The sequence below is a fragment of the Salarias fasciatus genome, chromosome 5 (assembly GCF_902148845.1).
Source record: "Salarias fasciatus chromosome 5, fSalaFa1.1, whole genome shotgun sequence".
NCBI lineage: Eukaryota > Metazoa > Chordata > Actinopteri > Blenniiformes > Blenniidae > Salarias > Salarias fasciatus.
Genome location: NC_043749.1, coordinates 11778173 through 11879875, shown reverse-complemented (window position 1 = coordinate 11879875; position 101703 = coordinate 11778173). Strand labels below are relative to the sequence as shown.

General features: G+C 42.8%; 8 protein-coding genes across 10 annotated transcripts; 6 read left to right on the top strand and 2 right to left on the bottom strand.

Moving 5' to 3' along the window:
- The first annotated feature begins 2113 nt into the window (after window positions 1-2113).
- LOC115388838 (insulin-like growth factor-binding protein 5) lies at window positions 2114-3771 on the top strand. The gene is made up of 4 exons (XM_030092127.1): window positions 2114-2472; window positions 2782-2810; window positions 2892-3011; window positions 3103-3771. Exons 1-4 carry the CDS (start codon window positions 2142-2144, stop codon window positions 3205-3207), a joined length of 585 nt encoding a protein of 194 aa, XP_029947987.1. The 5' UTR covers window positions 2114-2141; the 3' UTR covers window positions 3208-3771.
- Window positions 3772-6685: 2914 nt separating this feature from the next.
- LOC115389197 (phosphatidylinositol 5-phosphate 4-kinase type-2 gamma-like) lies at window positions 6686-15119 on the top strand. The gene is made up of 10 exons (XM_030092661.1): window positions 6686-6870; window positions 6953-7050; window positions 7825-7921; window positions 8447-8593; window positions 9880-10026; window positions 10406-10444; window positions 11971-12084; window positions 12171-12435; window positions 12593-12696; window positions 14095-15119. Exons 1-10 carry the CDS (start codon window positions 6736-6738, stop codon window positions 14173-14175), a joined length of 1227 nt encoding a protein of 408 aa, XP_029948521.1. The 5' UTR covers window positions 6686-6735; the 3' UTR covers window positions 14176-15119.
- A 3073-nt stretch (window positions 15120-18192) lies between these two features.
- LOC115388399 (arf-GAP with GTPase, ANK repeat and PH domain-containing protein 1-like) lies at window positions 18193-33942 on the bottom strand. The gene is made up of 21 exons (XM_030091524.1): window positions 33788-33942; window positions 31994-33208; window positions 26805-26863; window positions 26123-26210; window positions 25912-25997; window positions 25695-25836; window positions 25472-25606; window positions 25086-25207; window positions 24773-24931; window positions 24192-24275; window positions 23836-23940; window positions 23613-23760; window positions 22428-22556; window positions 22198-22335; window positions 21908-21967; window positions 21589-21740; window positions 21104-21194; window positions 19586-19808; window positions 19193-19496; window positions 18475-18770; window positions 18193-18423 (listed from the first exon to the last, which is right to left on the bottom strand). The coding sequence occupies exons 2-20, from the start codon at window positions 33132-33134 to the stop codon at window positions 18489-18491; spliced, it is 3648 nt and encodes a 1215-aa protein (XP_029947384.1). The 5' UTR covers window positions 33135-33208; window positions 33788-33942; the 3' UTR covers window positions 18193-18423; window positions 18475-18488.
- Window positions 33943-36226: 2284 nt separating this feature from the next.
- cdk4 (cyclin dependent kinase 4) lies at window positions 36227-49114 on the bottom strand. The gene is made up of 8 exons (XM_030091525.1): window positions 48889-49114; window positions 43296-43530; window positions 43068-43203; window positions 42719-42886; window positions 41102-41211; window positions 39134-39184; window positions 38920-39055; window positions 36227-37086 (listed from the first exon to the last, which is right to left on the bottom strand). Exons 2-8 carry the CDS (start codon window positions 43517-43519, stop codon window positions 36985-36987), a joined length of 927 nt encoding a protein of 308 aa, XP_029947385.1. The 5' UTR covers window positions 43520-43530; window positions 48889-49114; the 3' UTR covers window positions 36227-36984.
- A 4831-nt stretch (window positions 49115-53945) lies between these two features.
- LOC115389085 (E3 ubiquitin-protein ligase MARCH9-like) lies at window positions 53946-61575 on the top strand. 2 transcript variants are annotated; one of them, XM_030092476.1, is made up of 5 exons: window positions 53946-54060; window positions 54789-55086; window positions 57833-57988; window positions 58963-59155; window positions 60619-61575. In XM_030092476.1, the coding sequence occupies exons 1-5, from the start codon at window positions 53990-53992 to the stop codon at window positions 60936-60938; spliced, it is 1038 nt and encodes a 345-aa protein (XP_029948336.1). In that variant the 5' UTR covers window positions 53946-53989; the 3' UTR covers window positions 60939-61575. The 2 variants fall into 2 exon arrangements, with proteins under 2 accessions (XP_029948336.1, XP_029948337.1); XM_030092477.1 differs by lacking the exon at window positions 53946-54060 and having other exon boundaries at window positions 54303-55080.
- Window positions 61576-66928: 5353 nt separating this feature from the next.
- On the top strand, window positions 66929-74983 carry mettl1 (methyltransferase 1, tRNA methylguanosine). The gene is made up of 6 exons (XM_030092812.1): window positions 66929-67140; window positions 67681-67808; window positions 67922-68106; window positions 71898-72011; window positions 73387-73488; window positions 74319-74983. Exons 1-6 carry the CDS (start codon window positions 67037-67039, stop codon window positions 74433-74435), a joined length of 750 nt encoding a protein of 249 aa, XP_029948672.1. The 5' UTR covers window positions 66929-67036; the 3' UTR covers window positions 74436-74983.
- Window positions 74984-85169: 10186 nt separating this feature from the next.
- Window positions 85170-89871, top strand: cyp27b1 (cytochrome P450, family 27, subfamily B, polypeptide 1). The gene is made up of 9 exons (XM_030092637.1): window positions 85170-85379; window positions 85987-86177; window positions 86546-86736; window positions 87423-87623; window positions 88294-88457; window positions 88550-88716; window positions 88807-88888; window positions 88967-89164; window positions 89694-89871. Exons 1-9 carry the CDS (start codon window positions 85170-85172, stop codon window positions 89805-89807), a joined length of 1518 nt encoding a protein of 505 aa, XP_029948497.1. The 3' UTR covers window positions 89808-89871.
- A 3263-nt stretch (window positions 89872-93134) lies between these two features.
- Window positions 93135-98182, top strand: mcrs1 (microspherule protein 1). Of its 2 annotated transcripts, none has more exons than XM_030092638.1 (14): window positions 93135-93297; window positions 93873-94027; window positions 94204-94342; window positions 94430-94594; window positions 94673-94782; window positions 94877-94985; window positions 95208-95346; window positions 95704-95779; window positions 95877-95905; window positions 96608-96700; window positions 96812-96894; window positions 97025-97112; window positions 97567-97694; window positions 97810-98182. In XM_030092638.1, the coding sequence occupies exons 2-14, from the start codon at window positions 93873-93875 to the stop codon at window positions 97894-97896; spliced, it is 1401 nt and encodes a 466-aa protein (XP_029948498.1). In that variant the 5' UTR covers window positions 93135-93297; the 3' UTR covers window positions 97897-98182. The 2 variants fall into 2 exon arrangements, with proteins under 2 accessions (XP_029948498.1, XP_029948499.1); XM_030092639.1 differs by having other exon boundaries at window positions 93135-93304.
- Window positions 98183-101703: the final 3521 nt, after the last annotated feature.

Genomic DNA, 101703 nt, shown 5'->3' with positions numbered 1-101703 from the left:
GGACTTGGGTTTTAGATTTAGTTTTAGACCAGAGGCAGAGATTGTGTGGGGTATACATGTTTTTACAATTCCTGAGTGGGATTCCTTGTGGATTGGTGATAGATTGATGCGTTTGTCTCTATGTTGGAGAAAAGCCTGAGCTTTATTTAGCCTGTCAATTAATCTCAGCTGGGATAGGACAAAGCCCCCACAAACATCCATCCATCCATGCATCCACCCATCTTTTGTACTGCTTTATCCAACTGGTCTCGGGGTGCTGGAGCTGATCCCAGCTCACAATGGGCAAAGGCAGGACACACCCAGTCCATCACGGGGCAACCATTGAGACAGTCGCACAGTCATATTACCGCATGCTGACAGCTTAGAGCCACCATTTAGCCTTAGATACATGTGTTTGGACTGTGGGAGGAAACCAAGTGCCCAAGAAAATTCATGTACAGGGAGAACATGCAAACTCCAAATTAAACGGCAACTCGGCCCAACCTTGAATCAAGTATGCAACCTTCTCGCTACCCACTCTGCAGCCTCTTTAAAACAGAAATAGTAAATGTGTGGTGGTGATGAACAAAACAACATGGGAAGATTTTATTGTAGTCACAAATTACAACTTCTTTGTCAGAATTATGCCAAAATTAAAGTCCAATTAAGTTGTGTAATTGTAAAACAAATTTGACAAAAACATTTTGATAGTTTGTGATATGAAAGGCTCCTTGTTAAAGTTTAGCCCCTCTAGGTCTGGTGAGTAAGTTAAAGTTTCATTGCCATTATCTAGTATTTGATACTCTTTATAATCATGCATTAAGTTTAATGATCACTCAAAGTTTTGTGATACTGTCTTCCAGTTCAATGTGTTTGTGACTCACACAATGTGGAATCTACTGGGTGGGACTTTTTGCTCGTGGCTATTGATGTCTTAGTCATCTAGCCTTGAGTGGCACTCCTTCAGTCTTTCAGTGTCAACCATTTCCTTTAAGACTTCAGCCCTACAGTTATAACAACCCTGTAAACACACACTAGGAACACAGTGTTTGTTTTGTGGTTGCTGCACAAAGAAAAGACCAAAACAAGGATGAAAAATGATAGTTTAATTTCATTTGCATACCGCGAGTCTTTATTGGAACTCGCTGTACAGTGGATCCCGACCTTTCATCCCTGGAGACCCTCAGTTTATCCCCGAGAATGGCTGCGGACCCCCTCCCAACACCCACTCCCACACACACACACACACACACACACACACACACACACACACAAAGCCTGTGTGTGTGGGAGTGTGCTACTGCAACAGTAACCACATATTTACTCTGTTATAAATGTCTTACATTTATACCTGGTATACTTTTATTCAGTGACTTTTATTTAACATATTTATACAACAGCCATAATTTAAGTGGCTCCAAGTTGTTACAGAAACATGATGTAATTGGAAAAAGTAAGCTAAATGATGTAAAACTACCATTCACATTCGAATGTTTGCATTTCAGTATTTTGACAGGAGACTTTATTTTTCCATTTCAATTTGCACTATTTCCTCAATCTGCTTACTCAGCATTGTTTCACTGTCAGCTGATAGTGACGGATGACGGGCATGTTTTCACATTAAAATGCAGACAGATGGCCAATTGTTAAAACGATAATCAGCAGTAACTTCAAGAAAAGAGCATTGTTATTTATTTGTTTAGAATTTTGTTCACCCTTATTAAGAGACAAATAAACAATCCTTCAAGAGGGGAAAAGGCAGAGCAGTGGAGGAGCAAACACTGCTGGCGCTTGTGAGTTATCAGTGAAGAAAACATGAACGTCCTCCGTGATGACAGACAACAAATGGCATGAGCATGCGTGAGTGTTTTTATGTGTCAGAGACAAGTCAAACGGGGTGTGCTCAGCTGTGTGGAAATAAGAGGGAAAGCTAACATTCTCCATCACGTGCCCTCTAATACCTTTCCACACTGGTTCAGGCTCTTTAAAAGCTGCTCCCTGTGGTGTCTGTCAGCTTCATTATCACTTTGTATTGGCTGAGAGAAGGCAGTCTAAGGGAGCACAGTTTAATCATACTCAAAACTGTGAGCAGAGTTAGACTAGGAAGTCTTTATTACAATTATTAAGATTGTATTTGAAGACTGGACCGGACCCTGAGATTAATGGACAACTTTTCCACTAAGATGCTTCTGTGCTTGAACATCCTGGTGCTGCTCCTCCTGCAGACGACTCTTTCAAGCCCAGTGACCACGCCACCGAGGGGATGTCCCACCTGCAGAGGAAACCAGTCACAGAGCGCCCCGCCAGCAGACCAGAACACCACCACGCTGGCTCTGGGAGAGGCGTGTGGAGTCTACACTCTGAGCTGTGCCAACGGTCTGCGCTGCGCTCCCCCCGAGGAGGAGCAGAAGCCCCTCCGCGCCCTGCTCGAAGGCAGGGGAGTCTGCAGAAATGCCAGCAGCACCACCACAACCACACAAGTCTACACTGTAGGTAAGGCTCGCACAACTGCTCGTGTCGAAAACACGTAAGACTAAATGAAGAGGCGTCTCTACAGTACAGTGGATTTTCGACCTTGAAAATAAAAAAAAATGCTATTGAAGTATTCTTATTAGGCAAGAAAAAATAAAAAAACTGATCAGAGAAAGGTCTAAAAGAGCTCATTGTGTTGAAATAAATTATGCTGCTGCTTCATAAAGAGGGATAAAAAAGGAAAGTAAAGGGTGTAAAAGTTTTTTAGTTAAGGATCTGACATGTTTTTAAATGATCCATGCCGATTGTTTTTATCTTATTTGCTCCTAGACACCCGTCCAACTGATGACCCAAACGAGGTAAAAGTCCACTTCAGTCAAGGATTCATGGTTGTCAGGAAGTCAGGTTTGAGCTAAATTAAACGTCGTCTCTTCTTATAGGCGCCATGTCGTAAACTGCTGAGAGCACTGATCACAGGTCTGGATGCCCACGTGTTCGAGTCCCATCCCGAAATCTACATGCCCAACTGTGACAAGCGTGGCTTCTTCAGAAAGAAGCAGGTGAGTTTATAATGGCTTTAGTGAAACTCGTTCATGAGTGGATAGTTTTAAAAAGACAGGATGTAGCTACAACTCCACTTGTCTTTTCCAGTGTTTGTCATCCCGAGGCATGAAGCGAGGGAAGTGTTGGTGCGTGGATGAGAACGGCATGCTGGTCCCTTTAAAAGCCAAACAGAAGGCCAGTCGGGGTTGTTGAGAAGCTGGAAAAAGAACGAAGCTCTTCTACCGACATGACTTTAAGATGAAGGAACATCAAACCACAGACTAAAGGAAATGAACAAAGCGTCTCATATGTCAGCTTCCATCAGCCGCAAGCTGATCTTCTCTGATGAAAAGTGGCTTACCAATCAGGCGAAACTATCTTTCTGAAATGGAATGAACATGTGAAAACTCATTTTTCACTAAAATGTATTCAGAATGACACCAACTGGACTTTGTTAGATAATATAACTCTTTTTTTTTAACTGCTCAGTTTGCATTGAAAACATTCACATTGTACATGAATTTCTATTGCTCTGAATCGAACTGCAGGTAGACAGGGTCCTCCTTTAGTTTTTGCTTGTTCAAGTGTTTATTTTTATATTTTAATATTTTAATGTATTTATATATTTCATATGTGCCTTAATCTAAGAAAGCATTTTGACTATTTGGATATTTTAATATCATCCTGTAATCCTATTTATGGTACTTAGGTCTTTTTTAAGATATATTCAGACCTATTTCACCGTCATACTTTAAAACACTGGGGTCACTATTATTTTTCATGGCTTAAATTGATGAACAGAGTCACCAGATGGTATTGAACCGCTGTTTTTTGTGAATAAAATGTGCTGGAACAATAAAAATAAATTAAAATAATGGATGAAAAGAAAAAGAGTCTTTTTTTTTTTCTGAGAACTAAAGGGAAATGGAAAATGTATCTATGGGTGGAAAACAAGACAAAAGCTTTGCCTCCAAGTTTTTCCTGCTATTGTGACTCCATTGAAGTTTTCTGGCGCCCCCCAGGGGACACCTACCCCACACTGAGAGATGACCTTCTTTTATTTATTTATTTATTTATTTCATTTACACGCACGCGCGCGCGCACACACACACACACACACACACACACACACACACACACACACACACACACACACCTTTTTGTATTTTTATATACTTGAACAATTAATTTGAATTCCAACAAGCAGTAAATAGTACTCAATGTATGAGCATTTTTATTTTTGTGTACTATATAACAATACTACTACTACTACTACTACTACTACTACTACTAATAATAATAATAATAATAATAATAATAATAATAATAATAATAATAATGATAATAAATACATTTTTTAGTAAAGCATGCTGTGGGACTACTATATTTTGGTGATTTATATTTTTCTTGATGTATACATTTTTGTTATTTAAAAAAATGAAATAAAATCATCTTCATATATTATCACATACAAAACACTTTTTGAAATTAAAATTGAAATCGTGGACATATAATTTGATTTGCTGTTTATGGAGTTAAATCCTGATCCTGGAATCTGCAGACAAGTGAGAATGAGACTCATATAAACTCATCTTTTCAAGCAGCTTGGAACTGGAACAGTTAATTTTGGGGTATCCCATTTCCTAGCTCTCAGTAGTCCTATGACTGTAAGAAATAAACATCATGGCTTTCACGCTGCTTTATTGCTGCTGTCAAAGTTGAGAAAAGAAACAAAACAGCTAGTCATCACTCACATCAACAAAGGATGCAAGTGTAATAATTCATTTAATATTTGTGGGCATTTATTGTACAACTGTGAGTTTTTTCTGCTACTGACTTCTACTACTACTTATCTCAATTATTTTATCTGGTGATGAGCATCTTCGTTGTAACAAACTGCAACCAAGTGTGCCCATAGGGTTCATTTATCAAATTTGTTTCCTCTTTAATGTAGTTTGGATCATCAGTTATGTTGCGCTGATGTCTGGTTGGTGCACAGCATATTTGATAACTGTTAGAAATCACATTATGGCAAGAACCAGTCAGCTCAGTATAGAGAGGTGACAGTCCATCATTATTTTAAGACCTGAGGGTCAGCCAGTCAGGAATATTGCAAAAATTATGAACGTGTCCCAAGCGAAGCTGGAAAAACCATCAGATGCTACGACAAAGCAGGTTTTACACGAGGAACGCACCGGGAAAACCAACATTCACCTCTGCGGTGGAGGATAAGCTCATATGAGTCACCAGACACAGAAATCGCAGGTTAATAGCACCTCAGGTTGGAGTCAGATAAATGCCACACAGAGCTCTCGCAGCAACACATCTGTACATCAACTGTTCAGAGGAGACCTCAGGGCCCTAAAAAAGGCCTTTATGGTTAAACAGCTGCTGGGAAACCACTTCTAATGAAAAGCAACAAGCAGAAGAGTTCTGTTTGGGCCAAGAAACAGGAGGAAGGTGACCAGATGGTTTCAATATGCACAGTTCACTGTGAAGCGTGATGGTGACGGGGGCTTTCCTTGTTGGGGATTTATTTAAAACTGAAGTCCCTCTGAACCACACGGCTAGTACAGCATCCTGTGTCAACATGCCATCCCATCCGGTTTGCTTTTACCTGGAGCATCATTGATTTTTCAACAGGACCAGAGCTGGCTGGGCCATTAGGCAATATAGGCAAATGCTAAAGGTTCTGTGGCCTCCAGGGGGCGCCAATGATTTTCATTGTTGTAATGATAATTTCATACTGTTATTTATTCACATATCTGAACAATTTTATTTTTGCAGTATTATTGTGTGTCAGATTTATTTTTGTGTGTGTATTTATTTGTAATTTCGTAAGCATAAAAGCATAGAAACTGGGTGGCATGTATTAAAGACCATGGTAAAAAATACTGTTCAATTTCTTATGTAAGAGTATGTAAATATATGTAAAGGGTCAAAGGTCACCGAGAAGGGCCTGCTCCAAACGAGGCGATGACCCGAAACACCCCTCCATGCTGTTTCAAGGCCCATCTGACCATGGAGGAGAGTAACGGAGGGCTGCACCAGATGACCTGAATGGAACCTAAGGTTTGGGATGAGATGGATGCAGAGGGACCAACAAGTGTTCAGCATCTCTGGGAACTCCTTCAAGACTGTTAGAAAACAGTTTCAGGTGGCGATACCTCATGAAATCCCAAGAGTGTAAACAAAGCTGTAAACAAAGAAAAGGGTGGTTAGTTTGAACAATCTAAACTAGCAAAGTTTTTTTTGTGTAGTAATAATTATGTGGTATCATGTTGGTCATAGTTTTGACGTCTTCAGTGAAAACCTACAATGCAAACAGTCATGAAAACGAAGAATATGGTTGAGAAGGTGTGTCCAGACTTTTGACTGGTGTGTGTAACTCTGCAGTCACACTGAGAATTTGGAAAAAAAAAAAAAAAAAGAAAAAAAAAAGACATTATGGCAAAGTTCCCCCAGCTCCACATAATTCAGAATATCCTGGCCATTGTTTAATCATACTGTGATCCTGATTGATGCCGGAGTGCCCTGGGGCTCTGCACCTGTCTGACTCATTGTTTGAAGCGATGGAGAGTGTGTGCGGATCAGGAGGTGTTGATCCGCAGCTCCCAGCCTGCCGCTGCCGCTGCCGCTGCGCACACAGCTCACTTTACATACCGGGACGCCGCAGACACCGGCAGCAGCCTGCTGCTGCTCACACACCGAGCTCTCACACAGAACACCTGGAAAAGCGCCATGTCTTCCCCCAGCGCCACCTCCTCCAGCCTGGCGCCCACGAGGAAAACCAAGAAGAAGCACTTCGTGCAGCAGAAGGTGAAGGAAGCCAGCGACCCCGTGATGAGCGTGCTGATGTGGGGAGTCAGCCACTCGGTAGATACCACGCCGTCTGATGTGTGTTTACATTACCTGCCTGCGCACGTTCGTCAAGTATTGATCCTCTGATCACGCGCAGATTAACGATCTGAGCCAGGTGCCTGTACCTGTCATGCTGCTCCCGGACGACTTCAGAGCCAGCAGCAAGATCAAAGTCAACAATCACCTCTTCAACAAGTACAGTACTGAGCTGCTCTGCTCTGTGCATCCTTGCTGCCGCCTCAGAATGCCATCAGAATGTTCTGCTGCTGCTGTCATGATTTGTTTGTAGGCTTTTCTTATCACAAATAGCAGGCCTCTTTAGTGAACAACGGTGCTTTGCACCTCATTGTAAACATTCAGCCCCTTCACTGCTGCAGCATCACTGTTAACAATGCAACATTGTGCATGGTGCTCCAAACTGAAGGTAGAAATTCAACAACTTTCAATGTGATTTGAAGCAAACAAATGAGCCTGGACTAAAATGAAGTTGCTATAAAAGCTGCCAAATTTATTTTACGAACGTCTTGAGATCATCAGAAATGAATACTATTCTGAATTATGTTATAAAAATATTATTTCTAAAAGCTGTTTTTTGTGAAATGTCTTACTCGAGGTTCATTTTCTATAAGCATCGAGTCTCCAAACTGAGTGGCTTTCAATAATCCTTTAATCCATTCAGGAATCCAGGTCCACTGAAGTCCCATAAACAGAGGTCAGAAGAACAATAACATAGATTTTCTCAAGTTCAAATGCAGTCGCCTTGCTGAGGGTTGACTCAAAGAATGTATAATAAGTTGTGTTGTTTGTGATTTGCTGTGAAAAGTGTGAACCGACAGGGTGGTGAAAAGTCATGTTTGAAATGTTTGGTATGAAACGTTTGGCTCGATGCTTCGAAGAAGAAGAATGTTCCTCCACAATGAATCGGTGCTTTGTTATTGTTCTGTTTATTAAATCTTCTTTGGCCCGCAGAGAAAACCTTCCTGGACAGTTCAAATTTAAAGAGTACTGCCCACAGGTGTTCAGAAACCTGCGAGAGCGCTTCGGCATCGAAGACCAGGACTTCCAGGTATGACGAGGTTACGCAGAGGCTGATCACACAGAGTTCACCCGTCTCCTTTTCATACCTGCTGCTTTCCACATTTGCATTTTTCTTTGTGTCACATTTGCATGTGCAAATTGGTGCATGGCCACCACCCTGTATGTTCAGTACACATTTACTTCGCTCGTAAAGAGACCTCTTGTCTGACTCCTTTTGAATGAGCTAATTCCACTTACGAATACTGAAGGAAGAACAATATATATCTCTTCAGCGATGCTGAAACAGAGATGGGTGCTTCTGGTATTTTTAGAGCTTCTCAAATGTGTCAGACTTCTAAAATCAATATCAATGAAGGGTTAAAGCAGAATTTGTGCTCAAACAAAGTGTGCAATAATGATGCATTTGTTCCTGTGAGTCTAAATTCAACGTATGCTTCCCAGTCTTCCTTGACACCGGTATTTTTACATGATACATCTGGGCGAGCGTTCCAGTGAGAGCGTTTGATGGTGAGTCACTGCCTGATGTCACATGACGCTGTGCTTGCCGGTCCAGGTTTCTCTGGCCCGCAGCTCCCCGTTCAGAGACGAGGACGGGGTCTGTGGCGGGCTGCTCACCTCATATGACCACACTCTGGTCGTAAAAGAAATTTCCAGCGAGGAGGTGGAAGAAATGCATAATATCCTCTCCGAGTATCACCAGGTATGGCCAAACCTCTCACGGTTTATAAAACCACCAAACAGTTCATATTTACTGAAGTTAAAGTAATTCTTTTTTTTTTTCTAAGTCTAATCAAGGATTCCTTTACTTGTGGCCTTCCACTCTGTCTCTCTCTCTCTTTCTCTATTGTCGCCTGTATACTGGTAGAAAAAATGTGGCCTTTTTTCCATGATAACCCTGGTTGCCATGGCAAAGGTTTTACAACATCAAAGCTGAGGGATGAGTGTTAGAATTTCAAACAGGGAGTTTTTCCTCCAGAAGTAATGGTACATGAACAGGGCTCCAGCTTTTACATTTAAATAAGACTTTAGAAAAAGAACCCGTTTCCCAATAAAGAACATATTATTTTGGCCTGTTTTTAAGGTAACACACAGATCTGCAAGAGAATTTGTAAACAAGTTAAATTTAAATCAGCTCAATAGGAAATACTGACTGCTTTGACATTTTTAACAAAATGAAAACATCACATTAATATTATTGTCATTTTTACTATCTGAAAAAAGGGACTTTTCCCAGCAGGCATCTTAACTAATATTCTTGAAAAAGTAAAGATGACCTTAAACAGGTTCTGTTGCATTAAGGTGTGATAGTTTGAGGCTGTGAGCAGGTTCCCAACAGTGAAATGGCATTTAACTGTAATTAATTGCATTAACCTGTACATTCAGACAAGTTCTGTGACACGGCACAGAAAGGAATATGATTATAATCATGATGAGAGGAGTATCATGCACAAAAGGGGTGCTTCAGTTGAAGGGGCTTTCACATGTTTCTCATGGTTTTTGTCTAATCCTTCATTGAATGGCGCATCCCTTCACATTGATGAAAATTGCTGACAAAATGGCCTGAAAGCAGATGATCATATGTTTAGAATATTTTAAAGGAGTTTCACTGAAAAACACATTTTGTTTGTATCCATCACAGCATTTTTTTCTTGCATTGCTAACGTGTCGCATGTCCACTCAGTCTTGTTCTCCTCCTCGGTGCTTTTACGCCAATGCTTTACCAGCACCTGTGACTCAGTAGATGCACAAAACATTCAGACTGAGAGGAGTGTGTATCAGGTGACTCTCAAGGCTGAATGCATTCTGTCTCTTTAGACTGACTAATAAAAACATCAATCTATCAATTGTTTTATAAGTCATCCATCCTGTGATTGATATTCAGCGATGATCATGTGCCAGAGGAGGATCTCTTTGTATTTTGGCTCAACCCCATGTCTGACATTTCCGTTCGGTCCCTGATGAGTTATCCCTCATTCCCTCCTCCAGCATGTTGTCACCTGCCACGGCAGCACGCTGCTCCCTCAGTTTCTGGCCATGTACAGAGTCACAGTGGACGGTGAGGAGACGTACCTGCTGGTGATGAGGAACATGTGCAGCCACAGACTGCAGGTACATCAAAAGTACGACCTCAAGGTAAATCCTCCGCCAGTTATCTGAACATGAATTGTGAGTTTGATCAGCACGGCACAACGTTTGATGGTAATATTCATCTCAGTTGATTTGGTGGATGTTACCTCCTCCTCACAGTAAGAGTAGTGAGCTGTCCAAAGCTGTATTGACTTTGATTCCATATTTCTTGATTTTACGAAAATCGCAGTAGACTTATGTGTAGTTTGAAGCATATCGGTGGTCTTTGATCAAACTGAGAAATGTCTTCTCTCTCACTAAGCCTTCTTATTGCCATTCATATCAACCCAGAACCACTGCAGAACGTTGTACTCGTACATTATGCATGACTTCACTAACTGTTAACCATTTTTTTAGACAGTAACATGTTTGAAACTTTCCTCAGGGCTCCCTGGTGTCTCGTGAGGCAAGTTTTAAAGAGAAGGTGAGAACACATGAAAGTAAAAAGTTGTATGACATGGATACTGTTACACACCATGCACTGCATAGCTTTTTGATTTATTAGTGCTAAATTATCCTGTTATGTTATGAATAGAAGTGTTATGTTGTCCGTCTCCCTGTGATGGATTGGTGACCTTTCCAAGGCGTACTCGACCTTTGCCCATGGTGCAGGGATCGCCTCCGGTACCCGGGATGGATGGATGAAAACAGTCAAGGATAGCTCAGAATCATTCAAGCAAATGCTGTGTATGAAACTAGGGAGAGAATATTATGCAGCTGTATGAAGGCTTGTTTTCAATATCTTTTTAAACTAATTTCATTTGACATTTACATAAAAGAAGTAAAAGTGTTCCTTTAACTTTGTTAATAATAAACAAATGAGTCATATAGGACATTAAAATGTTGACTGTGAAAAGGTCTGCTGAGCTTGAGTGACATAAAAATACAATAACGTAAGAAAAATCTAGATGAAAATGGTTTCCCATTTCTCACATCTTGTCCATTCAACCATGATGCATTCATTCATTCTGAGAATGAGTAAGAGGTAATTCCTGCCGCTGTTTTAATGTGTTTATGCTTTTTGTGGGCTGTTAGTTTTTTTTTTTTTTTTTTTCTATTACCAACAGCAGCAGGTCAGCATTCGGCTCCGGGCGCCGCTTTGTCGCACTGTGTGCATCACAACAGCTGTTCTACATGCTCTTCTTTCACCTGTTTAAGTTAAGTAATAGAAAAGCCAGTATGAGCACAAAGTAAACAGACCCGAGCAGGAACGGCTCGTCTCTCGCCTCTTCCAGGCAGACTTGGATCAAGGAACTGCACCGCAAGTGTGAATACTGCCTAAGTCCATAATATGTTGTTTTTATTAAACAACTGCAACCTAATAAGCTGGAAGCGGCTGCACCCGTGCTGCCACGGTGTGTGTGTGTGTGTGTGTGTGTGTGTGTGTGTGTGTGTGTGTGTGTGTGTGTGTGTGTGTGTGTGTGAGGATGTGGGCGTACTTAGTATTCAAGCTGTTCTTCTCAGGTTGACAGGCTACGTCTCTGACTGCAAACCAAGAAATGCACTTTTAGAAAAGTGTGACTGAGGGCAGAGTGTGAAATTGTTTTTACAGTCATTAACTGTTATTGTTTGTGCTTTATGACAAATGTGATCTGAAGATTAGATTGTCATCAATGTATTCAGAGAAGAAATATCACTTAGCAACAGAGTGTTGAAGTCGTATCAGAAGCCCCCCTTTCGGCCTCGGGCGACTCTGACCTAGATAAAAAAAGACTAAAAAATATCCGGGTGAATGGGCTGAGCTTGATTAACGGCAGAAGTGTGGAAACCTTTTGATATTTCTCTCTCTACTGATTCGGAAAACAAAATTTTCTGGATTATTATTTGAGTTTTATGTTTCTGAAAATAGGAGGGCTAATCATGTTTTAATGAGAAAAATGCAAATGAACGTTGTAATATATGACTTTTCTGCTGTGTGTCACTGAGCGAGTCTTCAATCTGCATCTCCAGGTCAAAGAAGTGCCCACTTTTAAGGATGTGGACTTCAGAAATAACATGCAGAAGGTGTATGTGGGCGATGAGGAGAAGGGAAAGATCATGGACAAGCTCAACAGAGACATAGAGGTAAAAAAAAAAGAAAAAAGAAAAAGTGTTCCCTCTTGAAGATTGAGTTTCTATTTGACTGAGAGTATGAGGTGTGTGTTTAACAGTTTCTAGTGCGCATGAGGCTCATGGACTACAGCCTCCTGCTGGGTATCCACGATGTCGACAGAGCTGAAAGGGAGGAAGAAGAAGAGGAGGAGGAGGTAATGGATTCGTCCTACGAGGAGGAAGCAGAGGGTGAAAATGGCCTCCCTCCTCCTCCGGGCTCCACCTCCCCTCAAGGAATCGCGGGCTACATGAACTCCTTCAAGCCCATGGGTCCCGGCGAGTTCGATCCCTACGTGGACGTGTACGCCGTTCAGAGCGCCGTGGGTGAGTCCTGACTGCTGGGACGTCTGCTGCTTTTAAACAGAAGCTCTGCCGCTGTCGAACGACTGAACCTCGCCACACGCCACGCTGCGGCAGTCAAAGTCATACGTGCAGATCAATACCGCTACATATTAACCTTATAAATCACTTCCCTGTGCAGGTGCGCCCCAGAGAGAGGTGTATTTTATGGGTCTGATTGATGTGCTGACGCAGTACGATACCAAGAAGAAAGCTGCCCACGCTGCCAAGGCTGTCAAACACGGGGTGAGAGGTCAAGGTTCTTTAATGCCATCAGTTAACATCTGCTCTCTCTGCACCCCGAACCCCGCTGAAACAGGGTCTCCCTGATCCTGGTGCTGTAGGAGCCCTGCCCTGGTTCAGGGAAACGACGTCTGTATTAAGCAAACTCCAAATTCTTTCTATAGTTTTAAAGTAAAAAATAAAGTACCTGTTCATCTTGAATATGTTCACATTCAATTGAGTTTTTGGAAAATCCTTTATATACATAATATATTCTATTTATATATATTATGTATATAGAGCACTTGAAATGTCTTATGAAGACAAAGTGAGGCATGAAATTTTATCCGTGATACTGAGACAGTTTATATGTATTCCATCCATCCATCTATCATCCTGCTTTATTGAAGTCAAGGTGAAGACAGTAGAGCTGATTCAGGCGTAATGGCAGTTAAAGTCAGACAGTCGAGGAAGAGCCACTTCTGGAGTGAAGAGGAGACACATTTCTTGTTAAATGAAGTCAAAGCCCTCAACACAGATAAGACTGACTGTAGGCATTCCCATTTTCAGAGAGACAAGAGCAAATGTTTTGAAAGTATGAGGTTATTTTCTGAATGTTGTGTCATCATTATGAATTAAATCCAATAATTCACTGAAAGATGTGAACCAGGGTTTGTGAAATGCATGTAAACACATTATTTTTTTTTTTTAAAAATCATCTGATTGCTTCCAGTGCACAGATTTATGTCAGCAGGCTCAATGTTTCTCCTCAAATTAATGTGGGCAAAAGCTTTTCGCTTCTCAGAGCACAATTTGTGCAGCCTTCAGCACACTATTTTTCACAGACTCACCCCCACGGTATGGCTTCCAGTATCACACTACTTAACAAGTAAAGGGTCGCTGGCTCCTGCTGCTGCATGTCTGATCTCTCCTCAGTTTTGGGTTCCAGCGTTACTACATGAACCCCGCTCCACTGAAACGGTGCTTCCCAAAGGACTGATTAGGATCAGCAGCTACTTCCATTGAAAACTTTCAGCTCCTTGTAACTTTTACACTGTGCAAGGTGATTCTGTGGGCGTGCAGTCTGATCTGTTCTGCACGCTGCTTGTTTGATGCTTTTGTTTTTTTTGATGTTTGCACTGAAAACATTCTGATTTAAATAAACGGGTTATCATTACCGAGCTTTGCAGAAACCTGGTAACGGCCTATTCATCTAGCCAGGAAGGAGTAAAAAGAAACCTTTCATCATCTATTCTTTTATTTTGTTGTTGTTACATGTGCCTTTATTCGGTCGTGATATGGAGAATGTGAGAAATGGACTGATTCTTCTGCAGTATAAAGCCAAACTACTTTCCTGCTATGTCTCCTCTCATTTGATTTTCTTTTTCTAATCAACTGCTTTTTTTTTTTTCTGTCGTGCAGGCAGGTGCAGAAATCTCGACGGTTCACCCGGAGCAGTACGCCAAACGTTTCAAGGAGTTCATCGCCAACATGTTTGCCTAATTCAAGAACCTTTTAATACATGAATATTTCAGCTGTGCAATGCCTACGCGGTGCCAAGTCAACATCATTTTAATGATGGGTTTATATCCAAGGCAGTGGGTTTTCCTGGCAGCTCGCGGCCGATGAGTTCTGTTTTCCTTTAAATCTCTGGCAACACTTCACAGACAGCTGAGCGTCCCTGAAGCAAGTAGAGTCATGCAACTGAACCACTCCGCCGTTCAGATATTTATCATGGTGACCAGAGGTGAATGGAGATGTTTTTTTTTTCATCACGTTCATCCGTTACGCTTCCAGCTTTCTGTCTGAGAGAATCAACCGTGTCCCCACAAGATTTTGAAGCACGATTCAGGTATTGATTTGTGTCTCCCTTATTTTGATTTCTCCGTCAATGATCATGCTGTGGTGATGAAAATCATTTGGGATGATGCCTCATGTTTTACACGCCGCAGAGATGAATTTATATTTAAAAGTTCATGTTATTCGTGTTATTGAAGAAAAAAGATTAATTTTAGGAGCAGCAGTGACGTTTCAAAATCTAGCATAAAAAGATGAAATGAAGCAGTTAAAAACAAATCTTGCAAACGAGCAAATTGTTATTCTTTTTTTAAATTGCAATTTTAAGACAATTGAGTTGATTTTGTATTTCAATAAAGAAATTATGCTTTTACACTTTGACTCTCAATCAGATTATTTTGGCAGTAATTTCTATGAATTATCACGTGTTGTATCATCTTCAAGGTGGACTTACATGTAGAGTCAGTACATCTGTTATTTCACTTGATGTCTGGAACGCTCATGTTAGAGTTTCCGCCTAATTACCTGTCAGACCACATGAGACGGCATTAAAAAAAGGTACTCTAAGTAATCCATGTTTTTGGACTGTGGGACACCTGAAGGAAATGATCACCTGCACAAGGAGAACATCCCATAACCACTATACTAACCATGGGGCACCAAAATGTACATGTTTCTTTAAATACATAAAAATAAAAAAATACCCTTGTCGTCCTCATTTGGTCTTCTCCCCTGTCCCAGTCCAACTGGCACACATTCCTGAAGCTCCTTTGAAATCTGTCCTGAGGATTTCATTTTGGACTAAAAGATGAGTGGACAAACGGAGCCAGACGAGAGGAAAGAAGATGAGAAATTCAGAGAAGAAGTCAGCGTGTAAACAAACGTATGTGGACCACTTAAATCAAGTCAGTAGAGTTCACTGCTGCTATTGTGCTGTGTTGTTGTTATTTTTTGTAATTTTACTGCCAAAAAAATGTCCTCTGCTAATAACTGTACATTAATTTGCTGTGTTTTCTCTCTGTGTGGGCAAAAGAATGGGAGCGAGACGTTTGCAAAGTCTGGTGCCTGGCTGCTGTGTTTGCCGTAGTAATCCTGCTTTTTAGAGCTGAATTCTGGCTGTGAGGTTTTCACAGTTGTGTGAACATAAACATGTAAATCTGTCCATATTAAAGAGGCTCCACAAAGCTCTCTCTCCTGCTATGAGCGATCTCAAAGATAGATAGATTGGTTTTGCACAGGATGCTGCTGTATCTTGTTTTTTTAACCTTGTGCGACTCAAATTGTTGCAGAGGAACAAACTCACGGCGAATGCAGTGATTCAGCGGCTCTCCATTGTCCCCCAGTTTCTAAAAAGAGCCATTCATTACTGACCTTGGAGCTGATGAAGTTTTCTCCCTCCTATAAAAATAAGTGTTTTCATTTTGGATTCTTGATCTTGATCCACCAAGTAACCTCGAATACACTCTGACACATGCTGGCCAGCTTGAGCTGTATTGTGCTTTTGGGTCATAGAGGTGACGCCAGTCACTGTTGGTGCTCAGTGTGGTTCTAGAGCACAGATATCTACACATTTTAAGTCTTATTATTGCACATCGGGCTACATTTGTCACTGCGTCTTTCTCCGAGGAAAAATAGGATTCAGTCTCCTGTGAATCTAAAAAATCGAACCCACCTCAGAGACTGTGATAAGGCTTATAAATGAGCGGCCTTGACCTACTTCTTTGTAGGTCAAAGCCAGAAGGGCCTCTAACGGGGAACGGCATGACATCCGTGAGCTCTCACGTTCTCGTTGAGTGTTTATAACGCTGGCCGCTGGAGCGCTTCTACCTGCGATTCAACCTGCCAGGTGTAAATTCTACAGTTTATTAAAATGTCAAAATAAGTGAATAGATAAAAACAAATCTGAACAGACACAACCGTAAACCAAACACCACACAGCTCGGGCAGTCGCCTCCGTGTATTGATCATGAATGCTCCGTGTATCGTTGCATGAGTAAAAAAAACATACAAATGGCGAGAGATGCTTACACCACGTACATGTACACTCAGCCGAGTCTCCAGATCAACACAAAATACACACAGTACTGCAGGAGGACTGTTTCCTTAAAGTATCTTTTAAAAAATATTCATTTGGGGAACATTCCTCTGTTTATTTTCAACCCCTCATAAATATCATTTAAGCATTCAAAGGCCTGTACTTTTCTTTTTTTTTTTTTTTTTTAATAGATGAACCTGTGTTGAGTTATTACCACTATTGTCGCCCTCTTTTCCTATTAGTCACAATGAGAATAATATTAGTTGATTAAAAAATAAAACACCGTGACAAACCACCGAAACTCTACCGTCTGTAAAACATGTTAGTATTTGTAGTAATGAATTCATCGCTTCTCGTCTACATTCAGTCCAAATCAAGGCGCTCCACTTGTTCAGGTACGTATCAAGTATTACACCGGCCTCGATGAAGGGTTACTGCTGAAGTAATGCACACACCCTGTACAGTAGTTATGCCAGACGCACGGATACAAACGGAACATGAAACCTCAGTAAATCAGGCTGTTATCAAAGGGGAGCCGAGCCGAGCCGCCGCAGAGTGAGTAACCCTTTGAGTTTTATACACAGACCCAACTGTACAAATCATACAATAACAATCTGGAAAATGAAGCACTTTTAGATTTTTAGATTTATACTTTTTTTTTTTTAAATCAACGAATCTCTGTACAGTAATTTTTGATTATCTTTATAACAATCCCTTTTTCCTGCCATCCTAGAGTTTGTTTTTGTTCTTTTTCTTTCTTTTTTTTTTTTTAAATACACAACATAATTTATGCACTAGCTGTGTCGAACATACTAAAACAGACATTCACTGTCAAACTTAATAACCCTTTGTCGTCTGTGGAGTCGGGAAATCAGGACGCGCCTCCTTCAGAGTACTGTAAACTTATTGCAGCTCTCCGTCAATGTGCAGGCATGTTGTTTGAGGCCACGGACAACTTCCTGTGATCATCTGAGAGGAGAATAATCTGGAATACTGACTGCATTATCACACTGTGTTAGAGTAATACCATCAGAAGCAGTGGGGGGGGGGGGGGGGGGAGCGGGGGCCGGCTGTCAAACCTTTCAGACTTTTTCTTGAACATCAGGGATCATTGTCTTCATTCTTTTTTTGTATGTTTGTAAGACAGATTTATCTATATTCTAATATAATGTTAAATAATGTCATGATCATTTAGTGAGTCAATATTTGACTCCCCTGTAATTCTTAAGGAATCATTTATCTTTACTTTCTTTCTGGTTCAGTGTTAACTTTACATCGATTTTTCCATTCCAGGATAAAAAGGCTACAGCAGATCCGAGCCTACACTGAGAAAAACGCAGGCTGGTTCATTTAGAGGCAGAAATTCAGCTAATACTCTTTTTTTTTTTTTTTTTTTAGACTATGTAAGAAATCTGGAGGAACCAAACAATTTCTAGGATGGAGATAGCAAAGTGTGTGTGTGTCACCTGTAGACTAGACTGGTCACTATGGCAACAGGAGAGCTGGATGTTGTTACAGAACTGTTGCTCACTTCAGGTTACAACGCGCCCAACAGGAAATGATATCCGATTCTTTAAAGATGCTCCATCTAGTAACGAAATATTACAACTGTAACATCTCCCCCCTCCCCGGGACAAACCGCCCCGCCCCCCCGAAACACTTCATTACATTCTTATTTAATCTCAGTGCAGAGGCATTCGGCTGTCACGTGTCTCATCGTTCACCATCGCGTGAAAAGCGCAGACAGAAAATCTTCTCTTCATGTTTTGGTTGAATCACTTTCAGTATTTTTTTTTTTTTGACAAACTCACACACCCGCCTTCAAAAGCCAATATGGCTCTATGAGTCTGACGCTACGTTTTCTCTATCCAGGGCAGTATGAGGGTAAAGCCACAAGCTCACACACACTCACACACACACACACACACACACACACACACACACACACACACACTCGAGCTCACAGTACTACACCATGTTTCATTTAAGACACAGCCCTCCTGGAGGTGCTGTAAGTCAAGCTGGTGCCGCCGCTCTTGTGCGTGATCTTGAGCGTGGTGGCGACAGTCAGACTGGGCGCCATGGCGGCGGGGAAAGCGGACGTCGTGGCCGCCGCGAAGCCGACCGTGGTGGCGACGGGCGGGGGCAGTTCGTTGGGGCAGCCGTGCTGAAGCAGGATGTCGACGCACTCCTGGCTGCCGGCGGCGTGAGCCAGAGCCAGCGCCGTCTGGCCGTGAGCGTCTCGGTACCGAACGTCACAGCCGTACTGCGGACAGAGATGAGAGCGTGTGATTACTGCATACAGAAGTTAGGTTTTAAAGCAATTTCTCTTTTGTACTTCATCATTCAGCTGAAGGAAAAAAAAATGAGTAGGTCCATCAATTCTTTAAAAAAAAGGTTTTAAAGCTCTCCTTAAAATGATCTCATCAAGGTTCGTCCTTCGCAAAGACAGAACACCTTCGGACGACGTCTGCTGACTCGGCTGTTTGCACAACTTCTGTTCTCTGGGCGATTAATTACTCAGAGGTCACCGCCGTGCCGCGTGAGCGCGACTCTCCGTGACCCCGCTGAAGATTACGACAGGTTGAGTCACTTCACGCCTTGTCGATTCTCCGCCTTGACGGCAGAAACAATTCAGTGCTGTTTTTCTGGTGAAAAGGATCGGAACGCACGTGAGGAGCGGCTCACCCAGACGAGCAGCTGCGTCATCACCACGTCGGCCTGCTGGCAGGCGGCGTGCAGGGCGGAGGCGGGCAGCCGCAGCGCCAGCAGCGACCTGGAGGAGAGCGCCAGGCTGAGGGGGGCGTTGATGTCCTCCTTGGTGCAGTGGGCCAGAAGGAGCAGCAGCTTGGGGAGGTTGTGCTCCATCACCGCCAGCAGGAGGCGGCCGGACAGAGTGAGGTCCGGACCCTCGCTCGGGGTGGGAGGAGGCAGCGGCGCCACGAACAGCTTCAGCTCGTACTTGGCCCGTATCCACGACTCCCGCTCCTCCCTGGACGAGCGGCAGAAGCAGGGAGGGTGAGTCGTGAAGACGGTCGCTCTTCACTCAGACACATGAGGAATACTCTCAGGAGTCTTTACCGTGAGGCGTCCGGCGCTGGTTTGCGGTGGCCCATGGTGCGCGCCTCCCAGATACTGTTCACCATGTGGTTTCCGATGGCGCTGAGGACCAGGGTGAGCTCCCGGGGCAGGTCGTCCAGGGCCAGGGAGCGCACCCTCGACAGGTGGGTCCCCAGGTTCCTGTGGATGCCCGAACACTCGATACAGATGAGCGCCCCCAGGTTCAGACTGGCCCAGGTCGGATCTGCAATAAGGATTTCAACCATTTCAGACGGTCACGTGCACGTTTCTGAAAGTGAGATCCACTTTGGACGAGTTCTGAAGCATGTGCTCGGCTGTCCAATCAGCGGCCGGCGTACAAAGTAATATTAGACCCTGGAAGCCAGATCCTTCGCTGTGTGCCAAGGTTTAAACCGTACTCAACATAATAATTTCTCTTTGGTGGGTAAATGTCCAAAAAAACAAAGATTTATTAGTATGCGTTACGTGGAAACACTCAGACAAGTGAAGATATTCGCAAGGCCTTCATAATTGGCTCATTTACCTTGTAATTTCCTTTATAACAATAAAGCAGCTGCTTTGGGGCTTTTTTTGTGTGGGATTCATAATCACAAACAAGGTCCAAGAACTGCATTAAAACTAAAATCCAGTATAGAATTTAAATAATGACTCAGGCCAGGATGTGAAAGAGCTTTGGATTATGTTTTTACTTTAATGATGAGAAGACTGCAAAAGTAGCATCAAGTCATCTGAAATATCAATAATGAAATCATTAAACAGGCAGAAAAACAAAGTGTATGATAACGTTCTCCTCTTTTTTTCAGTTGTCTTTGCACCATTTGTATAAATAACGATTTGACGCTGTCCGGACGGGTTAAGACTCAAAAAGCTTATTTCAGACGAGTGGCACACTCACTCTGTTCGGAGAGTTTTCCCTTGTGCGCGAATTTCAAATTATTCACCTTCAAAATGAGAAATTTGCATTCAAACAATAATATTTATTCTGTTTCCTGAATTAACATCAAGCAATTCATGCCTAAATCTGCACCATAAACTCTGGCCGATCCTGTTCGGAGTGACCTTGTATTTGCTCCACGTAACAATAGATTTTACTTCTTTTGTGAATTTTCTCTTCATAAAGTTTTTGCTTTATATAATCTCTTTTTTATGTCTTTTTTAATCGCCTTGGTTCAATGCATTCCCTTTATTTCCTTGCGAAGCACTGTGAATTGCCTTGCCTTGAATAAACCTGCCTTGCCTGATAAAGCTGCAGGAACTTTGGGTGTTTCAGTAACTGGACCTGGGGTCAACATGTAGTTTTAGGGTTACATTTCGCTTCAGAAAAGTCCTCAGTCATGTGATTCTCTTTTTAAAATGTTGCTGAAGCTCCTCCATCTTCACAATCCGGTCGTCCTCTTAAGCCTCAGCCACACAGCACGGAGACGACTTATTATGAAACCAGTGAAATAATTTGAAAATAGGACGGAAAAATTCATCCAGCACGAGGATCTATTGGATCAACCGCAGGGCTTTACTCACTCGGCGCGTCGCAGTCGACACAGAAGTTGTTGCCCTTTGCGTTCCGGATGGCCTGCAGAGCGACTGCCTCGCTCTGGCTGTTCTTGCGCGTCTGTGAGAAACAGGGTAAATTGTCACAATAAATTAGACACCGGCGAACTCGCTCCCCATGACAAGAGCTCTGTTTTCACTGCCTTTATTACTGATGCGATCAGAGCGGGTCCCAGATCTCAGCGTGGAAAAGCAGCTGTGGATGTGAACAATCATTAAAGCGGCTTCACGGGAGGCTTCACACACATCAAAAAGGTGAGGATAAAAATATGTGCTTGTTTTGTTTCACTCATTGTTTGTCAGAGCGAAAATAGAGCCTGTTTTTGCTTTCAGGGAAAGTGCAGACATGCTTATGTTGCTCCACTCGCCGGTGACTGTACGTGAAATTGCGCTTTGTGAAAAAAGGAGCGCTCGGTGTGCGGAGGATGACTCAGAAAGCTTCTGTTGTCTCTTGCCTTGTTTTTGCTGCTCTCGCACAGCTGCAGGCTGGCCAGGATCTGGCTCTCGATGGCCTGGACCCAGGAGTCCCTCTCCTCCACGCTCTGGGCTTCAAAGTGCCACGTCTGGCCGGTGCTCGACACGATCAGGAAGTCAAAGTTATCCTCGTCTGATGCAGGGAGACACGAGCAGAGATGTGAAACGGGCCGTTTTGAACCGGTCGGATTTTCAACCCGCTGGTCAAGTGGAAAGCTTTGAGAGGTAGATTGTCCTTTCTTTTTTTATTTTTTGAACTAGGGGTTAGGGTTAGGTATGGATTGAAAAAAGCAGCATTACCTGTCTTGCTTACGTTTCTTAAGCTACCAAAGCTCTTTAGTTTCCACATTTTGCGCTTGGCTGCAGGAAGAAACCCCAGAGGCGGGACAAAGACAGAAGAGAATGAAGATCATAAATACTGCATTAGAAGCTTTAAAAACTCTTCAACTGAAAGCTCAGATTATTTTTTTCAGACAAGCAATATGATGTTAAAAAGAGTTTAACAATAATTGTATTTATCATTACGGGAATGCTGAACAAAGATTATAAAAGCATCTTATAGTTAGTTTGGATTTTTTTTTTTAATTCACCGTCTGCTTGGCCAATGGCAGCGTCTCCTTTCTGGTTCATGCTCTTCTTCCTGCGATGTTTCTTCCGATCAGTCACTGGGGAGGAAGAGCCGACGTCTTTCGTGGAGGAGGAGCTCGACACTCCTTCGACTGCAGAGTCTAGAAACAGAGGCCGGGAAAGCACATCTTCACTAACTCACAAGTTTCTTTGTTTTAGCTGAATACAAGAAAAGAATCCCTCCTGTACTCACCCACACTCTGAGCGTGATTAGGGAGAGCTGACGGACGCCCCTGCGGCCCCCTGCCGCCCCTCAGGAACAGCGCGCCGCCCAGTCCCTCCATCTCCTCCACCTGCAGGAGGCCGCTCGCACCCATAGGAGCTACAGAGACGAACCACCAATATCTGAGCATCAGTTTGCATGATCAACAATAAATAAATAAAGGCATTTAAAAGTGCCACATGTAAAATTAATCGTTTCAAAATGATCTGCACCCTCGCTTGTTAAATGTACAGCAACATTAAAAATTGTGTTTTGCACATTTCAGCTGCAGCATTATACCACTTCCAAAGCAGGAAGGCTTTAAAGAAGAACTGAAAATGATAACCACATAATCAATCTCATTGGCGCCGTTTGTGAAAAACAAGGACACTGTAAAAAAAAAAAAAAAAAAAAGTTTAAAAACCAAAAGTGAATCAAAAATGTTCCGATTTTTAAGTTTTGGTTCACTGAATATCCATGAGTCCCTAAGCAGGAGCTAAGACTCCGAAATGAAATGTAATTGCACATAATCTGAATTTTAATTGAGTGGGATAGAGTGGACTTCGATGATTTTAAGATCATTTCCATCCATCAAAACATGTCTGGAGGGACATTTATGAAATTTTGAACAGCTATTTGAGCATAAATGGAAATGGAAATTTATTTCACACTGTCTTTTAATGCTTAAAAAAAAAACCTGCAGAGGTTTTCTATTACACTGCTATAAGTTTTCTCACACAGACTTGACCTCCACCTTCAAAATCGTCTTTAAATCCAACAGGGGGTAAACAAACTTTAGAAATGATTGTTTTTTTACGTTTAAAAAAACAGCCTGCAGGTTTTTTCACTTCACCTGATTCAAAGCTACATCAGAATTTCATATATAAGAACAACAGTCGACATTTCAAATCAGGATTTTCCTACCAGATGACAGAGCGGCCACCAACTGTTACCGCTGAGCAAAAAAAAAAAAACCTCGGCAGCTGAAGCGATGACAGCCTCTTCACAGGTACATGTCTGTACGTTGACATTTCTATGTAAGAAGCTTTTTAAACTAAAAGATAAAAAACGATGCTCTTATTTTTTTCTTCTTCTTTTTTTTTTTTTTCTTTTTTGCCTGTTTCAAGTTTACAAATGCAGAAAACTTTTTTTTTTTTTTTTTTTTTTGTCCTTCACCCTCGGATCCTGGCGCGTCTTTGGCCCGCCCGTTGAGCCCCGCTGGAGGTCCGCAGGCGGGTACGGCACGAGGCGGCCGCTTCCCCGGCACCTTCACCGTCACTCGCAGCAGGTCCATCTCCTTCCCCGGCGCGTTCAGCATGTAGTCCTGCAGAGAGAGACATCAGCCCGTGCCGCCAGCGGCGTTCCTGAGCGGGCGTGAACGCTTCGCGCGCTGACTCACGTTGACGCTGGAGTGGTAGGACAGTATGCCGTCGTTGGACAGGGTGACATACTTCTTCTTCCACTCTTTGTTGAGCGAGTTGCCGCTGCGCTTCAGCAAGATGCCCTGGTGGAGGTGACAAAACCCGAGAGTGAGAATTTACTGCCGGTGTCTGGTGTGTGCTCGCTTTCACACGTTTTCGGCAGCGTAATGACTCCTGGCTGCCAAAAAGACGCCCACCGCCGATTCATCGGGCCGATATGGGAGATAACGTCTCTTCATCGGTCCTCGAGAGAAAGCCGGCGACGAATCGTCTGTCGATGGTTCGCCAAATACATCCTGTCACGTCTGTGCATCGGGTAAAATCTCGTCCCTACCTGTTTAATGGGGATGGAGCGTCCGCTGCCCAAATCACCCTTGTAGTCTGCACTCCTTCGGTTTGAGTCGCTGCCTCTCCGGCCCTGAGGGGAAGAGGAGAGAGTGATGACTGCACCGGGGCAAGAAACGCATATATTCAGAAAAGGAGGCTCCACATCACTGTCTTGTGGCAAAATTCTACTTATAAGTCAGAGTGTAAGTCTGATTTTGTTTTGTTTTTTAGCAACAGCTTGACTGTTTCTGTTAACCCAGACAGATTCTGACAACAGACAAAGCAGACGGATATTCTGCAAAGTAAAAACCTGCTTAATGAACAACAACTACGCTCTATATTCTGAATCAAATGTGACCAATGGAAAATATACTTCAATCTAGAAAAATTTGAAACAACATTTTTCAAAGTTACACAATGACTATTGAGGACTGGAGTTTGGCGTCTTTCATTGTCTCTGTCAAGGTTCTCACAATCTCTAATTAACATCTGACCTTAAAAATTGTGGGGTTTCTGTTAAAAAAGAGAAGAACAGTATGAAAACAAATGGTGTGAAGGCACACTTAGACCTTGCAGTGTCGCAATTACCGCAAATCTCGATGTGCGTCGCCGGACACTGCGGACCGACCCGGGTGTGCCACTGTCCTGCTTCTCCCCTCTCGCCGTCCTGCCGATCTCTTTATGACTGATGACGGGAGTGGAGGGAAGTGATGAGGAGTAATCGCTGCTCTGACCCCCGTTACTCGCCTGATGAGAGAAAAGAGCCGCGGCGGCGGAGAGGAGAGGAGAGGAGGGATGAAACGAGGAGGAGGATCAGATCAGCCGGGGTGACGCAATGCACATGCGCTGCCTTTAGAAACAGACAGAGAGCTGATCAGGAACAAGACTGTGGGAGCTTCACCTGTCCTGGAAAGATGCCGGACACCGGCGTGGAGCCGCCGGAGTGGCTCGGGGAGTTGGGGAGGGATTTACAGGTGGCCAAAAGAGCAGCTTGTTTCTTGGCTGCCATGATCTTCTGAGCAGCTGCGGGATAAAGCACAAAGATTAGACATTAATGAGAGATGGAAGTGATGAAAACTTCACCAAAAAAATGCAATTGCACAACAAAAAAGCTCTTTGTGTTTCATTGTGTTGGATGGATTTTGTGTAACAGGCTTTCAGATAAACTCAAAGAAAGTTCAAATGTAAAAATCTGTCAAAAGCATTAGGTTTCCTTTTCAGACATTTGTGTTTTATCACTTTAAATAATTCACCCGTCATGTACTGCAGCTGTGAAAGCTCGCTCACCGTCAGTGAAGACCCTGTTGACATTGAGGCCGTACGTTGCGCAGGTCTCATAGTAAGTGCAGCGCCGCACGTCCGAGCAGAGCTGTCTGGCCCGGGCGTCGTCTATTACTCTGGGGTTGGTGCTGCTGATCTTATCTGAGGAAACACAAACAGCACAAGTGCAGGAGGAGCTTCGCTCAGCAAACATGGAATCGGAAACGCGCACCGAGCGTCAGACTCTCACCCTGAGTGCCGACCACGACGAAGGGGATCTCGGTGATGGGCCGGTGGATGGCGAGCTGGTGGTAGATTTTGTAAACCTCTTGGAAGCTGGACTCATTCTCCAGGCTGAAGACCAGAATGACGGCGTCCACCCAGGCCGCAAACTGAGGAGGAGGGAGGAGAGCGGCCGTCGGGACGCTGCTGGAGAACCGGCTGAACGTCCGCGAGACAAAACCCACCTGAGCTCCGGGGAGTTCGGTTTCCTCTCTGATCAGCAGCAGGTGGCTCTGCCCGTCAACCAGGACCTCCTTGATGTACTGCCGTCCTGGAGGAGACGGACGACATTATTATTAGTGGAAAAAAAAAAAATCCTCAATCGTCTGAATTAAGACTGCCGGATAATAATTCACGTCCGTGCAAGTGTAGAAGAGGAGGAGGAGATAAACTGACCCTCTGCGTTCTCCAGTGGCAGGTAACTCCCCGTCAGGTGTCTGTGAACCAGAGCGGACTTTCCACTGCACAGACCTCCCAGAACGCCCTGAATCACAGAAACAGACACGAGGAGACACTCGTTTAGTCACAAAGTCTGCTCTCGGGTTGCCATGGCGATAAAGCGGCGTCCTCCACTCTGAAAGAGACGGGATTCGATGAGTCATGTCTCCCCACGTTTGACATTTGAGCGCATTGTTTCTTACTCAGCGGCAGATTTACTACGATTTGCTTGCTGGAAGTCACGAAACATTTTTTGAGACAATAACACGGAGACATGTTGAAACTTGAAGAAATGCTGGGGGACGTCTGAGAATATCTCAGCACATTTTCTCTGTGTCAGCTCCAGTAGCTACATTCCCCACACCTCTGCGTGGTTCAGAACAAACAGCTTCCTCAAGTCATGAAATGATCTGCTAAAGATGAAATATTCACATGTATTCATTGTTTTTTAAAAGTATTATAACAAATACAAGAGAGGCCACTGTCCTTGTCTTTCTGTTTTGTTTTAATGTTCTTTGGTGAATTATCTGCAGAATTTAAAGAGATCTTGGTTTTGTAAGGTTGCTACCTCGGCCGGGCCTCACTTGTAAAAGCAATTTGTAATCTCGGTGGGATTTCCTGATAAAATAAAGGTGCTCACCAGGTGAAGCTCCTGGACCGGCTGGCTCATGGTCCACTCCTGACTGCTGGTGCACGCAGCTGAAGGGGAAAACACAGGAAAGGAAACTGTTTCTTGACGGAAAGTAAAAACAGAGGAGGCACAGATACGCAATCAGTTGATGTGACAGTGGCAAATGTTTAATGAGAGCCTTTGGATGAGGCCGTTAACAATATTCCCACTGTCGCACCACTTGGACTCTGGGCTCAGGTCTCTGTGCCGCAATGTCTCTACAAAACGGTGCGATCTCCACTAAATACTATTAACCTAGCTGCTACTTTGCTTGAAAAATTAAGCTAATGTCTTTTTTTTTGTTGTAGTTTTTAAACTTGGCAAGTCATCCTGAGAGCTGGATTGGACCTTCTGGCACTGCTGCCGATCGTTTGACAGGCCTATGAAGAGAGCGATGGAGGAAACGCTCTTTAAGGATGAGATCTGGAAAGCTTCCCCATTTCCCCTTTTAGTATTCCAACACATCGCTGATCTGACAGTTTAACAATTTAAAAAAAAAAATGTCTGTCATGTTAAAATTGAGAAACAAAGATGTCTTCCCTCTAGTGAAAAACAAAACATAAACCTTTATTAAGATGACTCAGCTTGTTACAGGAAGCTTTAAGCTGCGAGCGCAGACCCAAATCTCAGAGAGCAGGAGACGTCTAACAAAGAGCTAACTTCTCCTGCAATGTTGGCCAAACTTAAAAGAAAAAACTCGGTCTCAAATGTCTAAAAGAAGTATCGCCGACCGCCATCCGAGTTTGGCTCGACTGCCTGTGGACTCAGCACAGCGAGAAGCGTCTGACCGTCCGAGCCCAGAGATTCAGGGACGCCGCAGCCCCCCCCCCCCGGGCGCCACCACCACAAAAATTCAATCAGGCGTACAAATGTTCGAGCCTACACGAGTTAGAGAGCGTGTTAGATATATTTAGTTTACCCTAACATTGTCAAGCCCATCACTTCCTTTTTCGCCGCTCATTGTGGTTTTCCTGTGAAAATCCATCTTAACAACGCTTTTATTCAGCCTTGAAGACTGGAAGCAAAAAAAGGAAGGGGGGAAAAAGAAAAAAGATGGATTCATCCAGCTGTGGTGAGATAATTCATTTCCCTGTTCCCTGTGCAAGCTTCCCTCATTTCATGAATTTTATAGGAGTTGGTGTCAACTGGAACAAGACAGACTGAGCCACCGGGCGCTCGCAGCATCATGGAGATGAAACCTGCTTCAAGTGACTCCTGAAAGACGACGATTTGCATCAGAGCGGCAAGCAACCTAAAATAAAAAAAAAAAAAATAGCTTTTCATAACCAGCAAAGGAGCCTTGGATCATACCTGTACAGAAGCCAGCTTTTCTTTTTTCTGGATTATTTTTGTGGGATTACATGTCATTGTTTGAAGCGGCGCCAGAGCACCAGTGTGTGTCATCAGACTTTATAGCTTCTGGAATAATCCTCTAAACGGGGAAAACTGCACGAGGGACCAGCCGAGTTACGGCACTGGTAATTGTTCTTGTGAAAAAAGAAAAAAAAAAAAAACTTAAATCTTCAAGGCTGCAAACTGAAACCCAACGCAGTGATGAAGATGAGATGTGAATTATCCACAGAGAGGTTTGGATCACTAATGTGAAACATTATTTGTATCAGATAGAGAAGAAATGGCTCTTTGAGAAATGATAGGCATTAATTGAAGTGACTCATCTTGTTAGAGAACAGCTTTTTTTCCCCTTTGTGAAGTCAAGGCAGATGTCAGCCTCGCAGATCCTTGCATACTAATTCTTCTGTCACTTCTTTATGGCCTTTAAATTACAGCCAAGCTTTACTGTAGCTAAGTGCCTATTAGCTAACAGCTCTCTACAGAAAAATGCTTTAATTTAAACAAATGAAAACAAAGGAGCTCCTGGCAAAAATTTGATTTTTTCCCAAATCTTCCTTTTCATTTAATTACAATTTATGTAATTGTATGTTAAAACAAAAAAAAATGCTGCATTTCTGTTGACGTTCTGACTTTGCAGAGCCCGGATGGAGAAAAATGTCATGATGTATAGTGCCAGGATGATGAATGGCAGTGTGACGATGGGAGAATATTTTAACTTCGTTGGGTAACCATGATCATCATGTCTGTTTCAGTTCCCAGTGCAGAGAGTGTCTACCACACCGGGCTTGATGCTAATGAACTTAAATAAGATTTTGCAGAGAGGATAAATCACTTTAACAGAGCCACAGACAGCAAGGTCGGTTAGATTCTTAGCATGGGAGTTACAGTACCACGAGAACTGTTAAACTGCATTATTAATATTATTCTCATTATTATTACTCCGACTGCTCTGCAGCTCATGCTCTAATTCAACTGAGGTGTTTTTTTTTTCCCCAAACTTGACAAAAAAATATAAATCGCATGTCTTTGGCTCTAAACTCAGCCGTAATGATTCTTTTTCTGAGAGTAAAATATGACAAAATTCCCTGGTTTCATCTTTATTAAGGGCCAGGACAGTGAGACGAGGGGAATGAGACATATTTTCACCACTGTTGCAAAAATAAGGTTAAACATTTTAAATGAAAAAGAGAGCATCTCTTTTAAGGAATGATTCCCAGCATTCGATAATCTGCGATCCTCAAAAAATAACGTACGCCTTTGGTGCGTGTCTCTCTCCATTAATATGCATGGGAGTGGGTTACACGGTGCGAGTGTGTACAGATGTACATGGACGTAGAGACCGTATCACCAGAGAGACAGTGACACAGATACTGTTGCCGCTCGCACACACACACACCCTCACACACACACACACACAGAGGCAGAAGCTGTCAGGTCATGCTGCGCTGGGCGGAGCCGGAGCGGTGTCGACCTGGATCTCCGGGGACGCGGATTCTAACTTTAAACCCCCTCAACTCTCCCTCAGACCCATCTTTGGGCATTCCCCACGCCCACACGCTCCCCTCCATCAAGAGCGTCACACCGCAGACCAAATAGCATCTCTCACGGCTTGCTGTTGCCATGGCAACTCCATTTTCCAGAAGCCTCCAGCCCGGGTCTCTATACAATAAATGGTCTCTCATGGATACAGCGACGTGTGAGCGAGGCGGCGACACACGGCGTCCACCTGTGCAAACACGACACCCAAATAACGCCGCCGCCTGTTTGTGGCGTTATGTCGCTTGCTTACCAATATTTTCTGCCACAAAATTTGATCGTTAACGCTTCTCCGTCATCGGAACGCCGGCACTATGAGCTGTAATTGCAGGCTGCGTTGAATATGCTGCTCACAAACACTTACACACAATATAACACTGAGAAATGAATAGGCTCCATTCGAAGGCTGATTAACTCTATGCACAGAGCAGGAAGTAGCAGGTTCCCGCTCCCTTCACTCCGCCGATGAACACAGCCCTGTGTATCCCCAACCTTAATTATTCATGTCCCACTTACTCCTGACAAATTATTCAGAGCTCACTCCGATCCTACACTGTGTGTCAAAGATGATTTTCTTTAGAATATAATGACGATTAAAATTTGACAAAGTTGTGCCGCCTCCTTTATTTCAAAGAGAAGGAGCCTGAATTAGTCATGAAGTGGCTTTTTTGACGAGACCCGACTCATTTTATGTTTGTTGTAGTGCGACAGTTTGGGGAATTCCTCCAAACAGGGATCCAAATCATGGAGCGCGGCGGAGAAAGAAGAGAGAGATGAGAGATCACCGCCTTTTCACACACAGCAGCATCCCCGTCGGACTCTGCAGTCAAGCTTTAGCATGGCCTCATGATGAAGAACAATTTGTTCTAGATTTGAAAACATTGTCCTCAATGAAAATACCGTGAAATATCTGCTCATAACTGAGCTCTCGTGCCGGTAAGTTTGCTATATTTTTAATCCACTGCAACAACTTATTAATTTAACAGGGCTGGATGGAGGAAATCTCTTCTCTATCTGGTTTTAAATGGCCCAGAAAAATCTGGATGTACAAACTCTATCTCTGGTTACATGAAAGACATCAGTTTCTTGTTCATTAACATTTCAAAATAAACCAAAAAAACAACTGATATGCCTGAAACAGTGATTGTTTGGTATTTGTAGTTAAAAAAAATGCCTTCAGGTAGTGACTGATCATCTGAATTGTTCATAGTTTGTCCACAAATAACAGGGTTTTTTTTTTTTTTTCTGCTATTTGTCATCTCTTTTTCGCTAATAGTTGACTGAGTTGTGCAATAAACGCTGGATATTTTATCATAAACATGTAGCTTAACCTGAAAGACTGAATCAAACCTATGCTAATCAGGCATGTCTTGCTTTGTTTTGCCTTTCTGCAGCTCTTGATGGAAGAACATCAGAGAAATTTCTCTCTGCTCTAATCCGCCTTACCCTTCCAAGAAGCAGCATTTCATCACATCTGATTGTTATTGCACCCTCAGAATACATTGGGGGTTTTTTTGTTTTGTTTTGTTTTTGCTGCTATTATTAAGCCTTCACAACTGTTGCTTCAGATACACTGAGAACCTGAGAGAATAATATAAAAGTAGTACTTCTTCACCCTATCTCTCAAAGAAAAAAACTCTCTGGTGATTTTCCACCTTCGACTCCTTAGGTTATTAATTTATGCCACATACGAGAACATGCTGTTTCTTTCTTACCACGTCCTGCTTAAAATTTGCATTTTTTTTTTTTCATCAAACCACACAGAAGAACAACTACTTTCAAACTACAACCAATGCAACAAAACCCATTTTGCTTTGAGAGAGAAATACATTTTCGTCTTCTCATTAAGTGAATATCTTAACTGTGTGTAGTTTATGGAAATGACCCAAAATGAATTAAATGTTATAGTAAATTAATACATTATCAGCACGTTAGACTGGAAATAAGTGGGAGTTGATTATTTTCTGTTTTAGGTCCACACAACTCCAGAAAGGGCAATGTAAATGCCTGGGAATAAATACCCGATCCTCTTTAATCACATTTGACAAAATGATCTTCTTAAACGCTTAATTTAATAACCCGAGGGAGCACTGACTGGTGAAGCATAGCAACAGATACGCCAATAAATTCTGCCACTTTTGTAATGGAAAGCAGTTTTCCATCAGATACAGTTAGTCTGGCGTATTTTGCGACGTGTGTGCAGCTCGCTGCGACTTCAGACCCTCATTGTGTTGTCTCTGCAGAAGAAGAGAACAAATGTGTGAGTTTACCTTCCTCCTCACTGGAGCCCCGCTCCATAGCCGGGTAGAGGTGGGGCGGCGTGCTGACGCTGGGGGGCACAGGTGTACTTTTGGTAAAAATTCCACTGATGAACTTGAGCATCTTGCGGTCCCTGGGAGGAGCTCGCTGCATGGTCCCTCCCGGACCCTCCTTCCCCTTCTTCAGGTCCTCGGAGAGGCAGTGCAGGTCGCTGTTGTCCAGGGTGCGACTCGTGCCTTTCCTCTGAGGCCTGGACGCGTCGGCGACGGGAGGGGCGGGTAAGGAAACGGAGACGGCCTTAAACCTCTCGCCCTGAGGGCTCTCCCGGTTCATGATGCCCGAAAACCCTCCGCTCATGGGAGGCCCGGGCCGGATCAGCGTGCCCCGGCCGTCGCTGTCGGCCCAGGACGCTCTGTAAGGCCCCAGAGTTGTAGCTGCCATCAGCGGGGACTGGTCCCCGATGCGGTTGTCCCTTCGGTCCAGAGTCTTGGCGGAGTGGTACAGGCTGGCGCTGGCCTCCCGGAGCTCCCTCCAGCACGCGGCGTTGGCTCCCGTGTGGGACCGCATCAGGACCTCGGGCCGCTGGCTCATCTGCGGTGGGACGGAGAACGGGAGGCTGCACCGCGAGCGACTGTTCAAATCGGCCCCATTTTCGCCCTTCAGGAAGAGCACCGGCGGCTCGCGGTAGAGCTCCGTCTTTGGCCGCGAGGCCTCCGAGCGAGGGCCCTCTCGGCGCACAGTCCCCTCGGAGGTCGGCCCTCCGTACACTTTGACCATTTGCCTAATCGGCGCCTGCACAAAAGAAGCATCTTTGCTTTTTCCACCCGGTAGAGCGTCTTTTTGGAAGGCCTCCCTCCTCTCAGGCTTCCCTCTGCTTTCACCGGGGCTGCCATACTTGGTCTGCACCTGTTCCACTTCCTCCTCCGCTTGCGGGCTCTCCTTCCCCACCACCTCCACACACACAGGTCCTTCCTCCTTTTCGGGGGTGACGCGAAGCTCCTCCTTCTCCTCCTGCTTCTCGGGGCACCCTTCCCCCTCTGGAAGAGCCTCCGTCTGGTTCTCGGCTACATCGGCTGGCACGGCCTCAACCTTCACCAGAGTGAGGGAAATGAGGTAGGTGGTGCGTTTCTGCGGGTTGGCCGCGGTGCTCATTGGGACGGCGGACCTCAGCGCAGCGGCTCCTGATCTCTGACCTCAGCAGACCTGCACACCTCAGTCATGGCAAACTAGAACAAGGGAGAAGGATAAAATAACAAAAAAATAACAGATGAGGTTCAAATCAAACACAGACGCTGGATTAGCACCTCGCCTGGCTGCTACCAGGCTTGACAGGAAGCCCGGCTGCCCTCTGAAGCCATGGTGTGGATTTAATATTTCCAAAATGTATTCACTGATCTGACCCAGTGGTGAAACAAGTCTAGACTGTTTTTCTAATGCCTCCATTAATCCTCTCCTATGTCCACTGCTACTACTGCTCTTCACCACTTATTCATTCATAATCCTTCCCTCTCTGTGCTTCACTTTTCTTCCGAAACTCATCGATTCTGTACGAATCTGACAGGTAGACTCACACACACACACACACACACACACACACACACACACACACACACTAATATGAGAGGACATTTACATCCAGAGTAGATGTCTCAGCCTGAGATTTCAGTCGAGAATTATGCAACAGTCAATACATTCACTTGATCCATTTCTTGACTCGGACTAGAATTAATCCCGGCTGGATGAAGCCACCTTACTACAGAATGAGCCGTGGCTTTTTTTTTTCTTTTTTTTTCTCAAACCCATACCTTCATCTTCTTCCCAAAAAACATCCATTCAGGGCTTCGAGTGCGTTTGATTTGATTTATCCTGCCGTCAGATCGCCGTTCATATCAAACGGAACATCAAACAAGGCTGACAAAAAAGGGCTCCAGCTGATGAGTCCGAGAGAGAAAAAAAACAGGTGAAAGAAACCAGCGTGGAAAAAAAAAAAAAAAAAAACCCATCAAAATCCAAATCACTTGTCACGAAGCGTCTAGCAGCTGGAGCCTCCGTTCGACAATGTCATGCATAAAATTATGTATGCACGGTGCGAGGGTCACTGGGAGATGCTGAAGAACATCTGTTGTTATGTCTGAAGAAAAATGCCAGAAAACAGGTGAAGTAGCCACGTTCACGCAGCCCGAGCGTCGCTTTCCTGCGCCTGCATCCCTCCTCCGGAGAGCGGCTCCTCTCGGTCACTGCATCCTCTCCTCCGAGTGCCTCATCCAATTAGCAAGTCAATAAAATGTGTCTGTGAGGCAGAGGAAGCCCACCAGCTCTCCACGGCCCCTCCTCCTTTTTTCTTTTCTTTTTTTTTTTTTTTTTTTTTTTTCCTACCCCCCTCCTCCTCTTCTCTCAGCCTCAGAAGCCTTGCAGCTCCCCGCTAGCCCGCCGTCGGCCTGCCGCACAGCCAGCCCCGCGCTGGACGCAGCTCCTGGAACGGGCGGCTCTCCGCGAGGCGCCGCCGGTCCTCGCGCACGTTCGTCAGATCCTTATGTGTCGACACAACAAAAGAGGAGGAGGCGAGAAGAGCAGGAGGAGGAGGAGAGAGAGAGAGAGAGAGAGAGAGAAAAAACAAACCCCGAGCTCTGCTCCTGCCAGTGCATCTGCTCCGACTCCAGCTCCTCAGCATCCCCCCTTCCAGCGAGGAGCTGAGGATGCACGGGATGGATCAGTCTGGATGATTGATAAAGGGAATGCAACGGAGAAACGACAGGCAGATGTTAAAACGGAGGAAAATCTCAAGGCTTTGTGGAGGGAGGCTCAACAATCACTGAGTCATTGTGGGGGAAAAAAGAGAGAGAAAGCTGCAGATGTTTCCCAGTTTGATTAATAAATGCTTTACAACTGAGGAATAATGCAAAGGAAGAAAAAAATAGCGCATTGGATTTAAATATTGCGGAAAAAAATAGATACTCCTTCAGTTTTTAAACAGAAGTCACTGGTTTTCCTTCTTTCCTCATCATCATCCTGTCAGCATTTACAGAATGATTCAGAGGTTGAGTTAATCAGCTATTTTACAGCTCATACAGTTTCTTGACTCCTAATGGACCAATCGAAAACAAAAATTCACACCAAACTAAAAAAAAACACATCTGTCTAAATATCATGAGAGCACATTAAAATGCACAAAAAAATCCAGCAATACTTCAAATATACAGATTATAGTGCGGCAGTGTGAAGCCGCTGTATGTTTACAGTGCTTTTTGCATTGATTCGTAGCTTTTTGTTTGCTTTGAGCGTGACAGGAAATGATCAATTAGTCTGATGTGTGTACACAATAAATGAAGTAGCTGGTGAGTTACTTCTAGCAAACAGATTAAAAAGCAGGAGGACTCAATTAGGCTGGAAATGTGCAAAAAGAAAATCTTGTGACAACCATCTCTCCAGTTGTGTTTACTGACACACGCCCAGCGAGTGTTCAGACTTTGATATGAGATTCTTATAAAGTCACAACAGTCCAGTTTGTTCATTCAGCACTGAAACAACGCAAAGAAATTATGAAACTATCTAAAGGGAACTATGGATGTTCATTCATCATAGGAAGTGTGTGTTATTGGATTCAGATCATCTTCATACTATGAAAAAAATAATGTTACAGCTCTGGTTCTGTGTTTTGTTCGCCTTGTTTTTGTTTTGTTTTTGTTTTGTTTCATCCCCTCATGGTTAATTCTGTTTCAGATCTTCCATTACGGTTCTGGTTTTAACGATCTGAGTTCTTGTTTCACGTCAGGTTTGGTTTGTGTGGACGGGTGCCGTGCTGCTCCACTCCCGGCATGTTTATACGTACCGTCCTCATTCTGGTCAGCCGCCGGTCTGTCTCTCATATCTGAGTGTGCATTCGAGCCTTTAGGAGCCCAGCGGTGCCATTTGAGCCCTCCTGACCTTCACCTGCCCTTGTACTGTTTTTTGCTGCTTCGTGGACGGACTAAACCTCCTGAACCTCGTCTGTTCGGTCCTCTGAGCCCCGATTAAGTGCAGGTACTAATATGTGTGGTAGATTTGTGTATTTAATAGCTGAAAGATAATTTGGTTTGGGGTAAAAAAAAAAAAAGACATAAAAAGGATAATTCAGGGGGAAATTATGTGAGGTGGAACAGATTTTCAGAGAGAAGTAGAATGTGAACACCAGTTCAATTGAGTGATAACTGTGTGGTTAAAAAAAAAAAGAAAGAAAAAGCCTGAAACAAACTTCTTTTTCTCACTAAATATATTTCAGTTTTGTATGTGACAAAACATCTCAGCACATTTCACTTTTCATGAACCATTCACATCTGATTCATTCATTTTTCCAGGGCGATACACAAATTAAGTCCTGAAAGAGATTGAAATTGTTTCATCGACTTGCTTGCTGCAGTAATTGTTGATTTCATGTCATTTTAACATTAAACTACTCACACTCTCACAGTCCTATGACAATCCAGACAAAATACAATCAATTTTGATGTACACAAAGGTCAATATCAGCACCTCTCTGATGTGTGTTTCTCTTGTGCGTTTCTCTTTTATTAATCCAGCCTCGTCTTCTTTTCTTCCACGCTTTAAATACATTTCCGTTGTACAATGTCACACAGGGATGCAGGTTTACGGCGTCATTGTTCTTTTTGTTTGTATATTGATACACACAGCATGAGCAACATTTTCAACAGACATTTCTGTAACATCGGCCCATACCGAAGACACCGACACGGAAATCAAACACGTAAAAACACGGGTGCTGTCCCACAAGACGTGACATGTTAACATCCTCAGCTGTGACATTTTACATAGAAAAGCGTGCCAGTGATCCTCAACATCACTCCTCTCTCTCTCTTCAGCATTGACAGGTGACAGGTAAACAAAATAGAAATCCAAAGACGAAATCGAACACGTGGGAAGGCGATGCAGCGACTCCTACACACACACATACACGCACGCACACACACGCGCCGTTACCTCGTGCCGCGTGTGTCACCGCGTGACCTCAGCTTTTCGTTTCAATCAGCGTCTCCTCGTCGTGGAAATACAGGTGTTCAAGTGCATTCAGGGCGGATATTCGTTTCAGGGGGTCAAAGGTCAGCATTTTCTGCGGAGAAAAACAATAATGCGACATGAGAGCGAGTCGCTGTTGTGAGAAACACGTTGATGGATTAGTAACGGCACGAAGCAGCGGCGGCAAAACCGTTCCAATAAACCACCAATGTGCAGCGGAAAGCTCTGAAAGAATCCAAGGTCAAGGTTATTTATGACTGGAATGAATCGCCGGTACATATATACAGGAGGAAACTGTTTTATTTACAGTGCAGCATCTTTTGTATTGCTGTCTGGAGGACAGGAAAAAAAAAACCTCTTTAAGTAAACAGGAGTTTAGCTAAAAGGCAACGGTTGCAGATGGCGCTTCAGCTGACGAGAGAGAGACGGCAGCTTTTATGTGCTAATGAGTAAATTATTTATATGTTTTTAGCGAGAATGAGCATGAGTTTGGGTCACATAGTACGATACTACGCATATAGCTGTTTATTTTATGTATATTCTGTATTTTTATCGTTGATCTGTATGATATTTTGCACTTTGCATTTGTATAGTGTTTATAATTTTGATCTCTTCCCCACCAGGCACTGGCCTTTTAGTTCTGGCAGGGGGGACAGCCGATGCAAACTAGCCTTTTGGCTAACTTGGGTGCATTTACATTTATTTTTTATATATAAAGTTTATTAATGCGCAGTGTCCCTCCTAAACAAATAAAGGAAATGAAATGAATGAATGAAGCTCTGGAAATGCTTCAATATATGATCAAAGTAATGAACAGCTCGCTCACTAAAAAGCTAATATTTAAGTATCAGCAGTTATTATGGTTTTGTGGAAAGTAGCAACATTACTGTACTTCTAAATGGAGTCATTTCATTTTGACTTTAATAAGGGGATTGATCAAAATTTCTTTCTCAATAACAATTCGATGCTTGAATTACTTACAAATTGTGATCCATCTGCATCTGTATCACAATTGCAACATTTCCAGGATGCACTGTGAATATCAGCTCAATTCAATAAATAAAAGCTAAGCAGATCCTTAACCTGGCTATTTGTGTTGAGTCGTGGTTTGGATGCATACAAAAATTACATTTTATAATTAATTAAACAACAAATATTTGCTTATTTTTTGTTGTCACTGAAGGCTAAATCAGCAGTAGGATGTCTCCGTTTATTTCATCATAAAACCTGCAAAAAGCTCGTCTAACAAAATCCTGATTGCCTTATTATATTGTATGTACCAAAAATAAATCTTTCTGATTCTGAAAAATAGCTTAAAAAAAGAAAAAGGAGTTTTCGGGGGGGGGGGATTTGTGCCAAACGGTGGTCTGGTCCAGTTTCCAAGCAACCACCACGTCCACGAGGGAGATGTCAAGTCATGTCAAAATATCCAAATTTAAGAAAAATAAATAAACTACTACAACCCATTACCTTCGTTTGATGAACGACATTGTCGTCTCAATAGGGGTTTTTTGCACCTTTATTTTCAACATTACATGGAAAGTCTGATTTTAAAGTTCTCTCTATTTGTAAAGGAGCAGTTCATCACAAACTCGGGGTTTAAGTGGTATTTTCTGTTTTACCAACTCTTTCTACTGAGGAAGACTTTTTTTCAAATGTGAAATATGTCTCATGTTTAATTTGTGTTAATAAAGTTCTAAATGAAGATCAATCTCCTCTTCTGAATTCAGATAAGCAACGTCACCCTCAATGATTCTCCAGCTCTGCCGCTGCAGGCAAAAACCTGTGTTACGAGCAAATTAAATTCTTTCTTCCGAGATTGCTTATTAGTTAATGCCCCGATTTTCGCTCTGCACGCAGCTGAGACATGAATCAAAAAGCAGGCGGGGACGGACAGCCACTTCAATTATTAATACAGGAGACGTACCAGCAATAGTTGGGCCCCCTGCTCATTTATCTCAGGAACAAAGTCCGTGATTGGGCGAGCCATGAGAGGGGGGAAGTTTTTTCTGGATAGTGTAACATCAGTGGGCCACTCCTCTTCAGGCGGCAGCCCGACAACTCTGAAAGACACCACACGTTCAGAGACGCAGAAACATTAAAGGCCAAAAACGAGAAGGGCAGGGTGAGCTTCTACTCACTCAAAGATTTTCCCGAGCTGGTCCATTTCCGATTCTCCACAGAACAGAGGTCTGAAAAACAAAAGTTTAAATGTTTGGTTGGTGGGATGAAACGGCAGGATACAGAAAACCACACATTCATGCATGGAGAACATGAAAACTGCACACAGAAAAGCTCCCATGGATGCCTGGGATAATCTCACAGTGAGGCCAGACTGTGAATCACAGGAAGCCTGATCAATATGAGCACTGATATTCATGAAATATGAGTTTCATACTTGTTAACTAACAAAATATTCTTCCAGGATCAGGTATTTTCTATTTTACTTGGATTACATTTCTGAGACTGTAAAGTTTTGTATTTATAACCAAAACATAGTTTTATCAGACTTTTTTTTAATGTATATTTAATACTTGAAAATAATAAATCATATTTTGACACCATTAGCTAATAATCTAAGTAATTTCTTCATGCAGTGTATCGTATTTACCAGCAGATGGAGCTCTTTTGTGCATCACTGAGATGAAGAGCACAGCATCTGATCTGCACTGGAGCAAGCTGCCAGCAATCCTTAAACCCCGGCCCAGCCACTTTCTATTATCAGAACTCCAAACATTCATCAGCTGCTGCTGAGCGTGTATCAGTGTTGTTTCCAGCCACGGTCTGCAGGAGCCTCTAGTTCTAGACACTGGTTTCCTGCGACTCTACCAGGAGCAAAATGGCCCAATAATCGATGATTGGGACAAGATAACGCCGATGACCTGCTGATCCGTTCAGTGCTCTGAACCGGTGCTTGTTCTGTTGACTTCGACTCCGAGAAGGGAAAGTGTCCGAGATAAAATCAGGACGCCGCTCAGCAGCGAGCGAACCTGTTACAGTCGATAAGGCACAAGTCTAAAAATGGAGCCGTCCTCTCCGAGCCAAGATGAGTAACCGATGACGAGCGGAGTCAGATTGTGACTACAGAAGCAACACAAAGACGATTTCACAGCAACGCTGAACAAACATCTCCTCCATATTCACGAGGAGGAGGAAAACTTGAAATGACTGAGAGTCGCACTGACGGAACAGTTCACATGGACGACCAGCAATCCTTCACTTCTACCGAAGCACCATGGCGTCCATCTGGACCAGTCTATAATAATCCCACCGCATCCTCAAGGACACCTCATGTTAGAACTGGCAAAAAACTTTCAAAGATCATCAAAACAAAAAAACAAACAGACTGCATTTACCCCAGAGACGTGGCCTTCATTACCCCACTCACCCCACAGCAGACAATATATGCACCGTCGCTGCAACTTTTATGCAAATGCATTTATCCTGTTTCTATTTCATTTTTTCAGACAGCTCCCTCATGCATTATGGATTTCTGATTTTAAAATGCACCCATACTTCCCAGATAGACCTGAAAGCTGTACTTGACGCCTGCTCTTTCTATCTTTTTCTGACGACGTCTTAAATAAAAAGTAAATAAATCACATCTGGGTTTTGTTTCCCTGAAAAATCTTCAGTTCTGTTAGATTACTTTTAATGACAGTGTCTGAGCAGCTCAGATCTGCAGACTCAGACGAGGCTGAAACACTAAAAAAAAAAAAAAATCCCTTAAACTTTAAGCACAAGATGCAACAAGTCTTTGCGAACATTCATCATTCTGCCCTCTCAGCAAAGAGCTTCAGTTATCTAAAGCCAACGGCAAACATGAGCGCAGACACGAGTCTCTGATCGGCGCCTCGTATGTCCCTCCTGCCCTCCGTCTGATTTATGTGCAGTAATGGGATGTTGTGCTTTCAGGAGTGGAAAAAAAATCCAAGCAGAGGCTTCCTTCAGAAGAAAGTATTAGAAAAAAAACGAACAAGTGATTTACTATTATTTTCTATGACAAGTATTTGTGAATCCAGCACTTCAGTTTCCAATTATAAAAAAAATATATATATATATTCTGGTTTTCGTGGAGTTTGCCTCCACTGTTCCATCTCCCCACTCACTTGCGTCTGAACATCTCGGCGAAGATGCAGCCGGTGCTCCAGATGTCCACCGGAGTGGCGTAGCTGGACTGCAGCAGGACTTCAGGAGGTCGATACCACAGCGTCACCACCTGCGAAGCATTCACCCAGAAATGAGGAATAAGTTTAAAAAAGAAAAAAACAAATAAATGAACACAGCTTTATTGCATATTAGAGCTAAACCAGTGGTGATGTTTTGCCGTTGCTGGTGTTGTTACTACTATCTGTTACTGGAGGAAACGGGTGTGTCGGGCCTGGTTTCCTCTCCGCCTCTGCGATCAACCACATGCTGATCATCAATATTGATCTCATCGCCACAGGCTGCGGCGTTTAACCGTAACCCTCAACCTCGAACTCCGCTTCACAGCTGCTCACCTTTGATAAGTCTTTTTCCTCTAATAAGCCGACTGCCCTTGTCCCGAGGTCTGCATTTAGGATCCCCGTCCTTCTGAGGTATTCGCAGTTACTGGAGAGCGAAACGTGAGTCGAGCGGCGCTTTGTGCTCAGTGTGGAGTAACAGCACTAATGGGACTGAAGAAACACTTCAGAGCCGCTAAATAGGAAGACTTTCACACTGTGACGGTAAACAGTCTGAAGGTAATGTTAAATGCCGCCTCGCGGAGCTGCTACTACAGCTCAAGTCTCTGAAACCGGCGACACCGTTCCCACAATGACAGATCGAGTGGAATTTATGTGCGAGCGATGCAGGCTGCAGATACAAAGTGTCTCCGTGCTCAAGTTTAATTGTTTCTCTCAATTGCTGAGACTGAATCTTGTTTTTTTTTTTTTTCCTTTTGCCGTGGCTGTTTGTTATTTAAATGCAACCTTAATCACGCTCCAGCGTTAACAGCTGACGTCTCTAAAGAGACCTGCTGGCACAGATCAAGACATTTTGTCATTCACAGCATGCTGTGTTTACAGATTATTGCTGCTTGCTGTATTATTTACGTCAGCATGTGTGCATTAATATTTTTGAAGTTGTGGTGCAATCGGAGCCGGCAAAGGTGTGATGAAATGTGAAAGGGAAAAAGATGATTCTGACAAAAAGAGCATTTTAATGGTGACCGATGTGGAGACGTGGAAAAAAACCAAGAATTGTCGTATCTAAAGCAAATCCTGAAACACAGCCCTCTATGAGATGTAACTTGCATGTTCACTCGGATTGCAAACTCTCCCAACTTTCTTCCAGACCAGGAAAACACAAGCGTGAACGCAGCACAGAAAAATGAACAAGGCGGTGTTACGGCAGGATAAGTCACTAATATAATCATACGTCCTTGGTTTTGAAATGAAAAACATAATCTGTCATGTTGTTTGTCTCCTTGTGCCGCTTTCTAATAATAGATCTAACCAAACACCTGTTCATATGAATTGTTTGAAGACAGTGGGGGAGCGGGGACGGCTGCGTCACGGACATTCAAGTCCCACCCTGCTTTTACCGCATGCCTGCAGCACGACTCTTTGTTTCAGTGAATACCGTTTCTAATTATTATGAACCTATTGATCTATTGTATATTACTAATCCATTCAAAAGACTTCAATGTTGAATTGAAATGAAAGAATTTAGCTGAAATGAAATGTTTTTCTGGCGGCTCTTACCACAGGAGTGAGCGCCATGTGGCAGCTGTAGATCCTGGCCAGGCCGAAGTCGGCCAGTTTGACCTGGCCCTGACTGGTTACCAGGATGTTCTCCGGTTTCAGGTCTCTGTGCATCACACGGTTAGAGTGAAGAAACGCAAGGCCACACAGTAGCTGCTTCATTAAATCCTGCAAACAAAACAAAACGAAACAAAACAAAACATTGGCTTATTCAACAGAAATACTTCCATAAGCCCTTCAGCGGCACTGAGGAGGCCGAGGAATAACTGAAGGACAAATCACTCCATCCTCTGTGTGTCTGGCAGTCAAACTGTTCCCCTCAGCAGTCATCCCTCCACTCCGCCGTCACCTTGATGCGGCCGGGAGATAACCCGGGAGCCGGAGCTCTCTCCAGGTACGTCTTCAGGTCTTGGTCCACGTGCTCGAACACCAGCGTGACTTTGGTCTCCTGGTCGGACCTCTGCGTGGCGCAGACGTCCATGAGCCTGATGTGAAGCAGAAGAGCGGGGCTCCAGTGAGAGGCAGCAGCTCTGTGATGGGGGGGTTGGAGGCGGGCGGAGGCGGGGGGGGGGCTCACCTCACCACGTTGGGGTGGTCGAACTGCTCCAGCCGCCTCAGCAGAGCCACCTCCCTCACCGTGGAGCTGGGCAGGCCGTTCTGGTCCGTCTGGACGCGGACGCTCTTCAGGGCCACGAACTGCCCGCTCTCCGTGTCCCGGGCTTTATAGACGGTCCCGTAAGCGCCTCCGCCGATCTCGGCCACCGGCTCGTACTGGACACGGGTGCCGTGGGCCATCGCCATGATGAGACAGACTGACGGGCGAAGACGGCACGAGTTAGAACAACAATCGCAGATGTGATGGCAGCCATGAGTTCACACAGCTCATGCAGTCTTTGAGAGACGTACATTGAACGTTTTCATACTGCAGAAAGAAAGAAAATTACCACATTCCGTAAATTAGATGGATAAGCTTATCAAAGCTGATCCACGATTTTGATTTACAATTAATTTTTAATCAGAACTAAAACTCTCTCAATCTCACACACTTAGAAAGTTTCTTCCAAAGAACTTCCAACAGCAGCAGCTCCTATAAACTTGCAGAGGGTGTGAAAAACAAGAGCACGTGTCAATATTTATTGTCAATGTATTTGCTGGCCTGGACTTTTGGGCCAAGTCAATAACTCCTGAAAATAAAACACAAATCTAAGTGTTGAACAAACTCAATTGGCCAGTCTGTGGTTCAGGGGAAAGGTTTACATGATATCAATATCTGCTGCATCTTAAATACTGAAAATGTTTCACTATTAGCCTTCTGGTCGTGCTGGAAACACAAGAAATCCACAAAGTCTGTGAGACTCCAACCAAAATATCTTGAAAAAAAATTCAGGGCATTTCTTTTAACAGATCCTGCAGCCTCGTGGCTTTTAATGAGGGGAAACACTGGCATTGTTAAAAACTATAACAGAGGCGGTTAGGAAGCGTTGAATAAAAGCCAACCGGCATAGTGTTGAACTCTTAATGAACTCTGGACGGGCTACAAACTCCTCTCACATTCTGGCTGTGAGGAGCTGCTGGTTGCCCAACATTAAAGTCAGAAATGTCCTCGGGCTCATAACTCTCCGCTCAGCCAATCCAACGCCATTTCTCTGCGAACTGACCACATCCCAAACCAACAACTCCTTTGCCTCAATATCCATTTCTGAATATATTTTCAGCCCCACTGCCAGCAGCTTGTCTCAGAAGGAACTTTGAAATGTCAGAGAAGACGTTCTCATATCAGGACTCCGCGAGCTCTCGAAATGAAAGTCTGTGTTGCTTCTTCAGTGTGGCAAATTCTTTGGCGTCTCATTTCACCAGCAGTCCCAACCATCACAGCCTTTTTCTTCGAGGCGCACTGCCTCACCAAATCTTTCAAAATCAAATTATTCGAAGTCAATTCCAGCGACTGTCATAACTGCACAGGTGACCTGTCCTGAACGCACCCTGCTTTCAGTCCAGAGGCAGATGGAATGGCTCCAGATTACTGTGACCTTTAAAGTGGGTGTATCAGATGGGCAAATTAGCCGCCAGCAATCTGAAACAGTATATAACATTGGGAAAACAAATAAATTAAAAAGAGATAAAGCACTGAAAACTTCCAAATCAAATAAAGTACGTCTGAGTTTGATATATTTAAAAAACAATTTGTTGTTTAAACTGTGCATCATTGATATAATTGGTGAACAAGCTACTTTGTGCTGTCCTCTGGTGAGAGTCTCTACTTTGGGTCCAAAGTGCCAGAATAAGTGACATATTCTGTGTTGAATCCAAACAGGAATTACTCAGCATTCTCGTGCCTGAGTAGCTGAATGAGTACAGCGAACGACACGGAATGGCAACATCCGGCCGGAGACCTGCGCTGCACGCCCCCATCCTCGTCGTCTCACCCTGTTTCCTGTCCGTCTCCTCACCTTCACCAGGACTTCTGGTCATAACTCTAAAGCAGGGGAAGCACCCTGAACGGCTTTTTGTCCCGTTGCTCCCAGTTTAACTCGACTCCTTCCATCCCCTGCCAGGAAGCAGGCCCGAAACCCAGCAGAGCGATCATCATTCTGCTCTTTCCTTCCCTTTGTTCAAGTCTCAGCCTTTAATCTGTCAAAACCAGTTTGGTACATTTCTTCGGCTCGTCCCGTCCTCTCTAACCTACTTCTCTCCCATCGCTGAACCGTCCACCTCCCTGCATGGCCTGTTCACACATTTTCACCATCGAACCTTCTCTGGCTGTCCAAAATCCCTGAGAACCTCCGCTCCTCCGTTTTATCTCATTTCACAACACCGCCGATCTTGTCTGAATCAGAACTGATACGTCGCTGCGTTTCCCAGCCTCATTTCACAATCACCCTCAGCTTGGGACAGTTCTCATAAAACAAGCCCTCGTAATGTTTCACCTTCAGTTACACTTCATTTAAAGTGTCTCTGGATCAAGTCTTCAGCAGAAGACGTTACGTCCATTCTCTCTTTATAATGACATTTTTCACAGCCCGAAGGCGAAACTTCTAACTGTTGGGAAGATTTAAAGCCTTTTAGGTCATTTTCAGACTCTTATTTGATTAAAAAAAGGGTGATTTTTAGTAATATGCTCCACTTCATATTGTGGTCAATAATTAGAATGAACTAAAACCCACAAGGTCAAGGCTGACTTGAAGCACTGGAATAGATTTCAAAGACAATACAGTTCAGATGACTTAAAGACTTGGAGGGCACGAAGGCTCAGATACTGAAAAAAGAACCATCACTTCAGCCCTCGCTGCGTCCGACTCCAGGCATGAACCATGAGCACAGCCGAGGCCGATAAAGAGGCGAGTGAGCAGCAGGAGCGCGGCAACAAAAGGAGCAGAAACACAATCTGCTGAAATCCAAACACTTCAGCGAGGAATCCATCCTCTCCTATATCGTGCTGCGATCTTCATTTCCCAGGTCGGACGCTCTGCCATCTATTGCTCCGAGCCACACGTCGAATGTTTGGATGAAAGAAACCCAGCGTACCAGTTGTATTTTTTGCAATATGAGCCTGCAAAAAAAAAAACACAACAACAACAGATAAAAGCACAATGCCTGTACTGTTGTAGCTGCGTTATCAAGATTTAGATGGTCTGGTGACAAACGCCTCAAATCTCACCAGAGCTGGGAACTGCCGCTCCACACAGGAGAGGGCTTTTTTTTGTGATATTTCATACAAATTTCACTTTCACTGAATAATTTTCGTGACTGACTGAAGAATCAGAAAGCTGCTGAACATTCAGATTACAGAGGGTAGATCTCTGAAGGCAAAGTCAGCGTTATTACGATGAAAATCAAACCTGCTTTCAGTGAAACCTTTGCAGGACGAGGTGGAATTAAAAAGTGAAATATTATGGAAGGGAACCGCAGTCACAAGACACAACACAGGAGGAAATATTGCATAATATGTCAAATTTTACGACGGAAAAATGATAGCGTGATAAAGTTTAACGGTAAAATGTGGCAATTTAATACCACATGTAATATTTTAGCGGAGTTTCTCAATACAACTTGAAACTTTCCACATGACGGTGTTAGAAATATTTCAATCATAAACTACACAACAGGAGGTCATTGTACAATAGCCGATTGGTAACATAACCTATATCATAAAACATATGAGAGCAATGATCTCGTCTATTGCATTAAAGTAATGGTGAAACCAAAAACACAACATTTCAAGACTTCAAGCCAAAATTTGTTGAAGACAAAGACTTGAAGGACTAGCAATACCAAACCACAATTACTGAAGTGGGTAATATGAATTAGTTAATGACAGGAAGAGATGTGTCAACAGCAACAACCACATTTCTTCCTCTTACGCAAACAAAGTTGAGTCAGACCGTCTGCCTGATTTCCTGCGTTTCCACCATCAAGGACTCAAAAATTCCTCTCAAAGTTATTCACATCAGACCCGAATTAGGAAGCAGGCCGGAAATAACATTTTATCTCCCCCCAAAAAAATGCAACAGCTCACTGCACTGATTATACAACAAGAACACGCCAAGGAGAATATCAGAAAACTGAAACTTTTACTTTCTGCAGCACGCCTGAGTTCTATAGCACTTCAGCAAAAAACTACAATTCTAACAGGGTTTTCATTCATTAAAATCTCCACATGCCTGCTGTAATTCACATCCCTGCACGTTGCCGAAATCAACAACACCAACTGCACAATGCAGACTTTCTCATTTTCAATTATGAAATGCTTTGCTTGTACATTTTGAGTGATACGTTACTATAAATGATAATAACATAACCTGGGATGACTGTGTAATCACATTTTGTCTGATAATAAATAGTTCAGCTGATTTTAGATTTTTATTTGTAGTAGTAATGGTGGTAAAAGGAGTCGTGTTGGCAGGAGTTATGGTGTTGTGCAGCAGTGAGAGTACGGTGGATATTTGCAGTGTTAGTGGTGATAATAGTAACAGCATTAACAGCAGAATGTTCGTAGCTCAACAATATTTATGCTCAATATCTCTCTTTTATAGATCGCAAACTATCTCTACAGAAAAAAAAGCTAACTTTATTAAGTACCCTATAAACTCTGAAACTTTGAAGACATTTATCCAATTAATTTTCAGTGTTCAGCTTCAGGAATATCTAAACCTACTGAAGCTGAAAACTGATTTAAAGCTGAAGTTAAAGCACTTGTTCGGTAAAGTAGAGCCATTATTTCTCGCGCTGGGCATCTGGATCTGCAGCTCTCACATCTGTCTACCATTGTTTGTCTCTTTATGCACTTTATCGTTGCATTTCTTTGAACTTTGTCTGTGTGAACAGTTATACAAATGATCTTACTATTGTTTAAGTTTTAACATTTTAGATCATCTTGATTTCCATTGACCGCCACAAACTAGGGAGCAGTTTTATAGAAGATATGATCTGATCCTCCACTCATCACAGTCTGGTTCATATCAAACTGGCTCAAATGCATGTTTTCTTCCTTTCTGCAACTCTTCAATTTTGAGGTCCAAAGTATTCTATCCACCGACAGGTGTAAAACTGGAGAGTTCACAAGTGTTAATAACATTAATGATTGATGGATGTTTCTGAATAGAACCCTGTGGATGCATTTTGATCAAAGAGCCATTCTTTATGTTAAATAATGACGAAAAATAAATGTGTGTGGTTGAAAAGGAGGTGTTCTGGGCTCGACTGAAAACATGCCATGATTTCTGGTGACTCAGCAGTGGACAGACAGAGAGAGAGAGAGAGAGAGCCGCAAGTTATTTTTGCAAGCAGAACATCTGGAGTTTTTCCCCACACAGATGTGAGCAGCTTCACCTCCCGGGTCACTCCCTCCGCCGGTGATCCGAACCGGAGGCCGGTGGGCGGAGGCAGCGGGCCGGGAAGCGGCCCCCACGTCCCAACACGTGGTGCTCCTCCATAGCGCCCCTCTTTGTTAATTAAACAGGCAGAAAGCAGGGCAGCAACAACAGGCCACGCACACTTTCTTCCCTCCTCACCTTCGGGCGCACTGACGTGGCGGCGCGGCGGGGGCGCGCGCACGGATCGTGAACAACTTTTAAGATCCGCATCTGAGCTGCGCTTTACATTAAACACCGTAAACAGAAAAGTGTCACACGCGCCGAGCCGGGTGGCGGAGGGGCAGATCGGGCTCTCACCTCGCCTGTGCCGGGCCCCTCTCAGCGGCAGGACATGCTCCTGAACGTGCCACGTCGCACCGGGGCGGCTCGCGAGCGGAGGCTGGGGTCCGGGCTGGGCTGGGCCGCTGCGGCCCGGCGGTGGCTCCGGCGTGCACAGGCCAATCCGGCGATATGGTTGCGGGGCCCTGCAAAGTTTTGCTGCTCCAGCCTGCCCTGCAACACTCCTCTTCAGCCCGTCTTCCTGTTGCTGGCTGCAGCTCCCAGAGGGGGCGGAGCCTCGCCCCGCGGCCACACACCGTGCACGAGAGGAGAGCTGCACAACTTTCACATCTCTGCTGACACTCTTCCTCTGCACAAACTTTCTCCGGACTTTACAACAGTTGTCAGACTTAGTATGCATTGGTAAACAGATGGAAGGACTTTTACTGAGTCATCAGATCTTCCCCTCCATTAAAATCTTATTCACAACATAATTTACACTGTTTACAGATTAAAACACATAATAAACACATTAACACACGCCAGCTAACAAACATACACACATCTTGGTGTATTGAATTTTTCCAAAGTTTCAAGTCACTGTAATACATGTCAACATCTGTATGAGATCATTAAAAAACAATATTATTGAAATGTGTGTGACCAAATCATTTGGAAAGTCTGTTCCCCACAAATCAGTGTCCCATTTCCATTGAAGTTTTATCTCCAGATAATTGTGTTCTTGCTGCACCCAACAGGAAAAGAGCATCAACACTGTATTGCCAAATGAAAACATGAAAAAAAAAAATACGTTTGTGACAGCAGCATGCAATTCAGAGAACAAAAGTAGAAAACAAGCTATTAATGTCTCCCTGGTGTTGGATTGTTCCATGTCTTTCTATCACACCAGTAACTGCTTTGGAACGCCTCTCAGACTCAACTCTACTGAGATCTGAGAAAAAAGATTTCCAACAATTTAAAAGTTTTTAAAGATCTCCTTTATCGAAAACACTTTAACTTTTTATGAAAAATGAGTAAAACAAAAGAAATGAGAAATACGCTTTTAAATAACAATCTATTGGAGTTAATTGAATCCCTTTTATTGGCATTATCCAATATATAAAAAACTATGCTTTAGAACAGCATCAATATTAAGGACAACTTCCATAAGCAAACATAGTAGGGGGATGTGATCAAAAACATAGAAGAATCGGCCATGACTGTGAAGTGAAGGTCCATCATTCTGGGAAAGTTGAAGCTCTCTGAGTGTTTCTTCAAGAACCACACAAAACCCTTCAAACACTGAGATAAAACCGAATCTCTGGACTAACCATGAAAGGAACATCAAGAGATCTCCCCTCAGCAGAGGATAACACTCTTTAATGTGGCCTGCTTTAGATATCACAGGTTAATAAATCCTCAGATTAGGGCCCACATGAATGCTTCCCACAGTTTAAAATCCAGCTCAGCTTCTACTGTCCGGAGAAAAATGCATGACAACAGGAAGACATATAAAAAAAAAATCAACTGAACACTTTAATGAGATTTGAGACTTCTGTAGATTTTCTGTTTTTGTGACTGGTTTCTCGATGTGTGTTTCCTGTTGTAAAACACAAAGGTGGCACTGCAATGATTCAGAGGATTTTGTTGTTGTTGTTGCTGTTGTTGTCATTACTGTTTTCCTTGTGATTCTATCGATCTATAACTAGCATGACTGTGATAACAAAAAGCAATAGAAGCCCTTCGTCACGTCGTTCAGTCTTTGAAGATGCCATGGCCCAGCAGGAAGGTAATGCTGCAGCAGATCACCTAACCTTCACAGTAAAACCTTAATGCAACTACAGCTGTTCGGGTTGAACTGAACTGCAGAAGCGGTTGTGGGAAAAGTCAAGTAGAAGTGGGAAGATGAGGTATTCATGGAGAAAACATAAAGCTGGCTGAGAAAGACCGAAGCATTTTCAGAGCTGGCAGCAAAGTAATCAGCAATACTTGAAATAATGTAAAAACATTTGAAAGGTTCATTGAATATTAAGATGAAGCAGAAAGAATGGAACTCAAGTTTATTAGCTCTTGTGAGCAGAGTGAAATTCATGCATGTGTGAATGCATATGGATGGAAGATGGAGGTGGGGGTTTGTGTCTTTTGCTGAGGGTGCTTCTTTAGTCTAATTTTTGAGACTTCAGGGGAATTTTCTTGATATTCTAGAGAGGTTGTATCTCCTTCCAGTCATGGTGTTTGATTAGCACCTTTCAATACTGAGATGAGACTCTGCATCCAGTGACTATCCCGTGTCTCCACAGTCCAGAAGAGAGCTCCACACTGTGACAGTGCTTCCTCCCACTAAGTTGGGGTTATCAGAGGCTCCCTCCAGAACAGGAATAGAGATGATGGAGTGGCCGGTCAGCAGTACTGACCTGGACCCCAGTGAACATTTGTGTGATCAACTTGGGTGTGTGATTTCTTTTCCAGTGTGACCAAGACAAAGTTTGGCTGATGGCAGGCTACTCCATAACATAAAGAAGAGGTGCCACGCTGTAGGAACTCTATATGCTGCCAATGCTCCTGTTTTTCAAAGCTAAGGTTGGCAATCCTGTTCAGAAACACTTTTCGTTGTACTAGGTGAAATGGTCCTTCCATCTGGAAAGCAGTCAATACATTATGTATTTATAAATAGAAATGGAAAAAGCAGACCGCTGTGAGAACTGCAAGCCTGTAAAACCTCTGACCATTCAGTCCGAACGGAACCCTCCTGTGAACAGCGTTGGGCGGAAAGTGTTATGCAGTGTCCAGTGCACAGTGCATTGCGTAGAGTGTGGTACGCAATCTGCAGTGCACGGTTTGCAGTGAAGTAAATAGAGAGTGGTATGCAGTGTGCATTGCGGTGTGTTGAGTGTGGTATGTGGTGCACAGTGCAGTGCGTAGAGTGTTATGCAGTGCGCGTACTGCAGTGCATACAGTGTTTAAGGCAGTGCATAGTGTACAGTGTGCAGTTCAGTGCATATAGTGCAGCGTGTAGAGGTTGTTGTGCAGTGTGCAGTGCGTAGAGTGTGTTAGGCTGTGCACAGTGCAGTGCATAGATGGTGCACAGTGTGCGCTGCATAACACACCCTACACACTGCGCACTGCAATTTGGGCACTGCAGTCCACACACTATGCACTTCGCCGCGCACGCTGCACTGCACACCACACTATGCACTGCACTCTGCACAGTGCACACTGCATACTACACTCAATGCATTGCACTGTGCACTGGACACTCTACTACGCACTGCATCGCACACTGAATTCCACACTGTGCACTTCAAACTGCACACTGTTGTAAAATTGTAAAATGTGAAATTTTGTGGCACTGAGTTCCCCAACACCTCCAAGCTACTTGCTGTCCAGTTAAATCACTCCATGTTCATTTCCTTCTCTTGTTTCATGTCTCTTTTAGTCTTTGTCTATATTTACATTAGTTTTATTCCAAAATATATTTGTTGCATGTCTCAAAATGATGTGTACTCTAAGTTGTCAATATTACTACTCCTAAGTAAGTGCAAAAAGTGAGATGTGTACTAAATGTCTTGTTGAAACAGGATTTGCTGAGTGCGTGTCTGGAATAATTAAGGCTGCTTGTTATTCTAAAAGAAACCATTTATCCAACACCATCTGCACACTTTGGAACAATTGAGAGTGATGATTAACAAGCGGATTGTGAGACAGTTAAAAAGAACTGAAGAAAACCAAAAACACGTGACACTCCCTTAACTGTGTGTTCAAAATAATGACTGTAAAACAGTAAACAACCAGATTTCGTCAAGACTGGCTGCAGATTTGAAGTGAAACAGGACAATGTGAGAAAAACAGTCTGTGTCTTTGCTTTTAACACATTTGTTTCTATTCAAAGCATATATTTTTCTGCCTTAATGTTTTCTTAATGTCAGCTAGGAGGCATTTCTTTTGTGATTCTTGGGTCATTAGCTTCTTTATAATTAAATGAAGTGCCACAATATAATTATTTTTTAGTAAATTGAACAAGAAATCCTGTACTGGATGTTATTTATTTGAAATTAAATCAAATCTAAAGTGACCAATGCTACATTTTTGAACATTATCAATGTTGAAAGTGTCCAGAGAGACAATAGGGGCAGTTTTTATATAAACACACACACACACACACACACACACACACACACACACACACACACACACACACACACACACACACACACACAGACCCAGTTTGACTTTGAATGGCATCTTTGCTCCACACACACACACACACACACACACACACACACACACACACACTCCCTGGTTGTTAGACCGTCGTTAGATGTTTTTTTAATGATGAGATGAGAAGCAGCACGTGGTCTCCGCGTCACGTTAATGCGAGCAGCAGCCTCTCCAGCGGATGGAGCCGGTCCTGCTCGGCTCGGCTCTGCTCGGAGGAGGCAGGCTGGCAGGATGCGGCTCGTGCTGAGGCTCCCCACATGAACCGCTCTGTGTTTTCAACCGACGATCCTTCGTAAAGAAAGAAAGAAAGAAAGGAAAAAAAAAAACCCAGAACAAAACCGGAAGGCGGCGAGGGGAAATGGAGCAGGGTGAAGTGAGACTTTTGTTTGATTCCCGCAGGCCCCGCTGCTGTGATTTGGTGAAGATGCGATGATGGTGATGATGATGAAGATGGTGATGATGGTGATGATTCGCGGTTGTTTTTAGCAACCCGGAAGGGAGAGTTGCGGTCTGCTGTCGGCTCATTTCGTGTTTGCAGGAATCCATATCTGGCATCCTCTCTCTCTCTCTCTCTCTCTCTCTCACTCTCTCTCTCTCTCTCTCTCTCTCTCTCTCTCTCTCTCTCTCTCTCTCTCTCTCTCTCTCTCTCTCTCTCTCTCTCTCTCTCTGATTTGTGGCGCAGAGGTGGCTGAGAGGAGAAGTGCCATCACAACTTGTCCTCGAATGGATTTTTATTGTTCGTCGGCCTTTGTTTTTTTTCCTCGCCCGGATTGCAACTTAGAATCCAGACTGTGAGAGAGAGGACAAAAAAGAAAAAAAAAAAAAGCGAAGGTGCGGGACAAAGCCCGCTTCCATCCGGCGGCAGCAGCAGCAGAGGAAGAGGAAGAGGAGGCAGGAGGAGGAAGGAGTGGTGAGCTGATGGATGCCACCTCGAGACAACAAAGGATGCGCGGCTGTCACCTGCTGTAGACTCGTCGTCCCATCCGCCCGGAGGTAAATGAGAAACTAATATCACACACATCGGAGCTGGACTGTGCTGGTAATAGGATTTAATATCAACCCCCCCGCCCGCCCCCCCCCGCAGCCTCCATCCTCTCTGCTCTTCCGAGGAAAACATTTTTTTTTTTTTTTTTTTTTTTTTTTTTTTTTTGCTTTTGCGGGGAGGGGGGGTCCTCAGACAGCCCCGCTGGTCTGAGAGCATCCGGAGGAGCTGTTTGGACCCCGGGATGCGGGATGGAGATGCTGCTGGAGCCCCCTGACTGTAATGCCGGAGCCTCTCCGTTCCTGGCTCCCAGCCTCCATTGAATCCCGACAGAAAACGCCTCTATCCATGAAAAATAACCCTTCCCCATTGGCTGGATCGCGGTGCACATGCTATAACAACAGGATATGCAAAGAGCTATGGGCTGATCTAATAGTCTATCATGTTTTTCTCGTGCCATATCTGTGTGTTACTTCTTAATAAGATGTGATCTGTCCACTTGAATGCCACTATTCAAATGCCTACATAATAATAATAATAATAATAATAATAATAATAATAATAATAATAATAATAATAATGATGGTTGAGAGAGAGCTGCCACAGTCATTGTGAGGGCTCTATTGTTCCACAGAGCGCTTGTGCCTGTGTCGTAAAGCTGCTGAAGCATGTTTAAGTATCGGATCCGGATGTTTTTCAATGAACTCAAAGTGTTGCTACTGATGCGCTCTGGATCAAGCAGGAGGACTGACACAGGCACAGACCCGGACACGCAGCCCAGGATGAGAGGACTGGCTATAGGAGGCTGTGGATGGCCGCAGCTGAGTTGCTCTCACCGGGACGATGAGGAGGAATACTACGGCTCTGATCCTCGGCCACGCAGCCTGGCCTTTGAGGACAAAGAAGGAGCCAAAACCCCGGGAGAGGATGCGGGAGGAGGAGGAGGCCTGGACGCTTCTTCCCTGCCAAGTCTCTCCGAGAGCGGGATGCGATCACCGCAGTGCCGGATCTGCTTCCAGGGGCCAGAGAAGGTAAAGGTCAGATATCGAGGTCTCCTTGTGGTTTGTGTGTTTTGTGGAAAGTGGATTACAGTAACTTTGTATAAGCAGGTCATTCCATGAGTCAGTTCAGGTAATCGTTTTCTCTTCCATCCATCTTCCTTACCTTCTTTGTTCAAATTAGGGTAGTGGGACACGGGAACCAGTCCCAGCTGACGTTGAGGGAAAGCCGCTGTACCATCTTAGACAAAGAGACACTAACATTCACACATCTACAGGCAGTTTAAAATGATGATTAATCTAATACAAATGCTTTTGGATTTTTAGGAGTTGGAGTATAGCCAGAGAAAAACACGGCTCTCACAGGAAGACCATGTAAGGTCCAGACCAAATTTCTGGGCCTGAAATTTCAAATGCAAACCACTAAAGCACTGGCATTCAGTCTATGCCTCTATCTCCTGGTAATCTCAGTTAAAATGTCTTTCCAGTCCTAGTTTTGGTGTGAAGGAACTCAAGCAATAGTTGAGATGGAAAATTTGAGACTCTCACCTTTAGGAATGTGTGAAACTTAATGAATTCTGCTCTACAATTTTTAGTTTCAGCTCTGGGTGTGTGACACTGGAGGCAGACGTTGTCCTGAGCTGCTCCCCGTAAGCATAGACACAATACTACTGATGATTATTGACTCAACTGACCCCACAGGGGGCCAGCCTCGGGCTTCAGAAGGCTTTATAGCAATATTCACAGGTGTAGCAGTCCTCCTTAAGACCTGTAAACGGATTTTGAGTTGTAAAATATTCATTATTTAGAGAGAAAGGCAGTATCTGTTCAGTGTATTTGCTTAAGGACTCCTCTGTAAATGCAGAGATCAAACCTGTCATAATTCCTTCAGGCTACAGGAAGGTCACACAAAGTACACCTGAAATTTCCTCTACACAAAAAAAACAAAAAACAAAAAAACAAAACCAAAGCTTGCAGCGTTTTTGAAAACTCTGTGTTTTGTGAACTGAGTGCATTAAAATCTGGCGGGTGAACTCACCCTTGAAGAAACAAACTTTCCTGGAGGTCTCAGAAACTTTAATTTAACCTCCAGATATACAACTAATTAAAGAGCTAGCACATCATCTCGAGCGAGGCTGAAATGTAAAGTGAGACGTGTGATGGCGTTGTCAGTCCAGCGGCCTCGGGGAGTATCGTGCTGACAACTCAAACCTGCACCAGATGTCCTGTGATTTCTTTTGAGGCTGCAGGAAAGTGACACGAGAGGAGCAAACTGTATTCAGATGAAGGTGTGAAGCAGCAAATACGCACCCAGAATATCACACACTGTCACACTGATGCGTGTTTTTTCAGTGTCTGCCGCTCGGGATGTAAAGGCATAAGATATCCTTTGGATATTCAGTGGCGGGCACTGGATGATAGCCATAAAAATTACCCATCCACTGTATTTTCCTTCCAAGTCAGCACATAACTATACACTCATCGCACATGATGCATGAAATAGCTTGATGGTGATGAGATGTGCTCATTTTTATACAATGATTAGCCGTAATTAAATATGGATCAGCTGCCAGAAACCTTTCACAGGACGTCTGCGAGTGTGTCACGTCGTGTGCTGATCGTTGCACCAAAAATGTCATTTGAAATCTTCTTTTGGGCTGAGTGAACCACCGCGGTCAGATGAAGCTCCAGATAAGCTCTCACATGTTTGTGGAATTATTTATCCATCCATCCATCCATCCATCCATCCGTCCGTCCTTGACCACTTTAAGCAAGTTAGACACACACACATGCACACACACAGAGCTAATTTAGTCTGGCTAGTTCAGGACTTGGGCGAGGATTTGAACTTTACCCCCTCTATTGTGAGGCCACAGGGCTAACCACTGCACTGCAGCACTTCACTGCTGTTGTGGAACTGCATGTTCATTCATGTGGCTGTAATAGTCCTGAAGTCAAGTAAACAATTTTCGGACTATAACAAAGACACAGTTTCATTTCAGAGCATTTGAGGAGACTGTGATCATAGTGACTCCAATAAAAAAGGAGAATTTTCCCAGACAAGGCTGTACAATGGAGATGTATGTTTAACACATCAGTGGGATGTCACGTAACTCTGAAATTATTTTACAATTTTAACAACAAAATAATAAAGTAATATCAACATTCAGTGATTGACAACGCTGCTTGTTTTCTGTTGTCCAGCCTTTGAATGTCTCACTTATATACAGTAGCTCCCTGAAGAGACTTGAAATGAAGAAGAATTATTTGATGTCCTTGTAACAAGGCACCTTGTTGAGGAGCCTGATGTCACTACAGTACTCCACCAGCACAAAATAGCTGCTCAGAAAGCCAAATAATTGTTCAAAGTAGTAGGAAATGACAGTGAATCAGGGCAAGAGAGGAGGCTTCGCAATTGTCAGAGTGAAGCTGTCAGGCCGAAGATAGAGACTGAACAACATCTGAGACGCTCGGGAAAAATAAGTCTGCGTCGTGTCGTCCTTTTCTCCACCGGTGGAGACAATTCAGCACTGTGAGGTGGAGGCAGAGAACAATACAAAAGGCAGAGAAACAGAGCGACTGATCAGTCTTTGTTCATCAGTTGCGTATCGCTGAATATGATCGTATTGCAGAGAGGCGCATATTCATTGCATAACTTCAACACAATCATTCACAGCTCATAATATGTATATATAGTCATAGTATATACAGTATATATGTGTACAGATGGATAGACATGCTGTGTGAAGGGTGTTGTGATGCAGCTGTCCTTGTTGTCCTGCAGGGGGAGCTGCTGAGCCCGTGTCGCTGTGATGGCTCCGTGCGTTGCACCCACCAGTCCTGCCTGATCCGCTGGATCAGTGAGAGGGGCTCCTGGAGCTGCGAGCTCTGCTACTTCAAGTACCAGGTCCTGGCGATCAGCACCAAAAACCCTCTGCAGGTACACCGCCCCTCAGCTGTGCTGTCCGTCATGGAGGAAGATAGTTAAATTATGAATAATAATGAATTAATGACACATTTAAGCATTTCATTTGGCACTGTTAGTCCTCCATACAGACTGTGTCTGAAGCGAAGCCGAAAAACAAACTCATCTGTCAGGAAGAGCAGAAGTTGCCTCCAGATATTGTTTTTTTAATGATAAAGGCAACATACACAACGCCAGGAAAAGAAGGCACACGTCTCTGAAGTGGCACGTGATGTTCCATGTTGTTTGACAGCAGACATAAGAGAACGTATCCCCAAAGGCCCTCAGCCTCAGATCCGATCAGACGAAGCGCAGCTGCACCGTCTCACCTATCAGGATGATGCACACCGTTTACAGCTGTGTCATCTATCCGGTCTCAGCTCCTTTTAAAATGAAATATTTGAACTACTATAGCTACAAATAACAGAGCAAAGCATGTGGGAATTATCGAAAGGCGCTTTGACATTTTCAAATGTTCATACATATAATAAAAGTGTATCTTAATATTAGTGTACATTACAAAATTGTAGAGACTTAGTGAGTGGATGATCCCGTATTAGGATTGTATTATTTTGTAGGTGCGTTGTTCTACACTTAAAATTAGGACATGTAAGTAAAAATTCCATCTAATGGTGAAAAGATCAAAGAGTACAAACATGTTATTTTGTATTGTATCCATCCTCAGAGAAAGCAAGACGAAATAATGTCTATCCTTATTCTGCAAATCATTCAGATGTTCCATAAATCACAGGAAACATTTGGAAACATGTGCTGATCTGGAAGCCTTGTGCTCAGCAGAGGTGCTGCAGCAATTTGTTCCGGAAAGGTTTTGTCTGGGGCGGCGGGCAATCCGGGCCTCCGCTATTATGTCAAATAATCAAGAATCATTTTGCAGTTCACGGCCAAATGACTGTTTCCGTGTGTTTCTGTGTGTTTTTGTGTGTGTCCAGTGGCAGGCCATCTCTCTGACTGTGATTGAGAAGGTGCAGATTGCAGCCATTATCCTGGGCTCTCTGTTCCTCATCGCCAGTATTTCCTGGCTGGTGTGGTCCTCGCTCAGCCCCTCGGCCAAATGGCAGCGGCAGGACCTTCTTTTCCAGATATGCTACGGCATGTACGGCTTCATGGACATCGTTTGTATAGGTAAGAATCAAAAACCGCGGCTGTTTACTTTTTTTTACAAGCATTTTCAATATCAAACTAAATAAGTGTCACATTCCTAGATTTTGGAGTGATCCTTTGATTCACAGATCCATAAATGGATAAATAATTCAATCAGTTAGAATTTGAAACCACGATGGAGCATAAACTCACAATGGTGATCTCCGATCACCTCTCCGATGGTCAGGAAGTGTTGGACCATAGGAAGTCAGAGTCCAGGGTTGCCAGGTCCTGAGGCTCAGAGCAGGCAAAAAGTGCCAACACTGTTGTTTTAGAAACTGCAGAGTGTAAAACCTCCTCCAGCATTAACACCAGGACCAAACCTTGTGCCAGAGAGTTCCTTAGCTCTGATCACATGGCCAGACTGCTGCATACCAGCATTTCTGTCACCAAACTCAAAGCATGCTGCCACTGCAGTTGTTTAGTGGAGTGAACCAATATTTAGAAACGTCACGGCATGTCTTTTTAAGAAGTAAAGGAACATAACCTCACCCTCCAAAACATTGGAGGAGCTCAATTCCTTAAATTTCACTTCAGCCCAAAATGAACTGTGTTGCAGCCAGTTGCAAAAGAAGGAAGACAAGTCAAGCTGTTGCTGCTTTGTTTGGGTACAATAAACATGGGTACAATGAATCAAGAAACACTAAACCTCACGATGTCTAACAAACCTTTTAAACTTGATTTTAAACTTGTGAGCCACTTTGATTGTTTGTGTTATAATTCCAGTGCGTTACAATGATTCAGCTCTCTTAAATCAAATCTTTCTGCTTACACAAAGCTTTAGCATAAACCTACACTCTCAGTGTCGCCCACTGGACAAGGCGAGGTGTGTAACCTGGTAGGGCGACCTCCACTGACCTCTGATCGCTCCATCCGACTCAGCAACGAAGGCTGCAGTCCAAACCCTGATGTGTCTGACTTCACATCCTAAGGAACAACATAGACGATCATCAGAAGCCTTCCTTGAAAAGTAGAAACTGCTGTAACAGCATAGTGCTTTCTATTTAACCATCCATCACACCAGGGCAAACATGCAAACTCCACAGAGAACGGTTAATGAGAAGAGGCTGTGATGGTGTGTGTGTGTGTGTGTGTGTGTGTGTATTTGTACTGTTTGCTCTCTAACCTGAGGATATTCCACCGTTTATACCAGCATGTTTGTGGTTTGCTCCAAACTGCAGTCTTTTGTTTAGTTTTTTTTTTTTTAATTTGTTTGTGAAGGGATTTTCTTGAACATGTGGTCTCCTTGAACTCCGGTCCAAAATAACCACAAACGAGTTCAGCGCGTTTAATCTTTTTATTTTTGAGAACATATAGGTGGAATTAGGGCTGTACCCGCTGTACTGTTTACCGCTCTGGAACAATCAGGTGTTTGTCTATATATGTAGCCCCGCTTCCTGCCTCAACTCCCTTTCGTCCTTTTTTTTTTTTTTTTTTACACCCAGGCCTTATAATCCATGAAGGATCGTCTGTTTACCGGATCTTTAAGCGCTGGCAGGCGGTGAACCAGCAGTGGAAAGTGCTGAATTATGAGAAAGCAAAGGACTTAGGCGACCCCATCAGCTCCGGCGGGAAAGGCGCCGGTCGCGCCGAGAGGGACCCTTCTCACGTTGTCACGGACAGCGAGCGGAGGGCGAGCCGGCACGTCAGGACTATTCTCCACCACCACTGTGGCTACACTATTTTGTACATCCTCAGTCAGCTCAGACCCAACAACCTGCACAACAATAACCAGGAGGTGGTCATGAGGGTGACCACCGTATGAGGCCGAGTGGCGTCCGCTGACGGGAGTGCGATGACCTCCGGAGAGAAAGAAATAAGCCTAATCTGCCATAAAAACACTGCCGTAAACTTCGTGTCTCCTGTTTTGTTCTCAAATCGTTGCTGAGCTGAGGACACTGGAAATTTTACTGTAATAACTTTTTGGATCGGGAGAACGGTACACTTTTATCTTTGAAGATAAAGACTGTGAAATACGAAACAATAAAAGAATAAAAAATAACAATAATAATAAGTGAACATGGAGCTTTGATTTGTAAAGCCGTTAGCCATTTTTTACCACCATGACAAATGTTTCAAAATGTAATTGAACTGTTTTGTTTTTTGACTTCTTTTTTTTCCTGAAGAAAAATTAAAAGTGTTGTTGTTGTTTTTGATTTGGATCTGACTCCATCAGAGAGTTTTATGGTGAAACTGATTGTTCTCCCTCTCATGTGACTACAGTGCCCCCCCTTGATTGTTCCACATCTCTCTGTGGGTTTGACGTGATCTCGTCGATTGAAAGTGTTTTTTTCTTGAAGCAAGACTGATTCGTAAAGACAGACGACTCAATAAAAATGTACTTAAAAATATACCCTCAAAGTATAATTCATGTTTTGTAATAAAGATTTTTGTTGAGCTAAGGAGACTAAAGTGTGTCTTGAGTTTTGTTTGATCGGAACAGAACATGCTGAAATCAAATGCACCAGTCTTCACTCACAACATGCAAGTTCATGGGTAAATTGCTGCTTTTCTCTCCAAATGCATTCTTGGTAAAGTCATCATTAGAAGCGTTTGCCATGTTTCAGCCATGATCTTGACTTCTCCCCATATTGTGCCAGAAGCTGCAACATGAAATAAAGACTATATCGGTTTTGTTGTGGAATTTTCAGTTTGAAAGTACTCAAGTAGAAAAAACAATTGGGCAGAAGGTGAACTTTTTGGAAGTTTTCCATTTGCATGTTAAGATATGGCCACACGGTGGAGCAGTGGTTTGCACTTTTGCCTCACAACAATAAGGTCTGGGGTTGAAATACTGGCCAGGCTTCACTGTGTGGAAATTACATGTTCTCCCTCTTCTGTATGAGGGTTTCCTCTGAGAACCCCACCCTCTGCCCACAGCCAGCTTCCATCAGCTCCACTACCTTCTGATCCTGAACAGGATAAAACTGTATAAAAGCTGGATGGAAGTTAGGATATATTAAAAAACATGCTGTAACATGAATGGTTTGAAAATAACGCTTCAAATGACATTTAAAATAACTGAATTATATTAAACCCTACTTGCATGATCACATCTTGGTATCGCAGACTGCATAAAAAGATTTTTCCTCTGTCATTTTTAAAAATATGAATCTAAAAAAGTATGACTGCTTTTTGTTTTTAAGTCTTTTTTTAGTCTGATGACGTCTTTCTTTCAACACATCGTGTGATCTTTTAGGCGATATTCTCCAAACACAGAGGGAGCTGCCATTAGCTTCATGTCTGACGATTTTTGGCAGAGTCAGTTATTATCCCGGACCTAAACTGTCAGAGATTTCAGTAACATGTCATTATCTTCAGTCCCTCTTCACTTGTCATCCAGCTAAACATCAAAAGACAGTGTGAAAAAAGTAATTCACAGCTGCATTCATCCTATCTGTATTTTAAGTAGTACCAAAATGGTGTCTAGTATAAGAATAAAAAAAATAAGAGTGGATGCAACCTGATTTACATAATGTATCAGCGGGACCTTGACAGAAATAGCAAAGCTATCAGAGCGGTAGGCAAACTGTCATTTTAAGGTGCTGAAAATGAAAACCCTCACCGTACATGTCTGGCAATTTATGCATAAAGTAAAGTCTAACATGAATCTTAAAAAGATGGCTTTGGTGCAAATGATCTAGAATATTGCTAATCTTTGGTGCATTAAGTTATAACCACGAACTATTTGGAAGAACAATTTGGAAAATGTCTCTGGCAGTCCAAATCCACAATGTGGACTTATTCTTGCACAATTAGCCCATCCAGCCTTCCATTTTTCCCTCTTATGGGTTGTAAAAACTAATTTATCTGATGATATTAAACAGGTGAGCAGTACATTAGTGGTGCTCCAGTTATGTGTGGTGAAAACAGAGCACTCTTTCCCTGGACCCAGGACCTCCTGCTGGACCAGGTTGCCTCTTTTTTTTTTTTTTTTTTTGGCACTAATGCAGTTACAGACTCCACAACAGTCCAATGCTTGAACAGTCTGGAGGCTGTGAGCTCCTTGTGAAGGCTGCGCCAATGCACATAACTAAGTGAGCTAAGTGAATGCATGTTTTTTATTGACAGTCAACAATGGGCGAAACGGACAGAAGTCACAGGAGAGCAGAGGGGGTCTGAGACCTGTTTTCTATCAGGCCACAGACAGAGAATCCACTGGAAAAACATTAAGTGGAGATGCAGTTGAGACAATTTATTACCAGGTCAATTTTGTCAGGGTTCCATTCACAGAGAATCCATCAGCATGGCAACCATGTTCAACAAGGGGAATCCAGATACTCTCATGTCCAGGGATAGATCAAGACTGTACAGATGAGAATCAGGGAAACAATATGAGAGGAATGAACACCAACAATACAAAGACATGCAATGGCAAGAACAAACTGGAACCAATATGATGAGAGACTGAGATTTATAAACAAACATAAAAGAGCCTGAAGAGAATCAAGAAAGAGCCTCAAGAAAACGAGAACCAAAACAATGTGGACTCCCCTACAAGAAAACCTGAATCTTCATGTCTTCTGTGCTTATTGAAATGTTACATCCACCGAACTGACTGGTCAAAGCTGGTCGAGTGTGCAAAAAAATAAATAAATAAATAAAAGGGACCAAAGAGTGCAACAAAACAAGTAAACAACAAAATTCAAGCTATTTCTACCTGATAAATGATTAAAGAATTCCTCCATTCTCAATTTTTCTTTCTTGAATTTTTTTTATAAGATTTGTGTCAGAGTTTATTTATTTTGGGTTAAATTTACTTTTATAGAGAAACAATGTTCCCATTGTAATTTACGTATGTTTCTTTGCTTTAATAAAGGTTATTGAGTTGAATGGCCTTTTTTTTTTTTTGTACAGTGATTCCGTACTCTGGGTATTGTTGGAGGAAACTTATAAAAATTAGGCCCCCAGTTGGGCCAGAGGCAGCCCTGTTCAACAATGGACCTCTGACTGTGTGTGCGGACGAGGCTGCCAGTGCCAAGACACAAGTGACAGCTTGATGTAAAGCAGGTAGAGAAACGGTGGTGATTGTTGGGAGAGGAGGTGAACAGTCCCAGGATCCCGGCAAATGGAAGCTGAGAGCCCCAGTGAAACGATGCAGACTCTCTGTTGTGTGTTTGATTTTGTAGTACGACAGAAATTTAAATTGAGGAGAAAAATGACAGCCGATGCTTTCAATCTGTTTAATTCTTGATGTTTTCATTTTAAACTAACTTGATGAGTGCCATTAATTTTCTGTACTCCTGAAACTCCTGAGATCACCCGTCGATGTCAACATGAGCATGTGAGACTGTCTCTCTGCGATTGCTCTGTGATGGCTCACTCAGCCGTGTGAATTATGCTTTTCTTATTGATTAATTTTCTTTACTGGAAACGACGAGATGTGAACAGTTATCAAAATCAGGCAGATATGTAAAAAATTCAGTGTGGTGGAACACCTCCAAGTTTAAGCTTTTCTTTCAGACAAGTAGCTATGCTGGTTAATTTGGGATATATTCATTAGTCTTCATAACTCTCCACAAACAGACACAGTGCACACACAGTGTTTCCTAAAATATTCATATTCATACATCATATTACAGCATGTATGTCTGAATTTTAAAAATTACAAGATTTGCATTTTGGTAGATTTGGGGTTTATTAAAAATCTGCTTTAAATACTTGTTCCTCAAAAAGTGTTTGTATTACAGTGAATTCAGGAGGCACGTATATTGAGCCCAGCTCTATTTCATGTTTTCAGGGATTTTGTGAGGTGGGAACAAATCAACATGCCTCCATCATACAAGCTGTCAGGGTTTAGTGTGTAGCCGTGATGTGATGTGTGTGATTTGCAGAGGGAGAAAACACAATATCTATTTTAAAGACTATCAACAGGGCTGCCCAGTGAAGCAGTGGTTTGCGCTCTCACCTCACAGCAGGGAGGCCATGGATTCAACAATCGGGTGTTTCCGTGTGGACTTTGCATGTTCCCATGTCCTGCAATTCCAAAACATGGAAGTGAATTTAAATGGTGATCCTCAAAAGCCCTTCCTTGATCTAGGTGTTCTAGCATGTGAAAAGGCAATATCCAACCTTCCCTTTATTTCTAAAAACATAGAGAAAGTTGTTGCAAGTCAGCTTTGTGACCATTTATATAATAATGACCTAATCCTTCCCAGTTATCAGGGGGCCCCAACAGCTACCTAAAAATTCTTCAAATGGTTCAAAATGCTGCAGCAAGAGTTTTGACAAGAACTGCAGGAGAGATCACATCAGCCCAATATTAGCTTCTCTTCACTGGCTTCCTGTTAAATCTAGAATAGCATTTAAAATCCTCCTCTTAACCTATAAAGCCCTGAACAAACAGGCCCCATCATATCTTAAACAGCTATTAGTCCCATACTATCCTAGGAGAACACTTCGATCTCAGAGTGCTGGTCTGCTGGAGGTTCCTAGGTTCTCTAAGAGTAGAACAGGAGGCAGAGCTTTCAGCTGTCAGGCTCCTGTTATGTGGAACCAGCTCCCAGTCTCTGTGAGGGAGGCTGACACAGTCTCTGCTTCTAAGGCTAGGCATAAGACCTTTCTTTTTAATAAAGCTTACAGTCAGGGCTGGTTCAGGCTTTACTGGACCGCAAGCTAACTAACAAGCTCTCTCTCTCTCTCTCTCTCTCTCTCTCTCTCTCTCTCTCTCTCTCTCTCTCTCTCTCTCTCTCCCTCTCTCTCTCTCTCTCTCTCTCTCTCCCTCTCTCTCTCTGGGATTGACAGTTCACTCCACAATGGGAGACTAAAAAGTCAGAACACCAAAAACCCTGGATGAAGAGGCTGTCTCTTAGGTGGACAAGAGCCATGATTGAGGGATCGCAAACAGAACATAAGTCGCGGCTGATCCATTGATCTAATGAGGCAACGTGGACTCAATGGGTGCAAACACTTTCTAACTGGGCATCAATCAAAACAACTGATCCATTGATTGAATGAGATAACCTGGACCCAGCATGTGCAAGTGGCTCCTACCACATGGAACCAGCTCCCAGTTCTGCTCCTTTCTCTCCTTTCATTCATGTAATGTTTCATAACTACATGTCATTGACCATTGTTTCTCTTGTAGTCTATGTACTCTCCGTTTATACATGAAATGTATGTCAATAAAAGAAATGTACCTGTCTGTCCTATTCTTTCTCTTTCTGTCCCCTCACCCCAACCGGAATAGCAGAAAGCCGCCACCTCTGAGCCTCGTTCTGCAAAGGTTTCTTCCCGTTAAAAAGGACTTTTTCCTTTCCACAGTGGCTTATGCTTGCTCATGTGGATATGTTGGGTTTTCTCTGTAAAAGTGTCTAGAAGTGACTATGTTGCAATTGGCACTTTATAAGTAAAGATGAATTGAATTGAATTAAATGACATGTGTACGCTTGATTGTTTGTACTGTGATGGATTGGTGACCTGTCCAGCTGTATCCTGCCCTCATCCATACTAAACTGGGATTGTTTCAGCACCCCCAGACCCTGGCATGCACAGATAGAAGCAATATGTAAGATGAATGCAGATTGGCACTTCAAATTTTAAAATAGGTTTTCTTCCCTATGGGGAGAATAATTAACTTCTCATATATATACATATTTTCCAAAATGCTATCTTTCTGTTGTCATTCTAGCATATTAACTTACTTAATTTACATTTACTGATTTTTAAATATTTGTTAAAGTAAAAAATACACACAGGCGAGGAAGTTTCTTCCAACCTGGCAACCCGGAAAAGACGCTTGTTGATGACGCAGCACTCTGCGACTCCCAGCCAGTGACTACAAATAAACGTGACGAGCTGAAAGTAGACTTCTTAAAGAGGTTAATTCAGTGTATTCGTGGACAGCCTGGGGATTCTGGGGGGATGGCGTGTGTGTCTGAGCCCACCATGAGCTCCTCCATGCCGCAGAAGCGTTACTACCGACAGAGAGCTCATTCAAACCCGATGGCTCACCACTCCTTCGACTAGTGAGTGAAGTCCATGTGCGCGTGTGAAGTCCGTGCGTGAACGTTTGTGTGTGATGTCCTTGCTTTGTGGTGTTCACGTGTGTGTATCTATCTGTGATGTCCATGTGTGTGTGATTTCCGTATGTTTTGTGACGTCCGTGTGTGAAATATCAATGAGTGAGTGATGTCCGTGTGTGTGTGTGTGTGTGTGTGAGAGAGAGAGAGTGAGTGAGATTTCAGACTGGATTTAGGGGAAGACGGAAGGGAAGCATCTTCGGGTCTTAGTGCCGATCATAGCTAAAAACATGCACAATCCAGGGTCCATACTAGATCAGAAGAGGACAGAGAACCACACATTCACAAACCAGAGACACAATTCACCTAATGCACATCTTCAAGAACTTTGAAAAGATATGATGGCGAGCCAGCATCCTGTTACTGCCCAGGAAGATGATTATGACATTATCTGCAGTTCTTTTTGGAAAGAGTTGTAATATTTGTTGGATGTAAAATGATTTCGATGTGATTTGATCACTGTTTTACCCTGTTCTCTTGCTTTAGTCCCGTGTGTCCTGAGGAAATGAACTGGTCCAAACTCTATCCAGACTTCATAACTAGTGATGTGTGTGAGCTGGAGACCCCTCGAGTGGAGTTTGCAGACATCGGATGTGGATACGGCGGGCTTTTAGGTAGTCACACATGTGGTTGCAAAGCTTTTTTTCCCCCTAAGGTGTTGGGTTTGCTCTGGGTTGACCTCTTCTTTCTGTATCTCTGGAACGTCTCTTCTCTGTGTCCACTTCAGTGGAGCTATCTCCACTCTTCCCAGATAAACTCATGCTGGGTTTGGAGATCCGGGTTAAAGTGTCGGACTACGTTCAAGATCGGATCAAGTCACTGCGCTCCTCCGAACCAGGACAATATCAGAACATCGCCTGCCTCCGCAGCAACGCCATGAAGTACCTCCCCAACTTCTTCTTCAAAGGACAGGTAGTTTTTGTGACTGTGAGTTCACTGCTGCTTCACGATAGCGAAGGCGAGAGCAGTGTTATTTCTCACTCAAGGCTGAGTTTGGTTGTTTTATGGACTGCATGGTGCAGCAGACAGCCGTGGCAGCTCTCTGTGCAAGTGACCGACCCCGGATCCACCAAAGCAGCCTCAGACGTCACACTTCCTCCTCCATGTTTGACAGCTGAATTCACAAACTGTAGAAGCATCTTTTCGAAGATATTTCTGAATGAAATGTTTGTGCCACTGATTATTTTTAGCTCCTTGAGCAGGAAGATATTTTACTCTTCTACTCCGCTGTTGTTTTAGATTTCGCTCAAACGATTTTAAGTGCTACCAAATTCCAAATATGTCTCCTCAGACCACCGAAAAAAACCTCACCACCCATAACGTTGTGTCCATTAGCATTACTTTAATCTGTTTTTAAATCCAGATTCAAACACCAGAAGCTTTTAGTAGCACAGACACGCCACTGTCTGCAACTTCTGTCTGCTCAGCTACGCTCATGCCGACTTCGCTTGCTGTTCAAAAGTGTTGCGTTCATTTTCATCTTTATTCAAATCTGGGTTCGCTGCCGAAAATAACCGGGGTGGATAACTCCAAGACAGAAGCAGAGGGTTGGTAAAATCTTCCACTGCTCATTTCAAAAACATGGCCTAACACGTCACTGTCCATTAGAAATGATTCTCAATGCATATTGTATTCATAAGGAATACTGTTCCTCATAAGTTATTAAATAAAAAAAACATTTAATTAGTTTCAAATGGAGGAGTTTAGCTTCGTCGCATCTTTTGTAATATGAATTGTTTTACAAGTTTAATGTCCTGAAAGTTGATGGAAAAAACAAAATCAACAAAAAAAAAAACAAAAAAAAAACGAGATTTTACAAACCCTCAAATGAATTTGTATCCATCTTAGACCTTCTTGACTAAAATCACAGGACGGTGGACAATTAACACCTATTTTTGCCACTGCATGCCTACTTTTTTTTTGGGTACCGGTGGCTATTTCTAAGAACTAAAAAAACCTAAATGAGCCTTGCAGATCAGGCAGATTCAGCCTCTCAGTGTTTTCACATTACTGCTGAAATTTGAATCCGTCTTGGAAAAGGAGTAAGAAGTTCTCACTTACACATTTTCTGTCAATTCTACAGACATAAAACCAAAATAAATCAAGTCATTGAGATGTTAATGTTACAGTCATGTTCTGGTATGTTGGAAAAAGCTGAAGAAAGTCATGTAGACACAGGAAGAACATGCAATCTCTGCTCATCGAGACATTGTAGCCCAGCAGGGTTCGTCCGTGAAGTAACATCTTTATTGCATGCTCAGACTGAACAACTCATGATTAGCTGGACAGAGGTTGATGGATCACTCCTCTCAAACTGTTCAACCAGAGCGGCTGACCTCATTTCTGATCCCCCAGTTTTTCCATATTTTTGTTTTTTAATAAAAAAGTAATCAAAAGTGTACGTTTTCATGTGAGTCACTGTAAGACATAAATATAGAGAAGCGAACCTCAAACAGTCTGCTCTCCTGCATCCATCATCGAGTGCAACATATTGTTCCTCTGACCCCTCGTGCTCATGCTTCATATGGAAATAATGACAGAATATGATGTAAATGTGACCACACATTGGATTCCTGCGTGCCGGTGTTTGTACAGAGAGCCTGCATGGAAGCTGACAGTCTGGCACTGCCGGGGTAATGAGAACGTACAGGCCAAACGGTTCAGACCAAAAATAATTACCTTCCACATGTTTAACATATGGAGCGAATTAATTTATACAGATCGCTCAATAAATCCCGGGATTTCACAACAATGGGGTCATTGACTGACACGCAAGGCATCGCATCAGCTGAGTAGAGAGCGGTGCACGACGCCATTTATCCGTCCCAATTAGCGGTGGTAATCTATGACTTGTAGAAACTTGTATTAGATTACACAGGGGGCTTATTGTACCAGGGTTAATTTGGGTACCCTGGATCAAAGCTTCACCTCGAATGCCCCGAGTGGGTTTAAACTTAGAAATGGACACGGGAGACGAAACTGCTCCAACAGCGAGATGTTTATGGAGTGTAGATCCTGTAGGTGTTTCATATAAAACCATACGTTTTCTGTCTTTGTTTAACTTCTGCCGCGCTGTTTCGTTATACCAGTGTTATTTCAGCGCGTTGTGCTGAGGTGCGGTGCCAAGCCGGGACTCGGAGGGGTCCAGAGGAACTCTCCGGGGATTGGACGGAGATGTCCGGCTTGATTTGACTGCAAAATGCCAAAAATCGTCGATAAACTTTCTCTGTTGACTGTTATCGATTCACCAGGGAGCAGCGGCGTAGCAGCCAGCTGTAGTTCTCCTCTTGATCACATCGAAGACCGTCCATGTTTTCAGTGTAAAAGGTTAAGAGACGACCACCCAGACTCCCCACAATCTGTCTCACATGCGTGACACGTTTCAACTGCTGAAGCCGTGTTTTCTACAGACCTGAAACTCCTTTTTTTTTTTTTTTACTTCTTCGTCTTCTTCTGAGGTTTTATAACCCCCAAAAATAATTCCGAACGTTCAGGTTTTTCCATCCTCCGTTGGCGGCGAAGGGCCCCCGAGGCTCCAGCCGTCCCCAGTGATTATCCCCACATCTCCCTGTCTCTACCTGACGTTATTTATTTTCACTAATAAAAAGTGACTGGAATGATTTTTAATATATCAGCCGCACTAATCGCAATAGAGACTGCACTTGTACACTTGTCAAAAGATAGAGACAGGGGGAACTTTATGGGGGGAAATAAAACCGAGGAGGGGAAATTCCAGCTTCTCAGTCCACAAACTACCAACCACTGAAGATTACTGGCACTGCAGTTTCACACACCATGCAGCCCCCTCGAGCTCCACTGCTCTTCAGATTTAATTGTAAATAGACAGAATTTAGTGCCGTCAATTTTAATCGCAATTAATCCATTGAGGTCTGCCAGTTGGGTCAAAGAAAAGAACTAGAGGATAATAGTGTTTTTTCCTGACATTGGGACTGATTTATGAGGATTAGATTCTTCATTGCGATTAATCTCATCTTTAAAAAAGTTAAATGTTGACAGTTCTCCATGAATTAATCACGATTAATTGCGATCAATGCGATTAAATTGCGATCAATGCGATTAAAACCGACAGCACTAATAGAATTATAAATTATTTACTTTGTTTTCACAACTTTTGGAGAGTTTTATCTTTTCTGCCACAAATATGACATTATGATAGTATTTAAACACTGAGACAAACTGAATAAAGACAAAAAAACAAACGTTTGATCATATATTGAAGCATGAAATCATGAATGTTGTTGAGAAAAGACAAGTTTCGGTTGCAAAAATTGATCTGTTGACTCTGAAAATGAAAAAAAGTGCTGAATATCTCTGTTTTTTTCAATGGCATTTCTGTAATTTCTCTACATTGCCTTTCAGCTTTGGAACATGATCAGACCAACTCTTCAATAATTTACAGATTAGTAGAAATAAATTCAGCAATTAAAATAACTGACAGTCAATTGTAGTATTTCTTTTATAATTCTAAGAACAGAGAGAATAAAGCAAAAGCTCTCACCAACTGAAGGAAACAAGTGCAGATGATGTTATTGATCGGGTATTGAATGTGTGAGATGACACTGTTGACACAAAGCGTCTTTAGTTTTTCAGTTCATAAGTTAGTCAAACTAGGCCTTTAGGTTTGTTTGTTTTTGTTCTATTATTCTGACTGTTGAAAACTTTGTTTTTCTTCTGTTTTTCAGCTCAGTAAAATGTTTTTCCTCTTTCCCGACCCTCACTTTAAGAAGACCAAACACAAATGGAGGATCATCAGCCCCACTCTGCTGGCGGAGTACGCCTACACGCTGCGAGTCGGGGTACGTACCGGAGAGACGCACCAGCTCTTTAGACGTGACGATCCAGAAATGTAGTGAGAAAAAGTTTGGGAATCACTGGATTATAGAATGACGGCCTTTTTAGGACGAGATGCAGTGAATCATCAGCCAGGAAGTGGTCAGGCCCCCTGCACATCATCAGACATGATCAAACACAGAATGACGATCACATCTTTATTTTTCCGCAAAGCAATTAAGGAGAACGCAAAGCAGCAGCATAAACACAATGTGTCAAACTCTGCAGGCCCCCAGAGCAGCAACTGGACATTTTATACAGTTTGTCATTCAAAATGAAGGATAATAATAAAAACGTAGCATCAGCAGTTTATGCAACTCCTCAGTGGATGAACGGAGGGTTTTTTTTTTCTTCTTCTTTCTGATCATTTTATCAGTTGATTGCACTGCTGCGCAAAAGTCCTTGAATTCGGCGAAAGAGAATTGAGCAACCGGTGTGGCCCGCAGCTGGTTGACGTCTGCACACACCCAGCTCCCGCCTGTCAGAGCTGTCAGCGCAGCAGCGGGACACTTGAAGAGGGCGTGAGCGCCGACAGAGGCTGTGAGGGAACAATGGAGGGCTTGTGTCTAAATTTGGCTTCGCCGTTGTTCATTGGGTGTGTGCGTGCGTGCATTGATGCATTTGTGCACGCATACGTTGTGTGTAGGTGGGTGCACGCACGCTTTTTAAGGCCCTTCAGCACTGGACCAAAGCCACACGTGTGCCGACAAAGAGCAGAGGCTGGAAACAAATCCCTCCGTTTATGGAAGTGTTTCTTTTTTTTTTCTATCAAAGTCAGCCGATGCCTTTTGTTTATTAGTGATTGTCTTTGAGATCAAAACTGTTGTCGAGCTGCAACTGAAACTGTACGGAGTGATTAATGCGTGTTTAGTGGTCTCGACACACCACTTCTCATCCTCGTCCAGACGTCTGTGGGGGGAAAGAAAGAAAAAAAAAAACCCCCGTGTGTGCTGACACACACTGCTGTGGAAATCTGTGCCATTGCCTAGTTTTCTAAGAAATGCTTGTTCTCCTAACTTTATCTGTCCAGTCTGCAGAGCAAACTGCATTGACAGAGGTGATTCACCTCTGTGTTGTCTGCAGGTTATTTTTGTCTTTTCAGATAAATTCCTTTCTGGAGGTGAGGAAAGCTTTCAGCTGTCCGTCTGACTCGTCCAACCAAAAAAAAAAAAAAAAAAAAACCCCACTTTGTTTATTTGCATTAAATAAGGCGAATGTTTTGTGAGCGGTTGGTTTATTTGGTCAGCAATTATTGAATCAGCGTTCGGCCGCCGCCGAAGGTGACTGGCTTTTCCCGGAGCGGTGCTGTTAACCCCCCGTGTGTTTGTCTGATCACGCCAGGGTTTGGTGTATACCATGACAGATGTGGAGGAGGTCCACCTCTGGATGGTGAAACACTTCACTGAACATCCTCTGTTCGCACGTGTCCCTGAGCAGGAGCTGGTACGTCCAACTGTGTCAAAAAAAAGGAAGTTTAAATGAAAATATCAAACGAGATTTTTCTTTTTTTAATCTTTGTAAAGGTTGTTTCACTTAGAAGAGATGCTTGTTCTTGCTAAGGTTACTTTCACACCATCTTCAGTCTGACCTTATACCGAATTGATTCAGTTTGGGTGAAAACAGTCTGATAGAAACCGCGTGTTTAAAAAAGACTCCTATATTTGTGTACATTTGTTTGCACAGTCTGAAGCAACAGTGTGTTAATCAGTAAGTTTTTAAGATGTCCTTTTTTTCCCCCCCTTCTTTGAATAGAGCTGTACTCTGTTTTCTACCTTGATTCCAGCCTCTATGCTGCTCTAAGCCAAGCTAATCGCCCACTGCCGTAGCTCCAGCGACTAATCGGTCTGTTCTGCATTTCAGGAAGAAAGCACATGTGTATTTTTGCAAATGTTGCACTGTTTCTCTATAAGGTTTATGAGTCCTGGATTACAGAGGATTACCACTGTTGAACACTTTTTTTTTTTTTTTTTTAAGTTTCTTTTCTTTCTGTTTAGGGAAAAAAATAAAATTCCTGCCCCAGCAGGAACGCACATGCCTCAAACATGCACCCCTAACCAGTCTGTAGCGACAATCTGTTGGCCTTTTAACCACAAAGCACTTGTGCAGATGGAGAAATGAAAAACTGGTTGGGTTCAAGTTATTTGAGCAAATATGAACCAAATCTGAATCAACTGCGCACTTTTTCTTGTAAACAGGAAGAGGCGGTGCTTTCTTCCACATCTTTATTAAAGTCGGCGGATTCTGTGATTCTGACCGGATCTTCGCTCTGGCAGGTTGACGACGTCATCATCAGCCGCCTGGGGACCTGCACAGAGGAAGGGAAGAAGGTGCAGAGAAACGGAGGGAAGAACTTCCTGGCGGTTTTCCGGAGGATTGAAGATTCACAATGAGGCTGTCAGACAGTCTGGACTCACTGAAACGCTGTTCAGCGATGATTTTTGTTTTTTAATCTCTTTATTTTAAGCATTTCTTTTTTTATTCACAAGACACTTAAAAAAACGGCAAGATTTCTTCTGTTTTATTATCCTGTCTTTAAAAAAAAAAAAAAGGCGCAAAAATGCAGTTTTGGTTTTATTACATCATTATTTTATTGCTCGCTATGAATCGGTGTGAAAGACGAAGCTAGATATGTGATGTAAGACCAAACTGAGCTCCAGAGAAAACACCCCGTGGAGTTTCAGTTCGTAAAGTGAAATAATGCAGCTACACACACCTTAACACCTGCGTGCAGTTTCTAGTCATGTTTTTTTGGACTGAGAGAGGAAACGGGAGAACATGCATAAGCCTGGAATCAAACCAGAGACGTTCTTACTGTTAAGCAAGAATATTAACGACTAGCTTGCAGTCATTTTCTGTTTTACAAAAAAAAAAAAAAAACTTCAGAACATTTTGTAATAATTTATCGAAGCAGGGTGTCAAGAGGAAACCTGTTTCATTATGTAATATCAGTTCAAAGACGTTCAGATTGTCGGTAGTTCCCCTGGATGCTGCTGGTGATTGGTTCATGTTTATCAGTGCAGATTGGGAAAAATGTAAGCGATTGTCACGACACAGCATTATGACTGCATGATATCTCAGAGTCATGGTTCCAGGGCCACGGATTCTAAATTGCATGAACTGCAGTCAGACGAATGATCATTGATTTTGACATCGGGCGTATTCGGTTGAATGTCCTCCCAGTTCCTGCTGACAGGATGGAGAGAGGGCAGCTGGAAACCCCGGTGATCCCCTGCTTCAAAACATCACATCCACTTGATCAGAAACCACAAATGAAGCTGGCATTGCCTCTACATGCAGAATGAATGAAGCACAATTATCTGGGGTTCATCTGTCAGGTGTGCGCGGGAAGGATCCTTGTGATGTTCAAATCAAATGAGTTCGCAGAAACGGTCGTGTTCTGTGTTCATGTTCTGATTGTATCTCTGTCACAGGTTGGTATTTTCAGACTGTCAAGAGTTTGGAAACGGGACAGTAAATGCTGAAAGCCTTCTGGGTGCTGCAGGCAGCGGTGGTTGTGAACAGGACAGCACACGCCTTAATGACTGGGAAACTTCACACGAGCAAGGAGGAACACAAACACTACCGGCTGAAATCCAATTATTCACAAACTGGTGCACTCTTGTGTCCTTTCTGAACTATTTTTGGCAATAAAGCTAATCAACAATTCACTTTTCAAACAGTTGTCCAGTTTATAACATGAACACCATCTCTGAATTTTTTTGTCTTTTCCTTTTTTTCCTCCACTTTCGGAGGGTTATGACAAAAACCCTTTGACTGCTGTTAACATGTACCTCTGGATCAGCCTTTTGGATTTCTGGCCGAGATTCACCAGTATATTGATTTCATGCCACTATAATCCTATTGGATGATAAACTCTGGAATTTCTTTTCCTCTCCAGGCCTTAAAGCAGCCTCACGTCGTGATGCTTCCTCCACCATGCTCTAAATTAAAGAGATGCTCTCATGCTGGTGAATGCTGTTCTCTTGTTTATAGCTTAACCAGCACAGACAGCAAATTTATGGTTGGTTAAAAACACCCAGGTTGTCATGAACTCCCTTCCTGCAGCATTAGCTTTCGATTAGCACTCGTTAGTGTCTTTTAATGAGCAAATGCAGGATGTTTCATTCACAGCTCAGTCATTTGCTCTCGACATGCTGTTTTAATGTGACGACAGAACCTTTTTTTTTCTCAGGCAGCTCAAAAATACCGCTTTACTTCAACATTCTCAAAGCTTAAGAGATAAAGCACAAGCCAAAGAGTGATTTTTCCATAAAATGTACCCTTTTAAAGTGAACCTTGATTTGTGACTCTAGTTTTCAATCGAAGTAATTTCCTATAATCCCCATGTGGTTTATTACATTACCGAACACAGGAAGTGTTCCCACACTTGTTTTCTGGCGTAAACGGCAATTAGTTGAATAAATCTGTGATGTTGTTGAGAAAGCTGCACTTCTGTGTTCACTTATTATTGCCATGTGGCCACGAAGTACATCATGTAACATTTTAGTACCATCAGGTCATCGAAGAAGAGTTTAATTAAATACTCTGCAGGGGAACTTTATGATTTGCATTTGGTAAAACCCATGAGGTGATGTGGATGTTGTTTGCTTCATACACAAAGAATCTATTACATCTGGATGTCAAAAAGCTGAGGCTGAACGGCAGAACTTCATCCTTCATTCTCTTGTTCTTGCATTAAGTATGAAACTGCCTCCAGCAGTCGATTGGCTTCAGGATCTTTGTTCAATTTTTTTGAAAATCTGTGGTGAAGTGCAGTCAGCGTCGATTATGAGTTCCTGTTAAAATGAACCGTCGACTTGGGAAAGTGTCAGAAAACTGCCTCCATCTATTCACATAACTCAGCGGGACGGAGATGAGGTGTAGATTAAGATATGTTGACTTCATCATTTAAACTGCTTCATCACATTTATGGGATGGATGTTTGATGTAGCAGCTGATTTTTTTTTTTTTTTTTTAAATCACAGTCACTCATCATCTGTGTCTGTTTCCCTTCCTCAGTCTCAGGTTGACACATGCTTTCCTGCTGCCCTGTTAACATCTCCAGCTGGATTTTTGGCCTAAACTGAGCCGTGATGCTCCCCACCACAAAAACAACAAAGAAGAAGAAGAAGAAAAAAAAGTCCAAATGCATTTTTTCCCACAAAAGCAGCAGTTTTGGCAGGAACTTGCACGGCCACATCAGATCAATTCATCCTGCAGGCCTGCCCTCAGATTCAAACCTTTCCTCATCTGGGACTTTCAGGTTTCAACTAATGAGAAACCTTTCAGGCTTTTGGTTTCCAGCTTAATCTGTTCAGGACTTTCAATGGAACAAAGAAAAACTGTTCACATTGTTTTCAACTCCCTGCTATTGTCCTGTGCTAACCCTGCGCTGCATGGCTGCCTGGAGATACACACACACACAGAAAATGTCTCTGTGGTTGAACAGTCTTCTTTGTTCCTGCCTCTAAAACTGTCTCTAATTCCTCCTGAATCACCTGAGTCTGAAATAACTTTTCTACTTCAAACAGGACTGAAGGAATCGTTTCCTGTCATTCTGTGTTTGTCTGCAGACAGAAGCCCTTTTCCTGTCTGTCCTGCACATTTACAGTGTACAGCGGCCATACTGACACAAGAGAAATGTCTCAATTTAGCACCGTAATTGACATTAAAACAGCAATGCTTTTACATAAAAACCATTATACGTAATGATAATAATAATAATTACTTCAGATTTTTCTTTTCGACGAAGCGTCTATCAAATTTGAGGAAAACGTCAAAGTTAGACATCTCTCTGAAGTTTATCTGCTGGACGCAAAACGTCTGTTTAACTGGAAAAGTCCACTGGAGGATTTCGAGAGTGGAACGTTATCTTTATTTAGCTTGTACATGAGGAGGGGTTTTGACCTTCCTTGATATCACGTGGCATCATATTGTGTAATGTCACGTATTCCCCGTGCACAGCTGTTTTCTCGCTTCAGCAGAGCTGGCAGCAGCCTTCAGGTGTCCGGTCCTGCGTGTCACTCACGGTCGAGACGGAGACACCGAAGGCCGGCAGCCACGAGCAATCACAGTTAAAGAATTAACTGGAAACAACTGTGGCTCAGTTGATATAAGCTTGTTTTTTTGTTTGTTTGTTTGTGTGCCCCCCCCCCCCTTTGCCATGCCCATTTGTCAAAGTGTCCCTGAGCAGAACACTAAACTCCAAATCGCTCTAAACAGGGGTAAAGTACGTTGTGAAATCTGTGGAAAATTGCAGCTGGAACAAGGAACAGTCGCATCCATACACAGCCCACCTTGAGCAGCTCCACGGGGCAGCGGTGGTCTGCGGGCCGGGGAGGACAGCTTGTGACCAGGAAGCCCCGGATTTCAGTCCCACAACCCCATTGCATCACGAGGGGGAATAAGTGGGAAGACATCTGTCAAGTGTAACATCCAGATCACAATCTGCCGAGGCGGCTCCACAAAGGAGCAGCCAGGAGACAATAACTGCTTATGCAGCTCTCCAGCTGTCAGCATACGGTCCAACCAAACCAGTGCTGTTTAGTTCGCCTTTGTCCGGCCACCATATGTAAGTGATAAATGGTGGGAAATGTGATCTGTTCAAACTTTGAGGAGTAAACTTTGCTGCTGATTGACACCAGTAATGATTGTGCGGCGAGCAGCTGCAGCCCTCGCACTAACTGTTTACACCTGGTGGTCATGACTTCATGGCCGCCTTCATTATTTAGGCCAAGTTGCAACAGATGACCGAAATACTGTATATGTGCCAAGTGGTCATCGGTCTTGTTGTGACCGCTGCATGCTGCTATAGATTAGGATGAACTTTGTGCTCGTTATATTGAACAAAGCTGTTTGTAAAAGATTGTTTATGTTGTAGCAGTTAGTCTGCCCTGTAGTAAGGATGCATGTGAAGTTTGCATGTTCTACACATGCGTGCGTGCATTTTCTGGGTCTTTAAGTATCCCTCATATGTAAAAAAAAAAATAAAAAATTGTATGCTGGACTCTTAATCACAACAGAAAATGGAAGGATGTCTGTAGTGCTGCTTGTCTTAGATCAAAATCCTTGGTCGAACTCAAATAAACTTTAGCATTTTTCCCCTAGTTTTTCCATGGATTGTTTTCTATTGTCCACACTTTATATCTCACTATCTTAAAAAGCCAAAAAAAAAAAAAAGCAGACTTTGTTCAACCATTGATCTTTTGTTTGGAGGTACTGTTGCTCCCTTTCTTTTTTAAATGACTATTATCATGCTCTTCCTTCACAGAAGTCTGCATTTGCTGTCTTTCCCAGATACTCTTTTGTTTCTCTCATGAAAAACTAACTGTACAATCAGAATATGAGCCAAGTCTAGAGGGTTGCTGTGAAATTTACTGGACTCATTTATGCTCCCACTGGAGTTTTGGTGTTAACAGCCTCTCATGTCTTTTCCAGCTGTTCTCTGTACACGTTTAATTCCCACAAATGCAAACCTGAACCACAATAATCAGCGTTGTTTCTTCTCTCTGATGTTTTCTTATAGTTTTTGGTTCAAGAATCGGGTATCAACTAATGATTTTGTTGAAAAAAAACTGAAAAAGGAAATGATTTTGAAAAAAAAAATCCACATTGTTTGATTCATAGAGAGATAACACACTGGTAAATGTTCTGAAATCATTTGAACCTTATGAGATTCCAGCTGTATATACCTGATGCTCTTTATTATTTTCTTCTGGTTATCACAAGATATGCTGATGATTAAATGAAAACGCTCACATGATGATGGTCAAGTCTGTAAAGCTGTTGTGTGATGACAAACTGTGAAGTGTTGTTAAATTCTTGGAGACCATGTAAAAGACCATTTTGGCCCTCGTCAACTGAATTCATCTGCCTAAAGGAGCTTTTTTGGTTTTGTGATACGTTCGAAGTCTCCAAGCAAAGTGCTAATGATAGATTTTAGCGCAACCAAACCTCACCAGAGTGCACGATGCTGCTTATGTGATCTTTCATTACATGTAAGTTTGTGGGTGTGCCTAATGCATACAGCTCAGCAGTAAAGACGTTTCATTATCCATTACATGTATGAGGTCACTGTGGTGGATATACTTCATATAGAGCCAGAATGAAATGCTCTGTCTCGTGTGTCGGCCACATCTGGTGTCCAGATGTGTTCTTAATCTAGCTGGATACTCTTTACCACACCTTAAACACCTATTTTAAATTCAAGACATGAAGACTTAAAACAAAAAAAAAAAAGAGAGAAAAAGGTTTATAGAATCCTCATCAATTAGCACATGCGTGCTTGTAAAAATCATTATTCCGTAATCTTTTTTTGCTCTGTTTTCATTCCTCGTTACAACATCGTCCTCCCTTGCATGCTCTTGAACAGCTGCTGGGCATTTATCAAATGATGCTGGTTGTTACATGTACACTTAAACTCACCGGCTCATTGAGCACAGATAACATTTTGTGCCGGAGCATGTCAGACACACCATAAACACAAATATCCTGAATGCACAACATGCTCTCAAAGAAAATTTACAGAAACTTCACGTTTCAATCAGTCAAATGAAAACCACATGCAAGCAAGAAGGGACCAGATCAGTCCTTCACTCGTCAAGGTTTTAATCATTCCCAAAGGCGTTTTGTACCGTGTTGGCAAAAAAGTTCAACAAACAACCATGTAAACAAAAGTAATTACAATATGTTTTGTTTAAATTTAATTAAACATACATATATACTGATGACTATACAACTAACATAAATAAACAGTTTCCAAACAAAATGTTTCTTTGTACATTGTATTTTTTGTGATAAAGCTTATCTAAAGTATTAGATTGTTGCAAGAGCCAAGATAAAAAAGACATTTATAAAAGAAGACTTGCTATGTAACTGAATATAATCTACTGTAATATATAAAAAAAAAATTGCTAATCCTGATTTAGAATTGTTTGAATGTGGATTAAAATTGAGATGTTTATTATTAGCATTCTGTAATCGATTTGTATTTACCTAATGATATTTACTGAGAACACAATGGAACCCTGTTAAAGAGGAGCAGATTGTTTATGTGACTGGACAACGTGGTGATCAGGAAAATAAAGATGATCAACCGTTGACCTCAGGAAACCGATTTCAAAGAGAAGACATAACAAACACAGCAATTCAAATAGCTAACAAGGTGCAGGGGGGGTTCTGGAGGAGACCCCCATCATCACAAATAATCAATCATCACTTGCTGGATGAGAGAGAAAAAACAGTTAGACCTTGTACTGCTACTCTCTCTCTCTCTCTCTCACACACACACACACACACACACACACCCACACACATTGGTGAGGTTCTTTAGTGAAGAACCATCCCAGACTCTGACAGATTGCATTTTGTAGCCTCTAGAGTTAGTCGTAACCTAAAAACTCATCTCCATCAGAGGAAGTTTTGTGAGGACCAGCAGTATAGTGTCATTTAAAACCAGACCTTCACAAACACACACACACATTCTCTGTCTCTCTATACTGTGCGTCGATGTACAGAGACACACTCCTGTTACCACCCAGATAGGCAGGCTGCAGACATGAACTTTAACACACTAGTCTGAGTGTAACAGCCTCCCTTTTGGCACTGGGCCAATACAGTAAGGGGAAATACCTCCCAGGCTATTACCGCCGCACTCCATAATATGATCTATGACTGGGCCACATCAGTTTGCAGCGCACAATAGCACAAAGAAGTCATTATTTGGCAGAATTTGTTATCAAGTTCTTCATAATCAATGTTAATCCCTCAATCCTCAGGAAAGTACAAAGTAATTAAAATGACTGCTTTGGAGAGAGTTTCCTGTGTGTGGTCTGAAAATGCCAGCCAGCCGAGTGAGGGACGGGAGACAAACACCAGAGCGTCCTGAGGCCACGGGGAAATGTGAAGATGTGCATGAGAGGGCACAGAAGGATGATAATTTTCCATTTTTATTCCAGCAATAAAATTCAGTGAGTTCAAATGAGACACTGGTGTGGAGTCAGTAGAGGCCTGCTGCAGCGTATGGAGCATGGCAGAGAGAACATCTCCGATCGAGCCAAACATCGAGATTCTGATCACCTTTTTTTTCAAGTTGTTTATGTGTTCATGAGTTCACCATTTATCTTTTATCCTTTCAGATAATCGGACGCCTTCGACGTGTGATGTCTCGTGTACATGTCTCGTGTATAGACGTTTTTTTTCAACTGAGATCATCTGATCTGTTTTTTTCATCCTGGTAACTTACTGTCAGTTTGTGTACATCTTCTGAAAGCCAGATTTAGATTCACATGTTCAGGTCAAGTCCGGTAAATCGTCGGGTCAGGCAGATTTGCTGACGTCTCATGATGTTACTCTTTTCATCCAGTGGCTTTGTTCAATAATAGGAGTTGTTGTCAAATGTTTGTATCGACTTCATCAACTTTAGCAACCACGATTATCGTTGCGCTGCCTAATCTAGCTTTGTTATGTAACACTCTTGCTGATTCGAATAGAACATTAATGCTAGTTTTACTTGCAGTGTGCTTACAGAAAAGCAGAATGCAATACTCCTCAGCATAAGGAAAATAATTGAGCAAACAAATCCCTTTTTTTTTTTCTTAGGCCTGACTTGAAGTGAACTGATACTCGCTGACCTTTATGGATGTCACTACTCAGGAGTCTGTGAAACTCTGCAGAAAAATAGGCCAGGAGCACAGAGACGCGCACTCACGGGACGGAATCTTCTCCAAGCCCCCCGTCAAATAAATCAAACTCTATCTGACCTTTGCGGAGTGCAGATCCATGGATGTGCCCCAGAAAAGGAAGAACATTTCTCCAAAGCACAAAGTTTAAGTGTTTTGCAAAAGATAGCATTGGACCAACTAACCTACTTTACGTATCAGGACAAAAATAGCACAGTCACAGGCTACAAGGCATGCTCAAGTCCCAGGTTCTATAGTGAAATACATTTTCCCCAGTATTGTTTCAGTGAGGAAAACCGAACACTCTGATCCTGATCAAACTTGACTGAACGTCTCAGTTCAGCAGGCCTCCAACACTGTCATCTGTATGACTCTTGAATTACCAGCTGCTTCCCTTTATTCTATATATCATTTTAATGTGGAAGAAGAAAAAAAAACTAATAACATAATGTTTGGAACAACCTTTCGTAGCCTGCTGAGCTTATTTCCAGGCGCCAGCCTATATTTACTCCTCCTTCAGGCGGCTCACATTCATTTACACCAAAGGGACTGTAGCATTTAACTGACATAAAAAGATCACAATATAGGATTTACTGTGACTCAGGCCTGGCACTGACAGGGTGGGTGTACTTAAAGGATGAATGTTATTCATATATGTCATATATAAGAGGGATTTCATAGAAATAATAATTCCAAAAAACCGCAGGAACATTTTAGTCATATGTCCCCATTGTGATGCGTGAATACTGAAGTCCCAGGATCGCACAGCCGTGTCGAGCCGAGCACACTCATCTCGCAGCAAGAAGGGTCCCACTTCAACTTCTGTTAGGGTGAACAGGCCTTTGTGTGTTTTCTCTGGATAACATAGTTCCCCCCCCACACACACACACACACAGTTCTGAAAGCATGTGTTCCAGATTAATTGGTGACTCTAAATTGCAGATAAGTTTGGCCATTTGGGGTCTCTGTTGACCCTGTGGCGAGCTGGCGACCTGCCCAAAGCGTGTCCTCCCCAGCGAGCTCAGATCAGACAATGAATGTCACGTCCCATATTTTGTTATCAAGTCTGAATGTATTCCTGGTTGTTAATATTACTGCATGCAAACATTCATGAAGGCTGTCAATGGGCTGTCTTTCAATATCTGCTTCTCACGCTCCACTTCTTTTGAATGAGCCTTACAACAACACATCTTGGCTTTTAAAGTATTTTTGGCTTTAATTATATATATGAATTCAAGCAAATCGGGTTTAGAAAAGATTTATAGTTTCTAATTTTTGTGTGCATGCTCTTGTGAGAAACTACCCTTAAAACTAATAATATAAAATTCAACAGTTAGTAAAATGCTGTAGGTTCATGAGTGTTTTAATGACTCATATGTGTACAGTAAGTTATCCATAAACCGAATGATGAGATCTTCTCTGATTTTATCCTGAAAGTGGAGTAGACGTGTCCTTTTCAGACCACGCCGTTTCATGTCTCGGGATGCCAGCCATCTCTGACAGTTTCTCTGAAAACGGCTGATTTAAGATTTCTAGTTAGAGCATTGAAAATGTGGGAGTAAAAGTCAGAGCAGATTCTGAGTACAGCCCTGGGACTGTTACTTCACAGTCCACACACACACACGCACGCACACACACACTCACACACACACAGCGCTTTGGACAGGTTCCAGTTCAAATGAAATCAGGTCAGGATTTTCTCTCTCCCACCAGGAAAACCCACCAAGTCAGCAGAAGAATGTGTCACTGGCTGGTAAAACAAAGTGGCACCGGGTCTGGGTGAGGATGTCCTGTCTGCACACCCAGTCGCCGGACGGCTGCCCGCTCTGATCCTGAATGTGAGGCAGCTCTGAGTTATTTGACCGCCTTTCTTTGACAAGTTTAATCATGTCTACTGTAAGTGAGTCTGACCTCTAGCCTTCTTATCACCGTGAAGCAAATCTGGTTTCCCCCTTTTAGAGATAGTGGGGATCTATAATAGCATTGTCCTTGGTGGAGAGGGGGGTGGGGGTGGGGGGGGGGGTTATAGAGGCACATCCATAAGTCCTTGGTGACTCTGCTGCCCTATCGGGGAGCAAAGTGCTTCACATGGGTACAGATAAGCCTGGAAGGTATCAGAGAAGTCATGTATTATTTATCCCGGGATTCCACGTGTGCTGCCGTCTGGGATGGTCTCGGCTCTGCCCTCTGATTGGACACACCTTCCTCTCGGCTCACGCCTTCGCAGCTTCACCCCCGGGCGGGGGCGGGGCCGGGGCCCGCTTCACATCCAGGATTGGCCCTAAAGAGGCAAAGAAAGAAAGAAAGAGAAAGAAAGGAAAACCCACCCCTCAGCTTTTCCTCCCCGGGTTCGAGGGGGCAGGTCGGGCGTTATAAATACAGCCTCCGACCGGGACGTCAAAATGAGCATCGCTTTCCCCGCGAGCCGCGCCAGGTCTTCGCTTCATGGTCACAGCGAGAAGGATGCTGCAGCAAGCTCTACGAGTGTCCGGCCGGGGCGCCTTCCCCCTGGCCAAGTGGATGGAGAGGTGGGCCGAGGGCCTGCAGGGCTCCAAGGCGCTCCGGTCCCTGGACGACATGCCCGGGCCGTCCGTCGCCAGCTTCGCCTACGACTTATTCGCCAAACGGGGACTGTCGAGGCTGCACGAGTTACAGGTGAGAGGACCGGGCGGCTCAGGATGCTCCTGGATTAGAATAGATTTAAAAAAAAGAAAAAAGAAAAAAGTAAAATTCATGTTCTCCGTTAATTCAGCAGAGATGCAGTGTCCGGGTGTTTTTGTTTTCTTCACTCAAAAAGCAAAGAATTGATTCCTAATACGTTTTAATGTGAAAATACTGGACACTAGATGTCTCCATCACCTAAATGTCGATCCTCACTGAATGCCACATTCAGCCCCAGTCTGAGAAACGGCTTCCAAAAATCTTGATGCAATAAAAAAACAACAACAAAAAAACTCTAATCTATATTATTGAATGCATTGCTTGTGCCAGCTGTTCACTTTTCTCTTAAAAAAACAAAACAGTAGCTCCTCTCCTCATTATTGCATTACATGCTGGCTTCATACACCTCTAATTTCTTCTTAAGAATATCAGGCATATTTTCTGAAAATTAACTCATCATCAGTGCATTTACAAAGTCTGCAGGCATCCCTGCTTCTGCACTGTGCTTTAAACTAGAGGAAAGTTTATACAAACATGAGTTCCAGTGGCTCTGAAGGCTGCAGAGTCTTTATAACATGGAGTCTTTTGTTTCGTTTTCCAGCTGGAAGGGCTGCAGCGGTACGGCCCCATGTGGAAGGCCAGCTTTGGCCCCATCCTCACAGTTCACGTGGCCCATCCGACGCTGATCGAGCAGGTCCTGAGGCAGGAGGGCCTGCACCCCATGCGTTCTGACCTTTCCTCTTGGAAAGACTACAGGAAGCTCAGGGGACATCATTACGGACTCTTAACATCGTGAGTGTCACTCTGCTCTCACTTTTTCAACCCTCACATTCTTTCATCTGTGACTATTCTGTCTGTTCGACTTCAAAACTTCATTTCCCATACTGTCTCATTGAACTGAATGCAAAGAATTGCCAGTGACCCAATTGTTTCTTCTTTATCATTTGACACGTCAATAAGGCTTTCAAACAATACTGGAACCTACTTTCTTCCTTTGTTTACTTATGGTTTGAGCTGCAAGATTCTCAAGTTAATTCACTGAAGTGCTGACATGAGAGGCCAGACGCACACAGGACTTTACTCTCCTACAGCAGAGAATGTCTGCTATTGACCTCTGGGCTAAACTTGATTAAAGTACAATATGCTGTATTCTTTCCCAGTGAGGGGGAGGAGTGGCAGGCGGTGAGAAGTCTCCTGGGGAAACACATGCTGCGGCCCAAGGCAGTGGAAGCTTATGATAAGACGCTGAACAGCGTGGTCGGTGACCTGATTGCCAAACTTCGCTTCTGCAGAAGTCCCGAAGGCCTCGTCTCTGACATCGCCAGCGAGTTCTATCGCTTCGGCCTGGAGGGTAAGGTTACACATCGTGTGACGGGCAGCAATGTCATGCATCACTACAGGGTGTACCACACCATGTAAACATTGGTAATTAGGGCCAGCCGCCGGCGGGAACTCCCTGCAACATCAACAACATTTAAAGCCTTTATATCGGGAAATTTGAACTTTCCCATACATTAATAAATCCCTTCGTCTCACTTCTGCATTAATGTGGGAATAATGAGATATTTTCCTTCAGTCGAAAGTCACAGATCATCAATACAAAGCTACAGCTGTGCATTAAGACATATTTGATGAACAAATATATATGTTAATCCTACATTCATTGGTTTTCTGTTCTGCAAATCCTCCCAGATTAAATACAGCTCTAATGAAATGGCTTTGTGGGGGAGTGCTTTTCCTCGACTGTCCTCACGGTTGACCAGTAAAGACAAAAAAAAAATCCCAATGGCACCAACCAACTGACCAACAGGAGTTAATGAGAAATTGTTATTCTTACAAAAACTCATCAGTTTCTACATAACTCAAGACTCATCAATGATGAGATGTTATAAATAGTCATCACATAAGCATTTTCCATTGTTCATCTTTGTGCATATCGGATGTCTTGTAACTGAAGACATTTTTTTTTCATTATTTCTTGTAAATAACCAAGTGAGCTTTTTCTAATGATTTGTTTGTTTTGCTGTTGCCTCTCAGGGATCTCCTCAGTGCTGTTCGAGTCCAGGATCGGGTGTCTGGATCAGGTTGTTCCTGAAGAGACGGAGCGCTTCATCCAGTCCATCAACACCATGTTTGTGATGACTCTTCTCACCATGGCCATGCCGAGCTGGCTTCACCAGCTCTTCCCCAAACCCTGGAACGTCTTCTGCCAGTGCTGGGACTACATGTTTGACTTTGGTAAGTTAATTCTCCTTCTACCACATCCATCCAACACTGCTTTCTACTAAATGGTATTGGAAAGTAAGGATTTATGAAGATATAATGAAGCAATATATAAAAACATGCAAATGGAAACATGGAGATTAAGAAGATTTCATGGGATATTATAAAGAAGCTTTTCACTGTACTTAATCTTTGAATAGAAAACACCAGCTCACACTAAATATGGAACAAAAACAAACATGGACGTGAAACATATTGTGAGTCTTTCCATCACAGATTTAATAATCTTCCTTCCACTATGTTCTCATTTACTGTTGCAGGTTTCCACTAAGGCATTGACTTTTCATCATACTCACTGTTATATTAAGATTTATGTTGATCCTAGACATCAGACATTTAGAATAATTACGGCGGCCTAAACTACATCAGGAAACGGGAGATTAAAGTCTTTAACCCTTGCGCCACGAGATCATCTGCGCTGAAAGAAGTGTGACGTCTTCAGCATCAGTCATGGATTTTATATATGGTTTAAGGCACTTTGACTGATCTTACTTTTGTAAAGAATTGCACCCTAAAGCCGAAGACTTATCACAGTGTCTCGGCATGTCTGATTCAAGGACGTCATTCACTGCATGTATCATGTGTTTCTGAGTCATAAGGGTGTGTTTTCTTCCCCTGTGTGCAGCAAAAGGTCACATTGACCAGCGCCTGACTGCCGAGGCGGAGAAAATTGCCCGAGGGGAGAAGGTGGAGGGCCGTTATCTCACCTACTTCTTGTCACGGATGGGGCTGCCCATGAAAACCGTCTACAGCAACATCACGGAGCTGCTCCTCGCAGGGGTCGACACCGTAAGAGACACTCGTCTGTCACTTTCTTCACCGAGTTCAGCTTTTAGTCCAACAAGCAGTTAAATGCCCCCCCCCCCCCCGTCTCGCCGTAGATCTCCAGCACAATGTCCTGGTCCTTGTACGAGCTTTCCCGGCACCCAGACGTTCAGACCGCACTCAGACAGGAAGTCTTGTCTGTCCTCGAACATCGGAAAATACCAGACGCTGCAGATGTGGCCCGCATGCCTCTCCTGAAAGCCACAGTCAAAGAAGTGCTCAGGTAGGAATCAAGAAGATTCAGTCATTTTCAGATCTTTTAAAAAATGTCAGATTTTGTTCTGCTTCACATTGTGGAATTGTTATTATTCAGGTTGTACCCCGTAATTCCTGCCAATGCGAGAGTCATCCCAGAGAGGGACATTCAGGTTGGAGGCTACCTCATCCCCAAAAACGTAAGTCTTTACTCGATTTATCTCCCTTAGTTGGATTTGAAAAATCTGGGACTAACCAAAAAAAATGCTTTTCTCCAGACTCTGATTACCTTGTGCCACTTTGCAACATCCCGGGATCCAGCGGTGTTTAAAAATCCAGACGACTTCCAGCCGTCCCGCTGGCTCGCCAAGGAGGAGAGCCATCACCCGTACGCCTCGGTGCCGTTTGGCGTGGGGAAGCGAAGCTGCATCGGGCGGCGTATCGCTGAGCTGGAGCTTTATCTTGCTCTCGCCAGGGTGAGTTATTGTTGACTCTGTCTCACCGTATAGAATTTTTGTGATACGTTTATTATGGGATTGTCCGATTCAGGGCTTGACATCCTCAGTTTTGAGCTGTTGACTGATTTTTTTGGCATTCTAGATTTAAATCGGTAGTCAAACATTGTAAAGTATTAAGTATAATGTATCCACAATGTTTCATTCCGTTATTGACACTGTTCTAACAGCTGCTGTAAAGAAAATACAACATGCTGCATAGACTATTTTTATTATTTACAGTCATTCAGACAGTTTAATACCATTTGTCAGAAACTGTAAAGCTTCAAACAAATCCTCTTTCCACACATTTCCTTGGTATAATCTAAAGAAGTTAAAGAAAGGGCTTTCAGCAATTGTACAAATCCAGTTCCTATTAAATTAATTTGATCACTTAATCCTGGGATTTCCTAGTCAGTGCCCAGTGGTTGCTTTTCTATTTTTTTCTTCTCTTTCCAGTAGCCCAGGTCCTAATCTTCTTTTTTTTTCTCTCTCTCTCTCTTCTCATTAGATTCTCATAGAGTTTGATGTGAAGCCAGACCCAGAGGGAGTTTCTGTGAAGCCTATGACACGGACTCTACTGGTTCCTGAAAATGTCATTAGCCTCCAGTTTATTGAACGATGACCTACTCTCCTGAGCTGATCAGTTACGTGAATGTGAACGTGAGTCCCTCGGCAGTGTGGCGAACTGGCAGGCGGCGTTTTCGCAGGAACCGTGGGCCCCGCAGCACACGGCGCTTCACGTCTGGGTGGACCTTCACCCTTCAAACAGCGACGGAGTGTGTGCTGGCCCGTACGCGGTTTTTCAGACAAACGCCAGAAGCATGGGGGGCTGACGTCTCATCGCCGGGTCATTTCACGTGTAACAATGCAAAGACAATTTCGCCATGTTTTTCGAGAAGATTACCGGGAAGAGCGTATTTTGGCAAAGATCTGAAGCCAACACTTCTGCACTCTTCAGACGACAAACCTTAGACTTTCTTTTGATCACTGAAGTGAGTCGGGCTATCAATTTCCCCTGAATCCGGTTCCTGTTTTTCTGAATCTGCTTATATACTGTGATCTTGTGCACTCCTGAATATGTGGTCTCAACCATTTTCTCTGTCATAATTCTGCAAATATTTAATTTCACGAGCATTTCTGTCCGTGCCCAGTGTAGAAAGGAGGCACATTACAAGCCTCTCCGAATCTGAGACACACACTGCACCTTAAATTATTGAAGAGTATTCAGAGAGCCTCACACTACCACATGGCGTCTCCTGTCTCCTGCTGCATAGCAACAGCTTCCAATCTGTTCATGAAAGTGTTTGTTATTAAAGTGGTTATTGGGCAAAATCAATACGGGTTCTTCAAAAAGAAAAGACAAGAAAAAAGGCAGCTATTGAAATTTTTCCTGTGTAGGAATTATTGTGCCACTGAAATCCACAAACATGGACTCCTCTGCACTCAGGCTTCCTAAATCTGTCTATGTTGTCTTCAGTTCACCGATGGAGCACTTGCCTTTAATTTTTTTTTTTATACATGAACCTAATGTAAGTACTGGTACTCTTTTTAACATGCTTCATGAGGTGAACATTGTATTTATTATAATTTAATACTTTTTGAAACTTGATGTAAACGTGAATAAAGATTTTCAAGATGGAGCTCTTGACTGTTTTCATTTTGTTTTGGTTCTGATTGTCACTGAAACACTTTTATAGTCTAATGAGGGGAAAAAAGGTCAAGATTAGGTCTCAGAGTGAATAGACATATTTGTAGTTGGTGCTACTTTGATACTAGAACATAATCATTTTGTATAAGACCAACAGCTTCTACAAATATTCACCATAAATACAAAGTTAAGCATCATAATTCTGAGGTGACATAGTAGGGGTCAAGGGTCAAGACTTTTTACAAAAGCTCTGCAATGATCATTATATCATGTTAATAAATGTGAGGGAATGATGATTTACAGACTACAAACTTGCATTATTGTATGAACACTCATGTAAACTATTTACAAAATGTTAGGGATACTTGGCTTTCCAGTGAATCGATGTAAAATGTACTAGTTCATGCTGCAGGCTTACATCATGAAAGCAGGGCACTTAAGTAGAAGCATAAGCCAGAAACAAAAAAATAAAAAATAAACAAAAGCCAGCAACACTGGAGGGTTTACCACAACAAGAAATGTTAATGTCTCAATAAATTGTCATGTTGCCCTTGAGCATCAACCACAGCCTGACAGTAACGTCTCATTCTCTTCACAATTGGATCTATTGTCTGTTGGTGCTGTTGCAGAGCGTTCTCTCTCCGTGTGTCTCCAACATTGTTGGCGGCCATCTTTTCTGCTCAACGAGGATAGGCTTTCCTCAGAGAACAGCACTGGAGAAGTGGCCACAGGATGTCCACTTCTATCTCTTTCTGTGCTTTATCCAGTCTTTTTGTGTCTGTTCAACCTGCTGGTGACACTCTGTGATTCTGTCAGCTCAGATGCCACTTCTGTCTAAGAACATTCTGTTTAAAGGATAAGTTAATGTCGATCATGTTTGGTGTCGTCTTGGTCTCATGATACCAAAATGTGAAAAGCATGATGACGAGGACTGTTAAAATGCCAGATCTAATGGAACCAGGTAATTTTTTTGGGTTGATTCATGGATTAAACTGTAATGAAATTTTCCATTAAACTTCTTCTTAGAGAACAGCAAGTTGCACAAAAAGTACTGAAGCACTGAGCATTCAAAAGTTTAGAGAAGGTCACATTACATTTGCCTGTAAAGGTTATCGTGCATTTTAGGTGCACCTAATTTCACCCTAAAGTCAAATATCCATAACCTTTTATGAGTCATGCATACTAGATGACTTAACAAAACCTCTTAAAAGTTTGAAGTGCAGGACCTGAGAAGGTGAAGACCACAGAACCTCAACACTCGACTCCAAAGGAGTGCACAAGGGAAACATCGCTGGAGATGACAAAAAGGAAGCTTTCATTATTATGTACTGAGAGTATATCTACAGAAGTGTTGTAAATTCCAGAAAACTCTTTTGCAAAAAAGTTTTGCATTCTTGATGGCGAAACATAAAATAACCGATGATGTGTGGTCTGGCAGAGGAAAATGCACTGAAGTCTTTAATACATGAACTAATTTGAATACAATGCCCTTCCTTGTGCACTACCCACAACATTGATCATTAAACTGGAGGTGGTTTTGAGGTACTAGTCAGAAAAAACAAGAGAAGAAAACAATAACAACAAAACAATTTGGACAAGGAAATCGACGGTAATTACCGTAATCTTTTGTGGATTTTCCGCAGTATCACAAAACATGTCAAGTCCCATCAGAATGCAACAAATATCAACATCAGTATCTATATCTTAATTTGATAGTGGCACAAATGCTTACTATATTTTATGGCACCCTGTCTCCAGTTAAGTACATGTTATTGAAAGATGACATGCTTCAATCATTGACTTGATCATCATATACTGTGGACTTTGATTTATGGTGAATCCGTGTTGTGATGATCTGAGATATCAGAAAAATGTGAATGCACATTGTTTCAGCTGTAGATGCTTTTGACCTACTCCAGAATTAAACTGGGTCGAGTATTGCAAGGACAACAATCTATGAGTCCTGTCATGTGGCTGTCCTGTGGACATGGGGCGGGAGTAAGACAATCCTAGGCTTTCTTTCCCCACTATCCTTTGAGGGGGCTGGTAGCCACACACATTTAATGCTGTGCAACAGTTTATGTCATGCCATTCTGTGTATAAGCATGAACCTTCATTCATAAACAATTCAGATATACTTACTTTCTTTGGTTACCAGTAGGGGAACTATACACACAATTAATCGAAATTGTGCTTTACCATCTAAATTTTCCATTCTCCTGTTTGCACGCGCCATGCTCCGGGCCGGTAGGTGGCGGTAAACCGGAAATAGCCACCAATTCATCAAACCAAAGAAGAAGAAGGACGTACCTCACGTAACAACAGTATAGCTAAGCGGCTAATGCTAACAATATATACTTTTATCGACTTTACGATGCAGCTAAGACATTTATATGTTAATCAAATATAGGAAAAGACTATACAGAGTACAATTAACGGACTATATCCGCATAATAGAGGCACGGTGAGTCGTAAGTAGCTCATTTTATTCGATATTTTGGTGAATCGCCGGCTATTTTTGGCTAAGCTAACGCTAGCTCGACATCAACCTACTTATTTTGATTGAACAATTGTGTCTAACCAACGAAGTAACGCTGATCTTTCTATGCTAACTTGTTTGTTCATGAATATGATAATTTATGATCACTATAATTGCGTAATAAATGCAGCAAGTTTGGCGCGGTGGCTAACTTTACATGTAATCTACAAACAAAAACATCCACGCAACTGATAGTAGATCGGTCTCATACATTGTTGTTTACATAATTTACTATCAGTATATCTAACAAACAACTCTCAGAGTTCACGTTTCCTGTTACTACATATCCCACCAATCCACAGGTCTATTTCACAATCACACAGCAGCAATGTTATTTTTTTTCTTTCGACCAAAGTAATCAATTTTTTTAATGATGTTTTTCACAGTGAAGATTAAAAAAACAGAGTTCAGGGTTGATAGTATGAGGTTCAAGTGTCCGTATGTCTGGACTCTCCTTGGTTTGGGAATTGTGTGAACTAACTACTACTGTGTATGATTAGATGCAAGCCGGTGACCCTGTCGTTGGTGCATCAATGGGAGTAGCTGGTGCTCAGAGTCGATCTGAGGATGAAGAGTCGCTTGGAGTCAAAGACGTGAAAAGGACAGCAACACAAGCCTTTGGCAGCAGCGTTCCCAAGCGCAGAAGTTCGTCTAGGTATTCAACAAACCTTTCCAAATTTTACTACAGAATGAGAACAATATACTACATACTGTACCTGCCAAGATGTTCAAGTGTTCAAGTTTTGTTTGCTCCTGTATCTACATTTTCTGTGGTGACTTTTGAACTTTGGTGTTAAAAATTATTTGTGCGTTTTGCAATAAAATTCACAGATCAATAAAGAGAAAGAAGTTTGACGATGAACTTGTGGAGAGCAGTCTTGTGAAGTCTTCAACAAGAGTCAAGGGTCCTCCTGTCATCGAGCCGGTCCGGTGTTCAGGGAGTGAACCTTCATCTAGTGAGAAGAAGAAGGTAAAGAAAACTTCACAACCCACAGTTATACAAAATGATGAATCTACATGCATTTGACTTTTATGTGAATTGATCTGACTCTGCCAGGTGGCAAAATCAGGAACAGCTCTCACACCGCCTTTGACAATGGTAATGAACCCTGCACCATTGACCAAACGAGTGAAGAAGAGCAAGCAGCCATTGCATATCACTAAGGACTTGGGAAGATGGAAACCCACGGATGACCTGCTGTTAATAAATGCAGTGTTGCAGGTGAGTATTTAAAAATGTACATCAATCTAATGTTGCTTGGTCTGGTTCAAAAACTTGTCATTCTGTATTTGCCTCCAGACCACTGACCTCACTTCTGTCCATCTTGGAGTCAAGTTTAGCTGTCGTTTCACTTTGCGAGAAATTAAGGAGAGGTGGTATGCTTTGCTGTATGATCCTGTCATCTCAAAGTAAGAGTCTGTTTATCTCTGACGTTATTTAGGGTTCTGTTTACTTGAGTTTTTTTTCTCTGAGCAGATGTCTTGTTTTTTTTTTTTTGTGAAGGCTCGCATGGCAGGCCATGCGACAGCTTCATCCAGAAGCAATTGCGGCGATCCAAAGCAAAGCTCTGTTCAGTCAGACTGAGGAGGCAATGCTTGCCAAGATTGGTTCAGTGAGTGGAAATTAAACTTCACTTATAGTCTGCTCTGTTCTGTATGTTTTGCAAAATATGGTCAATTTGAAATAGCTGAATTATTTGAGATCTTGTGGGGAAAATTGTACCAATAAAGGGATCCAGCTGAGTTGAATTTTCTCTATATTGAGCTGTGGTTGCCGGTTTAGTGCAAACAACAAACAAGCTGTATGTTTGATTTATTTGTTTCTACTTCAACAGACCAGTCAGCCCAAACTGGACGTGTTTCAGGAGCTTCTGAGCAACTATCCTGCTGTTTTTCACCCGTCTCGCACTCCGAAGAGTCTGTTGGTGCACTGGCAGCTGCTAAAGCAGTATTACCTACTGGACGATCAGAGTGGTGAGTTAAAACTACTCCCACATTCAAACTGAGTGAATGGCGTAATTGAAGGCTGGGATTACTTTTATTTTCATGAAGATAAAAAAAAAAATCAAATACTGTTATACCTATGGACACTAAATATATTTGCATTGTGAGGTTTGAAGAAAACTGTTTGGACAGAAAGCAAATGTTCCTGACCTGCTGAATGACCAACATCACTTTGTCCTTTTGAAGTGTCATATCAGCACAGCTTCCATAACTCTGATTATAATTCATGTTGTATAATAAAGAAGCAAAGTATGTCTCCTGTTTTCTTTAATCTAATTTTCACATGATGGTCTCTAACATTGTTTTTGTCTTCATTGTGCTTTGCAGTGCAGCCCCTCCCTAAAGGTGACCAAGTCCTTAACTTCTCTGATGCAGAGCAGATGGTCGACGATGTGAAGTTAAAGTAAGCCTGTGATCTAACCCTCTGCAGATTTTAAAGCTGATAACATTGTTTTTCACCTAATCTTGAAGCACCTATCACTTTGTTTCCTTACACACAGGGAGAGTAGAGACGAGGTCTTGGAGCATGGTGAGAACCTTCATTTCTACCTTTGTGTTTACAGTCCTGAACTCACGGAAGCTGTTGGTTTTAGATTGAAGATGATTTTTACCCTATTTTTCACATGATCAATGGAATTTGTTGGCTACAACTACAATTCTACAACTTATTGTCTACAATTTTGGAATTCGTTGACTATATTAAAAATGCTATACATTTTAATAGTGTGTTACATAGTATGTTAAATACTGCTTAAACGCGTTTTGAGCGCAACGTCAGTTAGAAATCATTTTCAAAAAAAACCTTAAGCCAGGAATGTTTTACACCTCGTCATTAAGCACTTTCACTTTATGCGTTTTTTTTTCTTGAAAATCCACAATTTGTGTTATTTGGCTATGGAGATCTAGATTACCGTCTCTGTCCTCACATTGCTCACGGATGGATTTAGCAGTATATGTGTTAAAAATGTGTGACAGATTGATGTTTTTTTTGATGATGTGTTCAGTGCTTTGTAATGGGCAAACTCTGAACTTGAATCTGAAGCTGCCTGTCAGACTGGTGATAGGACACAGAGAAAGTCTGGACGACCTGCCAGCAGTCTGATAAGATTCAGGGTACTTCGGATTCAGAGTTAAAGAAGCCATCGCTTCTGGAACTGCGGGTATAAACTGCTCTGTTCATAATGTCAAACTGTGTTTTAGACCTCCGGTGCACTCTTTCATCTCTTTCCAGAGCTGATGGTTTCAGATCGCCACCAGAAACGTGAGATCAGACAGCTGGAGCAGGAGCTGCCTCGTTGGCAGGTTCTCGTGGACAGTATCACTGGTGGGTAAACCTTGACCTATCAAGGACGAGCAAACAGCCGTCACGTCTGTGTTTAATTCGAGGAATCCACATTTGCAGAACATTTGTGTTCATGAAATTCTTTGCAATCAGGGATGAGCATGCCCGACTTCGACAACCAGACACTGGCAGCCTTACGAGGACGAATGGTGCGCTACCTCATGCGATCACGAGAGGTGAGCATCCTTTGACAGTGTCAACCAAGAAACACGCCGAGGTGTCATTTGTCTGCAAAGGAAATAAACAACCAACTCATTTGTCGATCATGATGATGCGCATGATGTTTTATTTGAAATGTTTATACAGATTACACTGGGAAGAGCAACCAAGGACAAGCAGATAGACGTGGATCTATCACTGGAGGGTCCTGCGTGGAAAATATCAAGAAAACAAGGTGATTTAGTCTGACATGGCACATACTCTGTTTACTATGAACACTTGTGTCCTAAACAAGTGTCCTTCGTTCTGGTTTTGCAGTATTTCTCATGTTGCAGTTTTATTTTTTACCTCTTTCTTCACATGTGATCAAGCTGAAAATTGATCACAACTCATTCACACAAAGTCACTGTCACCACACTCTGACCTCTGCTTCCACCTGACCTGAAATGAAATGTGGGGTTTGTTGTATTTGAGCACAGCGACCCCTTGTGGACTAAGTTGGATGGGTCGATGAAAGGATGAGATGTTATGTGATGTTCTGTAAGCACAGCTTTTAAAGATAAAAATAATAGCTCTCACTGGGATTGGGTGCATTTTGCGACACTCTGAAATTTTATCTTTGTCTCATCCTCTGGGATTATTTTGTTTCTTCTCTGAAATATAACATCAAGGTCAATGTTTGTTGACAGGAATTATTAAGCTGAAGAATAATGGAGACTTCTTCATTGCCAACGAGGGAAGACGGCCCATCTACATCGATGGCAGACCGGTCCTGTCAGGCAACAAATGGAAACTAAACAACAACTCAGTGGTCGAGGTGTGTGTTTGCATATTCATCAAGTTTCATATGAATGCAGTTTGAAAGTTTTCTGATTCTTCAGTGTTGACGATCGGTGTGAAAATGCCCCTGAAAATCTGCTCCTTCTCTTCAGATCGCAGGACTCCGCTTCGTGTTTCTAATCAACCTGGAGCTCATCTCTCTAATAAAAGCTGAAGCTGCCAAGATGGCTCCTCAGTGACCGTCTGGCGTCCTGCAGAAGGAACGAGGATCCAGACAGTTTATATAAAACTGTGGCGTCACAGCAGTGCGGCCAAGAAATGAACTAACAACGGCCTTGTTACTCCACAAAGATGAAGTGTAAAGTGTGAAGCGGCAGTAACAGGTTTTACTTGTTGTTTGAATATTTCATGTTGTAATGTAGACACTTATGGTCAAGCCTTCTTTTTTCCACTTTTTCACAAAATTGTATTTAAATTCTGTAGTAAAAACATTTTTTCAAAGATATTAAACTTGTATACACAATGTCCCGTCGTTCCTTTGGAGACTCTGAAAACAACATAAAGAGCCTAACAGGAAGTTTTCTTTTTTTTTTCAGTTTATTTTTCAGTTTTGAAATGAGATGGCTAGTTCAGTTGCTTCGAGCAGGCGTTGTGATCCGGTCTGTGTGTAGTTTCACTGACGACTCACTGAGTTTGTTGCTTTTCAGAGTGAAAATGGTGAGAAAAAAAAAAAATCTAATTTTACTGACGTGTGTGCACATTGCTTCATCATCCTACATTCTACACTCTTCACACAGTATCTCTTGTCTCGAATCAACGCTTCATTCTGTGTTCGTCACACAGTATTTAAACGTCTGTTCAAGAGCTTCCTGCTGGTTATAATTGCAGCTAATCAGCACAAACATGAGCATTGAAAATGAGGCTGAGCGGGAGAGACTTTTCTAACTGCTTTCAGGCAACTTTGATTAGGTCAGAAGAAGCAATGCTTCACTTTCTGTCTCAACAATCCCTTGACGACATTTATGGTTTTTCTTGAACTAGAATTATGTGAAGATGATGCACAGCTGTCGTGAAGGCAGCAAAAAATAATTGTAAATGATCGTCAGTGGTGGCCTTCCTGTTGCGAATTTGATGAATCATTTTCCATAATTCTGATTAATACATGAGACAATGCTGTTCACTTAGAGTTTGGACACTTAGTCAGGAGAATTGTTGTGAGCCTCGCGATGATCAAACCTGCTCATTTTTGGTATGAATGGAAGCAAATCCGAGTGAAGGAAGGCCAAAGTCCTGAGAGAGATTATGGCGTCCTGATTACAAGCAGATGGTGCTAGAGAGCCAGGCAGCAACAGCAGAGGCAATGCTGCTGTTTGTGAACCACAAAGTCAAAAAGCTACAAACTGTGCAAAAAAAACTTATATTTGGACAAACTGCATTTCATCTTACGCACTTTAACTATAAGGATCTCTACAGCTCTGGAAAATTAACACACTGCACCTAGTTACACATACAGAGCAGAACAAATACTCTCAAACCAAATCTACTCAAGTATTTCTGTCAATTTGAATGTCAGCTTCTTATTACGCGATGCACTGATGGTTCATTCATAATAATCAGGCTGGCAGGATTCAGTGTCCATTTAATCACATTGCAGCCACCATACAAAAACACCAAGACACAAAAGGAAAGCTACAGACTGAAGGCCTTCTGAGGGCTTCATATGCCAAACCTGTCCTCATCAGACAGTGCCGTCTGGTGAATCTGATGTTGCCATGGCAACCCGGCCCTCTGCATTGTTTTGACTGGATTCTTCAAACCCGCCGCTGTTCACAGTGTCCACGTTTAAACAAGGGAAACACAACCCTCAGCCACATTTCACACTGCAGAGGTCAAATCAGGTCTCTCTCTCTCTCTCTCTTTCTCTCTCTCTCTCTCTCTCTCTCTCTCTCTCTCTCTCTCTCTCTCTCTCTCTCTCTGTCTCTCTCTCTCTCTCTCCTTCTGATCAAACACATAATTTCAGGCCACTCTTTAGGTGAGAGGACTTATGGTCACTACATCAGAACAGAAGAACGTCAACCACACTGCAGCTGCACAATTTTTGCTTGACCTCTTCCTGCCACCTTTCAAATATGTGTTTTGTTGGCATAAAGTTCTCGTGTCAGAGCGCACATTTTGGGGAAAGTGACAAAAATATAGTGAGGAACATGTGAGGCTCGTCTGTGTAATAATAGAATTTGCTATATAAACAAACTTTAATAAATTTAAGAAGTATGAAGTCCAGCACTCAAACAAAACTTTCTAAGGGAAGTTCATTCTCAAACTCTGTGATAGTCTGGAGCCTCAATGATCTATATCTATAATCTGTAGTGCTACATTGCTGTTTAAACTCTTATATTTCCACTCTCCTCCTCCAGCAGTGTTGACTGGAGCCATTTTCATTGATTCTTGATGGAAAATGATTTAAATTTAAATGAATGAAACACTTGTGGCTTCAGCTGCAACACTTTTCTCCTCTTGTTTTTAGACTTGCATTTTTTTAAAATAATTTTCCATTAGCATAATACAATCTGTTAATTGTATGTACATTTAACACCCCAACCCCACATCCTCCCCACAAGAACAGAGGGAGCATCACATAAGTTCAACAATACCTTAGAATGTCCAAGTACAAACAATGCAGGATAAAAATCAAAACGTACATCCATTACCTGTTAAATGTAATTGTTTATCCTCACGCAAAACAGCTGAATTTGTGGGAACCCCTCATCACTTGAATGGAAGTACCATCACATTGTTTACATTTCCAGCATAATGATGAATCTAACAAACCCGTTCTAGATAATCAACTTAGTGTCCCGTAGAAGAGGTGCAATATTTTGAATTGCATCATTCTCACTCTGAGTTCTCTGGAGAAAATATGGCTTTCTCTAAATCCAGGTCTTCAAAAAAAAACCCGCTAAATCTCTTTCCCAAACATATTTCATAGAGGTCATTCTTTTATTATCACTGACGCTGAACAGCAGCTTGACATATTTAGAAGCCTCCCGTCCTCCCCAAAATATCTTGAAAATCATATTGACTTGGTCTGCTGATTGTGGAGCCTGACAATGTGATCCAAATGAGGAGGAAACAGAATGCCATGATACTGTAAACCCTGTCCAGGCCAGGAAACATCGCCTGATTGAAACAAGGCCGTGGGACAGAAGTTTGTCAGTAGAAGAGCCTCTGATTTTGCCCAATTAAGTTTGAGCCCTGAAAATGTGGAACATAAGTTAATTGCATTCAGCAATGCAAGAACAGATACCTGAGGATTAGATGCAAACAGCAAGATATCGTCCACGTACAGCATCAGTTTATGAATAGACCCATCAAGATCAATTAAAAAAAAATCACATCTTGACGAATCGCTTCTGCTAATGTATCTATCGCTCAGCAAAATAAATAAATAAATAAATAAACTGTGTGGCGATCCTTGGAAACTTTTCTCCTCTTTAATTGAATCCATTCTTTATTTGACTTCTTATCTATGAGCGGAAGGACAGCTGGATCTTCTTTCATAACAAACAGACAGGTTATGAAATTTTAAGAGCAGTAACGGTTTAAGATAGCGTATGTCTTATTGCCTTTCCTTCATGAGTTCTTCTTTATGGAGAGGAAGTGTGTAAAGTCATCCTTTGCACCCCTGCAGACACTCTGTTCAAACTCCTTTCCAGGAGAAGGAGGCTCAGCTCTCTGTGCTGCCACATGGCAGGAGAGGCCTCCTCCCACATGGTCTCCATTTAGAACAGATTAAAAGAAGCAGAAAGGAAACTCACTAAAACTTCACACCCTCAACATTCACACACATATAATGCTGAGGTGGAGAATCAGTTTTCCTCAAAGGAAAATAAAATGTGAAAAGACAAAAGAATAATTCACTAAAAATGGGAATTATGAACTATTGTGCAGCAGCTGGTTTTTCAAATACAAGTTTGCAGGTTTAACTTCCATCTGCTCCATAGGTCAAAGTGCTCTTGAATGAGACACCAAGCCCCAGCGGACGGATT

Bases quoted from the DNA above. Each gene is read 5' to 3' on its own strand.
- cyp27b1 (XM_030092637.1), top strand. From the start codon at position 85,170: ATGGTCACAGCGAGAAGGATGCTGCAGCAAGCTCTACGAGTGTCCGGC. The intron at 86,737-87,422 runs GTAAGGTTACAC...GTTGCCTCTCAG, and splicing joins CTATCGCTTCGGCCTGGAGG to GGATCTCCTCAGTGCTGTTC. The intron at 88,458-88,549 runs GTAAGAGACACT...GTCTCGCCGTAG, and splicing joins TCCTCGCAGGGGTCGACACC to ATCTCCAGCACAATGTCCTG.
- mettl1 (XM_030092812.1), top strand. From the start codon at position 67,037: ATGGCGTGTGTGTCTGAGCCCACCATGAGCTCCTCCATGCCGCAGAAG. The intron at 67,809-67,921 runs GTAGTCACACAT...TGTCCACTTCAG, and splicing joins TGGATACGGCGGGCTTTTAG to TGGAGCTATCTCCACTCTTC. The intron at 72,012-73,386 runs GTACGTACCGGA...TGATCACGCCAG, and splicing joins CCTACACGCTGCGAGTCGGG to GGTTTGGTGTATACCATGAC.
- LOC115389085 (XM_030092476.1), top strand. From the start codon at position 53,990: ATGCCACCTCGAGACAACAAAGGATGCGCGGCTGTCACCTGCTGTAGA. The intron at 54,061-54,788 runs GTAAATGAGAAA...CTCTGGATCAAG, and splicing joins GTCGTCCCATCCGCCCGGAG to CAGGAGGACTGACACAGGCA. The intron at 57,989-58,962 runs GTACACCGCCCC...GTGTGTGTCCAG, and splicing joins GCACCAAAAACCCTCTGCAG to TGGCAGGCCATCTCTCTGAC.
- LOC115388399 (XM_030091524.1), bottom strand. From the start codon at position 33,134: ATGAGCACCGCGGCCAACCCGCAGAAACGCACCACCTACCTCATTTCC. The intron at 26,864-31,993 runs GTAAACTCACAC...TTTCCCCTTCAG, and splicing joins GGGCTCCAGTGAGGAGGAAG to CTGCGTGCACCAGCAGTCAG. The intron at 21,741-21,907 runs GTAATGCTGCTT...TCCCTGCATCAG, and splicing joins AAGAAACGTAAGCAAGACAG to ACGAGGATAACTTTGACTTC.
- cdk4 (XM_030091525.1), bottom strand. From the start codon at position 43,519: ATGGCGATGGCCCACGGCACCCGTGTCCAGTACGAGCCGGTGGCCGAG. The intron at 43,204-43,295 runs GTGAGCCCCCCC...GCTTCACATCAG, and splicing joins GACCACCCCAACGTGGTGAG to GCTCATGGACGTCTGCGCCA. The intron at 41,212-42,718 runs GTAAGAGCCGCC...AATGCTTCGCAG, and splicing joins ACATGGCGCTCACTCCTGTG to GTGGTGACGCTGTGGTATCG.
- LOC115389197 (XM_030092661.1), top strand. From the start codon at position 6,736: ATGTCTTCCCCCAGCGCCACCTCCTCCAGCCTGGCGCCCACGAGGAAA. The intron at 7,051-7,824 runs GTACAGTACTGA...TTTGGCCCGCAG, and splicing joins AACAATCACCTCTTCAACAA to AGAAAACCTTCCTGGACAGT. The intron at 12,697-14,094 runs GTGAGAGGTCAA...TCTGTCGTGCAG, and splicing joins CCAAGGCTGTCAAACACGGG to GCAGGTGCAGAAATCTCGAC.
- mcrs1 (XM_030092638.1), top strand. From the start codon at position 93,873: ATGCAAGCCGGTGACCCTGTCGTTGGTGCATCAATGGGAGTAGCTGGT. The intron at 94,028-94,203 runs GTATTCAACAAA...TAAAATTCACAG, and splicing joins AAGCGCAGAAGTTCGTCTAG to ATCAATAAAGAGAAAGAAGT. The intron at 95,347-95,703 runs GTGAGTTAAAAC...TGTGCTTTGCAG, and splicing joins CCTACTGGACGATCAGAGTG to TGCAGCCCCTCCCTAAAGGT.
- LOC115388838 (XM_030092127.1), top strand. From the start codon at position 2,142: ATGGACAACTTTTCCACTAAGATGCTTCTGTGCTTGAACATCCTGGTG. The intron at 2,473-2,781 runs GTAAGGCTCGCA...ATTTGCTCCTAG, and splicing joins CACACAAGTCTACACTGTAG to ACACCCGTCCAACTGATGAC. The intron at 3,012-3,102 runs GTGAGTTTATAA...TGTCTTTTCCAG, and splicing joins GCTTCTTCAGAAAGAAGCAG to TGTTTGTCATCCCGAGGCAT.